The following is a 144,179-nucleotide window of genomic DNA, read 5'->3' as shown; positions in this document are numbered from 1 at the left end:
GTACCACCAGTCATGTGTGCAAATGACATCCAAGGTTTTTTGGCATCAACACATTTTTTTTGTCCTGGCTGTTGAAACAACATGAAGAAATGTATGTGTTTCTGAGAAAGGCACAATTTTTTTTAATTATTTTATTAAAGCAACAATTAAAAACCATCCACCATTTCTTTTACCATGACATATGCATGATGAAGATTATCAGCCAATAAGATAAGATAGATTTCTTGTTAAAAAATATTCTTAAAAGATCAGCACCCTACACATCTAAGAACACAAATTAAATGTCTTAACATTTAAATACGTTTGTGCAACACTTAAATATTACATCTAAGAAACCAATTATTATTATTATACAATCTATTATGTTATAAATCAACAACAAAACACAAGACACTTATCCATAATCAGCTGAGTCTCTATTTTGTCACTAAGTAATAATGATTTAATGGCACCAGGCTAATAAGTAGACTGCTAATAAAAACACTAAATTCAAACTTTATATAAATTAAGATTCAAGCTGATGAGTAAAATAGCAGTGCCCAGTTAATACCCCCCTAAAAAAATAAAGCTTTCTTTGTTTTAGTATAAAATGTTGCATTGGACATACAGTTTTGGTGATGTAGGTGTATATCAAACTCATTTGAATACATATTTGGGTATACAGATAGAAGAAATGAGGGGGTAGAATTCAGGCAGATGAGTAAAATAGCAGTGCCCAGTTAATACCCCCATTCCAAAAATAAAGCTTCTTTGTTATAGTATCAAATGTTGCATTGGACATACAGTATTGGTTATGTAGGTGTATATAAAACTCATTTGAATACATATTTGGGTATACAGAAAGAAGAAATGGGGGGGGGTAGAATTCAGGCAGATGAGTAAATTAGCAATGCCCAGTTAATACCCCCCTTCCAAAAATAAAGCTTCTTTGTCAAAGTATAAAATGTTGCATTGGACATACAATATAGGTGTATGTCACACTCATTTTAATAATATGCAGTAAATACCCTTTCAAAATAAAGCTGTTTTTTGGCAATGACAAACCTCTCTATGTCTGTTTAATTAAATGTTCTTTTAGGTATATAATTTTAATAAGGGCATCTAGAGAAGAAATACGAAATTAAACTAAAGAAATTAAACACATAAGTTTAATGTACATTTTTGCTTTTATTTTAATCATATGTTTATACATCTGTTTTTCAGAGCGTCACGTCCCATTGTGTATTTTTGGAACATACTTCAGAAAATTTCAAAACATTATCTCTGATGATCTTAATTTTTTTGTAAAAGCAAATGGTTTGAGATAGGACCAACTGCAGACGCGCAGAAGCATACGTCATGACAGTCTGAGACTGACAGCGCCAGACTGACAATCTGAGGGCGGAAGTGGGCAAACTCCACATCAGTAGGTGGCGGTAATGCGCATTTCCGTTGGTTTGCAAATCGCCATAAAACAACAGATAAAGAAGACCGTGGCGCCAAAAAATTGTCCAATTAAATATTGATGGTTGATACATAAACATTGTCAAACATAATCATTTAATAAATAGATTTATTAAAATAGTTTTCCCCCCTCATCAGAAGCATCATTTTCTGTTAATAATGAAATACTACAGTGTAAGGTCCAAAACTCTCATAGCAGTTTATTATTCTGAAGGATTTTGATAGTGTGCACATAAACATTAACCACTGGACAACGTAGATGCACAGACATCAAGAATCAGAGTATGAATCTCAACAATGGTGACAAAGAAAATGGTAAAAAAGGTCATTATTTAATTATGCCGCAGTGCATTCTGGGAGTCCTGGATAAGATTTGTAATTTGTTGATACCCAGCATGCATTGCAGCATGAAGCTTTTCATTTTATTGTCACCATCATTGTGATTCATACTCTGATTCTTGATATTTGTGTGTCTACATTATACAGCAGTTAATTTTAAGTGTCAGTGTTTCAAAATTCTTCAGAAAGACAAACTGCTAAGAGAGAGCTGGATCTCATACTATAGTATCACATTGTCAGAGAAAGATCCTTCTGATAAGTGTACAAACAATAAATTAATACACAAGTTTTTATATGATGATGTTTAGACTTCATTTACTGAACTGACCACCACCAAAGGATCGCATGCTGTCACAACAAACATGTCTTAAACACACAAAGTTATAGCAATCAAAAGACTGAACAAGGCAAGAGTCAAGAGTCAAATTTAACTCAAACACTGATCACAATAATGGTGACTTGATGAAACAAAATCTCAACCTAAAGTAAGAAAATGACTCTACAAGTAAGATATAATGCAATTTTAGATTTCAGACAGAGATGGTGAGAGAGAGGATAACAGCGCTTTTAATTCTGCTTCATTGTTACTTTTTAATACTCTGTAAGATTGAGACAATATATACATCCAGCAGTGTTCATTTAACTGGGGGTTTTGCTATATGAGGGCTTCCTGGGGGCTAATTGAGGGCTGCCCATGCAGGGCCAGCGCTAAGGGGGCATTGTTTTGCCAATGAGCAAACCTGTGCGGGGCCCTTAGACTATGCCCATACAGGCCCATCGTAAGCTAACTTGCAGGGTTAGTAGGTAATCTGTGAGAGGTTAATCGTGGCGCGAGAGGAGTTTATAAAAGTTAATAAAATCACCATATGATCATCATGGCGGAAGAACAGAACACGGTAAAAAATGCTTTGGTGTTGTGTATTTAGGGGTCAAGCACCGAAGGTGCTGAGACACCTATTGTAATTGTACTTTTTTCTTCTTCTTAGCCATTGGTGTCTATGGCAGCCCTATGAACCGTACGTAGGAAAATGATGAAATTTGGCACAGTTGTAGTGGTGGTCATAAATAGTCAGGTGGCCAAAAATGGGGTCTCTAGCATTAACTCTATAGCGCCACCAGCAGTACAAAAATTCAATGTTCAAATGGTTATAACTGCAGATCCGTTTGATCTATGAAAATTCTACTTAGTACACGTGATTGTGCTCCTCATGCTTATTGTTTTTAATACCTTACAGTAAGACTCCACCCATTACAGTAGCAGCCATTTTGAAATGTACAGTATTTCGTGTTTTCGCTACTCCTCCTTCAAATTTGGTGCAATTGTTATGAAATTTGGCACAGGTGATCTTTGGAGTGAGCCGCATAGAAATGACTGAACAGAATTTTGATATTTATCTTTGTTTAAAAGTAATAAATGCACAAACTTAACGAGGTTGACGCAAAAATGGTTTTGAAACTGTATCTCGATCATTATTTGATCAATCGAAATGAAAATTGGTACACTTCATGTCAACCATAAACTGGGGGACCATGCCAAATCTGGTGACAGCGCCACCTATGGGTCATGAGATATGAAAAAAGGCTATTTTTGCCCATAACTACTGAATTGTTTGTCAGAAAATGATGATTGTGGTGTCTATGGATTCCTTGGCTCATGCCGCATCTGTGGGTGTGTATTATGCCGGGATTGACCGGACCGCTTTTCTGCCATTTTGAAATTAGTCATAAATTGCTATAACGTTTGAAGTATTGGCTATATCGGCAAAAAAATAGGTAGGGAGCTTCAGCATGATGCCCTGAAGGTACCTGGGAAGTCAGAGTACGGCGCCACCTAGGGGTTATAAACAATAACAGTTCTTATAGAACTGCCTATAACTTCTGAATACTTTGTCTGATATTAATTTTCTTTGTGAAATTGTATTCACTGGTTGATGCCGATTGCAACGATACCTCATTTGTCATTTTCCAACATTCTATTCATGTGTTATTGTAAGGCATATGGTAAATGATCTTTTCACTACTCCTTTTACAAATTTTGTTTATTTTATGCCAGGTTCTGCTCGTATAATGTTTGGAGCAATCCGCACAGGAATGACTGAACAGATTTTTCTGGCACCTAGGCAGTTTTTTGAGAAATACCTCTGTAAAGTTGATCGTGCCTGTGATGTTGTCTATTTGTCATAGTTAATTACTGTATATTACATTTCATAGCGTTGCTCTACAGAATGTTTTCTTGTCTTCAATCTCACTTGAGCTTTTTGATTCTCATATACATCGTATTTCTGTTATTTCTGCTCTGCGGTGTCATTTCTACATCTTTGGTAATTGGCATATATCAATCCTGCATCTCTGTAATCTCTTTTCTGCTGTCCCTTGAACTGTGTCAACTGAGTGGTGTGGTGAGTAAGGCAACCGAAAAGAGATTCTGAGTTCTTGGGTTCGAATCCTGCCTGAGGCAATTGTTTATCTCTTCTATTACATTTTGTTCTTTCTCACCTATTCTTCTCGACCTGTCTGTAGTTCACATATGTTCTGTTTTTGCCATAATTTCGGTTGCTTCTCGGCACTGCAGTGGTTCTGCTCTGTGATTGCTACGCTTTGGGTTCTTTGCAGCGCCTTGTATTCTTGATGCACCTTGGGTGCTCAATGCGCCCTGGGTGATTGATACGTTGTATGTTTCTTGCTGTGCTTTGGGTGCTTGATGTTCTTTGTGTGCTTGCTGTGCTTTGAGTACTTGCTGTACTTTGTGGGCTTGCTGTGCTTTGTGTGCTTGCTGTGCTTTGGGAGTTTGCTGTGCTTTGTGTGCTGGCTGTGCTTTGTGAGCTTGCTCTGCTTTGTGTGCTTGCTGTGCTTTGTGGGCTTGTTGTGGTTTGTGAGCTTGCTGTGCTTTGTGTGCTTGCTGTGCTTTGAGAGTTTGCAGTGCTTTGTGAGCTTGCTGTGTGTTGTGTGCTTGCTGTGCTTTCTGTGCTTGAGTGCTTTGTGTGCTTGCTGTGCTTTGTGGCTTGCTGTGCTTTCTGTGCTGGCTGTGCTTTGTGAGCTTGCTGTGCTTTGGGTGTTTGCTGTGCTTTGTGAGCTTGCTGTGTTTGGTGTGCTTGCTGTGCTTTGTGTGCTTACTGTGCTTTGTGAGCTTGAGTGCTTTGTGTGCTTTGTGTGCTTGCTGTGCTTTGTGTGCTTGCTGTGCTTTGTGAGCTTGCTGTGTTTTGTGAGCTGGCTGTGCTTTGTGTGCTGGCTGTGCTTTGTGAGCTTGCTGTGCTTTGGGTGTTTGCTGTGCTTTGTGAGCTTGCTGTGTTTTGTGTGCTTGCTGTGCTTTGTGTGCTTATTGTGCTTTGTGAGCTTGAGTGCTTTGTGTGCTTGCTGTGCTTTGTGTGCTTGCAGAATGATCTTCTTTGTCTTCAATCTCACTTGAGCTCATGTACATTGTATTTCTGTTATTTGTGCTTCTGCTGTGTCATTTCTGCACCTTTGGTGATTGACATGTCAATCCTTGCAGCTCTCTAATCTCTTTTCTGCTGCCCCATGACCTGTGTCAACCGAGTGGCGCATCTAGGAAATCAGATTCATTGAGATTCTGAGTTCTTGGGTTTGAACCCCGCCTGAGGCATGTATTAGGTTTTTCTATTAAAGTTTTGTTCTTCCTCATCAATTCCTCTCAACCTGTCTGTAGTTTACACATGCTCTATTTTTGCCATGTTTGCTGTTGTTGCTCTGCATTGTGGTGGTTCTGCTCTGTGATTACTGCGCCTTGCATGTTCAATGCGCTGTATGGTGCTCGCTGTGCTTTGTGAGCTTGCTCTGCTTTGTGTGCTTGCTGTGCTTTGTGATCTTACTGTGCTTTATGTGCTTGCTGTGCTTGGTGTGCTTGCTATGCTTGGTGTGCTTTGTATGCTTGCTGTGCTTTGTGAGCTTGCTGTGCTTTGTGAGCTTGCTGTGCTTTGTGAGCTTGCTGTGCTTTGTGTGCTTGCTGTGCTTTGTGAGCTTAATGTGCTTTGTGTGCTTGCTGTGCTTTGTGAGCTTGCTGTGCTTTCTGAGCTTGCTGTGCTTGGTGAGCTTGCTGTGCTTTGTCAGCTTGCTGTGCTTGGTGTGCTTTTTGAGCTTGCTGTGCTTTGTGTGTTTGATGTGCTTTGTGTGCTTGCTGTGTTTTGTGAGCTTACTGTGCTTTGTGTGCTTGCTATGCTTTGTGAGCTTGCTGTGCTTTGTGAGCTTGATGTGCTATGTGAGCTTGCTGTGCTCTGTGAGCTTGCTGTGCTTTGTATGCTTGCTGTGCCTTGTGAGCTTGCTGTGCTTTGTGAGCTTGCTGTGCTTTGTGTGCTTTGTGTGCCTGCTGTGCTTTGTGTGCTGGCTGTGCTTTGTGTGCTTTGGTGAGCTTGCTGTGCTTTGTGTGCTTGCTGTGCTTTGTGAGCTTGCTGTGATTTGTGAGCTTGCTGTGTTTTGTGAGCTTGCAGTGCTTGCTTTGGGTGCTCATTATTGCGCTGAAGGTGCTTGGCCCCGAGTTGCTGCTTGCAGCTATATTTAATTGTTTGTTTTTGCATTAACACTTAAGTTATAAGTTATACAAAATGTCTCTAAGTTAAGTATTTTGCGAGTGGGCATTATGACGAAGGCACTTGATCACGTTAATTATTTTGCAATTAGATTGATTTGTTAAGTTACGTTTTCATATTTGTGATTTTTAAATTGTTTTTGACGTCGTATTTTATGAGGGTTTTTTTACATTTTCTGACTTTTAGAAATTCTTTAAATGTTTTCATTTCAATTATAGAACCATATAACGATCCAGAAAGGTTCAGCAGTACCCTTGGAGAAATGCACAACATGCTGCAGTGATTTTCAAGTTTTAACAGAAATGGTGAGAGCCAAATGGTTTGGTGACGAGAAGAAAAACATATGCCTTGCTCGTCAACAGCTTGCTGTTTCCAGCAGTGTACCACTTTCTGTTGAAACCTCAATCGGCAGCCCTCAAACAAAAAAGTTCATTTCTGTTTTTGAGCCAAATGTCTCCTATTATAGCTGGTTGGGGCGTGTCATCGTTGTTTACAACACCAAATTAAACACATGGCACTGCCCCTGTTCCAAAGTGCGCCGTTTGTGTCAGCATAAGTACGTTGCGAAATGGCACCTCTTTAAAACAGACCGTGATCTTTTCCGTACTGTATTCAGCAGAGAAGAATCCCCACCCCAAAAGGCACATACAGTATTGTTCAAAATAATAGCAGTTCAATGTGACTAACCAGAATAATCAAGGTTTTTAGTATATTTTTTTATTGCTACGTGGCAAACAAGTTACCAGTAGGTTCAGTAGATTCTCAGAAAACAAACAAGACCCAGCATTCATGATATACACGCTCTTAAGGCTGTGCAATTGGGCAATTAGTTGAAAGGGGTGTGTTCAAAAAAATAGCAGTGTCTACCTTTGACTGTACAAACTCAAAACTATTTTGTACAAACATTTTTTTTTCTGGAATTTAGCAATCCTGTGGATCACTAAACTAATATTTAGTTGTATGACCACAGTTTTTTAAAACTGCTTGACATCTGTGTGGCATGGAGTCAACCAACTTGTGGCACCTCTCAGCTGTTATTTCACTCCATGATTCTTTAACAACCTTCCACAATTCATACACATTTCTTGGTTTTGCTTCAGAAACAGCATTTTTGATATCACCCCACAAGTTCTCAATTGGATTAAGGTCTGGAGATTGGGCTGGCCACTCCATAACATTAATTTTGTTGGTTTGGAACCAAGACTTTGCCTATTTACTAGTGTGTTTTGGGTCATTGTCTTGTTGAAACAACCATTTCAAGGGCATGTCCTCTTCAGCATAGGGCAACATGACCTCTTCAAGTATTTTAACATATGCAAACTGATCCATGATCCCTGGTATGCGATAAATAGGCCCAACACCATATTAGGAGAAACATGCCCATATCATGATGCTTGCACCTCCATGCTTCACTGTCTTCACTGTGTACTGTGGCTTGAATTCAGAGTTTGGGGGTCGTCTCACAAACTGCCTGTGGCCCTTGGACCCAAAAAGAACAATTTTACTCTCATCAGTCCACAAAATGTTCCTCCATTTCTCTTTAGGCCAGTTTATGTGTTCTTTGGCAAATTGTAACCTCTTCTGCACATGCCTTTTTTTTAACAGAGGGACTTTGCAGGGGATTCTTGAAAATAGATTAGCTTTACACAGACGTCTTCTAACTGTCACAGTACTTACAGGTAACTCCAGACTGTCTTGGATCATCCTGGAGGTGATCATTGGCTGAGCCTTTGCCATTCTGGTTATTCTTCTATCCATTTTGATGGTTGTCTTCCGTTTTCTTCCACGTCTCTCTGTTTTTGCTCTTCATTTTAAGGCATTGGAGATCATTTTAGCTGAACAGCCTATCATTTTTTGCACCTCTTTATAGGTTTTCCCCTCTCCAATCAGCTTTTTAATCAAAGTACGCTGTTCTTCTGAACAATGTCTTGAACGACCCATTTTCCTCAGCTTTCAAATGCATGTTCAACAAGTGTTGGCTTCATCCTTAAATAGGGGCCACCTGATTCACACCTGTTTCTTCACAAAATTGATGACCTCAGTGATTGAATGCCACACTGCTATTTTTTTGAACACACCCCTTTCAACTAATTCAACTAATTGCCCAATTGCACAGCCTTAAGAGCGTGCATATCATGAATGCTGGGTCTTGTTTGTTTTCTGAGAATCTACTGAACCTACTGGTAACTTGTTTGCCACGTAGCAATAAAAAATATACTAAAAACCTTGATTATTCTGGTTAGTCAGACATTGTACTGCTATTATTTTGAACAATACTGTACACATTCTGAGAAGAGCGGTGTCACAGAAGACCATCCCTTGTATCCTCCACATGATCTGGAACTCAAACAAATGGTGCAGTACATTCTACAGCACAAAAAGATACCTGCTGTCCTACCAGACAATATACGTGTACCATCACCAGGCAAAGAGTACCCAAAATTAGGCCTGGCAAACTCGACTCCTTTTAAGGATCCGGGTTATTGTGAGTCACTCACTAAAGTGATCCGGGTTGTGTGAGTCACTTGAATCACTTGAGTCAGTATTGCTAAATCGCCAAGGAAACTCAGTACAGACCCACTTGTAACCAGCTGATCCACGCGACTCGAGATTCTCAGAGCCGGAAACATTGCAGACTCGCAGACCATGGGACTCGCTCTACAGATCCACTAACCGGCTGATTCGCGTGGATCAGCCGGAGCCGGTTAGTGGATCTATAGAGCGACTGAAGTCTCCTCAAAAGCAAATCCACAACAAAAGCCTTTCACTTCTGAGATAACATGCTTATAGGTTTTAGGTTTGGTGTGTGTATGGTCGACCATTTAAAAAATAGGCCTAATAATAGCATAATAATATAGAAAAAACTGTGTCCTGCTTATACAGCCCCCAAGGCGGAGAGACAGTTCGCGCTGATCAGCCGGTTACGGATCAGCCGGTTACGAGTTGAAAGATTCTCGAGTCAGAGCAGATCTCTCGAGTTTGCAATGTTTCCGGCTCTGAGTGAGAATCTCGGGTCAGTTCGTGGCTCGCGCGGATCCACAGGTCTCTCGAGTTTGCAATGTTTCCGGCTCTGAGTGAGAATCTCGGGTCAATTCGCGGCTCACGCGGATCCGCGGGTCTCTCGAGTTTGCAATGTTACCGGCTCTGAGTGAGAATCTCGGGTCAGTTCTCGCGCAGATCAACCGGTTACGAGTGGATCTGTAGTGCGAGCGAAGTCTCATTAATAATGTTGAAAGAGGTTTGTGTGTGTGGTGGCGCTGTTTATGGTTTTACAATGAATTGTAGTAGGACTCAACTGATCCGGGTAAGTGACACTAGAGACTCGCGACTCATAAGTTAATTTAAAGATCCGGGTTAAAGATCCGAGTGAGTCACGACTCAAACAGGTCTACCCAAAATATCTTTGTCCTGAAGAAACTATGTGTCAGAGATGCCCATGTGTCAGAGATGCCCTCTAAGTGACCCTATTCTTATTACAAAGAGGGCTAAAATACTCTCCAACTGGTGCATTATTGAAGGTAGGATGGTGATATTAATATGAATATGTGCTGTTTAATTTTACTGTCCTCTAATACTTGTTTTAAATGATAGATGTATCAACCTACTGTAAGCAGTGCCCACTGTGTGGAATGTTTTACCGCTATCAAGAGTGGAAAGACCAACTTCACAACTTCAATGACCACATCTTCCTCGACATACCCTTATGCTTAACCATAAGAAACCTTTTACAGGTAACCTTCAGTGTATGAATGTGCTTAGTAAGAACAGTGCAATGTGTACATTGATTTGTTGTTGTTTTTTTCCCCAGGTCCATACTGTTGTGAGCAGAGTTGTCGAGTTTTTAGAAGATCAGACAGGTTTGAAGTTACCACCAGCAGACACAGTGCTTCATGCATATTTGCACTTTGAGGCCCTTACAGATCACGACTACAAGTACACTTGCATTACTTGTGGTGATCACCCCCCTATGGTGATTATGGATTTGCACAAAAAAGGTGTTTTCCATTTATCAGGTATGACCACTGTGATATTTCATTTTGCTAATTGTTTACGTCAACTTTTATGTATTTGGTAGACACTTCTATCCAAAGCGACTTAAAGGCGGAGTCCATGATGTTTGAAAGCCAATGTTGATATTTGAAATCACCTAAACAAACACGCCCCTACCCCAATAGAATCTGGACCTTCTGTTGATAGACCCGCCCCACACATACGCAACCCGGCATTTGATTTGATTTGATTGGCTATAAGTGTGTTTTGGTAGTCGGCCCGTCTCCTTTTCCAAACCGTTTTTCAAACATCGTGGACTCCGCCTTTAATTCTGAATCGGAAGACAAAAGGTGCCAATGTTTTTTGAAGATGGATCTCATTAGGTGAGACTGAGAAGAATGAGTCGTAATGAAAGTGAAAGAATGTTTTTTAGCTACTCTGGTCTTCTTTTTTAACAACTCTGCACATGTCTTATGGAGGAGTTACTTTAAAGGCTTCATCAATCCATTTGGCGGGATATCCCCGATCTACAAATTTCTTTTTCATAATTGAAGCCTTCTCAATGAAATCAGTGTCAGAATGGCATATTCTTCTTAATCTGAAGAATTGACTTTTGGGAAGACCCTTTTTCAAAGAAATAGGATGAAAACTGTTAGCTAATAATAATGTGTTACGATCAGTTTCTATTGTGAATAAAGTCGTAATCAATCTCACATCATTTTTCAAGATCCACATATCAAGAAAATGCACTTTAGTGTCATTGATCTCACAAGTGAATTCCAAATCCTCAATAAAGTTGTTCAAAATAGACACAAATTTTAGAACATCATTGTGATCGCCCAAGAAAATACAAAACACATCATCAATATATCTCTACCATTTCAAGATCTGTGAACAATATGGATTTTTTTCAGGATTAGACACAAAACAATGTTCAAATTGACCAACAAACAAATTAGCATAATTAGGTGCAAAAATCGAACCCATAGCTGTCCCAGACAGTCCCAGCTGTGGACAGATAATACTTAAGGGCATCTAGTCCCCTCTCATGTGAGATGTTGGTATATAGACTAGTAATGTCCAAAGTCAGTAACAGAGCATTCTCAGATAAATCATGTAACTCAGAAATCTTGTTAATAAAGTCAGTAGAGTCCCTAATGTAGGCAGGTAAGGCCTGTACATAAGGTTTAATGAAGTAGTCCACATATTGAGATAAAGGAGATAGCAGGGAATTAGTCTGTGCCACAATAGGACGACCTGGGGGGTCTATTAACCTCTTATGTATTTTAGGCAGGGTGTAAAACACAGGTCTCACAGGATGTAAACAATACAAAAATTGAAACTCAGATTGAGATATCCAACCTAATGCTTTAGCATTTTCCAAAAGATTTAGAACTTCAATTTGGAACCCTTTTGTAGGGTCATATGATAGTTTTTTATAAAATTTTAAGTTTTGTAATTGTGAGAGACACTCGTGCTGATACTTTATCACATCTGGGACTACAATAGCCCCTCCTTTGTCGGCTGGTTTAATAATAATCGTAGGGTCATTGATCAATTCAGACAGTGCTTTTTTCTCAGGGAGAGAAAGATTGGGAGACAGTTTCTTAGTAGATGAGCAGGATTTCACTATATCTTGTTCAACAACCCGACAAAATGTGTAAATCGTATGATTATTAACATGTGGGCAAAAAGTGCTCTTAGGTTTGAAAGGGGTCTTCGCAGAGACCGTGCTAGTGGACTGAGAAAAGAAGGGGCGCAATTTTATCTGTCTGAAACATTTAAATAAATCAACTTTCAGGCCAAATGCATTAACACCACTAGTAGGGACAAAAGACAAACCTTTGGGTCCACGGACGCGAGTGTCTTTGAAGCTCTGCGGCCTCGTCTGCATTTTTTCTTCTGTGTGGTCTGCGTCCCGGAGTACGTTTGTCCAAAAAGCAGAAGAAGAACCCTGGGCGCTGGAATCACTGTCCATAGTGAAGTCACTGCTCGTTGCATCATCAGATCCATGATCGATACGTCCTGCGATACCTCTCCTTTGTGTATGCGAACGCGATACTCCTCTCGAGGTTCCTCGGGCTACTGAAGTAATAGAGCGCTGGAGGGTGTTAGTCGGCTCAGATGGACTGAGATCCCACGGATAAACTTCATTACGGAGATAATCCTCAGTGTCACGTTTATATTTCCTAAGTTTAATCTCCTTCAAGTTCTCCCGTATTTTTCCGTAGAAGTCTCTATAGACGTCCGAAGTGAATCAAAGACTACGTGCGGTGTGGTTTAAATCTGTTCCTCTAAACTGACAATATTCGCATGGGTCTCTTTGACATCAGCAGTAACTTGCTCAATGATTAAAAGCATAAGATCCAAAGAACATTTATTAAGGATCTCACTCCACTTCCTTAGAAACTCCTGATTATGTTTACATAAAGTGGAGGATTTTGGAATTCTCAAACAGCGTGGAATCCTCCTGTTCCTCCAGTATTCACTGAGTGTAGACCCATGCATTTTAAGACGTGTATCCTTGTGGTAAAGTCTCTCCAACCGCACTCTGTGTTCGTTCTGTGTGAAATTCAATTCCATGTCCTGTGTTGAAAAAAGAATCTTTTCCACCTCTTCATGCGTGAATGCAAAAGAATTGGTGCGATTCTCGGTCAATAAGTTAATATCTTGAATGGAAGTCATAATTTCCACAAAGATAGCAAGCCTTGGGGTGCGTAAAGATATAATGAAATCCTGCTCATCTACTAAGAAACTGTCTCACAATCTTTCTCTCCCTGAGAAAAAAGCACTGTCTGAATTGATCAATGACCCTACGATTATTATTAAACCAGCCGACAAAGGAGGGGCTGTTGTAGTCCAAGATGTGATTAAGTATCAGCACGAGTGTCTCTCACAATTACAAAACTTAAAATTTTATAAAAAACTATCGAATGACCCTACAAAAGGGTTCCAAATTGAAGTTCTAAATCTTTTGGAAAATGCTAAAGCATTAGGTTGGATATCTCAATCTGAGTTTCAATTTTTGTATTGTTTACATCCTGCGAGACCTGTGTTTTACACCCTGCCTAAAATACATAAGAGGTTAATAGACCCCCCAGGTCGTCCTATTGTGGCACAGACTAATTCCCTGCTATCTCCTTTATCTCAATATGTGGACTACTTCATTAAACCTTATGTACAGGCCTTACCTGCCTACATTAGGGACTCTACTGACTTTATTAACAAGATTTCTGAGTTACATGATTTACCTGAGAATGCTCTGTTACTGACTTTGGACATTGCTAGTCTATATACCAACATCTCACATGAGAGGGGACTAGATGCCCTTAAGTATTATCTGTCCACACGGAGTGATGTTACACCTCCGACTGATTTTCTGATTGACATGGGGAAATATGTTCTAAAATATAACTATTTTAGCTTTGATAAAGACTATTATCTTCAGATTAGTGGGACAGCTATGGGTTCGATTTTTGCACCTAATTATGCTAATTTGTTTGTTGGTCATTTTGAACATTGTTTTGTGTCTAATCCTGAAAAAAATCCATATTGTTCACAGATCTTGAAATGGTAGAGATATATTGATGATGTGTTTTGTATTTTCTTGGGCGATCACAATGATGTTCTAAAATTTGTGTCTATTTTGAACAACTTTATTGAGGATTTGGAATTCACTTGTGAGATCAATGACACTCAAGTGCATTTTCTTGATATGTGGATCTTGAAAAATGATGTGAGATTGATTACGACTTTATTCACAAAAGAAACTGATCGTAACACATTATTATTAGCTAACAGTTTTCATCCTATTTCTTTGAAAAAGGGTCTTCCCAAAAGTCAATTCTTCAGATTAAGAAGAATATGCCATTCTGACACTGATTTCATTGAGAAGGCTTCAATTATGAAAAAGAAATTTGTAGATCGGGGATATCCCGCCAAATGGATTGATGAAGCCTTTAATGTAACTCTCCATAAGACACGTGCAGAGTTGTTAAAAAAGAAGACCAGAGTAGCTAAAAAACATTCTTTCACTTTCATTACGACTCATTCTTCTCAGTCTCACCTAATGAGATCCATCTTCAAAAAACATTGGCACCTTTTGTCTTCCGATTCAGAATTAAAGGCGGAGTCCACGATGTTTGAAAAACGTTTTGGAAAAGGAGACGGGCCGACTACCAAAACACACTTATAGCCAATCAAATCAAATCAAATGCCGGGTTGCGTATGTGTGGGGCGGGTCTGTCCACAGAAGGTCCAGATTCTATTGGGGTAGGGGCGTGTTTGTTTAGGTGATTTCAAATATCACATTGGCTTTCAAACATCATGGACTCCGCCTTAAAGGCCGCATTTACACTGTCACAAAAAATCGGATTTGGTGCTCACATCTGACACAGATCGGATATTGCTGCACGTGTGTAAACACAGAAAACTTACCGAGATCCGATTTTTTCATATCCGATCTGAGCCACTTCCAAATGTGGATTTTTATCGGATATATATCCGATATCCAGACATCCAAACTGCGTCTAAACACACATATCCGATTCAGCTTGATGATGACGTCAGTGTCGCACGACTTTTTGCGCTGACCGTCATCATTTCGCACCTGAAGTAAGGAGGAGTTACACACCCTGGTACAGTAAAACCAGAAAGAGTGTGTAGTTACAGAAGAAGACAGACGCGCGATTTTCCGAAAACATTTCAGGAGGTAATGGATGGAAGTCAGTGGAGCCAGGAGGAGGTTTCACGCCTTATAAGTTTGTGGGGAGATGCATCAACCCAGGCAAAAATGAATGGATCATACCGAAATCGGGCTGTATATGAGGAGATATCGAGGGCCATGCATGATAATGGCTACAACCGAACCTGGCTGCAATGCCAGCGTAAAATTAAGAGTGTTAAAGGCAATAATTTTTTATATAAGTACTAACCATTTGCCAATAGATAATAGTGTGGATTTTAGCTATTTCTGTGTTAAATAGTTGGAAAAGACTGCATTAAAATGGTTCACAATACAAATCGAATCATATTTTAGAAATTAAATTGAAATAAAAGCTTTTACTGAGTTTGAATGCCTGAGATTAGAGTCTTTACCATTATTTTACACAATTCTATTATGCTTTCCTTCTGATAAAAGTTCCTTCCAAAAAAGTTCTTAAAATCTAATGAATACTGGTCTCTGTAAAATGTATAACTGCAGATAACAGCAGCTTTGATTCAGTTTATCCATTGAGAAAGAGAAGCGTAAAGTGATGATTTGTGATTGGTGATAGAGAGACTGTCACAATCAAATAAACCAAACGAGTAGTATATATTAAACTTAAGCAACAGATAATGTGTATGTCAAGACCATATAATTATATTTCGTATATTATTGTTTATAGATGTCAAATATCAATTGACTTTTTTTCTCTTTTATTAACAACTGTCACAACAAACATCACGCAGGCTTGTACTGCTTGCAAACATGCACACGCGAGTGATGGTTGATTAAAATTGCTATTTTCTGAGAGGGTATCTGCGTGCGTGGAATCTGGGCAGGTCTCTGCCTTTCATCCAGACCTTGACGCTTTGTGTGTTCGACTGGTGCGGAGCTGACTGATCGGCGTATGACATCAGAGTAACGCGAGAGCAAAGGTAAAGGCGGACCCTTTTGTAACATTTCGCATTGCTCTCGCGGTACTCTGATGTCCTCGCTGCCGAACTTCCTGCGCAGCGCCACATAAAGTGAAATGCTCTTTGACTCTTTGCAGCAAAGCACCAGCAACATGAGAAGTGGTGGCACCTAAGACAGTGAAGGTACGCTAAAATATAAAACTGTCAGTACTGCAAGCACTGGTTTAGCTACCGTAAAACTTCAAATAATAGCCGAGTCCCAAATAGACGCCTGTCTCTTTTAGACGCCTGGTGTGACGACAGGTTTGGGTAAATAAACGCCTGTCTCAAATAAAGGCCTGGTCTGTTTTTTAGTTTCGGGTTGTATTTAATCTTCTAAAACCCGTCAGATAGTCTGTTTAAGACAGTTCTATGGTGCAGATTGAACACGCTAAAGTTTTTTTTGCTTACCGGTAGATGTCACGTGACAGACGCAGTCGTTCCTTTACTCATCACTATGACAACACAACAAGCTTCGTCGCCAGAATTGAGGTGATGCTGACAGTAGCGAAGTGGCAATCGAGGGAGTCAGTACTTTTCCCCGTGGGCCGGTAGTGTTTTGGGACCGCTGATAATAGCCGGGCTTTCAGTCTTTTGTCATGCATGCACTCCCGCCACACATTGTATTTCTCACGCGGAAACACTATTTATCATATTTAATATGCTGCAGCGCCTAAAATGTATCTGGCCGCACTGCTCTCTCTCTCTATCAAGCCCGTCTTCCCTAGAGTTCTAGTCGAGCGAGCCAATACAAAAAAAAGAAAGAGGCTACACAACAGCCAATCAGAAAATAGCACTGTTGTGTCTGGGTAAGATTTCACGCAGCAACCAATAAAAAAACATATCATTGTTTGCTTTATTTATACTGCCAATAATTTAAGACTGTTGTTATTACACGAACTAATTTGTTAAACACATTCAAATAAAAAATAAAACGTAATATGTGGTAACCTCCTGCTGTCATGCTGGAACAATTAAATTAAAAGCCTGTCTCTTATAGACGCCTGTCTCTTTTAGACGCCTGGTGTGATGATAGGTTTGGGAAAATAAAAGCCCGGGCTATTATTTGAAGTTTTACGGTACTTACATCGTGCTTTGCGCTTTCACCATCGCGCAGCCGCGCACTCGCTCTCTGTGGTTTGTAGCTGGCGCTGCATCTGTAAACGATAACTCCACCTTCTTTGATTTGATTGGCCTTCGCATCATTTTGACTTTGACGAGCGCTTTATGCTGTTTGAGGCACGCCAGATAGAGATTGGCGTTTTACAGTATTTACAGTTAGGTATATTATTATTTAATGTATTTTATTAAACTCAATGGGAATCTCGATGGTGGGCACGAGCCTGCGTGAGAAAATGGATGTGTGGCGTGAGAGCGTGAGAATGGGGTTAATTGCGTGAGTCTCACGGTGAATGCGTGAGAGTTGGCAGCTATGCAATTGTAACAATTTTTAAGTATGGAAATTTGTATTGCTTACATGGTAAATCTAGGTTTTAGACTTATTTACATCATACAATAGTAAAAACTCCTCTTCTGACAAAAGATTGTCATTTAATGCTAAAAGCAATCCTTCTCTTGCTTTCTTAAATGACTTTTTTTGTATCTCAGTAAATGAATTAATGCCGCGTTGCGCTGCCTAATGTAAACACGGACATCGGATATATGAGGCGTGTGTAAACAGGCAGGACAAAAAATCGGATATGGTCAAAAGATCGGATCTGTGCATTAAGATTTGAAGTGTAAATGCAGCCTAAGTGTCACTTTTCAAGATCCTCCACTGATTGTATTTAGAAGGGCGAAGAACTTAAAAGATTGTCTTGTACACGCGCGGTTTCAGAAGAGTACTCCGAGTCCCACACAGAGTAATTAGTCCTTTGGAAATTATTATCGCTGTGGAAATTATGCACAATGTAACAACACCTCTAAAACTTCTTATTTCTGTCATCCCAGAACCGGTAAAAAGTTTGACATTAAGTCAGTTATCACCTGTGTTTCTACTCATGTGATTTATTTGATTCGCTGTCCTTGTGGTTTGGGATATGTGGGAAAAACGACACATCAACTTAAGCAAAGAATAAGTGAACACAAGAGTTCAATTAGAAGAAATGATAGGAATTACCCTGTAGCTATTCATTTTAATGCATTTAATCATGACATTTCTTCTTTACGCTTTTGTGGAATTGAAAAGGTGAATATGCCACCTAGAGGCGGAGATATTGATTTACTATTACAGAGACGTGAACTTTATTGGATTTATACTCTTCAAACATTATCCCCCTTAGGGTTAATGATGAAGCACTTTTTAATGTGATGCTTTGAAAGTGGGATTATTCTTGTATGATTATTGTATCACATATGCAAAATGATATAATGTGTTTATTTGATTGAGCTTGTATCATGTGACTATTCTGAATGATCCACTTATCATGTGACTTGATGTTTCCCAATTGTGATTGGTCATTTGTTCATTTTAAATTGGATGTTGTTTGTAACAATTGCAGTTGCCTGAGGAAGATCGTAAGATCGAAACGTTGCAACGCAACTATTATTAAAAACATTTTCAGCAAGCAGATAGTGTGCGGGAATTGCCTTTTGTGTAAGTATATTTATTCAAAAATTTAGGTTTATTTCACAGAAAAAGGCTGCTGCTTTGTCAAAATTATTTTGTGAAATACCTGGTGAATTTACATGTTTTTATTGTAAGAAATACATAAATTTTAAGTGAATTAATTATTTTACAGAAAAAGGCTGCTGCTTTCTCAAAATAATCATGAAAGTGGCTTTTGGACAATTTATTCACATTAAATTAGTGGACAAAACATCTGTCATTTGTTAAAATACAAATTTGTTATGTGTACTGTACTTTTTTTACAAACATCATCTACAAAAAAATGATCATCTTGATCATTACTGACTCAAAGAGAAAAAGACAAAGAGAGTCAATGAAAGAAATAAGCTTTTCTCTTTAACTATTAAAAACAATTAAGGGTGTTCAATACACAGAAGTTTTAACACCTTTTAAGGATCACTGCATTTTCCTCTTTACGTGCAATAAAACAAATATACCAATATCTACAAAAAGCTCTTTAAATTGAGGTAGATGATGGCAAATCAGAAAATTTAACACCTATTAACCTGATAAGGAACACTGTGCCGTACACGGTACACCCCCTCCCTTGCACGTGAGGCTGCATTACGTCATTGTAACTTTAGCACTATTCGGACGGGATTAGTTTTCCAAACGACGTTTAAGTTTCAACGTGTCCCCCAGGACGTCTGTGATTTTATGTACCGATTCGGACGGAAGTAAATGATGCAGGCTATTACAGAGATGGGAGTGTCTGTTTCATGCATTTGGGCGTTGCAGTAGCACGTGCTCTGGATACGCGTGTTTGTAATGTTTAATATTTGCTTTAAATGTAAAATTATGACAGAACATGTAATTTATGAATTTAATTTTAACAAATCAAAATAAAATATACAAATCCTACTAAAGTAACGTTAGCCTACGTGTTTTATATAACTGTCTGCTTGTAATAAACACAAAGAAATGAAGAAATAATGATTAATAACAATTTATTATCTTTATTAATTATTACCATTCTGGAGTTGAACAACTTTGAACGGAGTTTCTTATAACGTTAATGATATTACAGTGGCCAGTCTTAACAGTGTATGATATTCAGCTCGTCTTGATTTAATTATTTTATTTTGCCAAATGCAAAAAAACATTCATATCTGAATGAATGGGACTCAGGAAATACAATATACGCGCATTAGTAAGACCTTACGGCAGATCATGTTGGCCAAAACACGAAATGAACCACGTTTTCAAAAGATATTGCGGGCAAACACAGACATTTGCATTCGGACGGGATTACATTTCTCAGAGGACCTGTGAGTTCGGCAAAAAACAGTAGGTTAATTGCTCTGGAATTCTTACGGAGGTCGTCAGAGAAAAACACAGACATGGCCGATTCGGACGGGATTAAAAACACACAGAACCTCTGAGAAGCACGATTTTCTCAGAGGTCCCCCTGTCATACTAATCCCGTCCGAATAGGGCTTATGAAGCATTAAATCTTCAAAATATACGGTCATGCGGCACATCGTTGTAAAGCTTAGACTTTCGGGATCCCATTAAGCGCACACACAAAGCATAATATGATTTTTAGCAGTCATAAAACTGTAATCTAGTTGTTAGTTACCTGAACCGGGCGGCGCCGATTTAGGATATTTAATTCCCTTCAAAATCTTCCCTTTATTCGCTTCAGTAAAATTGTCCAAAACAAATTGTTCATAAATCCCCAAAAGTCCAAGGAAATGGAATATCCAAGCCTTTAAATCCAAAACGATTTGTTCATCCCACAATCTTGACGTTTCTGACCGAATTACGATATAAATAGTGTATACAATTAGTTCACTAACAGACATTTGTTCGAATCTCACTTTTCATTCGCGATTTATGAATATATTCGGATGTCACGTTTATTGTGCAACATCTGAGGAACAAATACGCCCCCTTGTGGAATTTCAGCCGTTCCATAAGAGGCTACAGTTATTTGTTACACAAACTTGTCTGTACCAATTTTGTCTGAAATGATCTGGCCAATCCTAAAAACAAAACACAGGAGCTGAAACAAACCGTTAAGGTAAGACTGTGTGTCATGACTCTAGTTTAATTGATTGCTATTTTTGGTATCTCTGTGTTTTTTGTGTTTTGTTTTGACAGCTTCACGTGTGCGCGTCTCTATCACGGGTGTCATTAATGTGATCTTCTTCACCTGCGTCATTCACAGCTGTTGCTCATTTTACTGGGAAATGAGGAAGATGAAGAAGACAGGGAAATGGGTGAGGAAGAGCTGCCAATCCTTGATCATGGCACTGGTCAAGACATTCGCCGAGCTTTAACTGCTCATTTCAGCCAAATTTAGAGTTCAGTAATATGATGGATGCAGCCAGTTCAAATGTTTTCTTTTGTCAGATAAGATGTGAAATGTTTCTTTGTTCATAACATTTAATTATTCTGTTTTAATGATTATTGTTTTTTCAAAATAATTATTTAAAAAGTGACAACAGAATTGCTTTGTATACTAACTGTTGGTTTATTTTATTTTTTTAATGTAACAAATGACTTCACAACAGAATATTTTCAACAATCTGTTAATTATCCTAAACAAATAAAAAACTGCATCACTGTGCTACTGTATGTTGGTCCATACAAAACAGATTCACAAATGAAAACCATATCTGAAAATCTTTCAGATAGTATGCTTGTAATACATAACACAACAATATGTTATCTAACAAAAAATTGACTAGTTTCAAAAGTGCAAATAATACATCATTTGTAGTGTGTGTATATACACACATTAACACACTAAATATGTTTAAGCAGCAACAGTAACATATTTATGCAAAAACAATATGTTCAACATCACTGTGCTACTGTATGTAGGTCCATACAAAAAAACAAAACAAATGAAACCCATACCTGAAAATCTTTCAGATAGTATGCTTGTTATACATAACAAAACAATATGTTACCTAACAAAAAATATACTACTTTGAAAAATGCAAATGGTACAACATTTGTAGTGTGTGTGTGTATATACACACACAAACACAGTAAATATGTTTTAACAGCAACAATAACATATTAATGCAAAAACAATTATCTTCAACATCACTGTGCTACTGTATGTTGGTCCATACAAAAAAGATTCACAAATGAAAACCATACCTGAAACTCTTTCAGATAGAATGCTTGTAAAAAGTAACATAACACAATTTTCTTATCTAACAAAAAAATGTACTAGTTTGAAAAGTGCAAATGGTACAACATTTGTAATGTGTGTGTGTGTTCTCTGTATATACACACACACACAAAAAAAAAATTCAGCAGCAACAATAACATATTAATGGAAAAACAATATGCTGAACATCATTGTGCTGCTCCCCTCTTTAAAAAATTAGGAAGTTTAAGTTCAAATTGAGCAGCTGCAACAATAACATTTTTGAAAACCTAACATACTATGCATAAGGAACAACAACCCAGTGATTCTTCATTTGAATTTGTTGATCTCATGTAAAACTGATGAAAGTGGCACTTGAGAAGCAGCATCAGTTGAATCTTCTTGGTTATACACTGCAAATCCTTGATTTGAGTGGTGTGCAGGTGTGAGTTGGTGAAGTGTGGTTGAATGTTCAGGTGTGTAGATTGGAGCAGGGAAAGGTGTTTGACTAGGTGCAGTATGTGTAGATGCACTAATCACTTGGGCCATCATACGTAGCATAGCTTGGTCATGCTCCATCTGGGTCTGTCGACGTCTGTCTTCCAACTCTATTTGCAGTCTAAAGCGTTCCCGTTCTAGTTCAAGCTCCCTGCGGTGACGTTCCTCCTCTCCAGTGGCAAAGAGCTCAAAGTACTGTTTTTGTTGGTCAATCATACTACTTAACATAGATGTCACCTCTGTGACGGTGCCCTTAATGCTGGGACGTCGGGTTTGTCGGTTTTCAACCGATGGCTGACGTGTATGTGATGGAGTGTCTGCTGTAGTCATGTCATCGCCGTAATGGTTGTTTTCGCTGGCTGTGCTGCTGTCGGTAACACTGCTACATCTGTCAAATTCTGAAAGACATGAAACAATAAATAAGCAGTGATCACATTGATCAGAAGTGAAACGCATCGCACTACTGGCTTACCTGACCAACCTAATGTAATACCATAATGATCATGTCTGCTGTACACTTTTATTAGCTCAGGAAGTAATAACACTTTATGGTTTTAACTACTGGTTACTATTTTATATGTAATGAATTAACAGTTTTTACACACACACACACACACACACACACACACACACACACACACACACACACACACACACACATTTTGTTAATTAATTGCAAAAAACGATAGAAATACTTAGTAACGTTACATCATTGAATTTTTAAATGTTGACCAAACATTCACCAAGATTTGGTAATGGTAATATTATGCTCATTATTTAGCATACATTACTATACAGTAGCATTAGTGTAGCTAACTAATGATAGGTGCAATCATATGTTCCACGAATATTGTCTGTTTAATAACCTCATATAATGTGTATTAATTATAAGCATTTACACGGATGCCAAAATGATCCTTACCTTCTTCCTCTTCATTCTGCAAGTCCACACTTCCACCTTCGACAACATCTGCTGGACAAGCACAAGCGCTTGCACCCAAAATTTCATTCAAATCGTCGTAGAACGGACAGGAATCCTTGATTTCAGCAGACTCCCCACTTCGACGCATTTTATCACGGGTGTTCATGTACTTCTGTCGTAGTTTTTTCACTTTTACGCGACACTGTAGTGCTGTTCTGTTGTAGCCCCTTTCTTTCAGTTTTTGAGAAAACAGAAGAAATACTTTTATGTTTTTGTGTGTTGAGAATAGCTGGCGTTTAATGCCATCCTCTTTCCAAATATCAATAAGTGCACAACTTTCTTCATAAGACCACACGACTCCGCAACCTGCCATGGCGAAAAGTTTTGTGTTTCAGCAGTGACGGATCACGGCTGCAGGTATGGCAAGCCTCTAGGGACATTTGGCGAAACGAAACGCAAAGTGGACCGGGACCTCATTGCTTTCACATGTCATAAACAAATCGAACCACAAACGGACCCAGAAACGAACCGTACTCAGACCACCTCCGGAGGTGGTCTGAGTGCGGTTCGTTTCTGGGTCCTTTTAAGGGGTCTGAGATCACTTGGTTTGTTCACATATACACACTGAACTGCTCCGAGAGCGTTTGGAGGGCTCAAACGAACTATATGTGAAAACACCCTTAGAGTGTTGTCCCAGAATCAATGTAACAATAGCAGGTTTGACAATTTAAACTTTAATTGCCAGATCAAAACAGTTTAAATGTTCATCTGTTGTTTTTATTTCGCCGTTTTACTATTGACCCTTGAGGTACCCAAACAACAGACAAAACTAGTTCAGTCAGGACTCTTAAGAATACCAAAGATTATCATCTGAATTTGGCCAAAGGCTGACGAATAAAGGCATGTATCCCCCAGCCTGTCAGTAACCAACATTTTAGTATGCTACACTCTTAAAATGAATGTGTTAAATTAACACATCTTGTGTCTAGTTAAGGACAACACATCTAGTGTGTTGTCCTTAACTTAACACATCTCTGTGTTATTTTTGGAATAATACACTTTGTGTTGTTTTAACACATCTTGTGTTGTCCATTTCATTTATTTAAGCTCACATTCTACACGAAATGACACACAATGTGTTAAAATAACACATAATGTGTTAAATAGTTTAACACAAAACAATGTGTTAAAATTAACACATCCTTTCTTAGAGTGTACACATGAAAATAATAATAAAATAAAAAGAGGGGTGCGATGGTTGTGAAAACTGAGATATTGGAGGTGAAGGGGAGGAGGTGGGTGCAAATGTCTGTGCGACAGACTGCAGAGCGTCTGAATAAACTGGGCTTAAATACTGTTGATTAAAGCAGGTGAGAGTGATTGAGCAGCTGAGCGTCAGCTGGTGTAGTTAGCGATCAGAGGTCTGCCTGAACTACGCTTGAATTCCATCTGGTCACTCAAGCTATATTTATTAAAACTCAGTTTTATTAACAATAAAAAAACAAAGCAGCACACAATGCAAAAACATTAGCATCTATACACAACTAGACAGGAAAGTTAAAATTGGCCATATCAATGGTTGCAATCACAGCATTACAAAAATGGACGTTCTAATGCCCCCTAGAGGGTGTAAATGTTCTGAAGTCACAGTTACTTTAACAGGTAAATTTGTTACTACAATTTCACACTGTAAAATCACGTCACACCATCACGCTAGTATAAAAAAGAGAAGCTAATATCCATAAAATAGGTGGTAACAAGGACACTAGGTCAGCCACATCACACAATAACCCAAACCAAAGTGACACACACAATCACAATCTACCACGTTAAGTCACTGATCATCATTTATCACACCAAATAGTAATAAACTGTGGCGAGCAGCCGGCACTATAATCAAACCTGTCCAATAAGCATACACTTGCTGGGCAGACAAAAATGAATTTATAGTTCAGCCACCACTCACGGCCCGGCCCGCAGTTTGTAATTGATTACGCAGCACCAGGAAGTCACTGCCGTCTCTCCTTCTCAGTGTCAGCAGGGTCGTACGCACCCCCCGTCAACAGCGCTCACTCACGGCAAACCGAAGCGAAGACTTCCCTCGGAACTGCAAGGAGGGGAAAGCGAATCAGTAACGAATCGCGGGTAAAAACCCGTTCACTCACCAGGCAATAGCAAAGTTACTTTCCTCTGGTACAAGGAGTAGAGTGCGTTGAATAACCCTTTGCTGTCTCCGCCGCATCTAGACAGATGGCAGCCGGCTCGCCGTCACTGAGTTCCCAGGGTCAAAGCTGCTTTCCTTTAGTGCAAACAGTAGAGTGCGTTGAGTTATCTTTTCACTGTCTCCGCTGCGTCTGGACAGATGGCAGCTGGCTCGCCTTTACCAAGTTAACAGGGGCAGCGTAATCCAACGTTTTGGGGCTCGTCAGTTGGGGTGCATCAAACTTTCATCGGGCGCCGGTCGAAGGAAACCAAAGACACCGTGTAGAGGAACCCATCGGCGTTTTATCCTCTCCCGCCACCAAAGCCACTGATTGTTCATCAGTCACACCTGAGAAAAAAGTCTCACCCACAAGCACACAAACATGTATACAGCCCCGCCCGCCCAACAGTTCATTCAAATGTCCCAGTGCACAAAAGATCGTTCAACATTTCCAAACATGTATACAACCCTGACTATTCATTTATAATTTCACTGCATGTTGCCCCGCTACATCAACACTAATGTGTTGTTTTTAACACATCAGTTCAGTGTAAGATGCTCACATTAGCTACTAGTTTAGGGTGACCAAACATCCTGTTTTCCCAGGATATGTCTGGACTGTTTTTAATAAGTGATGAAAATGTCCTGGTTTTCATTATTTTCATTGGGCCATTAAGCGTGTAGCATAAATATGTTGTTTCAATAATAACACAGAGATGTGTGGATTCTGGGACAACGCATTTAATGTGTCGTCCCAGAATCCACCTATCTCTGTGTTATTATTGAAACTAGTGTTGGGCGATATGCCCTATTTTCAGATCGTCCTCTCGTCAGCCTGTGAGATCGGCGATACACGATATTATCGGGGGGCGGGGCAGTAGTTTACTCATTTTTTATTTGTTAATTTTTTACTCATTATAACAAGTCACTTGATGGGTGGACAAAAAAAACAAGAGCAACACCATCATGACCGCAACCTTCTTAAACCTGATGCCATTAATGCGAGCGCGTCATTAAAACCCTATCATGATTACTTAATAACTGTAAAAACATGCATCTGCGCACGCACACACACGTGCGCGCACATAAACAATGCAATGCATTGGTTTAGTGCTGTTGCAGAAGACTACACGTGTCAAGCAGTGGTGCTCTCATGAGGTGCCTTTTTAAACGCATCGGTCCAGCGGAACGCTATCATATTTTAAACACAATCATATATTAAACCCGAGGGACGTGTTTCTACAACTCCTTGAAATGCATATCATAAACAGGATAAATACCTACTGATCTGACTTCAGACAGAGCGCAGCTTTCTGCACGTACGCGAGAGTGAGAGAGAGGCGCTAATATGGAGCGGGTCATATTTTAAACAAAAAGTAAAGTTTGCCTCAGCTCGCATGAAACGCATTAAACTGAACAAATACATAAGGATTACTACTTTAGTTTCGGACAGACGCGAGAGCACGTGCACGTGAGACAGAGAGAAGCGCAGCTGCTCATGACGCGGCGCGCTGGATTTTAGTGGTAGAAGGAGACCAAGACGCGCGCATTAATGCAGGTACGCGCAAGAAGGAATTCTCTCTTTACAAGCTCTCCACGTAAAGTGAAGCCAAACCCTCATGTGAGGAAAAGCATGCATTGTGGGTGTTAATATAAAACTATGATGACAATAATAATAATAATAACCATTCGCCAACTATCGTCGTGACTATCGCCATGAAAGCCTGCCATTGGCGATATGTCTGAAGATCGTCGATACACGATACTATCGTCTATCGGCACAACCCTAATTGAAACAACACATTTTGTGTTACTTTTAACACAACTTGTGTTTTATTTTAACACAAAATGACACATAATGTGTTAAAATTACGCATAATGTGTTAAAAGCTTAACACAAAAAGATAAAAATGAACACATACTTTCTAAGAGTGTACCTGCTGCTTTCTCGTTGTCAGACCGATAGTACTCCTTTCACTGGTGACTTTGTGTGTGAGGCCACATAAATGTTACAATGCTGCCATTAAGTTGAAGTTATCACATTATAAATGTTACAATGCTGTCATTAAGTTGAAGTTATCACATTATAAATGTTGCAATGCTGTCATTAAATTGAAGTTATCACATTATAAAGTACAGTCCTCGCTCCGCCCTGCTCACTCGCTGTTTGGTTTCATTACAGTGTACTGGATGAAGTACTGGGAGCTCCCTCTGCTGTGCATCTGCGCACCAGCCATTTCAAACCCAGCCTCTAGTATCTGGGCCACGCCTCCTTATTTGCATACACTCCTCAATCCTCAAATGCCCAATCCTAAATGGCTAAATGATGAAATGCCCAATCCTAAATCCCTAAATGCCCAATCCTAAATCCCCAATAGCTAAATAACCAATTACCCAATCCTAAATACCAAATGCCCAATCCTAAATACAAAATTCATTTTCAACTTCGACTTTTAGTTTTCGATTTTGAGTTTTAGTTTCAGATTTAGACTTTTAGTTTTCGTTTAAAGGAACAGTCTACTCATTTTCAATATTAAAATATGTTATTACCTTAACTAAGAATTGTTGATACATCCCTCTATCAGCTGTGTATGTGCACGTAAGCGCTGGAGCGTGCTGCGACGCTTCGATAGCATTTAGCTTAGCCCCATTCATTCAATGGTACCATTTAGAGATAAAGTTAGAAGTGACCAAACACACAAACGTAGCGCTTTTCTAAGCGGATTTAAAAGAGAAGCTACATTTTATGGCGTAATAGCACTTTTGGGAGTACTTCGACTCGGCGCAGTAACCCCCTCCCCCTCCCATTATGAGAGGGAGAAGGGGAGCGGACATTTCAGGCGAGTCGAAGTACTCCCAAAAGTGCTATTACGCCATAAAATATAGTTCCTCTTTTAAATCCGCGTAGAAAAGCGCTACGTTTTATTTTGTACCACCAAACTTGCTCGTATAACTACTCGTCTTAAATAGGAAAAACGTTGATGTGTTTGGTCACTTCTAACTTTATCTCTAAATAGTACCATTGAATGAATGGGGCTAAGCTAAATGCTATCGAAGCGTCGCAGTGCGCTCCAGCGCTTACGTGCACGCACACAGATTATAGAGGGATGTATCAACAATTCTTAGTTAAGGTAATAACATATTTTAATATTGAAAATGAGTAGACTATTCCTTTAAGGGGCGGTTTCCCGGACCAGGACTAGCTTAATCCAGGACTTGGCCTTAGTTTAATCAGGAAATATAACTAGTTTTAACAAACATGCCTTAAAAACATTACCTGTGTGCATTTTGAGGTAAAACAAAGGGCCCTGATGTATTTTAAGATATGTAAGTCTTTAAGGGGCGGTTTCCCGGACCAGGACTAGCTTAATCCAGGACTTGGCCTTAGTTTAATCAGGAAATATAACTAGTTTTAACAAACATGCCTTACTAAAAACATTACCTGTGTGCATTTTGAGGTAAAACAAAGGGCCCTGATGTATTTTAAGATATGTAAGTGCAAACTGTTTTCAGTTTGGAGAGCTCTTAAATGTGTTTAAGTCTAGGACTAGTCTAATCGCTGTCCGGGAAACCGCCCCTAAGACTTTTAGTTTTGGGCTTTTAGTTTACAATCTGACCCAATAATCCCTCCATAATGCAAAGCCACATGTCCTATTCATCATCTTCATGTTTTTATCTGCTTGACCAAACCATACAAATGCGTGTCTTGTATTAGAACTGTTCAAATTTGATGCTTTGAATGCAATTCTCTCATACAGACCACTGGATGTTTAACATGGCACCTCATGACAAAACTCCAAGGATTTGCAAAATATAATTGTTGCTTTCCACAAAGATGGCCAAGGCTATAAGAAGATAAGTAACATCTCAAAACTGAGTTACAGTACAGAAGCGGAAGCTCAGACTGTCAGTGCTCAGACCAAACGCAGCACACTGCAACAATTAGGTTTGAATGGCCTCTTCTGAAACTGGCTCACAAGAAAGCAAACAAACAGTTTGCCCAAGACAACTTGTCCAAGAGGATGAATTACTGGAACCATGTCCTGTGGTCTATGAGACAAAACTTAAACATAAACTTGTTTGGCTCAGATGGAGTCCACCATGTGTGGTGTTGGTCATGCAAACCAAACTGTTGCAGTCTGCTGCGTATGGTCTGAGCACTGACTATCTGACCTTCTTTTGCAACCTGTAAAGCAATGTTTGCAGAACTCATGCGTCTGTTTTTGAAGCCAATAAATCTTTACTGCATTTTATTTCTGTAGTATTGTCACTTGAGAAGATATACTAGAATGTTTGCTGAAATGTGAGGGGTGTACTCACTTGTGTGACAAACTGTATCTCTTTTCTTTTTCATACAAACACATTGCAGATATTTTTTTAAATTTCTATCTATTCCAATCTTTATAAAAAATAATATGGGCTCAACCTTCTTTAAGCCCAAAGAATGTGCAACCATCCTTCACAAAAGTAATCCAAACAGCTCCGGAGGACGAATAAAGGCTTTCTGAGGGTAACTGATATGATTTTGAAAGAGAAATGTCCATGTTTAAAACGATACAAACGAAAATATCTAGCCTGCCATAATGCCGCCATATCAGTCTCCTCTGCATTCAGAAGAGTGTTTTAGTGTAGTGTACGCATTTGTGGTACACTACACTAAAACACTCTCCTGAATGTAGATGAGACTAAGAGGGGGGCATTAGCAGACGGTTGTTGTTTTCCTTTGCAAAGTTTTGAATATGGATATTTCTAAGAGAAAATCATGGATTAACCTCAGAAGGCCTTTATTTATCCCCCTGGATCCCTTTGGATTATTTTTGTAAAAGGATAGAGGCACTTTCTTTGGGCTTGAAGGAGGTGGACCTGATATTTGTACACTTAAAGGACAAGTTCGGTATTTTACACTTAAAGCCCTGTTTTCAGATTGTTTATGATGAAATAGAACGGTTTTGACTGAAATTTCAACATTTGCGGCTGCCCCGAGAGTTTTTGGGTGTTTGTGTTTCGGCTCCTACCTTTGCAGTGTGTTTGGTGGTGCACTGGAGCAGTCCTTTCTAAAATGAATTAAACTTTCGTTTACAAAGACGTGAAACTTATCGAGGGTGTTCAATGATATGCTCACACAAAAATCGCGTTAAAAGATGCTTTCCAACAGCTGTTTTAGCATTCGTTGTTAACTTGTGGACCTATTTTTCCAAACGCCCCACACCCGTACATTCTTCTGCTTAGAGCTTGAATAACAGACACTCCAGCCCAGTTGGTGGCAATAATCCGCCATTGCCAATTGCAAGAATAGAAACAAAGTTCCCGGCGCGGAGTAATACCGTACCTCACAGCACAACTAATACAAGTCAATGGAGTTGGCAAAAACTATGATAAAACCTGTTGGAATGCGTATTTTGCAGCGATTTTTGTGTGAGCATACCAGTAAACACCCCTGACCAATCGGTGAGCCCCACGTCCTTGCAAACGAAAGTTCAACGCATCCCAGGAAGGATTGTTCCAGTGCACCACCAAACCTACTGTAAAGGTAGGAGCCGAAACACAAACACCCAAAAATTCTCGGGGCAGCCGCAAATGTCGAAACCCCAGTCAAAACCGCTCTACCTCATCACAAACAATCCGAAAACAGGGCCCCAAGTGCAAAACACCGAACTTGTCCTTTAAAATTGGAAGATGTAGGACATTTTTAAAAATAACTGGAAATGTGTTTGTCTGAAAAATGAGGGACATGCATCTTGGATGGCTTGAGGGTGAGTAAATCATAAGTTTATTACCATTTTTGTCTGAACTATCCCATTAAGCTAAGCCTTGTCTTTAAAACCAGGCCTTGAAGTTTTAAACCTAACCCTAAATAATAAAAATATTACTACAGTGGCTATTAACCACATATAATCGTAAAAAGTCCCCATAGCCCTAAGTCAAGCAGCCAGCTACCGTAATTTTTTTCGGAACAAGAAAGCAAAATTGTTCTATCGAAGAACACATACCTCTGCATAAACTCAAGAGTTGATGCCAGCTGTGATGGGTAGTGTATATTAAAGCAGTAATAGCTGCCAAACATCAAGCACACTGCGGAAATGAAGAAGGGTATATTGTTCTGAACAATGTTTTGATCCACACACAGCATGAGCCGCTTCGCAGAAAAACACAATCGACCTAAAAGGAAAAAAATGACATTAAACATACAGCAAAACACATTGCGCAACAATATCCCAATGTCCCAGGTGAAAAAGAAGTACACTTCCATAGTGCACTTAAAGTGCTCTATTTTCGTGTACTAATTTTGTACTTAATATACTAAAAGTTCTTCTTTAGTACTTCTTAAGATAATCTTAAGAACATCTAAGTGTACTTAACTGTGTTTTTCGAGACACCATAAATATAAACTAAAATGTGCTAAAATTGTATAACTGTCGCCGTCCCCTATACGGGACACCTGTATTTACTTCAAGATTTTGCATGTAATTTCTAATGTAATCATGACAAACTATATATCATCGAAAAGGTCTAAGAGTCTAGATTACAGATATAAGCAGTGTTTGACAAATAGAATTATGAAGAAGGAGTTTTCTGATTCTTTTATGAAAAAAGTGCACATAAAAAATTATGTACTGATTCACGTTCAGTTCCCGTCGGTGGGACCAAGACTTGCTTCAAAATTTTCCATGTTCATTTCTTATCTAAATGTGACAAATCATATATTGTTGTAAAGGTCTTAGACTCTAGAACAAATATTTTGTGAGAGTTTTATCAAATAAAGTATGTAGGAAGAGTAATTGATTCATAAACGACAAAAGTGTGCATCAAAAATTGGTCCTGTCTGTGAGACAAAAACTTTTATATGAATAGTTTTCATGTCAATTCTAATGTAATCATGACAAACTATATATCGTTTTAAAGGTCCAGAAGTCTAGAAAACGTATTTCATCAGTGTTTTATAAAATAAATAATGTAGGAAAAATCATTGATTCATAGATGTTGAGAGTGTGCATCAAAAGTAATATACAGGTCAGTTTTCCTGTCCATTTGTCTGTTTATGAGTAAAGTTACAAAAAACTTTTTGTGTGTGGATTTGCTATATTGGTAGAGTGACCCTCAACACCCCACATTCAAAGTGTTATGTCCAATAACAGCAAAGCAATACAGTCTCAGTAGCCAAACAGTTGCTAGAGCTGTTACTAAGACCCCTTTACTTTCAGGATACCAGCTGGCAAATGAACTCTATTGTTGCAAAAATGTTATCCAATTAAAACGTTGTTTAGGTCTAATCGGTAACACGTGGCAATCAATCAACCTCTTTGTTTGGAAATGTTGCTGGACGTTTATAAACAGCCAACACTGCCAAATTACTGGAGTGGGTCCAGACTATACAAGTTTGAATTTCCAGCCTCTGTTATCTCAGGCCTGGAAATTTCACACCATTTCAGCAGCACTGCATCTCAGCAATCCAAAGATGGATAAGGAGAATATGAAAAAGAAAGGGACCCCAGCCTATGACCGCCTGGGTAAACTAAAGCCAGTGTATCAGGAGATTAGAGATGCCTGCAAGAATAATTTTCACCCTCATCAAAACATCGCAATAGATGAGAGGATGGTAGAGACCAAAGCGAGGATTGGGCTGAAGCAGTACCAAAAAGAAAAGCCAACGAAGTGGGGATACAAGCTTTTCATGTTAGCTGACTCAGCCCATGGATACACATGGGATTTTTTTATTTATGAGGGCAAATCCCCTGAAGGACAACATGAACAAAGCAAGGGCCTAAGTTATGAATCAGTGATGGCGCTAGTGAATGAGAAGATGCTGGGAACTGGCCACAAGTTATATGTGGACAATTTCTACACAAGCCCATCACTTTTCAGAGACCTCCTCCAGAAGGGCATCTGGGCCTGTGGGACCATTAGAACCAACCGGGTGGGCTACCCACAGACCACTGTTAACAAGCTACCCAAAAATGCTCCCCGTGGTAGTATGCGGTGGATACGAGATGACAGGCTCCTCTTTGTGGAATGGAAGGACACCAGGGAGGTGCACATGTGCTCATCCTTCCATTCGGCAGAGGGAAACCAAACTGTACAGAAGAGGGTGAAAAGAAGAGCTGAAGGATGGACAGAACTCACTGTACCTATACCTGCTGCAGTGTGTGACTACAACCAGTGAGTTGAATTTCTTCATTGGTGTTGTGTACAAAATTGTCCAGATGAGTTCATTTTTTTACCTGGTTGCATTTGCATTTAGATTTGTAATATGTTCTATTCTTTCGACACAGGTACATGGGAGGAGTTGATCTTTCTGATGCCCTTGTTGGGTATTATAAAGTACTCCGAAAGAACATTTTCAATCCTGTACTGCAACTGCTTAGCCAAAGAGTGGTACCCTAGCCCAACCACCTCTCCCTCAATTACGTCTTGCAGAGATTTAGGATATTTTGCTACCATCTTCTTGGCAACTTCATTAGAAATCTTCGTACTTGGGCAACGATTTTTTTGTATCATCTCCCGAACCACAATCCGGACCATCTCTCTTCTCATACGTGGACTTGGTCGGTTTCCTCTTTCAAATATTTGAATCAGTTCCTCTGGTAACTTATCCCATGGAACCAGAAAGGTGTCCATCCAGTCTATATTAGGGTTTTGGGAGCTGATGGGAGAGGTTGATTGTGAACTTTGGGGTGAAAATGAACAAACACTTGTTGAAGGCCCTGGCAAGGCATCACCAGATGAGCTGCTGCTTTCAGGAGTCTGACCTGCAAAACACAAAAATTATTATAATCATAATGTAAAAAAATGTATATTTCCAACTTTTTAGCTGATTTAGGGTTACAATGGGCACTGGTTATATTCTGTATTGCGAAACCTTGACTTACACCTCAGTTTCAAAGCAGCACGGACTCTGCGGGCTTAAACTGGCCTCAATGCTGACAGCAAATCAGCTTCTTCAATAAACCTAAAGTCATCCCTTGTCTCCACACCAAGAGACTGCAAGGTCTCTTCTAAAATATGTTTTTAAGTAAACAATGTGTTTGACAATTTCAAGTATTGTCTGTACATCTAATAGTAAAATAAAACTCATTACTCAAAACTCATATTTTCATACTTTTAAAGTTGGATGTATTGCTGCCTAACGACCGCGACTAATTGTTTGCAGAATAAAAGTTTTTGTTTACATAATATATGTTGTTGTACTGTATATAATACTTATGTATATATAAATACACACACATACATGTGTAATTTTAAGAAAAAAAAGTAAATTATAAATATTTATATTTAATATAAATTACATATAAATATAAACATGTATATACACATGCAACTCTGTGTGTGTGTGTGTGTGTGTGTGTGTGTGTGTGTGTGTGTGTGTGTGTGTGTGTGTGTGTGTGTGTGTGTGTGTGTGTGTGTGTGTGTGTGTGCGCACTTATACATAATTATTATACACACTACACCCACATATATTATGTAAACAAAAACTTTTATTTTCCTCTATTTCAACAACACGCTGTGTTTCAGTGGAATGACTTGATGGCCATTAACAAAGTATGTTGGTAATGGATAAAAATCTACCAAGTCATTAATGTTAAGACAATGCAACCTGGTGATCTGTTTTGTCACAGAGTACAGATGGTATTCAGAATGATAGTCAGCTTTATGTATTTCCATCACAAAGTACACAGTTATGGAGGACGAAGAGTGCAAAAGTTATAAATTAATAAATAAATACATGTACAAAGAAATATATAAAACAAACATAAATAAATAAATTCAAAAATAAATATGCTGAGAAATATAAAAAACAAACATAAATGAGTATTGCAACTTTGATTTCTTTATTTTTGTATTAAAATATTTTTAAAACATTTATTTATTTCTGTATTAAATTATACATTTTATTTATTATTTTATTAATTTCCACATTTATGTATTCATTTATGTATTTATGTGCACATTTAATTATTTTTTTACATTTATTCATTTCTACATTTATTTATTTCCACATGTATTTATTTATACATATATTTATTTCCACACTTATTTATTTCTACATTTCCGTGTCTAATATGTTAATGAGGAGGGGGCGTGTTTTTCTTCAGCCGTAGCAATGGAGCACAGAGTGGCAATGCTACAGTAGTGTAGACACGTGTTCTGAGGCCACAACAGTCACATCTTTTGCTCTTACAAAATGACACACAAGGGAAGAGCGTGGACGTGATTTTGAGTGTAGTGCAAGTGAAATGAATGTTGAGAGAGGTGGGCGAAATGGCAAAAAATCACAGTAATTTAATATCACTGTTTCTGTATGTATTTACAGGATAAGCATGCATATTCTTTACCCCGAACATCGCGTTATAAACATCCGTTCGGGATTCTTGCATACATTACAGAAACCGCATCTTTAACAGGTATGATAAAAGACAGTAAGACACGATAGGGTGTGCACGTGAAATAATCCAGTACACTGATAGATCAGAGCTTGATGTCGATGAAGTTTGTGCACGATAAGGAGAAAAACCACACGCACATTCACTGATGCCCACAAGCATATTGAATATTGTGTTTGAAACGCGACTGAAAATCACTTTAACATTTGCGTTTCTTAATTTTGTATGAACAACGCGTGATGTGATCATTCATATGCCCGAAATACTGTGCCGTCGTGGGTTCAGTCTCCTCTTCCAACGTGCCCCTCTCAAACACCAGCGCAAGTTGCAACGCACGCCCTGTCCAGTCGGACACCTCTCTCCTATCAGCAGGCAATGGTCATTGGTTTCTGTCGTTTACACATCATAATAAAGTTTAAATGCAGGCGTAGGTTACTATGTAAAGGCAAGCAGATAGGCATAGAATATAAAGGCAGCAATTTCGCGTTAAGTGTTCTCCAATAGTAAAACATTATAAAGACACTACGCGGAGTAAGACAGTGATATTAACTCATTCACCGCCATTGACGAGTTATCTCGTCATTTATGAGTTCATATTTAACTAATAAATGTGCTTTTCTGGACGAATTTCAAAGTGAAAGTGTAATACCGCCAAAACGAATTTATCAAAAACGGAAGTTAAAAAGAGTTAATGATTTTTTTTAACTGCGTTTATGTTTGATAGTCATTCTGAGTCTGATCTCTAACATAAATTTCTTTACAAAAACGCAATTTTTTAAGCTTTTTGCTCAAAATATTGTATTTTTGAAGAGAAATATCCATATTTCAGTTGTAAATTAAGTAGAAAAAGTAAATATGTGACCCGTCACGGAAACCAGGGACACAAGTCGGCAGCACAAGTTCCGAGAAAATGAGAAACAAAGTTTTTTTTTCAAAATTTGTGATTTTCGTTTTATTGGAGAATCTGTTAGTTGAGATCACGAAGAAGCCTCTCCATGTTTGAGATAGCAGTTTTTGTATATTTAAAAGCGTACATTTTGCGGTTAAAATAGGCTTGTTTTTCCAGAGATTCTAGCGTGCAGCGGGGGGGCGTCATTGTCTGTGTATATTTACATACTGTATAAGCTTGTGTTTTCGCATCCGCCCCCAAAGGGAACAGCGTGACTACTAAATAAAGATAGTTCGCCCAAAAATGAAAATAATGTAATTAATGACTCACCCTTATGTCGTTCTAAACTCGGAAGACCTCCGTTCATCGTCGGAACACAGTTTAAGATGTTTTAACGTTAGATTTAGTCCGAGAGCTTTCTGTTTCTGTCCCCTTCATTGAAAATCTATGTATGGTTTCCATGTCCAGAAAGGTAATAAAAAGATCATCTAAGTAGTCCATGTGACATCAGTGGGTCAGTTTGAACGTGTTGCAGCATCGAAAATACAGTTTGGTCCAAAAATAGCAGTATTACGACTTTATTCAGCATTGTCTTCTCTTCCGGCTCGAGCGCGAAGTCACGTGACTGTAGTGACGCTGCTGCCCTGTTCCTCAGATATGTTTGCTAAGTTGTTGTTTTTTCAAGCGTATAGGGTGCGTCTCCCCAGACTGTAAAGCTCGGGCGCACAAAACAAAAGAAAAATAAAAGAGGCTGGGGCGGAACAAATAACAGTCAGCTGCATCGTACGTCAGCTGCGTCACTTTATGCGGCGCCGCAGTCGGATGACGTCAAAGTACCGCGAGAGCTCCTCAAGAAATCTTTCGGAGTAGTTTAATTTCGAGTCGCTCTCGCGGTACTTTGTCGTCATCTCTTTGTCAGTTCCTGCAGCGCAGCATGAGTCCAAACACACAGAATTTACATAGAGATTGTTGAATTCATTATATAAGTGGCTATATGTTTTGTCTATCAATATTTTCCATGAAGTCATTGGCTGATGGAGGAACGAGCGAGCGATTGGTTACATCCCTAAAGGACTTCACGTTTTCGACAGCGCTGTTTGGATGATCTGTTATACTACCTTTAAAATAAAAACTTAACTTTGAAGGCGGGTTCAGGTGTTAACGGAGCGTAATCATATACCCTTACATGTTACGATGTAAATAGTCCTCAGATTGTATATTATGTTGTATTACTAGACATTCATGCGAGATCTGATGTCAACAATATAGACTATACATCTTTATTTCACGGATTATACGCATTTGTGGACAAAATGGTCATTGGATAATCTGAAACAGACTGGATTTGAGTTGTGATCAACACAAAGGTAAAAAGTCAATGTTTATTTTTGCATGTTGTCATTTGGACTTCTGTCATAAAATACTACATGATGCTAGAACATCAGTATCTCAAAACGGCTTTACAGAGGGTATGGCTTAGCTTAACCTCTCGACGCGCACTAGTTCGTGCACGGAAAAACGTCAGTTTTTTTAATGCTGCTAACACTATATTTATAGCCTACTGTGTACAAACAAACAATAATAATAACATTGCTATACATCGTTTAAAAGGTCTAAGGGTTTAGCATCAGTGTATGGTGTCCGTTTTGAGATACAATTGCTCTAGCATCATAAATATAGTATTTTGTTACAGAAGTCCAGATGACAACATGCATAAAATAAGCTGACTCCTTACCTTTGTGCTGGTATAAGGAACGCGAATCGCATCCAGTCTGTTTCAGATGTGTGAATAACCCATAAAAACTCTCCAACAAAGTACATCCAATGACTGTTTTTGTCCACAAATGCGTATAATCCGTGAAATATTGATATATTGTCCATTGTTTACATCAGATTGCACATGCACGTCTTGTAATAGATTATAATATACAATCTGATGACTATTTACATCGTAACACTTGTATATGAGATTACACTAGCGTTCAAAACCAGCGCTCAAACTTGTTTGTACAAGTAGGCGGGAGTATAATACATAATATCCAAACAGCGCTGTCAAATATCGTGACGTCATCTGACTCACGCGTTCCTCCAATGACTTCATGGAAAATATTGATAGACAGAACGTGTAGCCAATTAGATAACGAATACAACGATCTTTGTGTGAAGCTTTATTTCCTGGTGTGGATACGGCATTTTATACGCTTATATAAGGATAAACAATAAAAAGAACGAACGTGTATGCATGTAAACAAAAGACTTTTATTTTGTGGCTGACTGGCACTTAGAAAAGGCACTAGTCTTACAAAAACTCTTGCAAGATCCTCATTTTTGGGTCTATTGACTTCAAACGTGAAACATAACTTCTTTAGACTTGTGGCTTTGGCATCATTGCATTTCTAGGTTCCACACATATATTTATCATTAAGATTTTTAGTGTTAAAAAAGATGTTATGCAAAAAAAATTTTATTACAATGTACTTCAGCCTCTCTAACTTTTTTAATTTTTATCTTAAAATTATTTTGAAACATGGAAAACGAAGCTCAAAGTGTCTTCTATCTAATGATACCACAGTTATGCTTGTACTCTAAATAGTTTAGTAAAAACAGCCCTTTTAGTGAAAGTAGGTATTTTCATGGTTTGGGGCCAGAATGGGGGTGCTTTTCAAGAGGTTAATGAGATGTAAATGAGCCCTATTGTCTCCCCCAGTTGGAAAGAAGAGTCTCTTTCGTCTCGATTTTCTCGGTTTGAGTATTTCTGAGTTCCTATATTCAAATGGCCACAACGTCTTCATATGTTATCAGATTTCCATGTGTTACACATCGTTGGAAAGCTTAGAAACTGCACTTTCAGAATCTGTGAATAACTCAAAATGGCCCAGATCCGACTTGTGTCCCTACTTTCCGTGACTGGTCACATATATAATGAAACGTTTTTTCCCCATTTTGTTTGTTTGTTTGTTTGTTTATTGTTTGTTTGAAAGCAGAGGGTGTGTTCTTTAATTTGATATCATTTGTATGTTTATATATTTATAGAAAATAATTTTTCCTGCAAGGAATTTTGTGAAAATTTTGTTAAAATCACAAAAATGCAGGTGGGCAACTTTTCTCAAAAAGGCTGGCTGTGAATGAGTTAAATGACAAAATTCAGTACACGCCTTAAAGGAACAGTATGTAGGATTGTGGCCAAACATGGTATTGCAATCACAAAACTTGTGGCTAAAACTGGTACTGCAATCACACAACTGGTGGCCAATACACAAAATGACAACATAAACATCAGTTGAGGGCGGCAACTCCACTTTTTAAATGACCAATATCCTGGTCAGACCACTGTTGTGAGTGATATAAGTATTTGAAATGAAAATTATTTCTTAATGTCTAGTGACATATCAGGGCCATTTTATGATTAATTGATATAAATTTCTTACATACTGTTCCTTTAAAAATAAAGCATAACATGTACAGGCAATAGCTGAGACCGGAAGGCAAGGCAAGTTTATTTGTATAGCACATTTCATACACAGAGGTCATTCAAAGTGCTTTACATAGAAATGAGAAAACAATATATAAAAGAGAAAAAAAGAAAATGTAAAAAAATAATAGATACACAATAAAATCACAATAAAAACAAAGATACATGAGAATTTAAAATAACAATTAAAGAAAATAAATGTGATTTTAATAAAAACAGTTTAAAATGTTAAAAAGAATAAAACAGAAGTAAAAGTGACTTAAGTTAAAAGTGCAGTCAGTGTGAAGCAGCACAGTGCTCATTCAGTAAATGCAAAGTTAAACAGATGTGTTTTTAATCTAGATTTAAAAGTGTTTACTGTTGAAGCACATCTGATCTCTTCTGAAAGCTGATTCCAGCTACAGGTGGCATAATAACTAAATGCTGATGCACCTTGTTTGGAATGAACCCTTGGTACTGTATTTCTAACTGACCTGATCCTAATGATCCGAGTAATCTGTTAGGTTTATATTGGTTTAGCTTATCTGTAATGTATTTGGGTTCCAAGCCATGAAGTGATTTATAAACGAGTAACAATACTCTAAAATCTATTCTAAATGTAACATGAAGTCAGTGTAAGGACCTGAGGATTGGAGTAATGTGCTCAGATTTTTTGGTTCTGGTCAGAATTCTGGCAGCAGTGTTTTGTATTAGCTGCAGCTGTCTAATGGTATTTTTGGGGATCCCAGTAAGAAGTCCATTGCAGTAATCCACCCTGCTGGTGATGAAGGCATGAACAAGTTTCTCTAAGTCCTGTCTTGAGACAAAACAGCTAATTCTGGCAATATTTCTGAGATGGTAGTAAGCTGATTTGCTTATCGCTTTCACGTGACTACTGAAAGGTCAGACTCTAAAATTTTTATTAGACTTTATTTTGTGTCTTTAGACCCCTAGAGTCAAGGTATGTGTTAACCTTGAGAGTTTCATCTTTATTTCCAAATACAATGACTTCAGTTTTGTCTTTGTTTAACTGGAGGAAGTTTTGACGCATCCAACAGTTAATTTCATCAATGCATTTACATAGAGAGTCAATGGGGCTGTAGTAATACTATTCAGAGAGAGGAGAGACGCAAGAGAGAGACACAAGAGAGAGACGCAAGAGAGTGGCAACACTGTTATCGGAGTTATCGGAGCTCCGTCGAGTTCATCATCCAAATCCTATTTTCTTACTATCTTGTTACTATCTATATAATATAACTTACTAGTTCATCTTAGGAATACTTTAGCGTGCTGCGTGACGATTATTCAACAGTATTTATAACTAAATCGATTTATCACTGGTAAACACTTAGTGTTAGCATATAGCCCGCTAGCATCAACAAACGTGCCGGCTGAAGTTTGTTTACCGTTTCCTCACTGTTTGTTTACTGTAAATCTGCCTTCCTTTTCGGTCTAATGGCGGACTCATCCGATGTATGCTTTTCAGACCTTTCCTCACCAAAGCGGGAAGCTGTGGAGGAGTTGTGGCCCGGCATTCGCAACAGACGGTACAGCGTGCCTCACATCACCCTGGCTCCAGACACCCGGAGACGACCGAGGCAGCCAGCGAGCGAGCACCGGTCTCGATGCAGCTTCACGGACCGCGTTCAGGCGAACAGAGACGCCATCGCCCAAAATGAAAACGGTAAGACTCCGCTTGTCATTGTAACCTGCACTGCTTGCCACATGTACAGTTTAGCTTCTTCCGTCAGCACAGAGGGGTTTACATGTGTTAAGTGTATTGAAGTAGTAAGGCTGACGGAGAAGGTTGCAGAACTAGAAACGCACATCCGAACGCTCGTTGAGGACAGTAAGACCGCTAATGCTAATGTTAATGTTTCAAACACTGTTTCGGGTGCGCCTACGGTAACGCGTAGTACACATAGCTCGGTTCCGGCAACTGAGTTAACACGGCCGACTAACTGGGTGACTGTCAGGCGGCGTAGTCATATTCGATGCCCATTGAAGTCCCCTCTAGTAATTTCTAACAGATTCGACATTCTAAACAATACACCGGCTGAGACATCTGTTAAAGGTGCCCTTGTTATTGGAGACTCGATACTTAAGAACGTGAACATTGAGGCACCAGCCACCATAGTTGACTGTATACCTGGAGCCAGATCGTCAGACATTAGATCCAAACTTAAAGTACTGGCTATTGCTAAGCGTAAGTTTTCTAAAATTGTTATTCATGCCAGCGCAAATGACACCAGACTCCGCCAGTCAGAGATCACCAAAGATACTATTAAAGAGGTGTGTGAAATTGCAAAAACAATGTCAGATAATGTAATTTGCTCTGGTCCCCTCCCCGCCTACCGGGGTTATGAAACTTATAGCAGATTACTGTCTCTTCACCACTGGATGTCAAAATGGTGCCCTCAGCATAACGTAGGGTTTATAGATAATTGGAAACACTTCAGGGGGAGACCTGACCTGCTAAAGAGAGATGGCCTTCATCCGTCATTGGAAGGAATAACACAGTCTCACCACATGTCGTCAATATTTGACGACACTTGACCATTCGTCAATATGTGACGCGGAGGGTATACCTTTCGCGTCATTTTTTGACGAACTGGGGACTTCAATACTATTACCATTATCGCATCGGTTTAGGGTTAGATTACGCAAAATTAAACAGTGTACGCGAAATTAAACAGTGTACGCGAAATTAAACAGTTGTCACCTGGCGTTGGGGTTAGAAACAGTTGTCACATGGCGTTGGGGTTAGAGTTAGGTTTGGGTAGGGATGTCATTATGTAAATCTAATCCTAAACCGACGCGAAAATTGTAAGAAAATAGGAGAAGAGAATGCAACGGACGTAATAGTATTGAAGTCCCCAGTTCGTCAAAAAATGACGCGAAAGGTATACCCTCCGCGTCACATATTGACGAATGGTCAAGTGTCGTCAAATATTGACGACATGGGGTGAGACTGGGTTGGAAGGAAATGCTATACTCTCTAGAAATCTGACCAATACTCTAAATTCTAATACAGTCTGACTACCCAGGGCCCAGGTCAGGAAACCGATAGATCGGCCTACCCGTCCATCTGTTAGTTGCTCTGACATGTCAAGATCACATATATCCCAGAATTTAGAGTCTATCTTACCAGAGTATCAACACATTTCAACTGTGTGCGTTCCTCGAACAAACGAATACAGAGCACCGTTTACCTCGTCTCGTACAAATCTTACTAACATAAAATTAGAAAACAATACGTTTACAGATGAACCTCGAATATTAAAATTCGGCCTTCTTAACATTAGATCGCTTACCAATAAAGAACCCATTGTCAATGAAATAATTACTGACCAAAACTTAGATGTACTCTCTTTAACAGAAACCTGTCTTAAAGCAGACGATTACATTAGTTTAAACGAATCCACCCCACAAGACTACTATTATAAACATGAACCGCGTTTAAAGGGGAGAGGGGGTGGTGTAGCTACAATATACAATTTTTTTTAAAAGTAAACCATAAATCCGAACTAAAATTTATCTCATTTGAAATAATGCTATTAAATATGGAAATAACTGATCGTAACCATAAACAGCTCTCTTTTGTCCTTGCTACAATCTATAGACCTCCGGGCCATCATGTAGATTTTCTTAAAGAAATATCAAATTTCCTGTCTGACCTCGTAGTCACTGTAGATAAAGCTCTTATCGTTGGTGACTTTAATATACATGTTGATAACCCAACAGATACACCAGGACTAGCATCCATGGATATTCCAAACTCTCTCAACACCAGACAAAACGTGACAGGGCCCACGCACACTCACAGGCACACATTAGACTTAATTCTGTCACTCGGGCTCAATATTAATGAAATCGAGATATCACCTCAGAGCGATGCAGTTTCAGACCATTGCCTTGTCTCATACACGGTACTTCTAGATATGATCACTCGATCCACAATACGCTACCGACTAGCCAGAACAATAATTTCCACCACTAAAGATAACTTTATTAGCACTCTTCCAGACCTGTCCCAAATGAAACATGTAGCAGATAACCCTGAAGATCTAGATATTATAATAGAAAACCTTAACTTTTTTTTTTCTAACACTTTGGATGCCGTAGCTCAATTTCTAAAAAATATAATAAAAGAAAAAACGCCAGCTCCATGGTACGACCATCATACCGCTGCCCTTAAAAAGGCTGCTAGAAAAATGGAAAGAAATTATAGAAGCACAAAGTTAGAGGTATGGCGTGCAGCATGGACAGAGAGTGTTAAACACTACAGACAGGCTATAAAAATCTCCAGATCTACGTATCTCAGCAATCTTATTAAAGAAAATCATAATAACCCTTGCTTCCTCTTTAGCACAGTTGCGAAACTGACTAGAAATAAAGAACAAACAGAACCCACTAATAAACTCCCACACAATAGTAACGACTTCATGAACTTCTTTACTAAGAAAATTATGATTATTAGGGAAAACATTGTAGGTACCCAAGCAGCCACCACTCTACCCAGTAATATATTTAACGCTTGCCTACCATACGAACATCTTGAGTCATTTAAACCTGCTACAATAGAAGAGCTATCTAAATTAGTAGCGTCATCCAAATCATCGTCCTGTATATTGGACCCTGTTCCCACAAAATTACTCAAAGAGGTATTCCCTATAGCAGTGGTTCTCAAACTGGGGGCTGGGGCCCCCAGGGGGGCCGCGAGATGGTGCCAGGGGGGCCCCAGTTTTATGACATTTTATAAAATACATTAATTTATCATGAATTCTGTGAAATTAAAAAAAATAAGGCTACTAACCAACAGCACTACTTTGTATAATTTAATGTTTTGTTTAATTAAAATGTGAAGTTTTAGAACTGTTTTTTGTCATAAATTTTCTTTTTGGGGGCCGCGAAGGAATGCACCATACACAAAGGGGGCCGCACGCTGAAAAAGTTTGAGAACCACTGCCCTATAGTGTCTAACCCAGTACTAAATGTCTTTAACTCATCATTAGAATTAGGCTACGTTCCAACAGCTTTCAAACTAGCAGTTATTAGACCGCTCATTAAAAAACCAAACCTTGACCAGGGAGATCTAAATAACTTTAGACCAATCTCAAATCTCCCTTTTCTTTCCAAAATATTAGAAAAGGTAGTGGCAAGCCAGCTACGCACATTCTTAGCAAATAATAGTACGTATGAAAAGTTCCAATCAGGATTCAGGCCCCACCATAGCACAGAGACAGCGCTGCTTAGAGTTACAAATGACCTTCTCCTAACATCCGACCGTGGCGAAATATCACTCCTTATATTATTAGACCTTAGTGCAGCCTTTGACACAATAGATCACACAATCTTACTTAATAGGCTAGAAAACTATGTTGGCATCAGTGGTCAGGCGCTAGCTTGGTTCAGATCGTATCTAACCAATCGCTATCACTTTGTTTATGTAAATGAGGAGGAGTCACATCACTCCCTGGTTAAATACGGCGTACCGCAGGGATCAGTTTTAGGTCCTATCCTGTTCTTGTTACATATGTTACCTCTGGGAGATATTATCAGAAATCATAACATACAGATTCACTGCTATGCAGATGACACACAGCTTTACATCTCCTCGCATCCTAGGGAAACACAAAATTTTTCTAAGCTATCAGACTGCATCAGCGATATAAGTGACTGGATGTCACATAACTTTCTTATGCTAAACTCCAATAAGACAGAGATGCTTGTTATCGAACCGAATCGCTACAAATATAATATGACATATTACAAGTTGCCCATAGATGGCTGCACTGTGGTGCCAACCTCCACGGTTAAGAATTTAGGTGTGATGTTCGACAGCAGTTTATCCTTCGACAGCCATATCTCCAATGTCTGCCGCACAGCATTCTTCCACCTTAGAAATATCTCAAAAATACGCCATATGTTGTCTGCATCAGATGCAGAGAAGCTTATCCACGCTTTTATGACCTCTAGAATAGACTATTGTAACTCGTTACTCGGAGGATGCCATGCAAAACAGGTCAACAAGCTTCAGCTAGTTCAAAACGCTTCTGCAAGAGTTCTTACTCGATCTAAGAAGTATGACCGCATAAGCCCAATTCTGGCATCTTTACACTGGCTACCAGTTAAATATCGTATACAATTTAAAATATTACTAATCACCTACAAAGCCGTAAATGGCCTAGCACCCTCATATCTTAGAGAATTATTATCAGAATACAATCCATCACGTGCATTGCGGTCACAAAATTCTGGCCTCTTAATTATCCCTAAAATATCAAAAGTGTCTAAAGGTGGCAGATCCTTTTCCTACTTAGCCCCTAAGCTATGGAATGATTTACCAACCGACGTCCGAAAATCAGAGACAGTAGATAACTTTAAATCTAGACTTAAAACTTTTCTCTTTAACAAGGCTCTCAAATAGTTGTTTTATCAATGGTACTTATCTCCTAATAGCTAGCTTGTACAACCTAATAAATAAATAAATTAATGAATAAATTAAAACCTTTTTTTCGTCAACACTCCAAAGCATGGTAAATCTCATTAATACTCTTTAGTAATATGCTGAAACTTTGAATTGGTTTTCGATTGAGTCTTAACTGCCAAATAGGGCCGGCTTGCAATTTTGGCCTTTTCCCATGACCTTAAAATAGTATGTCATACAGAACCATTTGCCACTGTACGTTAGTATTAACGACGGCAGTGGGGCCTCTGGCCTTAGTCAAACGAGTTCTGTTTCCGTTTCTAAAATCATCAACTATATGTAATACACTTAACCAGCAATAGTTAGCCTGTCCGGGACCGAGCTGACTAAAACCACATTACTGTGTGACACTTGTTTTCTATGTGAACGGCCCCTACGCTAATAAGATTTTGTATCTCTCTCCCTGTCTCGTCCTTGATCCCGAGGACGAGACAAACAGATCCAGTTCCGGTACATGTGAAAGTCGGCACACAACTGATCTACTAGCTGTTCTTCAACGTGATGTCCAGCTGTTGCCTGACCAAAGACCACCGGCAGAACCCGCTTAATCTCCGCTTAATCTCCGCTTAATCTCCGTCTGTTTCAATGTGTATATGGGTCAAAGACGAGACGTCACCATTTTGGTGTCCGCATCAAATATAATTTACAAAAGTGATTTTACATACAAATAAAACCATATTAAATGCAAGTTAAATGTCTACTGTCATGTTTCAAATAACTTTTGTGAAAATACAATGACAAAATATGAGTTAAATAATGCTCCAAAGTGTAAAATCGTCATTCAGCGTAATGGTCCAGACTATGATTTTACTAATACATTTTTAAATAAATGTATAAAATACCATGTTAAAAAAATTTGCTTCCTTGGCATGTTCACATAAGTGTTGGCTGTTTTATATTAATAGGACTATGTGTTATTTTTTTGTTAAATATTGAAACAACTAGGGGACTTTTGTCCCGAATATGCAGTTTGTCAGAGGTCATTCAGTGTAACGGGATCAGGAAGCCATTTTAAAATTAAATAAACAAACAATAGTAATCAAGCAGTCAGTGACATCATTCAGCAAGGTAAGTTTATTGCTCTTAAATATTTGATAATTTCACCTTTTCATAGTGTGGTATCTTGAGTTACAAAAACGACTGTCATTCAGTGAAATGTAAAAAAACACTTTTTTGTTAGATTTTTTGAAAAATAAGTAGATGTTGTGAATAATGATGATAAACATTTCTGGTCAAGTTCACTGTTTGATATAGGTGGCTAGTTGTTAGCTAGCAATATTAGCTTAAGTAAAATTCCCGTCATTCAGGGTAATGTTTGTCATTCGGTGTAATGCAAATTGTCTGTTACACCACAGTGTCATACATAACACTGAATGACAGTGTCACTGTTTAGATAACATTTTTAGCATTGTTTTTATATTTCAGATAAATAAAGGATGTTCAGCACAAACAAAATATATATCAAACTTTATCAATATTAATGTTTTAATGCATTTTTGTTGTTTTGGTACTGATTTCTTTTAGATGCCCACAAACAAAGAGAGAGTTTCTAGGCACCGGCAGAAAGTAAATGCAGACCCAGTAGCTAGGGCAGCACATTTAGCAAGGAGACGAGAAAGGTATTGAGGAGTGCAATGTAGAAATAATAGGGCTGGGTAGAAAAGATAGATTTCTCGATTTTAATCAATTCTAATTTTGAAGAAACAATAGTGATTTGTAAATCCCAAGAATCGATCTTACAGTCTATGCTGTTTTCAGCTGATGTTAATCAATATCAAATTGATTTGAAATTGAATCAAATCGTGAAATTTGTATCCAAGCCTAGCCCTACAAAATAATAGTTTACTGCTGTTTTTAGATAGAGACTCCACCCTACCTATACCACAAGTTTAGAGAGGCCACTGAGGGGATTCTCCACCCATAATACCAATCCTGATAACATGTCATTTATGTTGCCAAACAGAAAGTATTTTTAATGAATAACACGTTTTATATAGATCTATGTCAAAATTGTATGTCAATAATTACATGGAATCTGTATTTCAGCTACCAGAGAAGAAAGCAAGCTGCCTTGGCTGCAAATCCTGATCACCCATCAATCAGGAATGTATCAGATGCTGCAGCTGAGAAGAGGCGAAAACAATGGCGGGAAAATAAAAGAAAACACAGGGCAGAAGCTAAACTTATAAGGTCAGTTCTGGATCTTACACCAGATTCCTTTGAAGAGCCTCTTGAGGAAAATATTGAAAGACCCTCTCCTGCAGAACCCACTCACCAGCCTCGGTCTCAGCCAGAACCACCATTGCCGTTTTCCACCCCAAAAGAGAATAAAGAAAAGCTGTCTAACAGGTGCAAAAGACTGAAAAAGCTAAATTTAAAATTGAGAAAACAGCTCTTCCAATTGAAAAAACAACTAGCCCAAGCTCAAAAAAAAAAAATGAAAAGTTAAGGAAGGATATACAAAGGTCAAAGAAACAGAGTAGGGTGAAAATGGCCAGTAAGAGGATAGGGAATTTGAAGGAAAAGTCAGCACGACGAGAAAAGGTCCATTCTTTTCTCAGCAGAGATGAGAACAGCCGACAGCTGTCTGGTAAGAAAGATACTGTAACAAAAAACAAAACTAAACTTCAGAGACGCATCCTCACCAAGACACTGAAAGAACTCCATGGAGAGTATAACTCAGAGGTGACCAAAGAGGAATCCATATCCTACAGACAGTTCTTACGTTTAAGGCCATTTCACATCACTGAGCCAAAAGCAAATGATCGGAACACATGTGCTTGTATAGATCATGAGAATGTTAAACTTCTGGTCGAAAAACTCAAGCAAAAAGGGTTGCTTAAAACGTCAAGCACTTCTGAGCTAATAGCAGCCATCGTCTGTGACCCCCGCCAAAGAAACTGCATGTACCGTGTATGTGCCAAGTGCTGCTATAATGAAATTGAGGCTTATGTGCCTGAAGAATCTGTAAAGATTATGTGGCAACAGTGGGAAAGACAGAAGACTGTAGAAGGGGATAAGCCATTCACCAACATTAAGACAAACAATGGGACCTGGCATGATCTACTGAAAGTCTTTAATAGTAAGCTTGACTCTCTAGCAAGACACCAGTATAATTGGCTCCACCAGGCAGAACAGTGTAGACATCTAAAAGAGACCCTGTCTGATGAAGAGGCTGTACTCCACATGGACTTTTCAGAAAACTATGCCTGCAAATTGGCCACTGAAGTGCAGGCATTTCATTTTGGTGGCAACCGAAGACAGGCTACCATTCACACAAGTGTAGCATACACAACTAAGAGTCACCAGTCCTATGTTACAATTTCAAATTCTTTGCGTCATGATGAGCGTGCTATCTGGGCTCACCTCAAACCAGTACTGCAGCATTTGAGGGATCAAAATCCTTCAATCACCACACTACACTGCATGAGTGATGGCCCAGTAACCCAGTACAGAAATCGCAAGAATTTTTACCTGCTCAGCACAGTTCCTTTTCTCTTTGGGTTCAAAAAAGTGACATGGAACTTCTCAGAGAAAAGTCATGGCAAAGGGGCACCAGATGGAGTGGGTGGTGCTGCCAAGAGATGTGCTGATGACTTTGTACGAAAGGGAGGAGATATCCAGGACCCAAAAGATCTCTTCAATGTCCTTCAAGACAAAGCATCAAACATCAAATACTTTTGGATTGATGAGGCTGAGGTAAGCAGATATGACGAAGCTGTTCCAAATAAGTTGCCACATGTGAAAGGCACTTTAAAAATCCACCAAATTGTGGCAGACAAGCCTGGGATGATCCACCATCGAGAGTTATCCTGTTTCTGCTCCAGAATAAATGCTACTTGTGAATGTGGACCATCAGTGCAGATCGACTTCCAAACCCTCCAAGAGGTCAGTGGAACAAATACAGAAGCCTCTGTGATATTGGAACCTGATGATGACTTATCCGGCAAATTTGTAGTGGTCCTCTATGATGGCAAGCCCTTTGTTGGGAAGGTTTTGGGGGCTAAAGGTGATGAATTAGAGGTTAGCTGCATGCATCAAAGTGGAGCTGGAAAGAATGCATTTGTGTGGCCTCAGACACCAGACAAACTATTTTACTTCACATCTGATGTGAAGGCAATAGTGTCTGAACCTGAGCCATTAACCCGGAAAAAGTCCAAACTCACTACAGCAGACTGGGAGAAATTTATTGAGTAGGCATCTCTCTCTCTTTCTGTGTTATTGATAAAATGAGAGAAATTGATTGTATTACAACCACTTTTTTTCACAATTGTTAAGGTGTGTGTTATTTTGTCCTTCAAGTTCCAATTTTTCAATTAAATGAGGGATATTGATTATATTACCACCAGTTCAGTTAATTTTTACGAATATGACACGCATTGTGGAATAAAATGATTTTTAATTTCAGCATCTGTGTTTGTGATTTGTTTAGGAATTAAATGATACAGAATAATATTCAAAACATTGCAATAATGGAAACAATGACACTATTTTAGTCAAAAATGTCATTTAGTGTAACAAACCATGGTCATTCGGTGTAACAGATATATTTATGTAGAAATGAAACAATATACTTATTCTGAGCTGTACTTATTAAAATATGTAAAATAATGTGTGATCCTACAAAATTTTATTTGATTTGAATTGATTTTCACTTCCTTACAAAAACTTCTTGCTGACAAATGGGTAAAACCTAATGGTTTAAAGGATATTGGCAAAGTATAATGCTTTAAAATGACAAATAGTTAGTATTTGGTGTCTGCACTGTGATCTTTAAATAGAGTCCTGTAATGTGTCATCAAATAATACTTTTTCTAAAAATGTCTGATAATATTTTTTTGCATAAAAATATTGTTACACTGAATGACATTTTAGTTGGTGCACTGAAAAAACGAACTTTTTGGTGTAGTAATATTTATTAGATTAACTCTCATAACTTAATAACATAATAATATTAACATTTATTGAGAACTAGATTTTCCTAAGTAAAATGATGATAAATACACAATTAATTCATGTAAAAAATGAACTGTGTGGGAATAGTAAGTCTTATTAGATATTTTCTTGTATTATTTAAGTAAAATTTACTTACATTTATTTGCACATGTTGTAAGGAATACCCACAATTCTTTGCGTCTGAATATTTTTATTTTTTAAGCTTTATCACAGAATAAGAACTGATAAGAACTTTAACTACTTAAATATTTGTTAGCAAAATGTCAAAAAGGTTTAAGCTCTTATATTATTGATGTTGTTTTGTTGTAAATAATAATTTTGTGAAGTCACCGTTCAGGTGATCAGTGTTTCTTTACATGAACCCTGTTCAGAAAATTGTATTGTAATTCTCTCCACTGTGCTGATAATGCATGTCAGAAACACAGTTTGTGTGCCTTTCTGTTCCGAATCAAGTTTATTCAATGACTGACTTGTTGTCAGTCATGAATTTTGTGTTATAATGCCATTTATAACACTAAAAATAACCAAGTCCATAGGAATATGTTAAAGAAAATAACAAACAGAAAATACGATTTATTTAATATTATTAGGACAGCAATGCTTCAATTTAAAAAAAAAACTAATAGACTTTACCTAAACGATTAAAATAAATCTAACTTCTAAATAAAATAATTAAGTAACATTTAATTATTTATTTAACATATGTTTTATCATGCAATTTTAAGTAAATTTTATTTGATTTTAGTAGGTAAGTTTTACTTATAAAAAAGCAGTAAATTTTACTTAAAAAAAGTTCGTGCAAATTGTTACGAGGATTTTTTAAAGTAAATTTTACAAGTTGTTTTTTTCAGTGTGTCTTCTGTAAAATCCCAGTAAAAATGTATGGTAGTAATTAGTTTTTGCTCAGAAAAATATAAAGTTAAACAGGACACATTCTAATGTATGTGAAAAAGACAAAACTTAAATCTCTTTTACACTTTTATTTTTTTTATGCTTTAAACCCCCTTTTCGTCTTTGACCCATATATATATATCTCCCAAGGGTTTTTTCCTCCTATGACTTTTTTTACTTCCCCGGCTAAAATTCCGGGTTTTTTTCTCCTAGGGGGTTTTTCAACCCGGGGAGGCAGCCTTTTTGGGCTTAACTTCTATACGTTACATTAGTAATACGTTTGCTTATAATGTTGATTTATAGCCGCAGCAAATTTAACTGCTTGTGCTATCGTTTATTATGTTGTGCTATCAGTCGATTTTCTGTGCTTTTCACTGCATCTATTATGTAAAGCTGCTTTGATACAATTACCAAATTGTGAAAAGCGCTATATAAATAAAATTGAATTGAATTGAAAATGTTTAACAAATTGGGCATAAAAATATAATTTTTATTGTTATTTTGACCTTTTAACATTTATTTTTATTTTACAAGATGCTTGCTCAAGGAACAAGTGCCTGTGATCCAGTCACATACATTACCCATTTCACAGCAGAAGACTCTAGTGCTGCTGTACACACCTCTTCTGCAGCAGCCAATATACCTCATCTGTCTGTCTCACCATCAGATAAAGGTAACACTTATACTACCAACTCTCTATCTGTCCATCCATACATTCATACATCCTCTCATCCATACATTCTTCTTCCCATTCTTCCATACACCCTCCCTAGACCTGTCTATCTAACCTGTCCGTCTGTCTGTTCATTCATCATCCAGTCTGTAAGTTTCTGTCTATCTAATCTGTCACTTTACACTTTCTTTAGGTCCAAAAGACAACAGTGCTGCTGTACACACCTCTTCTGCAGCAGCCAATGTCCCTCATCTGCCTGTCACACAAACTAACAAATTTCGGTACAAGATTAAAGGTAATTCCCTGAATGTAATTTTTGCTTGCTTATTACAATATTTAACACATTCATCTTTACTGAATCTATAGACACATCAAAGAATCTATGAACACATCGGGCAAAAAGAATGTGGTGTGCAAAATGAAAAACATTTAGTTGTAACCAATTAATAGTTTTTGGCCATATACACTGAACTTTTATATGATTGTCTTGGTCTTTTCAGCTATTTATAAAAAAAAAAGAGATGTGACGTGTGAATTTTATTGTGGACTTGCTGGCATTATATCAGCATTTAAAAGCCAACACATATTCTGCATCTACACTGTATATGCCTTTTATTTTCTATCCTACATCCGGCATTGTGTTGTTTAAAGCCTCAGTCCTTCTCAAATAGGTGACCAGTCACGGAAAGTAGGGACACAAGTCGGATCTGGGACATTTTGAGTTATTCACAGATTCTGAAAGTGCAGTTTCTAAGCTCTCCAACGATGTGTAACACATGGAAATCTGATAAGATTTGGAGAAGTTGTGGCCATTTGAATATAGGAACTCAGAAATAATCAAACCGAGAAAATCGAGACGAAAGGGACTCTTCTTTCCAACTGGGGGAGACAATCGGGCTCATTTACATCTCATTTAGCTAAGCCATACCCCCTGTAAAGCCGTTTTGAGATACAGCTGTTCTAGCATGATATGTAGTATTTTATGACCAAATAACAACATGCAAAAATAAACATGACTCTTTTTACCTTTGTGGGGATCACAAGTCGAATCCAGTCTGTTTCAGATTATCCAATGACCATTTTGTCCACAAATGCGTATAATCCGTGAAATATAGATTTTTTACATCAGATTTCGCATGAATGTCTGGTAATACAATATAATATACAATCTGAAGACTATTTACATCGTGACGTGTAAGGGTATATGAGATTACACTCCGTTAAACACATGAACCCGCCTTCAAAATTTGTATTCAAAATAGTGAGGTAGTATAATAGATCATCCAAACAGCGCCGTCGAAAACGTGACGTCCTTTAGAGATGTTACTAATCGATCGCTTGTTCCTCCATCAGCCAATAACTTCATGGACAATATTGATAGACAAAGCACGTAGCCAATTATATAAAGAATACAACGATCTCTGTGTAACTTCTGTGTGTTTGGACTCATGCTGCGCTGCAAGAACTGACATAGAGATGACGTCAAAGTACCGCGAGAGCGAGTCGAAATTAAACTACTCCGTAAGATTTCTTGAAGAGCTCTTGCGGTACGTTGATGTCATCCGACTGCGGCGCCGCATAAAGTCAGTGACGTGTGACGTACGATGTGGCTGACTGTTATTTGTTCCGCCCCACCTTCTTTTATTTTTCTTTTGTTTTGTGCGCCCGAGCTTTACAGTCTGGGTTAGATGCACGCTATAAGTTTGAGAAAAAAAAAACTTAGCAAACATGTCTGAGGAACAGGGCAGCTGCGTCACTACAGTCACGTGACTTCACGCTCGAGCCGGAAGAGAAGACAATACTGAATAAAGTCGTAATTCTGCTATTTTTGGATCAAACTGTATTTCCGATGCTTCAACACAATCTTATTGACCCACTGATGTCACATGGACTACTTTGATGATGTTTTTATTACCTTTCTGGACATGGAAACCATACATAGATTTTCACTGAAGGAGATAGAAAGCTCTCGGACTAAATCTAACGATAAAACATCTTAAACTGTGTTCCGAAGATGAACGGAGGTCTTCCGAGTTTAGAACGACATAATGGTAAGTCATTTATTACATTATTTTCATTTTTGGGCGAACTATCCTCATTTAGTAGTCACGCTGTTCCCTATGGGGGCGGAGGCGAAAACACAAGCTTATACAGTATGTAAATATACACAGACAATGAACCCCCCCGCTGCACGCTAGAATCTCCGGAAAAACAAGCCTACTTCAACTGCAAAATGTATGCTTTTAAATATACAAAAACTGCTATCTCAAACATGGAGAGGCTTCTTCGTGATCTCAACTAACAGATTCTGCAATAAAACGAAAATCACAAATTTTTAAAAAAAAAACGTTTCTCATTTTCTCAAAACTTGTGTTGCAGACTTGTTTCCGTGACGGGTCACATAGTAAGATGATTGTTTATGCTCTCTTCCTATTAGACTGTCCCGTGCATTTACTCAAAGAACACTTTCCATTTGTAAAAACCATCGGAATGAAAATAGCAAAAAATGTAAGTAACATTTGAGTTTTTATTTAGCTTGAATTTAAATTTCTGTGCAGGATCAGAGAACTTTGTGATAAAATTTCTTTGTTAAATAAAATAGTTAAAATGTCGAAAATAAAAATTACTATTTGCTTATTTTCAGGGGAATAAAGAAACAAAGGTTCGGTGGCAGCCTTGCTCTGGCTGGTATGTACTTTTTATTAGTTTGTAAATATAATTTATTATCAAAATGTAATATAAATAATAAACATAAATATTGTTACAGTTTTACAAGTTTGTGTAATTTTTATTCTCTCTGTCTTCTAATATTTTGCTACTTAAATGCTACAGTTTTACTTACATTTTTTTTTTATAAATGTCAGTTAGGGTGAATTTTTTTTTACTTCTTTATATTTATATTTTACATTTATATTGTTTTTCAGTGGAGTAAAGTGGAAGGACACATGGGAGCCTTATGAACTTTTTCATTCGGATGAATAAAGTAAAAGCTTACTGCACTAAACCCTTATGTATATTAACCATTAATATTTTATATTGTTTTATGTATTTCTATACAGATATTTGAAAACATTTAACTATGTTGATTGATCTGTGTATCTATTGGCCATGTACACTTAAGTTTATCTTGACTGCTCCCTCTTATATTATTTGTTAATTTGTCCCCCCGCTCTGTTCTCTGTTACCCTTTTGTTTTTCTATGTTTCTCTTTTGTCCTCTGTCTGTTTTCCTCCTCTGTGGTTACCTGCAGGAATCCTGACCCTTGACGTTTTGCCAGCCCTGTATTGCCTGAATCCTCTCAAAAACTGACAAAGGAATATACATTGAGGAGAGTTTTGATGATCTTTTGTTGTTTAATAAACATTAATCTGCACACTGCATGAGTCCTTGCCTCATCTGTACCCAACTCTAATGCATATTTATCAAAGAACTGGGCTAGTTAAAAATAAGTATATATGTAGTCTATAAGTTTATATATGTTATACACAGACGGGGTATATACAACATATTGTATATTGTGATTATAACTATAGTTATAAAATTGATAATTATATGTTTCCTTTTACATATTATTTTATATTTACAATATTGCAATCAATAGTTATTATTAAATGTGCTATTTTACTATTGTTTTTATAAAAGTACCTCATAAATTGTGAATAACAAATAACATTGTACAGTAGCACTACAAAATAATCATGCTGTTAATCAGTAACTTTTGTACAATGTACATAGTTAAGAAAAAAGTTTTTTTGTTGTAATTAGACAAAAACTGTAGTCTTTTGCAGACATTCTGTAACATTTACCTTCTGTATTTCTTTATCATCATCAGAATTCAAATCATTATCAAATTTAATTAAATTGTTATTTAATGTCAGTTCTTACGAGCACTTTAAGATTCGGGTTTAAAAAAGTAGTGTGGTTGGGGCTAGGGGACATCTCCTTATATGAGCATTTTAGTATATGCATAATTTTACCACTGGAACGCCCACAACAGAGGATGTGTATCATATAGACCATAAGGGCATTTAAGATGGTACATTTCTCTGATACAAATGTCAAAAACTCTAAACAGTTTGTACAAATAACAGCATGCAATGGTTTACCTGTCAAAGTCTGTAACTATTCCTAATCCTTAGTCCAAGTATTTATCTCAAGAAACATCTCTGTTCTTACAGAAACAGAAAGTAACACTGTTCCAACAGGACATTTGGTCCTTGAATCTGGGTAAACATTGATACCTACATAAAGTGAAGGGATGTGTGACATGCTTGTCAAGTATGCAACACATACCTGAAATGTGACCCCTGCATTTAACCCATCACAGTGAGTAGTGAACAGATGCACTGCAAGTACTGAACACACACACCCAGAGCAGTGGGCACCCGAGGAGCAAAAAAAGGTGCCTTGCTTAAAGCCACCACAGTAGCAACCTGCCAGCCCTGAGATTCAAACCAGCAACTCTCATGGGGGTTACAAGCCCAACTCTAATCACTAGGCTATGACTGCCCGTGCACATGTATCAATTGCACACATGTCTCCAAATGTCTTTTAAAAAGCCTGTACAGTGCACAAAGATCTACTTTTTTACAAAGTCAGTGTTACTTACAGTCTCTGGGTCCAAATATGCAATGGAGATGGAGAAACATCATAACCTTTATGGCTGGCCACAGCTCCAGGGTGTGTCTGTGTGTGTGTACCTGGTATTTATCAGATTTTGGGGACCAATTGTCCCTACTCTGATAGCACACATACATCTCAAAGACATCTATTTGATGTCTGCTTTTACATCTGCAAGACGTATTATTTAGATTGTTTGCTCATCTGCAATACGTCTCTGAGACGTTTCCTAAAAGATGTCATATAGACATATTGAAGACGTCTGCAAGACGTTTTTGGGGCTGTTTACACTTGGTATTAAGATGTGTTTTCATCGATCAAATCACAAGGTATTTACACCTGGTATTTAAATCCGTCTCTTTTGTCCACTTTCGACCGCTTCTGTGCTGAATACTATGAGGGGGTGGTCTGTGAGACAGTGGGCGAGTCTCTCTGCTGTCATTCAAACCCGAGCGGGAGTAATTATGAGTTTATATGGACGCAAACTAATATTATGTCGGAGTGCACTGCTTGATTAGCAAGTAAACATGCTGCACAGTGTTTTGTACATGAGTATGTAAGAGCTTTCTTTGAATTTTCAGCGCAATTGATGAAATAGGATCGCGCAACTTTCACACGCTTTCAAAACGAAACTAGGGAGATCAGCCGCTTAGTTTTATCAATGAAAGGCTAAAAATAGCGCTGTTCACCGAATGTTCAAGCCAGAAGTCAAAAAAGACGTAAAACGTGTGTTTAATACCTCAGATTAGATAAATGGGCGGAGAGAAGGCGGTCGCGTGTGGCTGTTCGAACGCATTCAACAACATGTGCGTTCCACAACTCCAAAGCGATCCGATCGAAAGTGGTTTCGACCACCTCTGGATGTGGTTGAAAGTGGTCGAGCTCAAAACGTTTTGAACACCTTTACACCTGGCATTAACGTCGCCCACTTGTGATCCGATCGACGAAAACACATGTTAATGCCAAGTGTAAACAGCCTCCTTGATTTAGAATGTATGTAAAGCAGCTCTTTCTAAGACCTTTATAAGATGTGTTTACACACCAGATGTATTCCAGATCTTACATCTTACAGACGTACCTGTGCTATCTACAAAGATAGGAATGCCAGTATTTTTTTTTTGACCTTGTGGGGAAATTTTACCGGTCCCCATGGGGAAACAAGCATATCATTAAAAAAGAATGATGTTTCTTGAAAATCTATAGTAGAAACTTTTCTGTGATGGTTGGTGTTAGGGAGTAGAATATACAGTTTGTACAGTATAAAAACCATTAGGCTATGTCTATGGAATTTCCCCACAAAACATGGAAACACCAAAATGTGTGTGTGTGTGTGTGTTAACTACTTTGCATTTAATCCATCCAGTTGCTGTACACAGAGGACACAAATTGGTTACCATACTTGTCCTTAACATGTCACCTTCATGTCAATTTTTGACCGAGATTTTTGACAATGCAAGTGGTGAGCCCTGTGTCTAATGGGGTTGCTTTACAAAGACTTTCACTGAGGCTAAGGTTAGAAATCAGCTGTATTATTTTTATGTGTGAAAATGATTCCCCCTAACCATGCTTGTTTAAGTTATACACACAATTGTTTAGGATAAATGGTATGTGTTTTCGGCGTGCTGTCCGATGAGAGGACTTCGAGGTCGATATTTGGCCCGAACCCAAAGCACTCCCCTCATTATTCTGGTTAACCAGGCGAGTGTTAGGAAACAGTTGGTGGAGGGATGCTGAAAACTATCAAGGAAACGTGGAAGGGTCGACTGCGGCCGTTTCCAAATCCGAAGGCTGAACCCTCCGTAGGTCGCATTTGTTGGCTTTTACGTCTTATTTTAGAATATTAACAAATTATAAAGTTTACTGTTATTTTTAATTAATCGTAAAATGTTGAAATATGCTTGTACTCAGAAATGTCATAAATGAAATACAAGTTAGAATATATAACACAAAGTGTAACAATAACGTTACTTCCAAGTCATCTGAACGAAAGAGAAGAGAGAAAGAGAAAAAAGAAGGGAGAAACCCAAAACAAGTAGGCTACTAATTACGGTAGCCTACATGAAAGATCTCATCGTATTTCTTAAAAAAAATAAATACATTGCGAATGCAATAGTTAAATTAAACCAGGCTTGATGACGTATGCAGCCTGCATATGCGAACTCCGGCTGCGTATCCATTCTTGCTCGTCAGTTGAAACATGATGATTTAGATTTATTTGAACGTGTTCATCCCAAACTTTGTTATTAAAACTATAAGCACTGTAAAGATGACCTATTCATGTATTTGCTCATCAAAAATTAAATCCTTGTTTGTAATTTATTTATTAATGTCACAAAGAAATGAACATTGTATATAGTAATGTATGTCTCCCACTACATTATTTATATGAATTTACAATATAAAGTGATTTTCTTAAAGAATACAACAAGTAACAACAAGTAAATATAATTACTTTTTATTTATCATTGTTTAGATTTTGAAATAATCTTCTGTTGTGCACAATATAGAAACAATTCCTCAAAACTACACTTACAGCCCCCAATCCCAGCAATCCACTATAGTACATGTCTGTAAAAATGCGCAGGGTATATGTCTGTAAAAGTAAATCCCATCAGAAAAACCCAAATTAACATTTTAATCCATCCCTTAAAAAGTTAATATTTCATCTCCCATTTTATAAGGCAAGCACACATGCAAACAGAGGGAAAAAAAGACAGATGGAGAAAGAGGAGTAATAGATAAAGTGAAAGAAAAAACCTGCAACGTATTTAGTAAATAACTACAGCAGACATGTATCATCTTCATCAGAGCTCAGATCAGTGCTTGAATAAAGGGCTTCTGAGTCTTCTGGCCAGCTGGGATATTCACATTCTTCAACAGTAATATGTTGGTTTATGGTGTCTATTGCCTGATAACTTGTTTTTACAGTGTCCTGGTGAGCTCTTAACTTATGTAATTTTCTCTTCAAGACACATTGAAGTCCTTGAATCCCATCATCTGGAAGATTCCAGGGGTTAACTGTAAAACAAACACAAATGAAAATAAGGGTTAATTTCATGTGGCATCAGGCGAATATGATTACCTGGTTACATAGATGAATACATAACAGATTATAAATACTTACCACCTGAAATGCTGGTATCAAGCAAACTGTTCAGTTTGTGTTCCTGACTTCTTAGATACAGCCAATGCTGCTTTGCCTCTTGAACAAGAACAGTCTGTTCTTCTTCTAGGCGTTGAATCAGCATTACCTTGTCAAAGACTTTTTTCTTTGTCAAGAGATTGACATCATCTACATAATACAGGTATGACACGTAAATGAAATTAAGACAGTGACTGAAAATTTCAATGTAAATATCCATGTTATGCATAACTGACCTTGCTCTGTTAGTTGCCAGGGGAAAACGAAGTCATTTTGAAGGACTTCTTCAGCGGACGCTACCTTAAGGGCGGGGTCAACAAGGGCATTGTGCTGTTCAATGGCAAAAGCCAGCTTCTTTTTCTCCTCATTAAGTTTTCTCCTTATTTTATTCCGTCCCTTGTTTGTGGCTGAAACATAATGAATTAAAATTGGGATTTTTTTGTAGTAACAGCAGCAGCAGCAGTAATAATGCAGAAACAACAAACAAGTAGTTCTTTACTAAATATTTACAGTTTTTCTCAATTGCTAAAACACTAAAACCCATTGGCTAAACAAAGTTCTCAGTTGCCTGAACTCATTTATCTAATTGTGCAGTCTGTTGTCAATACCTTAAACCATTCACATCATAAAACACAATTTGCAGATCTCACTTAGACTTTTTAGCAAAACTCCAAACACATACTCATTCTCAAAACACAATCTGGACTCAAATGTACATGTCATGCATATTGCTAAACACTGTGTGTCATTGTTCATGAACAAGACAGTCAAAATGTTGCCATGTTGTCAATATACCAAGTGTACACAATTATATGTGTCAGTATTTTTTTATGTAAACTGTGGATTAATTTACATGTTCACCTTTTTTTCTGTAAACAAATAACACAAATTGTGATTTTGAAAAAAAATTACAGTGAAAATAAAAAAATTCAAAAAATGACTCCAAATTTCAGGATTCACTTGACAGGAATTCATCAATTCAATTCACATTTACAAAAAACAAACAAACATAGAAAACACGCTGCATGCTTACAGTAACAGATTATGACACATATGGTCAACAATTTCATGCTGTGCACGATGAACTAATTCCAAAATGTTTTGAGGTGTAAGACCATTCAACCGACACCAGTATAATGTATTTTCATGAAAATTACATTGAAAATGCAAACAGCAGACATTTGTACATAATCATCTGCTTGATTGTATTAAAGCATTTGCAATTTGTCCAAAACAATGAGAGTTACACTGTAAATATGTAAACATTTACTCCCTGAGAACTATATGTTTTGAACCATGTGTTTTCTATTTTTTGGTGTAGTGTTTACTCACTGTTTGATAGTGTATATAATTTTGATCACTTTGTTTATGAATTGAAAGCAGTGTTTGATTCTGAACACAGGTAAAACTGTTTTGAGAGCAGTGTTTGATTTTACACACAGGTAAAACTGTTTTGAGAACAGTGTTTAATTTTGCACACAGGTAAAACTGTTTTGGGGCGAAAGTTTCATTTTGCAAGAGAAGTCAGAGGTTTTGCAAATGGTGCTTGAAGATGAGGTTTTGTGTTTAATGTTTTCAGAAAAAGGAGCAAGGTTTCAGAAATTGTGTTTTAGCAATTGAGAAAAACTGTAACATACCAGTGTGTCTATAAAGACGATGCTGCCGTTGTTTAATGCACAAAGATAATTCTTCTATTGTGTTCCTTGTTGTCTGAATTGCAACATCACTGTCTCCTACAGTTGCTGTAAAAAGTGTCAAAAATTGCAATCAATGAAAAAAATAGCATTTTCAAGTTGTAGCACACTTGTTTTGCAAATGTAAATGATAAGACATGTTATAGCTTTTACTTACTAGTGTGAGCCCACTCCTGAACATCTGTGACCCACTGATGGAGTACACCATCATCTACAGCCAGTTAATTTTTCATGTCTTGTAGGCTTTCGGTCCCTTTCTTTGTGCTAGCGAGTGAGCGAGCGAGTTTGTGTGAGCGAGCAAGTGAGTTGGTGTGAGTGAGGAAGCGAGCGAGCGAGCGACTTTGTGTGAGCGAGCATGGTTGTGTGAGCGAGCGAGCAAGTTTGTGTGAGCGTGCGAGCGAGCAAGCGAGATTGTGTGAGCGAGTGAGCGAGTTTATGTGAACGAGCGAGTTTGTGTGAGCGAGCGATAACGAGAGAGGAGGGAGAGAGATAGATAAGATAGATAAATAGATAGATAGATAGATAGATAGATAGATAGATAGATAGATAGATAGATAGATAGATAGATAGATAGATAGATAGAGAGGGTGAAGATGAGATGACATTTTGTAAGAAATGCCTGAAAATAAACTAATTAAAACACTTTAGTAATTCAAACACTTTTAAAAGCCTGATGCTTTAACATTTAACAGAAATAAGAAAAGATGAATCTAAATACAGATTGCGTTTTGGTATCGTGTGCAAATAGTTTGCCACATATTTTGAGTCTTCATTTTGTTCCACCCCATACACTGCAATGTGAGCAAATCTGTGCGACCTGTCAAAACAAATGAACAGAACACACACACAAAAATTCTCACCTTACTTTTGGGAAGTGTTACTTAATAACTTTTCTAACTTATTTAGGGCCCTATTTTAACAATCTAAGCGCATTGTCTAAAGCGCACAGCGCAACGTCTAAATGGGCGTGTCCGAATCCACTTTTGCTAATTTAACGACGGGAAAAATGTTTTTTGCGCCGAGCGCATGGTCGAAAAAGGTTGGTCCTATTGTAATGGGAGTATTTTGGGCGTAACGTGCAGTAAACCAATGAGAGACTCAGCTCTCATCCCCTTTAAAAGCAAGTTGCGCTGGCGCTATGTCTAATCCCTATTTAGATGACGGACTTTGTAAACTGAAAAACTAAGCGGAGGAAGAAGATCCCCAGTTTAAGATTAATGTTAAATAATTGTGTTGATTTTCACTTGAATTGAAATTGTTATTTTTTTATTAAAACCTTTAAAACCCGTTTTCTTTTAGTCATGGAAGTAAAAAAGCAGGCTTGTAATTGCTTTAAATAAATGTATGGCTATCCAATATCATCAAAAAATAATTTACAAGTATGTAAGATAAGGTTTGTAGTGTAAAAATACTTTATTTGTAACAAACAGGAGATAAAGAATTTACAAACGGCTCTCCGCACGTTTCAGCACTTTGGACAGCATTTTTTAGCAAAGAGTTTTTTTTACGCATTACTTAAAATGTTTTTCATCTCACCATATCCACAGGTACAGAGTCATCATATACAATAAATCCGTGAGGTAGCATTAAAAAAAACATTTAAAAACAGATGCATTTGTTTAAAGCAAAGCTTTTATTTACTTATCAGGCTGCAGGTGAAGCTGCTCTTTGCACCTTCTAACATCTCATAATAAGTCCTCAATTATGTCCAAGAGACTCAATAATAATCTTTTACATTCAAACCTTTAATCTTTCATATTTAAAAGCATTTTTGTGCTGCTGGGCATTCATGTACTTTGTCATAAGCAAACCCGCGTTGTCCTCCCGTTTATAGGCGCATATTAATGCGCTCTTTAAATAACATAAAACATATTGCGCCATTGACTTTAGACTAGGTTTTTGTTGGTCAATGGCGTAGTCTATTTTAGTTGCCTCAAAATAGCAACGCGCCAACAATGCGCCAGAACACGCCTCGTTTTCAGACCAGAATGCCCATGGGCGCAAAAGGGGGCGCAAATGCATTTGCTATTTAAACAATGCGGTGCTAAACGTGAAAATTAGGGTGGAAACTAGCGAAAGACACTTGCGTCGCGCATTGCGCTGCATTGCGCCGGGTGTAAGATAGAGCCCTTAAATTTAGAAATTTTGAGGCCAAAATTACATAAACATACTAACCTACTTTAGACATGAACTTCGTGCTTATACCAATTCTTGATAAAAAGCTATTTGTTTGTTCTACTTCTTCCCCCATGGTATATGCAGCACCCGTTTGAAAGCTACCACTCCATTTGATCTACAAAGTAAGGAAAAGTTTAATTTATGCAGGCTTTATCTGAATATACAATAGAAAATAGCCAAATATGAACACATACCTCACATTTTATGCCATGTACTTTTGCATGCATAACTGAAAGGAATGGTTTCATATTTAGTAGATGTCTCAGTTCTGGGCAGGCCTGGCAAACTTTTATCAAGTATGGCCAGTATTTGCACATAATGTCAGCACAAAAGAAAGTTGCATTTTCTGGGCAGCGTTCTTTCTGGAAGTACAAAGGATATGCATAGATTTCTCCTCTGAACATATTGAGTGCCCTCAAAAGAACACCATGCCTACAGACAGCAACTTCAACTCCCTCCTCATCCAATTTACTGCTGGTCTTTCTGGAAAACTCTTTCGCAGCTGCAAACTCCGCAGCTCCACAAACACCTTTGCCTCCCACCTACATGTAAATAATACAAATAATAAAGAATGAAAAAGGCTTTTGGAATATTTTATAAATTAGGCCTATGTGTTTTATATTTCTCTCATTGTACACATGATTGTGTATTTAAAATAAACTGTGAACTTTTCACAAACAAATCATAAATCATAATACCTACTTTCAAGCAATCTGATAAGCAGTCTAGGAAACTTACATGTTGCACTTTTTTGCGGATATATTGAACAAAAGAGGATACATCCTCATCCTTGCAAAGAAACAACCCTTCGAAGTAGCCCGAGTCCTCTGAACTAATAAAAAAGAGAGGGTTGGATTTCAGATACAATTTCTAAATGACAATAAAAACAAAAGCTTTATAAACAATTTCAAGGTAATACAAATAACTGAAAATTTTAAGAATTAAAAGACAGAAGACTCAATGTATAAAACATTTCTGCTTTCCCAGAAAGGGCTTCACAAACAAAAAAATATAAGTCAGCCAATAATGACAATAACAAAAAAAAAAAACACTAACTTCCCAGCCTTTTTGAAACGATGAAGTTTTCTGTTGCCATCCACAGCAACTGCCAGCATTAGTGGGGTACAAGCAGGGCACATGAAATGTTGTTCACCACAGATCTTGTCAACCTCATAACGGCAGATGGACCACTCGAAATAACTCTTCAAAAACGCATCACCACATAAAGTGCCAATCTGGTTAAAGAAACATAGAAATGTTACTTTAGTTTTATGCTTGTTTATGGTAAGTCGACTCTGATCCACATCTACAATTCTCCATAAGTTAAAGTGATATTTCAGCCAGATATCAAAATGACCCAATGATTTACTCACCCTCAAGCAATACGAGATACATATGTCCATCATCTTTCAGACTTTTCAGTTGGAGATACTTTAGATTCAAAGATTCAAGATTCAAAGATTTATTTAGCCATTTCAACAATACAGTTGAGAGGAATTTGTCTTGGTATGCTCACATTAACAACAATGCAACAATACACTAACAGTACAACACATCCCACACATATATCCTCCCTTCCAATAACATGAAATACACAGACATAAACATATATTACACATAAAGTCCATAAAGTGCTTGATGCAGATACCTATAAAGCATATGGATTAAGATTAAGGAAGATAAGGGTGAGTGATTTAGTAAATGTCCTTGCTTTTTCAAGCTTAAATTCAAACTTATTAAGCCCTTGGAGTGTGAGGCCGTGTGAATTACTTCTCTTTTTTGGGGTTTAGAGTCACAATTTGTTCCCTGATACCCATTTTCTACCATTATAAGCTTGGAAGAGCAAGGAAACTTATTGAAATAACTCCAAATGTGCTCGTCTGAAAGAAGATGGACATATGCATCTGGGATTGCTTGAAAGCGAGTAAATTATGAGGTCATTTTGATATTTGGTAGAAATATCCCTTTACCAAAACATTAAAACAGTCATATAATATTATCATGGACCTTGTTGTTCAACCAAAATAGCACAACGCCCATTCAACAAAGCTGTTCTGTTTCCAATTTTACAAAACGGTTATGATAGCTGTCAGACTGGTTCAAATTCACAAAGTCTGTTATTCTGTCATTAAGGTATTTTTCCTCACAGAACAACTTGGCAGAATTATTTTTGGTCACCATTCTGGGTAATTGATATAGGGACAGTTTCCCAGACAGGGTTTAGATGAAGACACAACTAGGCCTTAGTTATATTGGGAGATTTAATTACTTTTTACAAACATACCCAACAAAAAACATTACTAGTGTTAGCTAGAGCTACAAAATAATAGGTAGGTTCTTTTATATGGCTGACCAGTATATGAGAAAAGTACTCACTCTGCCATAGTGCACTGTCTTCATGTCAAGCATTCTTTTGAATGCTAAACGGGACAATCCTGGAGCAGCCATTTTCAAGTCTTCAAAGGACATGAAGACTTCCTCATCATAAATGGTGCAGAAGTTTACAGTTGCAGGCCAGTAGCCACTCTTCTGCATTTCTAGCACACCTGGTATCCATGTTTCTCTGCATTGCTCACAGCGAAGATGGGGCAATGACAGTTCGTAGCGACCTACAAAATACTTGTTAGTAAATTAAATGCAATAACAAAGTATAATGACAGACTACAAATAATTTCCCAAAATGTACCCAACTGCATGACACAGTCAAACCTTCAACTGTCCTGTGCAGAATGCAGATGTGTTTGTGTCATATTATTATTACTTGTCCAGAGTAATCACAATGAGCAAGGTTAAACAGGCAGGGGTTAGTTTTTTTATATGCAGCATTGGAACTTTACACAGAATTTAAACCAGAGAGTTTACAGACACATTTAAATACATAAAGCACATATTCTCATTTTGCCAACAACATATCCTGTTTTGCCTTCTATAGACAAAGATATTCTAAACAAACAAAACAAGTGCTGATATTATAGATACTATAGCCTCAGAAATGTGCTTGTGAAGCAAATAAAAATGTTGGACAACACAAATACACAAAATACCGCTGTACACGTGGAGAAGCTTAATAAAGTAAAACAATTAACTGGTGAATTGCACCATAGCCATTTAAAAACATAGAATTCATACATATAATAATAATAATAATACTAATAATAAAACATATGTTAAAGGGCATATTTCATTATGTGCTAAACACTCACCCTTCATTTGCCAACAACATATCCTGTTTTGCCTTCTATAGACAAAGATATTCTAAACAAACAAAACAAGTGCCGATATTATAGATACTATAGCCTCAGAAATGTGCTTGTGAAGCAAATAAAAATGTTGGACAACACAAATACACAAAATACCGCTGTACATGTGGAGAAGCTTAATAAAGTAAAACAATTAACTGGTGAATTGCACCATAGCCATTTAAAAACATAGAATTCATACATATAATAATAATAATAATACTAATAATAAAACATATGTTAAAGGGCATATTTCATTATGTGCTAAACACTCACCCTTCATTTGCCAACAACATATCCTGTTTTGCCTTCTATAGACAAAGATATTCTAAACAAACAAAACAAGTGCCGATATTATAGATACTATAGCCTCAGAAATGTGCTTGTGAAGCAAATAAAAATGTTGGACAACACAAATACACAAAATACCGCTGTACATGTGGAGAAGCTTAATAAAGTAAAACAATTAACTGGTGAATTGCACCATAGCCATTTAAAAACATAGAATTCATACATATAATAATAATAATTAAAAAAAAACATATGTTAAAGGGCATATTTCATTATGTGCTGAACACTCACCCTTCATGTTGATTACAGTAATAGACCTCCCTATTCCAACACTGTACTTTTCTTCTCCACAACTGCAGATGGAATTAGGTAGTGCCATTGGTAATAGGCGATCTACAATGAAGAAAAATAAATAAATAAAAATAAAGTGTCAATTTATAATTCACAAGTTCAATATAAACAAACTTAAGTTAAAATGGGGGTCTGACAATAACTTGTAGTTAAGTGACTATCCCAAGACATTATTATGTCTACTATAAATATAAGTATTATTATTAAAGGAAACTGTACCTTCATGATGGTGAAAGTATTGCCCATCAGAGTCCTGCTTCACCACAATGGTGGGAGGTACAGCCTTGTGGAACCCAAAAATCATGATGGTTCTGTTGTGGAACACTTGTGTGCGATGTATTGCAGTGTCACAGTCAATGCAGGTATACTGCTTAGGCAAACAGTCTTTGCACTTGACAACTGCCACATTCTTCTTGCACTCCAAACACAGCTGTTCCTTAATATGCTCTGTTGCAAGCCTGTTGCTGATTAAAGATGGTCTAGCCTCCCTCCATCTCTCAGAAGAAGCTGCTGTCCTTGCACCCCAATGCAGAGATGTTGAATGTGGAGTTCCCTCAAAGTGGAGGTTAGAACTAGCAGCTGACAGAAGCTCTTGCAACTCACCTACAAGAGAATCTGTCACACCCCAGAAAAAAAATTATGCAAAACAGTTCCTTGTCTAATGATGCAGTGTGGTTCTTTAATTTACCTTACTAGAATTAATTGCTTTTTATTACAATGTCAAGCACAATTATTCTAAGTTGAAAAAAATAATTGTGAAGTTTAAGAAAAGCATTTGTGGGCACTATTTTATAGCAGTATCATATCTCATATCATATGGAGCTTTTGCCTCTTATTGTAGCATATTTATGGTTTAAATAATATGCAAGAATTTACCGGAAATATCATGAATTTACTAAAAACAACACATTTTTAAAATAATTTCTAATAAGTTATAACTAACCATGATCTGGAGCCTGGTCTGGAGCCTGGTCTAGATAACATTCTGCTGGCTTTGGACATGGCCTTGATTTGACTCCTGGATCGGATTATGCATGTAGCAGTTATTAAAAACATATGTTTATTTCAAAATGAATGCTTTACAACACAAATGACTTTTCTTTAGGTCAACAATATACCTTACCATGTGTAGTAGAAGGCTTTGCTTTTTGTGGACATTTGACTTTGAAGCTGGACTGGATCCTTTTTTTCTTTGCCTATGAATTTTGAACAGTACATTATAAAGGGTTTCAGCAGCAGCAACAACATAAACAAGTGGCTTTTGTGGCCCAAGTCAGTATGATAAGCAAACACAGGAAGTTACCTGTGTTTACACATCTAAATCAAAGTGAACTTCCGGTCTGTATTTATTTATGGGTCTGGCAAGTGGCTAAACTGATCTCTAAAACAAATACCTTGTAGAAAATATTTTTTTTTTACTAAAGATGAGGGGGAGATGGTGAGCATGGATCACAGCTGTGCCAAGAGGTTTGGCAGCCAGGCAAGAATTCAAGGACCTGTAGCTAACATTGTTTACATTAATTTTACACAGTAACAATAGCTCAATGTAATAGTTCATATGCCTTAGATATAATATAAAAACAAAAGTTATTTACCTGTCATTTATTTACCTGTCATTTATTTCCCTTGTTTCCAGAAATAAAATACTGTAAAAGGACTTTTGTTATTGATTCTATGTGGAAGTTTACCAGAAGATGCGTTCAGTCCAAAAAAGCCATTTGTTTATGTTGTTGCTGCTGAAACAGTCTATATGCTTGTATCATTAAGACTCAAAATTCTGTTGCAAAAACGTGACACTTTATTTTGCACATCAGGATTAATATCATTACAACTGTCGTAATCTTAAAAATAATATAATAGAAAATGTATAAATAAATTTTATTTGTTCCACCAATCTCACATACTTTTCTTAAATGTTTCAGTAAAATAATGACTGCTTAAAAGTTTGGATATTCAAGAAAAATACTGACCTTTGGACCATTTTGGTTTGGCCGTCCAAATAGTTCTACAGATTCAGTTAGAGCACGATTTAGATCATTTACAGAACTTTCACTGTTAAGGTTCTGAATTATAGTTTGCCCTTGTGATCCAGTTCCATGTCCAGTTTTGCAGTTTGGCCTTTTTTAACGACGGCACCCAACTGTGTGCGGTCGCATATCTTTCCAAGGGTTGCAGCAACAGCGCGCCCTTTTCTGAGAATTTCTGTTAATTCACTTTCGTTATGCGCCATTATCTTAGTTTGATCTGAGAATACAGAGACACAACAAATAAGTCAAATAATTATGAATTTACATTAGATTGATCATATTAAACACTAATCATTGATTAGAACCTAGTATCACTTCAGTCGATGCACTTTTTCGATTAACTTACCAGTCAAGTTATTATCTGACAAAAACCAACAACTGGCTAAGAATAGATTTCATAAAATAGAGCAGACATATAATTTAAAATGTAAATACATTTCCTCACCTGGAGAAGAGATGTCAACACCGTCACAGAAATTCTGAATCTGTTGTAACCCTGAAATGAGTCCGGTCGGGAACGCGGTATGCTCTAGTTTCGTCCGATCATTATTTTAAATAAAAAAGGAATTACATCGTATAGTGTATAATGATGTGTAGCAAGTAAGTATTAAAGTGCCAAAGTGTTTTAATTTGAGTATTAAATCTAATGCGCATTAAAAGCGCTTCATAAAAAAGCGACTTCATAAGCAAATGTTTCTGGATAACTGACTGGTCAGAACACGTTTAATCTGTACGTACTTTAGGATATTTTACGTACATTTAGATATGTATCAATCCTGCAATTACGTCCAGATAATACGTAAAGGCACTATAAATACGTAAAAGCACATACGTGTCACAGGGTGACTATTGTAGGGCGGAACCAAAAGTGGCGGAGATTGGTTCCGCCTGAAGATGGTTTCCAGCCAGACCTTCTTTCACAAACACTCTTTACTTCCTGGTTGTCTGGGGCAACACAATCGGGGCTTACAAGAAACAGGTGTGCGGATTTAAGAGTGGCAGTTGTGATTGGAGGAAGAATGAAGAGGAGACAGATAAATAGGCCCATAGAAACACAGTATGAGCGCGGTTGACTGGAGAGTTGATTCCGGGGTAAGCTATGCTCCGCCAAGGGCGGATTAAACATCCACTCCTCCGAAGGCGCCGTTGATCCAGGGATCTTATTTAATGAAGCACCACAGAAGAGGACACGAGAACCGGTGGTTCGTTTTGCCCATCAGGCTTGTTGTGCTGATTGAGTTCATTGTTTACGGTGGTGGAGTGGATACTGGTGCTGCTGTGCCGTGCAGACGGAGGATTAAATAAAATGCGAGTTGGAAACGGAAGAAGAGGAGAAATCGTTGGCTGAGTATATTGAAAGTTATTGGTGTTAATTATATATATATTATATTGACATGCATATCCTCATTGAAATCGTTGGATAAATACGACTGGATTACCTGCAACTTAGCCGTGTGGATGCCACGGAGACCAAGAGAGAGAGTGTGACAACTTACAGTGAGTACAAGGAATTTACAGCTGGATGTATTTATTGAGAGTATGTTGTTTCATGTGTGTGAGAGCTAGGGCTGTCAAAATGACTGAAAAGCTAAATTCGAAATTCTTTCTGAAATATTAGCAAAATTCGAATTATATTCGAATTCTAAATGCAATATTTAATTTTAGAGGAAAAAATTCTGAACTGTCTGCTACGTCCGCAAGAGAGCGCAAGTGAGCGCAATAAGCAAATACAAATCAAATCAAGCATCGCATTTTTTATTGAAATGAAATGACATTAACTTTTTAAAGTGCTTTTTCAAACAACTGTTCTTAAATAAATGATAATGTCCTTAATGTGCATGTAAGGAAAATTAGGTAACCAAAGTGCATAAAACTGTATTAGTGCATCAGTAACCTGAGATAACACGCTTCAACAGACAGCGTAATGTTTGTACATTAACACAAAATCGCAAACTGCCATTCTGAAACAAACCGCTCACTACACAATCTACATATTGTTCGTCAAAAACACCAGACGGTCAACTTGATCTGCAGCGAGTGCTGAGCGTTTTTTGTTGACAATGTTTCCAGCTGATGAAAAGACGCGCTCAGCTCTGACCGATGTGCCAGGTATGGTCAGGTACGTCTTTGCCAGCTGCGCAATATGTGGATACATGCCGCATGATTTTTGCCACCAACTGAGAGGATTTTCGTCAGCGGGTAGCGTAGCTTCTCGATCATACATGTCCATCTCATGCTCCAAAGCCTTGATGCTTTCTTCAGAACTGCTCTGGGTCTGACTGTACACGTCATCGAACAGGTTGCCCATGGCAGACAGCGCAGTCTTTTTTCTTGCGTCCGGTTGTTTTACAGCATCAGTGCGCTCATTTTTTGCCTCCTCCATTATAGTTGTTAACTCCGACAATATTTTCGCACGTACTTGTTTTTTCTGTTCCTCTGGCAAATGATTTAGACGGTGGAATCGGGGGTCTAAATAGCTTGCAGTGTTGAGTAGCATGAAAGCCTGCTTTTCATTAGGGTAACGGCCTTGGAGATCCGCTGCGATTTTCATTTTCATTTCTTTCACTGCCGAGCTGTTATCAGAATTTGGTTGAAGCTGCATTAACAGAACGTGTTGCAAAGGAAGGACAGCAGACGCAGTCGGGTATTTGTCTGTTGACAACGCTTCTGTAGCAGTCTTAAAAGGTTGAAGAACATTCTTAACCTGTAAATAAACAGTAAATAAACAATCTGATAAATTAAAAATAATACATAAACGAACTAAATAAACCGAAATAAAATATACCAGTTCTTACCATTTCCATCAGAACCCATTCACTTGTATTCAGCTCCAGGTGAGACATCTTCTTTTCAAAGATTACAGCAGCCACAGGTGCTTGCTGCTCCAGGGCTCGATTGATCATATCGTAGGTACTGTTCCAACGGGTGGGGCAGTCATTGATAAGCTTGTCCGATTTTACTTCAAGCAGTTTTTGTTTTTTCTCGAGCAGGTAGCTATCAACAGCTGACTTGCTGAAATGGGCAGCGGTCATCTTCAGTTTGCTAATTGCTGTTTCAATAGCTCGAACACCACGAAGCCCCTTACATACAGCTAGATTAAGCGTATGCGCCAAACACGGTATGTTCGGTCTTTTCATATGGCTCTCAACTGCCTTCACGTAATTACCAGCATTATCAGTAGTCACAGATATCACAGACTCCGGTTTGATTTCAAATGCACCAAGAATGTGCAAAATGCAGTCACTCACATTTTCGGCGGTATGCTTTTCTCTCAGTTCTTCTGTTTTCAGCACATAGTTTTTGATTTCCCAGTCATCTGAAATAAAATGTGCAGTGACTGTCACATATGCGTCGGTGTGTAGAGAAGTCCATCCATCCGTTGTCAAGGCCACAGATCGATTGTTCAGCAATTCTTTCACGCTTTTGGTTGTGCAGTCATAAAGCTTCGCAATGCGATTGCTCACTGTAACCCGAGAAGGAAAATTATAACGTGGGTTTAGTGCTCGCACGAAGTTTTGAAAGCCTTCGCCATCAACGATGCTTATCGGGCGCATATCTTTGCAGATGAATTCAGTAAGTTTTTGGGTAATTTCTTCTTGTTTTGCAGAAGGTAGTGGTGTGGTATTTGCGGTGTAAAACGTAGTTACCCGGGACTGCTTTAATGCTGGACCCTCCTCATTGCACTCTCGAGAAAACTCCTCGGGATGACACGATTGCATGTGCGTTCGCAAGTTAGTCGTTGTGGAGTGATATAGCAGCGGTTTCTTACACAGCTTACAAATGACATTGGTTTTGTCAATGATTTCTCCTTTGACACTCCAGAAACCAAAGAAACGCCACACAGCACTTCTAAGATGTTTTGGTGTAAGCAAGATTCTCTCCGACTCTGAGACCTCGCGCTCTTTTCCCGCCATTTTAACACAATAAAATGCACCTCTCTCACCGACCTGTGTAGCCTAATGGATAACCTAAAAAAGCCGCGTCAGTTACGTCATCATCATGACTCGCGCTCTTGACACAGCAAAAATTCAAATGCACGGGTTTGGCTTCGAATGTGCCAATTTTTTCTAAATTCGACGAATGTTCGAAATTCGAATTTTTTTTTGACAGCCCTAGTGAGAGCCCCCAGCGAACAAAGATAGCGGCCCTGTCACGGAGCAGAGTGGTGGGCGAGCCGGGAGTGCAGCATTTTAAGGAAGGAGGACCATTGCAATAGCTACTTCAACCAACAGCCTTCGATTACACCGCCCCGCCGGCCCGCAGCCGACTCCGGGAAGATCTTGGCCTGACCTTACTATTTGTCACTTAAAGTGTGTCGTGGGTGAGTCGTGACTTTGCTGAATGTGTACACTTGATGTCGTGCAGTGTTGTGATGTGTATTTGTTGTCAGGAGCCATTATAGCGAGTCAGCCGTGAGAGAAGACGCCGTGCGGTGGGCGAAGTGCTATTAAAGCATCTGCTGTGCAGTGATTCTGTGTGGAGACGGGCGTGGCATCCAGAGCCCCCGTTGTGGAGTTAGTGCAGTTGGTGGTGGATTACACTGGAGACCCAGACCTTTGCGTGAGTAGAGATTCGAGTCCTGATGCATATGTGAAGAAAAGCAGAGTGTGTGTGTAGAAGTGCAGCGTGTAGTAACCTGTCTGTCCCGGAGCCTCTTCAAAGGTGCGCCCCTGTCCAGATCTCTGGAGCTACACATACGGAGAGGAGAGGGCAGCGTTCGGCTCGTCGGTGACAGTACTCTATCCCCCCTCGTTTGTGATAGGCCTTGGAGGTAAAGGGCATAAGTGACCATCTCACCACGGAGGGTCTGTGAGTAAATCCATCTACTGCACACACACCGTAGGCAACTAAAAGTCCCTTACAAGTACGAGTTAGATACCTGGGAAAATACCTACCGTATCCACTGCTACCAGTCCACCTGTAAGAGAAAGAAAGCCACAGTTAAACGTGCCGTGTGATCTTGTGTTTAAGCCCCGAGCCTCTAAAGGAGGAAAACTACTAATTAGTTACCTGTAAAAGTACTCTCAGTATCTACTGCTATCAGTCCACCTGTAAGAGAAAGAAAGTCACAGTTAAAGGTGCCGTGTGATCTTGTGATACAGCCCCGAGCCTCTAAAGGAGGAAAACTACTAACTAGTTACCCCTAAAAGTACTCACCGTATCTACTGCTACCAGTCCACCTGTAAGAGAAAGAAAGTCACAGTTAAAGGTGCCGTGTGATCTTGTGTTGCAGCCGCGAGCCCTCCAAAGGAGGAGAACTACTAACCAGATACCTGTAAAAGTACTCACCGTATCCACCACCACCAGTCCACCTGCAAGTAAGAGAGAAAGTCACAGTTAAAGGTGCCGTGTGATCTTGTGTTACAACCCCGAGCCTCTAAAGGAGGAAGACTACGAACCAGTGACTCGAAGATTACTTAACGTATCCATTGCTATCAGTCACCTGCAAGTAAGAGAGAAAGTCACAGTTAAAGGTGCCGTGTGATCTTGTGTTACAGCCCCGAGCCCTTTAAAGGAGGATGAACCAGTTACCCGAAGAGTACTCATCGTGCCCACTGCTACTAGTTACCTGAAATTCTGCCTCCAGGATAGCGGAGGGCGCCACGGATAAAAGAGACCCCAAAAGGTCGTCCCCTCCCCTCTCTTTTAAATTTGCCTGGAGGCCAGAAGAGGCCCTTATTTTAAGTCCCCTTTTCCCCTTCCCTGACTTTTCCATTTTAAGTAATTTAATAAAGTTTCATTTTAATTTTATTCGTATCTTGTGTGTCTGGTCATTGGGGTGGCTTTGGGAACCTCCTCGAGGTGGAAATTAGAAAGGGGCGTGACCTTATAGCATCTGGGTCCGCCCCGACTTGTGACATACGTATATGACTGTTTTAGTTTACGTGTAAATATGTATGTTTTGTGTGTGAGATCAGGCTGGCCATTCTGACACTGATTTCATTGAGAAAGCTTCAATTATGAAAAATAAATTTGTAGATCGGGGATATCCCGCCAAATGGATTGATGAAGCCTTTAATGTAACTCTCCATAAGACACGTGCAGAGTTGTTAAAAAAGAAGACCAGAGTAGCTAAAAAACATTCTTTCACTTTCATTACCACTCATTCTTCTCAGTCTCACCTAATGAGATCCATCTTCAAAAACATTGGCACGTTTTGTCTTCCGATTCAGAATTAAGTGTCACTTTTCAAGATCCTCCACTGATTGTATTTAGAAGGGCGAAGAACTTAAAAGATTGTCTTGTACACGCGCCGTTTCAGAAGAGTACTCCGAGTCCCACACAGAGTGTAATTAGTCCTTTACATAATGGAAATAATCACTGTGGAAATTGTGCACAATGTAACAACACCTCTAAAACTTCTTATTTCTGTCATCCCAGAACCGGTAAAAAGTTTGACATTAAGTCAGTTATCACTTGAAGAAAAGATTGACTTACCACATCTGCTGAAGAAATAGAAGAAGTTCAAACCTTTAGCTCCATGAAAAGACTCTTATTCTCCAGGGATCGCATCAGTCGTATTTTGTACGTTGTTGATGAGATTTCTCACTGGTTGAATATCACGTCGGGATCACCACTTTGTAAGGGGAACAAATATGACCCCATCCATCCGTTTGGCCCAACGACGGAATCCAAACGCTATCGATGAGTTATAGCGCGTTCGGTCTTTTCCGGCGCTTATAAAGACAAATTAACGTTACGCAACTTTACACCTGACTCCAAAGATATAAAACGTATTGTAATATGAATCAAATTGATATAAATATAGAATTTGGATAAACATTTGATTATTCTATTTACTCATGTTAACATTGAACTCATTCATTCGATTACCAATATCATATCAGCCCACACCGGCCGTTGTGCGGATTCTGAAACATAAAACTCAACCACACCAGAGGTCCTGACTTATATAGCCCTTGTATATTAATCACAAATATACTCAACTTAGTTAGGGTTAAATAGTTAAACTTAACCACACCAGAGGTCCTGACTCATATAGTCCTCGAATAATCTTCACAATTAAACACAATTTAGTTAGGGTTAAATAATTAGTCTATCCGTGTAACCAGAGGAAATGGTTGAAGCAACTGCCCCATGCTGGCGTGCCCTTAATTATCATTAGAAAATATTATGCAACCCAGCCAACTATATCCAACTTAATACAGAACCCAAGACTATAATTATAGTAGAGATACTGACCAGAGGTCCTGACTTATCATCTGATAGTCCACATATAGTAAAGTAATGGCTGAACCTCTTAGTTCATCGGTATAGACAATTAGCATGAATTTACACCCCGGTTATAGATTTATGGTGACAAAGGATATCCTAATACTTATTGTAACTTCTTCCACCCTGAAGCTATTTTGGGGATTTTCGCCTGGATTTGGCCTACCCAATTTCAAAAGCTTCCCATACCCACATGCAGAGGTTTACATACAAATGTTTGGTATCATTTTACAGGAAACCCTTTGAAATTACATAAAACACTGTTGAAAGTGCTAAACATGGTTGTATGTGATGTCAGTCCTCTAATAAACACAAAAATAAATAGGCGCTTTATGATGTTTTTTTCTAAAGTTTTTATTTAAAAGTGTATAACTCTGGCCCTGATTCCTCAGCTCCCTGCAGACAGTTTTGTTTGATTCCAGCAATTGCCAGCTTACAGAGAAAAAAAGATTTTTTTCTCTATCATAATCTATGCAAAAGTTATTTTACTACAACTGATGGGAGGAATAATACCCTTTTTGTATACAATTTCTGCCTAAAAACATTTGAAGTGCTCCCATAACCACATACAGTGGAATAAATGCAATTTCTTAATATCATTTTAAAGAAAACCCTTTGAAGTTACATAAAAAGCTGCTGTTTGTGATAAATAGTATTATTTATGTTGTTTTTCATATGATGAAACACCAAATTTTCTTTTTTTATGTTGTAAATACTGCCTTTGATAGTGTATAACTCTGGTTCTGTGTGCTCTAGCAGACTGCAAACAGTTCTGGTTGTTACCAGCAGCAGACAGTAAACACCCAAAAAAAGAATGATCTCTTTAGCATGTCGCATTCAAAAGTTATTTTCATTTTACTGAAGTGTCCGAAAATACATTTTTCATATAAATATTATTTTTTTGTTTTGGACATATAATAAATAACAAGAGATTATTCATGCACACAACCTAAGAAAATGCTGTGAATGGACTCATTTTTTAGAGTAGGACCTAAGAGAAAAGATGGTGTAGCATTTGTGGCTATCTGTGCTATCTGAGGCAGTCCACACTCAATTTTCCCATATGTTTAAAAAAGACGATTTTTTACATCATTATTCATTCAACTATTGTTGGATATGTGTTAATAATAGAACAAAAATAACGCTGTAGCCTTATTCCTGAGAAATTCATTTGATATAAGACTTGCCCATGTTTGTCATACTTGAAAAATATGAAATATGTGAATATTAAACCATATACAAAATTATGGGGGGGGGGGTGATAGTGTAAATTAAGTGTAAATAACTTTCTTACAGTAAAAGATTTCTCAAAGTGGTGCATATCTGGAGAAAGTAGAGAGTCTAAGCTTTCAAACAGTATCTCATATGTGTTACTGGGGTCCATGATGGACCATTAAAGATATTTTATTTGAGTCAAAATACGAAATTTTGTACCCGGGACTGGGTCCTCGGGGTTTAAGAGGGTAACTTAGAAGAGTCAATGATACAGAGAAGATTAGAATGAATACAAATGTAACAATTTATTTACCAGGTAAGAAAAACATAATTCAGAAGCCAATTTAAATTCAAATACGAAATCAAACGAAAAACCATTGCATACCTGTTAAGGAGATGAAGATCTGGTTACAGATTCCTCAAAATAAAATAAAAAGAAACATGATGCTGTATCAAAGATACAACATCACGGGGTGCATTTCTAGATATAGAAAGTCCCACCTAAATCTTTTACACATCTCCTTAAATAACCAGAGAACAAAGCATTTAGGAATTTGGTACTGATTGGTTGTTGTAAAACTAAGGGCTGTCCTTAATTTGTATACAGGGTGATTGGTTTATGCTTAGAATGGGAGGTGTCTATCAACATTGAATGAAGTTTTACATACTTTAACATTGAATTCTGTTGTTACATGAGTGAGACCATTGTAACCACTTGCACTGAGACATTTCAATAGAAAAGAGCTATTGTCAAACATCACATCTCCATACAAATGGTAGATCTGCAGACAGATAGATAATCTTGATTGTCAAACATCACATCTCCATACAAATGGTAGATGAGAGAATAAGAATACAAATGTATGACACCCTAAAGGGGTGTCTTGAAACCCAAATGTGTCGGAAATCCACTGTGAATCGTAGAGGGTTGCCTTCCTGAGCACTCACTTTGCCCCAAATACAGTGTCCTTTGGGGAGGTACTATATTTATTCAGGAACTTATCTTACAGTTTCTACTCATGTGATTTATTTGATTCGCTGTCCTTGTGGTTTGGGATATGTGGGAAAAACCGACACGTCAACTTGAGCAAAGAATAAGTGAACACAAAAGTTCAATTAGAAGAAAGGATATGAATTACCCTGTAGCTATTAATTTTAATGCATTTAATCATGACATTTCCTCTTTACGCTTTTGTGGAATTGAAAATGTGAATATGCCACCTAGAGGCGGAGATAATGATTTACTATTACAGAGACGTGAACTTTATTGGATTTATACTCTTCAAACATTATCCCCCTTAGGGTTAAATGATGAAGCACTTTTTAATGTGATGCTTTGAAAGTGGGATTATTCTTGTATGATTATTGTATCACATATGCAAAATGATATAATAGGTGTGTTCGACTTCATGCGGCGCTGCGCAGATCGATCGGTGGCTGACTTGAAGCAGTGCATTCCGGTTAGTATTTTTGTCCGACTTCAGCTGGCGCTGCAGGCACGTGATTGTGTCATATGGTTTTTAAGCACCGCGAGAGCGATTCGAGATCAGCCGCCTGAGTTAGCCAGCGCAGTTCGCGAAGAGGAGCTGCACGGGCTGTAATGACGACACAGCTGTTTCAAGATTGGTCGGATTCACCACATGACAACAATCACGTGTATTTCGTGTATATTTTCACGCCCTCAGTTCCACAAATGCTCACAAATCTGTATTTTTATAACAGTTAAAGCTCTTTTCATGTAGTCGCGATGTTATTGTGTCATCTTCATCAAATTAAAATGGATAAAAAACGTAGACCCCACTACATTGGTATTTAAATAATTTATGCTTATTTTGAACTTTATTCTTGTAAAAACAGATGCTGTAAGCCTCTTCAGTTCCACTCATGCTCATACACGGACATTCAAAACAGTATAATTCACTTTTTATGAAGTTTTCATCTTACAAATCATGTTTATTGCGATAAAGCAAGCAAACGACACGTGATCAGCCATGCCTGACGTAAATGCTGCAAACTACGGGAAGCACAGCGCGTCCGACTTCACGTCCCCGTTTTCAGCTCCTCCCCACTTGCACGCGGCTAATCTCGCCGATCGGTTACATCCAGCCACAGCCGATGTCGAACACACCTAATGTGTTTATTTGATTGAGCTTGTATCATGTGACTATTCTGAATGATCCACTTATCATGTGACTTGATGTTTCCCAATTGTGATTGGTCATTTGTTCATTTTAAATTGGATGTTGTTTGTAACAATTGCAGTTGCCTGAGGAAGATAGTAAGATCGAAACGTTGCAACGCAACTATTATTAAAAACATTTTCAGCAAGCAGATAGTGTGCGGGAATTGCCTTTTGTGTAAGTATATTTATTCAAAAATTTAGGTTTATTTCACAGAAAAAGGCTGCTGCTTCGTCAAAATTATTTTGTGAAATACCTGGTGAATTTACATGTTTTCATTGTAAGAAATACATAAATTTTAATGGCGAAGTCCATGATGTTTGAAAGCCAATGTTGATATTTGAAATCACCTAAACAAACACGCCCCTACCCCAATAGAATCTGGACCTTCTGTTGATAGACCCGCCCCACACATACGCAACCCGGCATTTGATTTGATTTGATTGGCTATAAGTGTGTTTTGGTAGTCGGCCCGTCTCCTTTCCAAAGCGTTTTTCAAACATCCTGGCCTCCGCCTTTAAGTGAATTTATACAAAAATATATTATTATTTTACAGAAAAAGGCTGCTGCTTTCTCAAAATAATCATGAAAGTGGCTTTTGGACAATTTATTCACATCAAGTCATTTGTTAACATACAAATTTGTTATGTGTACTGTACTTTTTTTTACAAACATCATCTACAAAAAAATGATCATCTTGATCACTCAAAGAGAAAAAGACGAAGAGAGTCAATGAAAGAAATAAGCTTTTCTCTTTAAACTATTAAAAACAATTAAGGGTGTTCAATACACAGAAGTTTTAACACCTTTTAAGGATCACTGCATTTTCCTCTTTACGTACAATAAAACAAATATACCAATATCTACAAAAGCTCTTTAAATTGAAGTAGATGATGGCAAATCAGAAAATTTAACACCTATTAACCTGATAAGGAACACTGTGCCGTACACGGTACACCCCCTCCCTTGCACGTGAGGCTGCATTACGTCATTGTAACTTTGAAGCAATAAATCTTCAAAATATACGGTCATGCGGCACATCGTTGTAAAGCTTAGACTTTCGGGATTCCATTAAGCGCACACACAAACCATAATATGATTATTAGCAGTCATAAAACTGTAATCTAGTTGTTAGTTACCTAAACCGGGCGGCGCCGATTTAGGATATTTAATTCCCTTCAAAATCTTCCCTTTATCCGCTTCGGTAAAATTGTCCAAAACAAATTGTTCATAAATCCCCAAAAGTCCAAGGAAATGGAATATCCAAGCCTTTTAATCCAAAACGATTTGTTCATCCCACAATCTTGACGTTTCTGACCGAATTACGATATAAATAGTGTATACAATTAGTTCACTAACAGACATTCGTTCGAATCTCACTTTTCATTCACGATTTATGAATATATTCGGATGTCACGTTTATTGTGCAACGTCTGAGGAACAAATACGCCCCCTTGTGGAATTTCAGCCGTTCCATAAGAGGCTACAGTTATTTGTTACACAAACTTGTCTGTATCAATTTTGTCTGAAATTATCTGGTCAATCCTAAAAACAAAACACAGGAGCTGAAACAAACAGTTAAGACTGTGTGTCATGACTCTAGTTTAATTGATTGCTATTTTGGTATCTCTGTGTTTTTTGTGTTTTGTTTTGACAGCTTCACGTGTGCGCGTCTCTATCACGGGTGTCATTAATGTGATCTTCTTCACCTGCGTCATTCACAGCTGTTGCTCATTTGTTGCCCAATCGGTTCTGTATTTATTCCCTGTGTGTTTAGTGTGTCTTTGCAAGTTCGTTTTACATGTTCGTGCCTGCTAACTCTGCTAGTTCTAGTCTTGTCGTGTTATCTGTGAATTTTGCTAATTATTGTTTGTGCCTTCTGCTGTCCTTGCACTTGTAGAGTTCCCTGTTCAACTATCTGCCGCCTGTGTTTTGGAGACTCTACATCGCTGTTTGATTATTGGAATATCACAAGTCTCAGTCCACCTGCTCTACTGCTGTGACACAGCCGAGTTTGACTTTGCTATTCTGGGATTATATCTACGCGCTGTCCAGTACTGTAAGCGCTGTCCAGCGATTGTCCTGCTGAAACACTCTATTAACTTTGTTCCCTCTCTCTGCCACAGCTCCGGACTGTTTGCTGTTTTTGAGCTGTCTAGTGAGTCCTTTGAGGACTGGTTGCCGTGGGCAAGTGCGTTTGGTTAAATCTCCACGGCTTTTAATTTAAAGACTGCCTCCCCTGTCCCTGTGGCTCCCGTGACGCGACGCTCACGGGAGCGGTCTACGTACTCGCTCATCAGGGGTCTTGGCTAGGCCAACTTTCTGCCCGTTTCTCCTCCACATCTCAGGAGGTCGAGGATTTAACCTCTCGAGTGGCCGACCTCTCCTCACGTTTCGACCAGGTCCGTCTAGAAGCCACTCCACCCAGCCAGCAGTCCGAGACGGAACCCCATGCCACAGCCCCACCACCTTATGATGGCAATCCCGCCTCACGCCGGGCGTTCCTGTCACAATGCTCCTTAGTTTTCGCCCTCCAGCCCCGCCGCTATTCCTCCGAGCGCACCCGGGTTGCGTATGTAATCACACTGCTGGTTGGCAAAGCTTGTGAATGGGCTACTGCTGTGTGGGATGCCCGCGGTCCTTGCTGTTGTTTTTTGACGAGTTTCGTGAGGAGATGGAGAAGCTCTTCGACCGATCGGTGCGCGGAGATGCTGCAGCGGCTCGGCTGGCCCGTCTTGTCTAAGGAAAGCTCTCTGTTACAGAGTACGCCATCGAATTTAAGACCTTAGTGGCTGCCTGTCAGTGGAATGAGGCTGCCCTCCGAGCTCAGTTTGTGGATGGTCTATCTGATGATCTTCAGGATGAAATCGCTGTCCACAATCTCCCTCACTCTCTCGATGCCATTATTGACCTGGCTCTTAGGATCGAAGCCCGGAGGTTGCTACGCAACCAGCGTCGCTCTCTTCGCCAGCGAGTTTTTCTGAATGAGACTGCCCCGTTCTCCTCATCATCAACTTTACCGTCATCTGAGAATGAGCCCATACAGCTGGGAGGGATGCATCTTTCACAGAGAGAGAGAGAGAGAGAGAGACGTTTACGGAATGCTTCATGTCTTTATTGTGGAAAGCCCGGACATTTTGCTAAGATTTGCCCGTTAAAAGGCCGCTGGCCTTCTGTTAGTTCAGAAGTCCTGGTGGGCGCCACTTCTAAACTCTCCTCTGTTTCCAGTACCCATCTCCCTGTCACGTTGTCCTTCGCTGGGCGTCGTCACTCGTCCACTGCCCTTCTCGATTCTGGTGTGGAGTGCAACTTTATTGATGAGGCTCTGGTTCGCACCTGGGGTGTCCCGGTTGTCCCTCTCCAGTCCCCCTTAGATGTCTGGTCCCTTAGAGGACAGCAGATGGCGCAGATTACACATTGCACCTCTCCTGTGAGTCTGTCTGTGTCTGGTAATCATCGTGAAGAGATTGTGTCGCTCATCCTTCATGCCTCTCTATCTCCTATTATTTTAGGGCATGTATGGTTAGCGCAACATAATCTTCACGTTGATTGGCAACATAATGTCATTTTGTCATGGTCCCAGTCTTGTCATGTGTCTTGTCTTGGGTCTGCTGTTTCTGGTTCTGTTCTATCTCATCTTCAGGTTTTGGCAGTCGATCTAACTGGAGTCCCAGCGGAGTATGCCGACATCGGTCAGGTGTTCAGTAAAGCCCGGGCCACCTCCCTTCCTCCCCACTGGCCATACGATTGTTCTATTGAACTCTTCCCAGGCACTTCTCCGCCTAAAGGTAGACTTTATTCTTTGTCTGGTCCTGAGAGAGAGGCTATGGACCGTTATATTAATGATGCCCTTAGTGCCGGTTTCATCCGTCCCTCCACCTCTCCCGCAGGGGCGGGGTTTTTCTTTGTTAAAAAGAAGGATGGCTCCCTCCGTCCCTGTATTGATTATAGGGGCTTGAATGACATTATTGTTAAGATTAGGTACCCTCTTCCTTTAATGTCTTCTGCTTTTGAGCTTTTGCAGGGAGCACGGTTCTTCACCAAGTTAGATCTGTGCAACGCCTGTCATTTGCATGCTCATAAGAGGGCGATGAATGGAAGACAGCATTTAACACCCCTACTGGACACTTTGAGTACTGCGTTCTCCCTTTCGGGCTTTGTAACGCTCCCTCTGTCTTCCAGACTTTGGTTAATGATGTGTTGAGAGACATGATTAACAAATTTGTCTTTTTGTACATAAATGATATTGCTAGAGATCAAGTTATATGTGAAGGCGGAGAAGTGCGAGTTAATATGTTAAGGGCTAGAAATACGTTACTCGAGACTTCCAGACGAACCAAGGCCGCGGCTGATCGTCACCATAGACCCGCGCCCCGTTTTATCTGTGGGCAGAAGGTATGGCTTTCTTCCAAGGATCTGTCTCTCAGAGGGCCATCTCGTAAACTGGCACCTCGCCTCCTTGGGCCATACACCATTGATAAGGTCTTTTCTCCCCTTAACCCTGTCCCTGACCTGATTGAGGACTTGTTTTTTGTGTTTTGTTTTGACAGCTTCACGTGTGCGCGTCTCTATCACAGGTGTCATTAATGTGATCTTCTTCACCTGCGTCATTCACAGCTGTTGCTCATTTGTTGCCCAATCGGTTCAGTATTTATTCCCTGTGTGTTTAGTGTGTCTTTGCAAGTTCGTTTTACATGTTCGTGCCCGCTAGCTCTGCTAGTTCTAGTCTTGTCGTGTTATCTGTGAATTTTGCTAATTATCATTTGTGCCTTCTGCTGTCCTTGCACTTGTAGAGTTCCCTGTTCAGCTATCTGCCCGCCTGTGTTTTGGAGACTCTACATCGCTGTTTGATTATTGGAATATCACAAGTCTCAGTCCACCTGCTCTACTACTGTGACACAGCCGAGTTTGACTTCGCTATTCTGGGATTATATCTACGCGCTGTCCAGTACTGTAAGCGCTGTCCAGCGATTGTCCTGCTGAAACACTCTATTAACCAGGCATGAAAATGGGTCAGGGGTAATAAAGGTGAGAAGGTTGCTCGAGGGGCGACATGGCCTCTGATAGGGCCGTAAGGTGGGAGGACTCCCCCAGAATAAATATTACGGCCTCATTAGGGGACATGCTGTAACTTAACTTGTTTATTCTTCCATCATGATTGACAGCCAAGGTTTTTTTTGTTTTTTGGGCAAAGAAACCAACCTATAAGTGTTACCAACTTATGGTTCTACCAACCATTATCGAAAAAACATACCATCAAACCCAAATGCGATTTGCAATTGCAGACAGAGCATGCCAGAAAAAAACATGATTGATAAAAGTTTACCTTTGCCAATTTTACAGTTGAGTAGAATAATAACCCAAGCACAGGTTCTAAAAAATACTTTATTGACATTTTTCTAAGGACATATGAATACAAATGTGAACAGTGTCCAGTCAAATTATGCCCTTGAAGAATAACAAATAATTAAAAGAAGAAAGTGGAAAACAATCACTATAAACACACAAATAGTTTGCAAGGGGTAGTGATCATTTTTTCCTTTTTTTTGCCTGGACTACCAGTGTCTCCATGGCCCGCTTTCGCTGAGTTACTGCATGTCTCAACCTTGCCCAACATTATTCTAAGTCTCAAAAACAATTGAGAAAATAAGTCAAGCAGGTGATGCAGGGTGCTAACAGGATGTTTGGGATTCTGGCTCCTATACATGTCAGCCTCCTGTCCCACATATATTTCCTTGGAGGCCAGCAGCATATAATCCTCCAGGACCAACTCCTTTAGAGCCCTGGGAGACAGCTGTGTAATGCAAGTAATTAATGGGAGTGATAATAAAAGACCCCAGGTTGCTTAATAAAAAAGTAAACACTCAACTGATGAACAGAAAAGTAAAAAGAGAGATAAAAGTAAGGAAGTTAATTACCTTAATAATATGTTCAGCCTTCACAAAGCAAGCCAAGTAAGCCAAAAACAGCTCAAGTTGCCGATCCTGAAGTTTATGGACCAATGTCTGGCTACCCTGTGCATGTGAAACAAATTCTTATGAAACTGACTGCTAACATTGGATGAGCATGCAGGTGCAGTCAAGTTGCAGTAGTTCCTAGCACAACTAGCACCAACCTGGAAAACCATGACATACTCCTTAAGAATAGCAAGCACACCCATGTAGATGCTGAGCTGTAGGACTGTTGTCGTCTCCTCATGCCACAACTTCTGACATACCCTTCTTTTTCTCTCAAGGCCTTGTGGAGTCATGCCTGTGGAAGATGAATTACCATGCTGGCATCATATGCAGATAGCCAGCGATGACGAAAAAAAGCCCCTCTGTGGGCTGGAGGTGGGGAGATTTAGAATCATGGCTATCTCCTTGAGGTACATCACCTGACAAGAGACAGAACAAGATTTTGAAAGAAACACACAGACATTCTACACATTCCATAGTTTTATCACAGTACACAGGGATGTGATTGGCAAAGGACAAAAAAGCAGGAAGTCCCACTAGCCAAAAAAAGCGGAAAACACGTGGCACAGTGCGGAACCAGACAGGCAGAACACAAAAACTCTGTGTTAGACATGTTTGCATGGGTGGAGTGTAAGAGGATGGTAAAGTGCTGTAGTGTGTACTTGGCATTTTGTTTACCTGGTCTGGACTCCACTGATGGTCAACCTGGAGATCACTGAACAGTTTCTCTAAGTAGCTGTCAAAGGGCTCTGAGAATTTCTTTGTTGCATTGTGAATATGATGGCAGGAGTCTCCATCAACATCCAGTAGGTTGGGACAATATTGGTGGATCCTGGTCTCGAGGCCGGTCTTGCTGCCCCTCATCACCGCACACGAGTCCATCAACATACTCACAAGGTTCTGCCACGGGATGTTGTTTTTCCGGAAGAATTCGCAGAGCACCTTCTCCAATGAAGCAGCATTAACCTTCAGGATCTCCAAGGACCACAAATGCTCCACCAACACCTTCCTCAAGTCTGCATGATAATAGCAAACCAGCATGGAGAGGATCTTAAACATGAAAAGGTTTATTAGCCATGCAACACTTACCCTGAAGCAAAAACAGAAGAAGTAGTTTGATATGAGACCAACCTTTTTGTTGTTGTTGGAGGTGCTCTCATCTACATTTTATGAAAAGGAAAATCCCATCATGTTGGAAAAGATCTACACCCTACGCAAAGTCAGACATATGTCACATCACATGCATAATTTAAATTATTTGATATAAATCATACAGGTCATAACAGGTTATTCTGCCAACATAGCAGTACCGTATATATAGCAATATGGTACAACACGTGTAAAGTTCACTAAGATGGAAATTAAAACACAAATAGTAGGTAAGAAAGAAAATGTAAACACCTAAGCCATGTATCATCTTGTATGAAGCTGCCGTCCGCGACAGCTTCATTCCCTGCAAAGCTGGTTTATCCAAGGAAAGGGTCTGGGCAAGCTCAACAATTACAGGAGCCATGGAAAAGGAGATGGAATGCTCTGCCAATGTTCCAAGGACCATTGCCTAAAACACAAATTGTGTAATTAATGTAAAGATACTGTATGATTGTATAATAATAATAATAATAATAATAATAATAATAATAATAATAATAGTAATACATTTACACTGAATTAATCTCAAAGTGCTAGTGTACTCTGTCTATGCTGCCTGAGCTAACTAAGAGACCTACACCACCTACCTCTGCATTTGCTATGCAGTTTTTAACAGGTACAGGTATCTTTCCCTGGCACTGCTGCCTGATTGTTTCTGGGCCCTGGCTTGCTTGACTTTGGCTTACTGGATTCCGACTAGATGATGCAGGAAGCAAGGTGCTGGCAACACTGTCTGTGGAAGCAATCATCTCCACCTTCTTCTTGTGAATCTCTGTCTGGCAGTGAGCCTGCAGAGCATGGCTGCCTTTGTTTGCATAATTGATATCTTTGTGGCAGAGAACACATCTAGCGAATCCCTGCCTGTTGATCTTGTTGAATACATCCCCTAGATGAAAGGACACCTCTTGCCCTTTTACTGAGACTTTGCCCTCCAGTTTAAGCCACGACCAATTCCAGCTGCATTTCAACCCAGCATCCAGCTGTTTTACTAGAGCTGCATCTTTCTCCCCTAACACACTCATACTGTAAAAATAATGATTGCATAATACACTCAGCTTTCATGATTTGAAATGGCTCAAAATCACTTTATATTAAGTTTTAATTAATCAATAAATGCCATCCAAGACTGATATTAAGGTTCATAACAATGTATTTTTTGTATCACGTAGGGCTGGACAATATGGCCAAAATCTTTAGCATGATATACTTCTTAATTTCGTTCGATACTGTATAAATCCGAAAACAATATGCATATTAAAAAAGATTTAGGAAAAACTGCCAAAAATGCACACAATGGATGTCTGTACCAAAAATTTGCCAAGTCTATGTAACTTCCTCCTATAAAACTATATCATAAAATAGGTATAAATTTTCACCTTTAATTCATGTTTAGCCAAAAAAAAAGTGATATAACTGTCCAATAAACATAAGGCATTCAGGCTCACGGTCACCATAATATTATATAATAAGGTGCACTCTGAATGTCAGTGAGTGATAAATGCTGAAATGCAGGGGGCCTCAAAATCAAATAGGCTTGGTGCCGTTTCTGAGATTGACATCCTATAGGAGGGACGAAGAGCTATTTTAACATTAAAAACAATATTTCTGTAAATGTACTGTTAAATTCTATTATTTATTTTACGTTTATGAACCATTATGCATTTTTTACCACCAGGCAGTGTTTCTGTTTTGATATATTATGGATTTCTTCAGTCACAGTATTGACTTTCATAATTCCATCTGTGTTATTCCATAGTTTTGATCAATTTGCTATTATAGTAATATGTTGAAAATATTAATAAGTCAAAGTGACATTAAAACTTTTTAATGGTAGTATTCAATGTTACATACTGTAAGAAAAAATGTATATTACTGATCTTATTGCATAGCAAGCTATATAGTGATATATTAAATACTAGACTTTAATTATATACATATTATACTAATAACGAGGTGACACAGCAGCATACATACTTATCCTTACCCCTCATCTTTACCGTTTTCTAACCTGGGCACCTAATGGCTTAAGCCTATTTTTCTCATCCATAATTAAATTTGTGTTGCATTATCTCGCGTTCTCCTTCCATGTCAACGTTGGAAGCTGTGACTTGATGCGAACTAATCCCGCACCTGCTCGTACTTCTGACGGCTCTTCTCTGAGCAAACACCAGTGCCGAACAGATTAGCTTAATTGATCACATGGGGACAATGATATAATTTGACGCGAGGTACAGATGAGTAATTTAAATCCGCATTCGCGCAGCTCGTGGTTGGACAAAAGACGCTTAAGAATTGCCTTTAACACGCGTTTTTAAACGTGACATGTAAACGGCCACGGGACGTCGTAATGTAATAATGTGATATCGAGTACTATCGGTCTGACAACGAGAAAGCAGCAGGTACACTCTTAGAAAGTATTAAGTGTTAATTTTTATCTTTTTGTGTTAAGCTTTTAACACATTATGCGTAATTTTAACACATTATGTGTCATTTTGTGTTGATTTTGTGTTAAAATAAAACACAAGTTGTGTTAAAGGTAACACAAAATGTGTTGTTTCAATAATAACACAGATGGGTGGATTCTGGGACAACGTATTTAGAGTGTTGTCCCAGAATCAATGTAACAATAGCAGGTTTGACAATTTAAACTTTAATTGCCAGACAAAACAGTTTAAATGTTCATCTGTTGTTTTTATTTCGTCGTTTTACTATTGACCCTTGAGGTACCCAAACAACAGACCAAACTAGTTCAGTCAGGACTCTTAAGAATACCAAAGATTATTATCTGAATTTGGCCAAAGGCTGACGAATAAAGGCATGTATCCCCCAGCCTGTCAGTAACCAACATTTTAGTATGCTACACATGAAAATAATAACACTGATCATCATTTATCACACCAAATAGTAATAAACTGTGGCGAGCAGCCGAGCACTATAATCAAACCTGTCCAATAAGCATACAGTTGCTGGGCAGACAAAAATAAATTTATAGTTCAGCCACCACTCACGGCCCGGCCCGCAGTTTGTAATTGATTACGCAGCACCAGGAAGTCACTGCCGTCTCTCCTTCTCTGTGTCAGCAGGGTCGTACGCACCCCCCGTCAACAGCGCTCACTCACGGCAAACCGAAGCTAAGACTTCCCTCGGAACTGCAAGGAGGGGAAAGCGAATCAGTAACGAATCGCGGGTAAAAACCCGTTCACTCACCAGGCAATAGCAAAGTTACTTTCCTCTAGTACAAGGAGTAGAGTGCGTTGAATAACCCTTTGCTGTCTCCGCCGCATCTAGACAGATGGCAGCCGGCTCGCCGTCACTGAGTTGCCAGGGACAAAGCTGCTTTCCTTTAGTGCAAACAGTAGAGTGTGATGAGTTATCTTTTCACTGTCTCCGCTGCGTCTGGACAGATGGCAGCTGGCTCGCCTTTACCAAGTTAACAGGGGCAGCGTAATCCAACGTTTTAGGGCTCGTCAGTTGCGGTGCATCAAACTTTCATCGAGCGCTGGTCGAAGGAAAGCAAAGACACCGTGTAGAGGAACCCATCGGTGTTTTATCCTCTCCCGCCACCAAAGCCACTGATTGTTCATCAGTCACACCTGAGAAAAAAGTCTCACCCATAAGCACACAAACATGTATACAGCCCCGCCCGCCCAACAGTTCATTCAAATGTCCCAGTGCACAAAAGATCGTTCAACATTTCCAAACATGTGTACAACCCTGACTATTCATTCATAATTTCACTGCATGTTGCCCCACTACATCAACACTAATGTGTTGTTTTTAACACATCCGTTCAGTGTAAGATGCTCACATTAGCTACTAGTTTAGGGTGACCAAACATCCTGTTTTCCCAGGATATGTCTGGACTGTTTTTAATAAGTGATGAAAATGTCCTGGTTTTCATTATTTTCATTGGGCCATTAAGCGTGTAGCATAAATATGTTGTTTCAATAATAACACAGAGATGTGTGGATTCTGGGACAACGCATTTAGTGTGTCGTCCCAGAATCCACCTATCTCTGTGTTATTATTGAAACAACACATTTTGTGTTACTTTTAACACAACTTGTGTTTTATTTTAACACAAAATCAACACAAAACGACACATAATGGGTTAAAATTACGCATAATGTGTTAAAAGCTTAACACAAAAAGATAAAAATTAACACATACTTTCTATAAGAGTGTACCTGCTGCTTTCTCGTTGTCAGACCGATAGTACTCCTTTCACTGGTGACTTTGTGTGTGAGGCCACATAAATGTTACAATGCTGTCATTAAGTTGAAGTTATCACATTATAAATGTTACAATGCTGTCATTAAGTTGAAGTTATCACATTATACAGTCCTCGCTCCGCCCTGCTCACTCGCTGTTTGGTTTCATTACAGTGTACTGGATGAAGTACTGGGAGCTCCCTCTGCTGTGCCTCTGCGCACCAGCCATTTCAAACCCAGCCTCCAGTATCTGGGCCACGCCTCCTTATTTGCATACACTCCTCAATCCTCTAATGCCCAATCCTATATGGCTAAATGATTAAATGCCCAATCCTAAATCCCTAAATGCCCAATCCTAAATCCTCAATAGCTAAATAACCAATTACCCAATCCTAAATACCAAATGCCCAATCCTAAATACAAAATTCATTTTCAACTTCGACTTTTAGTTTTCAATATTAAAATATGTTATTACCTTAATTAAGAATTGTTGATACATCCCTCGATCATCTGTGTACGTGCACGTAAGCGCTGGAGCGCGCTGCGACGCTTTGATAGCATTTAGCTTAGCCCCATTCATTCAATGGTACCATTTAGAGATAAAGTTAGAAGTGACCAAACACACAAACGTAGCGCTTTTCTAAGCGGATTTAAAAGAGGAGCTACATTTTATGGCGTAATAGCACTTTTGGGAGTACTTCGACTCGGCGCAGTAACACCCTCCCTCTCCCATTATGAGAGGGAGAAGGGGAGCGTACTTTTCAGGCGAGTCGAAGTACTCCCAAAAGTGCTATTACGCCATAAAACACAGTTCCTCTTCCAAATCCGCCCAGAAAAGCGATACGTTTTATTTTGTACCACCAAACTTGCTCGTATAACTACTCGTCTTAAATAGGAAAAACGTTGATGTGTTTGGTCACTTCTAACGTTATCTCTAAATGGTACCATTGAATGAATGGGGCTAAGCTAAATGCTATCGAAGCATCGCAGCGCGCTCCAGCGCTTAGGTGTACGCACACAGATGATAGAGGGATGTATCAACAATTCTTAGTTAAGGTAATAACATATTTTAATATTGAAAATGAGCAGACTATTCCTTTAAGACTTTTAGTTTTGGGCTTTTAGTTTACAATCTGACCCAATAATCCCTCCATAATGCAAAGCCACATGTCCTATTATCATCTTCATGTTTTTATCTGCTTGACCAAACCATACAAATGCGTGTGTCTTGTATTAGAACTGTTCAAATTTGATGCAATTCTCTCATACAGACCACTGGATGTTGAACATGGCACCTCATGACAAAACTCCAAGGATTTGCAAAATATAATTGTTGCTTTCCACAAAGATGGCCAAGGCTATAAGAATATAAGTAACATCTCAAAACTGAGTTATAGTACAGAAGCGGAAGGTCAGACTGTCAGTGCTCAGACCAAACGCAGCACACTGCAACAATTAGGTTTGAATGGCCTCTTCTGAAACTGGCTCACAAGAAAGCAAACAAACAGTTTGCCCAAGACAACTTGTCCAAGAGGATGAATTACTGGAACCATGTCCTGTGGTCTATGAGACAAAACTTAAACATAAACTTGTTTGGCTCAGATGGAGTCCACCATGTGTGGTGTTGGTCATGCAAACCAAACTGTTGCAGTCTGCTGCGTATGGTCTGAGCACTGACTATCTGACCTTCTTTTGCAACCTGTAAAGCAATGTTTGCAGCACTCATGCGTCTGTTTTTGAAGCCAATAAATCTTTACTGCATTTTATTTCTGTAGTATTGTCACTTGAGAAGATATACTAGAATGTTTGCTGAAATGTGAGGGGTGTACTCACTTGTGTGACAAACTGTATCTCTTTTCTTTTTCATACAAACACATTGCAGATATTTAAAAAAAATTCTATCTATTCCAATCTTTATAAAAAAATAATATGGGCTCAACCTTCTTTAAGCCCAAAGAATGTGCAACCATTCTTCACAAAAGTAATCCAAACAGCTCCGGAGGACGAATAAAGGCTTTCTGAGGGTAACTGATATGATTTTGAAAGAGAAATGTCCATGTTTAAAACTATACAAACGAAAATATCTAGCCTGCCATAATGCCGCCATATCAGTCTCCTCTGCATTCAGAAGAGTGTTTTAGTGTAGTGTACGCATTTGTGGTACACTACACTAAAACACTCTCCTGAATGTAGATGAGACTTAGAGGGGGGCATTAGCAGACGGTCGTTGTTTTCCTTTGCAAAGTTTTGAATATGGATATTTCTAAGAGAAAATCATGGATTAACCTCAGAAGGCCTTTATTTATCCCCCTGGATCCCTTTGGATTATTTTTGTAAAAGGATAGAGGCACTTTCTTTGGGCTTGAAGGAGGTGGACCTGATATTTGTACACTTAAAATTGGAAGATGTAGGACATTTTTAAAAATAACTGGAAATGTGTTTGTCTGAAAAATGAGGGACATATGCATCTTGGATGGCTTGAGGGTGAGTAAATCATAAGTTTATTACCATTTTTGTCTGAACTATCCCAATAAGCTAAGTCTTGTCTTTAAAACCAGGCCTTGAAGTTTTAAACCTAACCCTAAATAAGAAAATATTACTACAGTGGCTATTAACCACATATAATCGTATAAAGTCCCCATAGCCCTAAGTCAAGCAGCCAGCTACCGTAATTTTTTTCGGAACAAGAAAGCAAAATTGTTCTATCGAAGAACACATACCTCTGCATAAACTCAAGAGTTGATGCCAGCTGTGATGGGTAGTGTATATTAAAGCAGTAATAGCTGCCAAACATCAAGCACACTGCGGAAATGAAGAAGGGGATATTGTTGTGAACAATGTTTTGATCCACACACAGCATGAGCCGCTTCGCAGAAAAACACAATCGACCTAAAAGGAAAAAAATTACATTAAACATACAGCAAAACACATTGCGCAACAATATCCCAATGTCCCAGGTGAAAAAGAAGTACACTTACATAGTGTACTTAAAGTGCTCTATTTTCGTTTACTAATTTTGTACTTAATATACTAAAAGTTCTTCTTCAGTACTTCTTAAGATAATCTTAAGAACATCTAAGTGTACTTAACTGTGTTTTTCGAGACACCATAAATATAAACTAAAATGTGCTAAAAACGTATAACTGTCGCCGTCCCCTATACGGGACACCTGTATTTACTTGATTTGATTTGATTTGTTTATTTGCACATTTAAAATACAACTTTAATAAATCCATAAAAGGAAACGAAAGAAAAAAAAATACTGTGCGGGAGAGAGTGAGAAGACCCTAAGGTCTTATAAAACCACCTCCCCGAAATCTCATTAAATGAAACATAATATTACATGATCTAACAAGACAATACAATCAATACATAAATAATTTTAATATAACAAATTTACAAAATAAACTTATTTGTATATTAACATTTTTTTCAATTCTCCTTTAAAAGAGGTTAAAGTGATTTTAGTCTTTAATGCAGAATCTAAATGATTCCATAGGAAAGGCCCTCTGTATTTTAGTGTAGATTGATTAGCTGTAGTTCTACAAAAAGGAAGATAAAAATCTTTGCAGCGCCTTGTGGAGTAGGCATGAACATCCGAAGAATACATGAAAAAGTTTTTAAAAGCTCTGGGCATAATTTTTGCCATATTCACATACTTATACATAAAGATGTTTATGCAATAGATGTTAACATTAAATATTGTCAAGATATTATATTTTATAAAAAGCGGAGCAGATGATGACAATCTATTTGAGTTACTCATTATTCTTAAGAATTTCTTTTGTATTAATAAAATCTTATTTAAATATGTTTGGCATGTTGCACCCCAAACAATATTACAATACAAAATATAAGGATAAATTAAACTGTAATATAATGTTTTCATACATGAAATATCAATTAAAGAGGGAATTCTACTCAATATACCAACAGATTTCATTTATTTTTCTGCAAACATATTGAATATGATATTTCCAGGTTAGTTTTTGATCAACAATAACACCTAGAAATTTTATTTGATTCACTTGGCTAATTTTAAAACCATCAATTGATACCTCAATATCTTGATAATCTCCTTTGTTTTTTGTACTAAAAATCATAAAATTAGTTTTTTTGTATATTAAGAGAGAGTTGATTAACTTTAAACCATTTAGAAATATTTTGTAATTCTTCATTTGCTTCTCTTATCAATGTATCAATGTAAGAATGAGATAATAGAAGACATGTATCATCTGCAAACATAAGTGGCATAACCCTTTTACAGACAACTCCTAAGTCATTGATATAAATTAGGAATAATAGAGGTCCCAAAATGGACCCCTGCGGTACCCCACATAAAAGTTTTCCCCTACGTGAGCTGAGATTATTAACATAAACAAATTGCTCTCTCTTCCAAATAGTTTTGTACCCAAGTTAAAACTGTATTTTTAATACCATAATTTTCTAATTTTGCTAAAAGAATATTATGATTTACTGTGTCGAATGCTTTCGACAAGTCTAAAAATCTACCAATAGAATTATTTTTCTCATGCAGATTTTTTGTAATTTTGTCAACAAACTGCAAAAGAGCCATTTCTGTAGACATATTCTCTCTGAAACCATACTGATGATCATATAAGATCGAATTTTCTATTAAATGTTTTAATATCCTTTTATAAACTAATTTTTCAAGTATTTTAGAAAAAAAGGTAAAAGTGAAACAGGTCGATAATTATTGAATAAATGTGAGTTCCCAGACTTAAACAAAGGAATTACTTTAGCTAATTTAAGATCTCTTGGTACAACACCTGTTTTGAGTGACAAAGAGAGAACATAAGTTACAGGCTCAATAATAGAGGAAACTACTTTCTTTATGAGACTAGCTCTAATTTCATCATGCCCTGGAGCTGTATCTTTCATCTTTAATATAATTTCAAGCACTTCATTAGGAGTTGGAGGATCAAATTCATTTAAACAAGGAATAGACAAATCAAAAATTTGTGAATTAAATTTTCCTGTATTCACAATGTTTCAAGATTTTGCATGTAATTTCTAATGTAATCATGACAAACTATATATCATCGAAAAGGTCTAAGAGTCTAGATTACAGATATAAGCAGTGTTTGACAAATAGAATTATGAAGAAGGAGTTTTTGATTCTTTTATGAAAAGAGTGCACATAAAAAATTATGTACTGATTCACGTTCAGTTCCCGTCGGTGGGACCAAGACTATTGCTTCAAAATTTTCCATGTTAATTTCTTATCTAAATGTGATAAATCATATATTGTTGTAAAGGTCTTAGACTCTAGAACAAATATGTTGTGAGTGTTTTATCAAATAAAGTATGTAGGAAGAGTAATTGATTCATAAACGACAAAAGTGTGCATCAAAAATTGGTCCTGTCTGTGGGCCCTATTTTAACGATCTAAGCGCATTGTCTAAAGCGCACAGCGCAACGTCTAAATGGGCGTGTCCGAATCCACTTTTGCTAATTTAACGACGGGAAAAATGTTTTTTGCGCCGAGCGCATGGTCAAAAAGGGTAGGTCCTATTGTACTGGGAGTATTTTGGGCGTAACGTACAGTAAACCAATGAGAGTCACAGCTCTCATTCCCTTTAAAAGCAAGTTGCGCTGGCGCTATGTCTAATCCCTATTTAGATGACGGACTTTGTAAACTGAAAAACTAAGTGGAGGTAGAAGATCCCCAGTTTAAGATTAATGTTAAATAATTGTGTTGTTTTCACTTGTATTGAAATTGTTATTTTTTTATTAAAACCTTTAAAACACGTTTTCTTTTAGTCATGGAAGTAAAAAGCAGGCTTGTAATTGCTTTAAATGTATGGCTATCCAATATAATCAAAACATAATTTACAAGTATGTAAGATAAGGTTTGTACTGTAAAAATACTTTATTTGTAACAAACAGGAGATAAAGAATTTACAAACGGCTCTCCTCACGTTTCAGCACTTTGGACAGCGGTTTTTTTAGCAAAAAGTTTTTTTAAGCATTACTTACAAATGTTTCTCATCTCACCATATCCACAGCTACATCATATACAATAAATCCGTGAGGTAGCATTAAAAAAAATATTTAAAAACAGACGCATTTGTTCAAAGCAAAGCATTTATTTACTTACCAGGCTGCAGGTGAAGCAGCTCTTTGCGCCTTCTAACGTCTCATAATTACTCCTCATTTATGTCCAAGAGACTCAATAATAATCTTTTACATTCAATCCTTTAATCTTTCATATTTAAAAGCATTTTTGTGCTGCTGCGCATTCATGTACTTTGTGATAAGCAAACCCGCGTTGTCCTCCCGTTTATAGGCTCATTTTACTAATGCGCTCTTTAAATAACATAAAACACATTGCGCCATTGACTTTAGACCAGGTTTTTGTTGGTCAATGGCGTAGTCTATTTTAGTTGCCTCAAAATAGCAACGCGCCAACAATGCGCCTGAACACACCTCATTTTCAGACCAGAACGCCCATGGGCGCAAAAGGGGGCACAAATGCATTTGCTATTTATACAACGCGGCGCTAAACGTGAAAATTAGGGTGGAAACTAGCGAAAGACACTTGCGTCGCGCATTGCGCTGCATTGCGCCGGGTGTAAGATAGAGCCCTGTGAGACAAAAACTTTTATATGAATAGTTTTCATGTCAATTCTAATTGTAATCATGATAAACTATATATCGTTTGAAAGGTCCAGAAGTCTAGAAAACATATTTCATCAGTGTTTTATAAAATAAATAATGTAGGAAAAATAATTGATTCATAGATGTTGAGAGTGTGCATCAAAAGTAATATACAGGTCAGTTTTCCTGTCCATTTGTCTGTTTATGAGTAAAGTTAAATTTTTTGTGTGTGGATTTGCTATATTGGTAGAGTGACCCTCAACACCCCATATTCAAAGTTTTATGTCCAATAACAGCAAAGCAATACAGTCTCAGTAGCTAAACAGCTGCCAGAGCTGTTACTAAGACCCCTTTACTTTCAGGATACCAGCTGGCAAATGAACTCTATTGTTGCACAAATGTTATCCAATTAAAACGTTGTTTAGGTCTAATCGGTAACACGTGGCAATCAATCAACCTCTTTGTTTGGAAATGCTGCTGGACGTTTATAAACAGCCAGAGCAGAAAGCAAGAACCCACAAACTGCACTTTCATTCTCCACTGCACACTTACAAGATGAATCCACGGAGGCCTAAAAAGAGTTTTACAGTACAAGAAGTTATCGAAGAACTTTGGAAATCGAGTGATGATGAGCAAAATGATCATTCAAATGATGAGCAAAATCTTCACTCAAGTGATGACGAACCAGACATGCTTTTGCCAGAAGATAGGTGTGTATTTTTTTTATTCTACACAATCTTTACTAATTTTACTGTGCTATGTGTAAATGTGACAAATTGTATAAAAAGTGTACATTTAGATATGTGTTTAACTGAATTATGCATTGTGCAACATGTATTGTGTTAGTGTTAGTTTTATACTTGATACTTTTTATGCTTTAGTTATATTCTAAATTCAGGTTGTACTGTACTGTATTGTTGCAATAGGTTTTCAGAAAATGATGATGAAGATGAAAACTTATTTGCTGAATGTCCTGAACCTTCAACCTCATCGTCATCAGCTACTACATCTGCTAATTGCAAAGCAGGGGTAGAGGGAGGCAAAGCAGATGGAGAGGCAGAGGAAGAACCATAAACAGAGGTAGAGAGAGACCTATTCAACCTGCTGTTTCTTCTGGTATCAATGAGGCAAGATGGCACAACTCAGATGAACTCGACATCCCACCACCTCAGGTTGTATTTAGACCAGCTCAAACTCCTGGCCATCAGCTAACTACGGAGTCATATAGTACTCTGGAACTGTTTCAGCTGTACTTTTCTTCCACGGTGTGCCAGACCATTATTCAAAACTCCAATGCCTATGCAGCTGAGCATCAAGAAAAAAACAGGAAGCCATGCCTGGACATGACTCTGAAGGATCTGTTCTCCTATCTGTCACTGGTCATTTACATGGGTCTGGTAAAATTACCAACACTGCCAAATTACTGGAGTGGGTCCAGACTATACAAGTTTGAATTCCCAGCCTCTTTTATGTCAGGCCGGAAATTTCACACCATTTCAGCAGCACTGCATGGATAAGGAGAATATGAAAAAGAAAGGGACCCCAGCCTATGACCGCATGGGTAAACTAAAGCCAGTGTATCAGGAGATTAGAGATGCCTTCAAGAATAATTTTCACCCTCATCAAAACATCACAATAGATGAGAGGATGGTAGCGACCAAAGCGAGGATTGGGCTGAAGCAGTACCAAAAAGAAAAGCCAACAAAGTGTTAGCTGACACAGCCCATGGATACACATGGGATTTTTTTTTATTTATGAGGGCAAATCCCTTGAAGGACAACATGAACAAAGGAAGGGCCTAAGTTATGAATCAGTGATGGCGCTAGTGAATGAGAAGATGCTGGGAACTGGCCACAAGTTATATGTGGACAATTTCTACACAAGCCCATCACTTTTCAGAGACCTCCTCCAGAAGGGCATCTGGGCCTGTGGGACCATTAGAACCAACCGGGTGGGCTACCCACAGACCACTGTTAACAAGCTACCCAAAAATGCTCCCCGTGGTAGTATGCGGTGGATACGAGATGACAGGCTCCTCTTTGTGGAATGGAAGGACACCAGGGAGGTGCACATGTGCTCATCCTTCCATTCGGCAGAGGGAAACCAAACTGTACAGAGGAGGGTGAAAACAAGAGCTGAAGGATGGACAGAACTCACTGTACCTATACCTGCTGCAGTGTGTGACTACAACCAGTGAGTTGAATTTCTTCATTGGTGTTGTGTACAAAATTGTCCAGATGAGTTCATTTTTTTTACCTGGTTGCATTTGCATTTAGATTTGTAATATGTTCTATTATTTCGACACAGGTACATGGGAAAAGTTGATCTTTCTGATGCCCTTGTTGGGTATTATAAAGTACTCCGAAAGAACATTTTCAATCCTGTACTGCAACTGCTTAGCCAAAGAGTGGTACCCTAGCCCAACCACCTCTCCCTTAATTACGTCTTGCAGAGATTTAGGATATTTTGCTACCATCTTCTTGGCAACTTCAGTAGAAAGCTTCATACTTGGGCAACAATTTTTTTGTATCATCTCCCGAACCACAATCCGGACCATCTCTCTTCTCATACGTGGACTTGAACGGTTTCCTCTCTCAAATATTTGTATCAGTTCCTATGGTAACTTATCCCATGGAATCAGAAAGGTGTCCATCCAGTCTATATTAGGGTTTTGGGAGCTGGTGGGAGAGGTTGATTGTGAACTTTGGGGTGAAAATGAACAAAAGCTTGTCGTAGGCCCTGGCAAGGCATCACCAGATGAGCTGCTGCTTTTAGGAGTCTGATCTGCAAAACACAAAAATTATTATAAACACAATGTAAATTTATATTTCCAACTTTTTAGATGATTTAGGGTTACAATGGGCACTGGTTATATTCTGTATTGCGAAACATTGACTTACACCTCAGTTTCAAAGCAGCACGGACTTTGCGGGCTTGAACTGGCCTTAATGCTGACAGCAAATCAGCTTCTTCAATAAACCTAAAGTCATCCCTTGTCTCCACACCAAGAGACTGCAAGGTCTCTTCTAAAATATGTTTGGTCACCTCTGGAAGGTCAGGCAAGATGTCAGTGATGGTGGTGTGTAGAAATGTCCTTTCTGAGTCAGTCATTTCTGGAATCAAGTAAGCAGTAAGCAATTAGACTTTCAGTGAACACTGTACATATAAGTGGAGCTGTAGTTTTTGTTTTTTTTAAGTAAACAATGTGTTTGATAATTTCAAGTATTGTCTGTACATCTAATAGTAAAATAAAACTCATTACTCAAAACTCATATTTTCATACTTTTAAAGTTGGATGTATTGCTGCCTAACGACCGCGACTAATTGTTTGCAGAATAAAAGTTTTTGTTTACATATTATACAACAGTTCTTTCTGGTTCTCGAATCTGATTGGATAAGAGCCATACAATATTGTACTGATAACGGCACAGTAACCGCTTCACCTTTCGTATCATTCCGCCACCTAGTGAATAGAGGTCCTAAACAGGCTCATCTCCGAATGGAAAAACAAAGACGCGCTGTTTTTAAACACTCTCTGTGTGTCTCTAGTTTACTAGCTCATAAATCAGTCTGTGAATTCCCAATCGGAAGTTATTATTCCGTCAAAGATCAGCGCTCTTGGATGTTACGTTAAAGTTAATGGAAGTAATGTCTTGTCACATTAACACTTGGAAAGAGGAATATAAAGATATATGGAGCTATATCTCTTATCAGAACGCGACAACACAGTGGAACTGCAGGTAAGCACCGCAGCTTTTAAATGTGGACATTGATCATTTACTTTATCGTGGCTTGACTATTAAAACATGTTATGAGATATCGCCACTGGTATATTTATAAGCAGCATGCAAAAACATCTCTCTGACACTTATAAAAAACCGTTTTATATAGTACTGACAAAAACAAAGTTTAATACTTATAATCGAGTGCTCGTATCGCGTTAAGAATAAATGAGAAAACAATAGTAACGTTATACAAGTATAGTTTTATTAACTTTTACCTCGCGCCAAAACAATAACAACACAAAAGACACTAAATATGAATAAAAAAACAAGTAATAGTTTGATCATAACACCAAATACTGCTGATTTGATCTCATTTTGACTATCATAAACAAACAAGGCCAACATGAGAGCCAGGGAATCCCAGTCAGAGATGTAGCCCAGAGAGGGCGGTGGTCAGCGGGGCGAGTGAACACTGACGTCCGCTCATGTTTTGGTTCTCATTCGTACCGAATCTCACTAAGCAAACGTTCAAACAGGTGCTATCTTTACTAATCGACTGCAGATTTAAATATAATACATATATATTCTCGACTGAACTAATCTTAAAACTACACTTTGTGACCAAGAAATTGTAATATTTAAAAACGGCGAATCCGTCCATTGAGTTAATATTAGATTCAAAGCAGCCGAAAGTGTTACCTGTCATTCTGGCTGCCCTCAAATCCGTGGCGGAAGAAGTAGTTCTCAAACAAAGAGGCTTTTAAAATTACTCCGTTGTTGTTTTCTAGTTTTCGTTTTTTAAACGTGTGCCGTCGAACTGTTGTATAAACATTTTATTTATTATTTTCTTAATTTCCACATTTATGTATTTATTTATGTGAACATTTAATTATTTTTTTACATTTATTTATTTCTACATTTATTTATTTCCACGTTTATTTATACATGTATTTATTTCCACATGTATTTATTTATACATGTATTTATTTCCACACTTATTTATTTCTACATTTCCGTGTCTAATGTGTTAATGAGGAGGGGGCGTGTTTTTCTTCAGCCATAGCAATGGAGCACAGAGTGGCAATGCTACAGTAGTGTAGACACGTGTTCTGAGGCCACAACAGTCACATCTTTTGCTCTTACAAAATGACACACAAGGGAAGAGCTGGACGTGATTTTGAGTGTAGTGCAAGTGAAATTAATGTTGAGAGAGGTGGGCGAAATGGCAAAAATCACAGTATGCCCACAAGCATATTGAATATTGCGTTTGAAACGTGACTGAAAATCACTTTAACATTCGCGTTTCTTAATTTTGTATGAACAACGCGTGATGTGATCATTCATATGCCCGAAATACTGTGCCGTCGTGGGTTCAGTCTCCTCTTCCAACGTGCCCCTCTCAAACACCAGCACAAGTTGCAACACATGGCCTGTCCAAGCGGACATCTCTCTCCTTTCAGCAGGCAAATGGTCGAGACACTCTTCAGTGAATGAAATGCCTTACACATTTTGGAGCGTCTCTGTCATAACTGCTTGTATGTAATGCAAGAGTAGCCAAACTAATTTTACAAACATGTACAGCATTTTTTTACCAGGCAAACACTGAAGGCTGTGTTTCATGTATTTGAGAAATGGAGGGAAGTTTTTAGTCTAGCATTTTTTTGTCAAGTCATAGACAATACTGTCTTTTAGTTTTATATAGACAAATGTTGGAAAGACGAATATTAGCACATCTATAGTGTCTATATAATGTTTTACTATTGGAGAACACTTAACACAAAATTCTTGCCTTTATATTCTATGCCTATCTGCTTGCCTTTACATAGTAGCCTACGCCTGCATTTTGTCATAACTTTATTATGATGTGTAAACGAAAGAAATGAATGACCATTGCCTGTTGATAGGAGAGAGGTGTCCGACTGGACAGGCCGTGGGTTGCAACTTACGCTGGTGTTTGAGAGGGGCACGTTGGAAGAGGAGACTGAACCCACAACGGCACAGTATTTCAGGCATATGAATGATCACATCACGCGTTGTTCATAAAAAAATTAAGAAATACGAATGTTAAAGTGATTTTCAGTCGAGTTTCAAACGCAATATTCAATATGCTTGGTTCATATGTTGGTTGTCGCAACATATGAGCCGGGTCCTAGGAGGCTCGAGTCTGTGGTCGTGGTTCCTCTGATGGTCGAATCTTCGGGGTCGATTCCTGGGATGACCGCCGCCGTGCTCGATGCGGTTCTTGAATCGGCCGCAGCCATGCCCGATTTATTCCCCGGGATGGTCGCTGCTGTCTACGAGGCTGTTTCCAAGAGATGGGTGGAGTTTGTTCCTGGGTTTATTGAGTCCTCGTCGGTTCCCGTGAAGGATCAGTCGTCTGAGTTGGTTCACTTATGGGTCGAATCTTCTGAGTCGACTCCCAGGATGGTCGAATCTTCTGGGGTGATTCCTGTGTCGGTTGAACTTTCAAAGTCAGTTCCTGCGATGGTTGAACTTTCGAGGTCGGTTCTCATTATGGACTACGCACCAGAGAGTATTGGCCGGGCTGGTGACATCAGGTTTCGTCCGGTCTCCAGTTCGGTCCAACCCGCCGTGGTCTCCTAACCCTCCGTCCCTCCCCTTGAGTAGCCCTCCCAGACTTTGTTTTGATTGGTGTCTGGAGGCCACCTTTTAAGGGGGGGTAATGTCATGGTTGATCCGTGTCATGTCTTGTTTCTGTTCTGATTGTCATCACCTGGACTCTTGTCAATTAATAACCTGCCTTAGGCATAAAAAAAAGTTTGGTTCTGGTTGGTTGTCAGTTTAGGTGATGGGTCGGTAGGGATTTTATTTTATTTTTTTCAGTGGCAGCAAGGGATAGGCAGGAAATTGTTAAATTTTTTAATTGAATAGCGGATATATGAGGTGACTTTAGCTATATTGCGTGTTTGTCTCACGCAGCGCAGCACGTCTCCACGGATTATCTCTTTTGTCATAATCAGGATTTGACATTAACTTTTTTCCTCACCAGCCAAAGTGGCTAGTTTTTCAAAGTTACTAGCCACTCAGCATTTTCACTGGCCAAATTTTTGTTGCTGGTAAAATCAATTTTATATGATTAAACTTGACTTTGGCATCCTAAAATGACTTTAATTCGAGCAAATTTACTTGCTAAATTAGATGCAGACTGAATTTCAAATGCAGTCTGACTACCCGAATTAAGACAACATTTAGCTGGTATATAGCTGGTATATCAGTATAGATCATATAAGATGCATGAAAAACATGCTAGTAATTAAGGCATAAATAGATTAACTTTGAATGAATATATTAAAAGTAGAACAGGGGTGTAGAAGAAACACTAATTCTAAACTGAAAAGATAAACACAAAACCCATCGATAACCACTTTAAATATTTATTAACAACAGCAGTAAATACTGTCAAGAAATGTACATTCATTTTACTGTCAGCTAGTTTATGCAGATGTATTTTATAAGCTTGATCATGGTTACTGATAAAAGTGATTTAAGACTTTTTAATGACAAATGTTGAGAGGGCATTATTGTAACATTAAAATGATGCGCAAACCTCTCAGCTGGCGGGTTTTCTTTGATTTCGTGTGCATTCAGATGCGCTGAATTTCTCTTCGCTCTTGCCCTGAGAGTTTGCACGCAATTTATATCTAATCAATCACTTCCATGCAATTGTTTTATCTTTCCCGAAGTGTGTATGCGCTCAGACTGCGTCCTCTTGTGCATTCCCAAATCCATCAGCTCTTGCGCGCTCTCTGGAAGGTGACGCTTTGGTCCGCAACGCCCCGCTGATCACGTGCGCGTCTCTCATCAAAGTTTCGCATAACTTTTAAGAAAACTACAATTAAAAAATTATATTCAACCTGGCAAAGTGGCTAGTGGGATTGGCTGTCTTACCCGCCACGGCCGAAATCTACCCGCATTTGGTGGGTGTTAATGTCAAGCCCTGGTCATAATACCATAAATTCAAATATTATAATTCACTTTCTGACCGCAAAAATGAGCCTTGGTTTGTCCTCTCTGGAAGATAAAAGCCCACTTGCATATCGTTGTTCAGCTAGTCTTTTTTGGTCTGTAAGTTACAACTTTCGGCGGGCGCAAAAGATTACGTTGCTGTGCACGAAAATGTATCTCGAATGCACACCAAAAGTTACCAGTGCTTTTGTAAGTGACGACAACGATGTGTGAACGATTGTGTTAACGACCGTATAGCTGCCTTGTTTTTAGCATTGGTAGAGGACGTTGCATCGCGTGCTTTACAAAAACGGTGCTGTACTAAAAGGTAAATTATAGTTCGCCTCAAAGTTTTTGTGTATTTATTTCATGTGTATTATTTCTTTCCCAAGCTCATAAAATAAATTTGGGTCGCACATAAATTGGCAGGGTCGGTCGGAAACCGGAACCAAACAAATTTTTTTCTTATGCCTTATCACACCTGTGTATCGTTAGTCTGTCTGTATATATACCCCTGCCTGTTGTATGTGCACTTGCCGGATCATTGTCGTTGCTACCATGTTTGTACCCTGTTCATTGTTCATCTGTTCCTGTGTTTTACTTACCTGCTGTTATTTTGATTCCCGTGTTTTGTTTTCCGTTTATTTATTAAATGTTATTTATTCAGTCAACAAACTCTGCACTTGCGTCCTCACTTCCTCACTCCTGCAAACCAGTCATGACAGATGTATCGTATGTTTATTAAAGAAAAGCATTTTCTGGAAGGTATTAAAATTTTGTAAAAAATTAAAAAAATGTTTGCACTGGCTGGAAACTTTAAAAAAAAAATGCTGGCGGGGAAAGAGTTCAAATCACAGTGATTAACTCACTAATTTAGGTATTACGTGACACAAGTAGCTCTCAACCACTTTTATTTTTTAGAAAGTAGCTTTCCAATGAAAAAAAGGTTGGAGACCCCTGCCCTATCGTGTCTCACTGTCTGTTACCACACCTGTTAAAGATGCGGTTTCTGTAATGAATGCAAGAATCCCGAACGGATGTTTATAACGCGATGTTCAGGGAAAAGAATATGCATGCTTATCCTGTAAATACATACAGAAACAGTGATATTAAATTACTTAAACTGTGATTTTTGCCATTTCGCCCACCTCTCAACATTCATTTCACTTGCACTATACTCAAAATCACGTCCACGCTCTTCCCTTGTGTGTCATTTTGTAAGAGCAAAAGATGTGACTGTTGTGGCCTCAGAACACGTGTCTACACTACTGTAGCATTGTCACTCTGTGCTCCATTGCTATGGCTGAAAAAAACACGCCCCCTCCTCATTAACATATTAGACACAGAAATGTAGAAATAAATACGTGTGGAAATAAATACATGTATAAATAAATAAATGTAAAAAAATAATTAAATGTTCACATAAATAAATACATAATTGTGGAAATTAATAAAAGAATAAATAAAAATGTATAATTAAATACAGAAATAAATAAATGTTTTAAAAATATTTTAATACAAAAATAAAGAAATCAAAGTTGCAATACTCATTTATTTTTGTTTTTTATATTTCTCTGCATATTTATTTTTGTATTTATTTATTTATTTATGTTTGTTTTATATATTTCTTTGTACATGTATTTATTTATTTATAATTTTTGCACTCTTCGTCCTCCATACACAGTGGCATCATTTTGAATTAAAATAATGAGAAGTTCTCCAAATTCAATGGTCTCATTATTTTCTGACATAAGGAAATATGTCATATGGGTGGGCGGAATGACCAAAAATCTATTTCACGGAATGAGTCATTTTATTTCACGGAACAGAATATTTCACGGTATACATGTTTTTCAGTTTATATTGTTTTTGGATTATAAAAATGTACAGAAATACACCATTCACTATAGCTTTTAACTTAATGCTCACCACAGTTTTAAAATATGAGCAATTTAAAGTTAATAATGTTAAAGTGAAAATGCCCAGAAGATAACAACAGATAAGTCTTGTTTTTAATTGAGTAATTAATTTTATAGACTATTGAAGCTATAGTATGGCTTCATTGTATTTTGTATTTACATTACATTAAACATATGCAATATGTAAAATGAACAGGTATAAATATATGCAAAAACCTACAGACAGAATAAATACCTGTATATGAGAGAAGAAGCTCTAGATATTATAAATGTGACAGGTGCTATGATGTGATGATCATAAAGTTTGTTTTAAGGTCTTGACGCCCTTTACTTTCTATTAGACCTTAACATTTGCATCTCTTACTCGTCTTTCCAATCAAATATGTTTGTATAGACGGTTTCATTGGAAGCACGTGATACACGTCTGGATCCGAACCTTACTTCCGGTTTCGTTCTTTTAATGCTCTGACTAGTTGCTAAACCGATCTCTTGAACAAATGCCTCATCGAAAATAACAAATGTTTTGGTTTCCTAGGTAATCTATGTGTTGTTTTTTGCTTGTTATATAAATAAACTACGTTTAAAGAACTTTGTTGTTATTTATTTATTCTTAGCGGAGTTTACCGGAAGCTACGTGCAGATGTTGTTACTGCTGAAACAGGCGCATCAAACTACATCCCTCCAGAAGCGCATGTGTCACTGATAAACGCGAATTTTGTCTTACCTTGCTTAAAGTTCAGAACTTTACAACTATTTGCATTATGTGTGAGAAGAGCTCTTTTTTTGGCGTCGCATGCGCTTGCCTAGAGAGACCTCTGCACGCGAGAGACCGGCTGGCTGCTGCATGAAGAGAGAGAGAGAGCGCGAGAGAGAGAAAGAGAGCGCGAGAGTGAGCAAGACAAGAGTCTCGCTGCGTGACCCGCGATGGATTCACTGGCACTTATTATAAAAACTACACAAATAACTGAACTAATAACAAGTGAACTATTTTACATGTTTCTCTGTCACACTCAGTCTAACATGCTGGAGGGCAGAGTTAGTCACGCCCACTTATTTGCATTCCACCTGACATTTTATTCCGTGGTAACGGAATATACCGTCATACCGCCCAGCCCTACCTTTTCATATGATGTACCTTTATGCACTATGTTGGTGGATACACAAGTATTAATTCCTGAAAAGCTAAACTCTCTGACTGCATGTTTAATTACATCACTGTAAAGGCTGGGGTAAAATGTGCAACTGTCTTTGACTTGCAGAAGCTGACTGCATCCTGGTCCAGCTAAAAGATATGCCAGAAACATTTGATGTCTTTCAGATAGGGTTAAGCAGATGTTTTTGAAGTTTTTTAAATGCCTAGCACATCTCTTAAAGTAGCTGTGTTTACTTTCAAAACGCATCGTCCACAGTCTAATCAGGGGGCCAAATTGTACAAATAGTGCAGGATAGTTCCGCAAGAAGTGGTGTTTAGGTTATAGTGGACTCTCGGGAAATAAAGATTTTCTTGATTCCAAATACCTTCCAAAGGCTACCTTAACTCCCGTTAGAATAGAGACATTGGGAGTGACCTCACCCCCAACCTCTATCCTCGTCACGCAGTCGGTGTAGAACCCCTGGATCAATTCTACGACGTGTGGGTCAACCTGAATCTCCCTAAGCACCGACAGGAAATGCTCATGGGAGACCGAGTCAAAAGCCTTCGCAATGTCGACGAATACTACCGCAACCTGGCCGCGCTCTTCTTTGCAATGCCGGAGAACACCCCGCAGCACTTCGATGTTCTCCGAGCATCCCGGGGTGGTCCGAAATCCCCGCTGTCTTGGATGCAAAGGGCACACCTGGGTTAGTCTCTGAGTAAGCACCCGTGAGAAGAGCCTTAAGACCATTGATCCGATGGTGATAGGCCTCCAGTTACCTACCACCATCTCCGCCCCAGGATCGCTGGTCTTGGGAATGAGTACCATCCGACTTCTCTTTACGCAACCGGGTATGACTCCAGTTACCCACCACACGTTGAACAAGCGTGTTAGTCTCTCGCACTCAGGATCACCATCCAGAATGTTCTGCTTCCGGATTCTGTCGGGACCTGGTGCGGATGCGTTCGAGGCATGGCTTAAACTCTCCCTCACTTCGTCCTCCGAGATGAGGCCACCTAAGTGCTCGTTTGCCGCCCTGCCAAACGGCACAAATGGACCCAGCCACTGGAAGGGAGTAACACATTGCCACACCCCACTAAAGAAGGCGTGAACCTCCTCTACAGGGATATGACAGTCCGAGGCACCACTCCCATCCAGGATCTCAGCGGCGAGACGAGCTGGATCCAGTTTGAAACGTCGTTGACTGACATGGAATGCCCGCCGCTTTGCCCAACCAGAGGTCAGTCTACGTGACCCTGCCCTACCGGGACGGGCAACAGTGGGTCTCCTAGGTGGAATAAGGTCGCTCGTCACTCCTCCCAGGCTCTTAAGCAAGGACAAAGTCTGGTCGTTGACCAAGGCAGTCACTTCGTCTTTACCACACAGCCACGCTGAGAGGATCCGCAGGCATCCCTCTTCCTGGTCCTCCACATCCTCCACCAGTTCGCTGACGGCTTCACGGAAAAGACCGCGAAGGCCGCCATTTGCTACCTTTCCAATGAAATTGAAATTAAAAACTGTAATTCGTTTTGGAATATTGTGGTATTCTTTACAAATGACTTATATGTGAGATTCATTTTTTTTTTTAAATTCATGTGCCTTCATAATCTTTAATCAAAAATGAAAATCTCCTCCCCTCCTCGAAACGATCTCTCTGTACTTCCGGTAAAAAGTATGGCAGGTGGGCGGGGCTTTCGCGTCTCTCGTTTCTGCCCCGCCTCTGCAGAAACCTGAGATTGCCGCAATTAGCAGCAATTGGCAGTATGGTGGCTAGGTGCATTTTTGGTTGTGGTCATCCTCAAGCTCTCTTCCCTTTACCCAAACAACCCAGTCTGCGAGCCCACTGGCTCGAATTTCTGCACTTCGAAGAAGGAGGAATAACGGGTTATTCGCGTCTGTGTGCAAGGCATTTTACACCAGAATGTTTCAAGAATTTTACACGATATGAAACTGGTGAAGTCCATCTTCTCCATTTGACAAACACGGCTGTCCCATCGGTGTACACCGTTGGAACGTCAACAAATGAGAAGGTTAGTAAATAAGTTGCAGGGCTGCACGATCAATAAATCCCATGTCGTTATTACTATCTGATCAGTAAAGGCGCTTCCGTGATTAGAGTAAATTGCCATCACCTGTTTTCTGGTAATCGCATGTGATTTGTCGTGCAGGCATGTTTAGGGCTACCTAGAATTAATCGTGTAACGTTAACGTTTTAACACGCTTTGCATGTTTCATTTGTATGATAGCCAACAACACGAGATGTTGGAATCCAGTTTCCCGCTAAAACTGTAAAGAGCGTTGGCATTCAAGCAGCATTCTCTACTCCAAAGCCAAGACGACGGAGTAAAGGTAAAGTTAAATTCTACTTGTGTATTTTTGATTTTATGAGTAAAGTTATCTATGTGTATTTAATAGATTTTTTCTTTGTGTTGACATTTCAGCTGTCCAGGTAAAACCTTTGTGCCCCTCTGTGTCATGCTCTACTGAGGATCTTGGTGATCCTCTCTTTGTAACGTCTACACCGATCAAAAGGGCACGGATGGAAACTAGCACATATGAGATCAACAACACCTCGCTGGGTACAATACATGACTTAAGAACGTTGGATTCCACATACTATCCTGACATCACTCAAGAAGAGGACAGTCAAAAGTGAGTGTCTATGCGAGCGTGTGTGTGTGTGTGTCTGCGCGCGCGCGGATGTGTGTGTTAGCCGGTGGTTGTGCAAGACAGAGACTGTAGTTTAAAGTAGTAATGTGAATGTGTTCTGCTTTCTTTACAGTGCAGCCAAATACATAGTATATGAGGATAACTTGTTGGACCTATTTAGAAAGTGTTCGACATGCATGCACACCTGCACAGTAAACAAGTTTGTGATTGGAACCTTTGTGTCAATTACACAGGTAATCAAAACACAACTTTAACATATAACATTCACACACACACAAACAACCAAATGGATGATCATTTGTAATGTTATTACATAGATATGTTCACACTGTGTCCACAAAACCCAGTGGAACAGCCAGCCATACATCAAGAATATCCCAGCTGGCAATCTACACTTGTCAGCAGCAGTAGCTTTCACTGGGGCATCATACATAGCGGTTCACAAGGTCTGTTTTTAATGTGCTATGTACAAATCTAATGGGTCATAGTTCTGAAATGCTACATGTGCAGTCAGTAATGATGATTATGTTGTTTTTGTTTTTAAGGTTCTCTCAGCTCTGCGCCTTGAGTGTATGTGTCCCAGGACATTTTTTAACCATCAAAAGGCTTTCCTCATACCAACAATTTTGTGGCACTGGAGGTCTGAGCAAAAAACACTTGTGGAACAGGCAAAGCTATCTGGAAAGGCCATAGTTCTGGGAGGTGACATGAGAGCTGATTCACCAGGTTTGATATTTTTATGTACGTTTAACTGTTCAAACACGTGCCTGCCACTACAATGTTGTCAATAGTAAGACCCTAAAATAACACATTACAAAATAAGATATAAGGTGCAAAGGCTACTGGCGATATCTTGTCACTTATTTAACTTACTAAACTTTTACCAAACATATAATTTTTTACCATCTCTGTTAAAGGACATTGTGCAAGTACGGTAGCTACACAATGATGAGCTTGGATGACAACAGGGTGGTGGACATTCAGTTGGTACAGGTAAATAAATACCTAAAAAACACTACTTTTTTATTTTACCCTTCCACTCTCCTGTGGGACAGATCAAGTGTGTTGAAGGATTAACAAAATTATTTTGTTTCAGAGTAACGAGGTAGGTGCAAGCCCTCGGATGGAACTGGAAGGTTTTTTGAGGAGCATCAACTTCTTAGAATCTGAAGGTATGAAGATTGGTGCACTTGTCACTGATCGCCATCCTTCGATTCAGAAGTACCTCAGGGAGCAGAGACCTGACATCCGACATTATTTTGACACTTGGCATGTATCTAAAGGTCTGTTCTTTTCGATGTAAATTAGAATTTGACAATTAGGGTTGTTGCAGTGAAGGATTTTCCTTTGCAGTAATTCAGAGTGGATTAAAATTACAATATGCAATATTAACCTTTTGTTATAAATAAGATGGTTGACCTATTATCATATTGTGTGAAAGGGTTAGTTTTGACAAAGTTACTTTCAAGGAAAGTCTGTTCACTCATATAGTGATATTATAGTGCAACATTATGATATCAGAGCATTTGAGTACGGACAACTTATAAATGTTTAAACATGAGTTTAAACAACAATATCATTCATCATTAATCCAAGCAATAAAAACAACGATAGAAATTTTACACTCATTTAAGCAAGTATCTAGCTATAATCCTACTTACAGGTTGTGGTTAGGAGACGCATGTTGTTCCAAATAAAGTGGGTACTGAACCATCTTTCATTGCCAAACTAAGTTAGTAAATCCCTCTGTTAAAAATTTAGTTTAACCACTGATTCTTCACAGCAAAACGTTAAGTATATCCCTCCTTGAAAAAGTCTCCTTCGGTAGTGAAAACAACACAAACTGAAAACACAGCGTGATATGATGTTTTTACACTAACTAGCTGTGGGCAGGTCATAGTTTTCGTTTCTCCTGCGGGCAAGGCTGTAGGCAGAGATTAGTATCTCGTGTGACGTGGAAAAAGTCAGGCAGGAGATTCAATCCATATAACGACTCGTTTCAGCGATTCAGAGTCGACTCCGTACTTTAGAAGCCAATAACTTTATTAATCGTGCACTTTTTGGTTCAACTACTTTGCACATTGTTCACACATTGATTGACAGCTACATGACACACTGCAATACAGGTCAGTTTCGATTTTGGATCTGTCTTTAAAAGAAAAGCAATGACATCTTTTTATAATTTTAAATCTCACCAAAAAAAAGTTATCTGGATGAGCACTTCAATAGGCACAATATTTCTGGAAGTCGAATTCATCCATTTTAAAGTCTCTTTCCAGTTTCATATATCACTTTAAGGAGGTCGACTGTGCATCAAATATAGCCACCTTAATTCTCAAACAATAAATTTCAACTATCCCCTTCCTCTGGTTTCCGCAGCTCTGGAACAGTGGAGCTGGAGGTCACATCTTCTCCAAATTGAATTTGAGGAGTGCCTACAACCTGATTCGTATCAGACATGAATAGAGCCGACCCTAGACCTTTGGGGGCCCTAAGCAAAGTTTGGTCGGGGGCCCCTTTGACCGTTTTAAGTAAGGTCTAAAGAAAAGCAATGACTACCTTATAACTTTACTGTACATATTATATTTTTGTCTATTAAATTATGTTTTAATTATTCTATGTATACTGTATGTCATTTTTTTTTACGCTGCTGGTCTTGAGTACGTATTTCGTTTTTATGTGGCAACATGTACAGAATGACAATAAAAGACCCTGAGTTCTTGAGTTTCATGTTTGATATCTAACAGGATAATATGATAACACTGAGCTGAATGGCAGTGCAGTGCAACAAACACACACTGATGAACTTGCTGAATAAAAAGACTAATAAAGTTATTTTCAGTGACCTTCAAAGAACATTTTAATTGACACCATAGTTTTAGAGGCACAAACAACAACCTATATATAATTTAAATAGAATAACATTTAAATAAAATATTATATAAAATAATAAATAGAAAATTTAAATGTTGGAATTTTTCAAATAAATAAAATTAACAGTAATATCTAAAACACCACATCAAGATTAATAATAACAATAATAAGAATTAGGTAACATTTCAATAGAACTATTCAAATCCAAACTTGTGTATTTGTGTGCGCACACATGCATGGTCTCCTTGGAAAAAAGTAATTCGTTAAAAAACAAAAAATTGAATTAAAGGGATAGTTCAACCAAAAATTAAAAATCTGTCAACATTTACTCACTTTCGTGTTGTTACAAACCTGTATAAATTTCCGGTAACACTTTAGGGGTAATAATATATAATAATAATGCATTGATAAGGCATTAATTAAGGCATAATTAAGTATATAGTTATACTATATTATCAATAAATTACAGCTAATTTACCATTAATAAGACAGTAATTGATGATTAATTAAAAAATATACTAAGACTATATTACCCATTACTAATTAATTAATTAACTATGGGTAAGAAGATAATTAATTGTTAACTGCATAAATAGTATGACTATGTTGGCCAATGTTTATTAAGTAAAACTTAATAACAAATGTTTCAAATACACGTACTAAGTAAAGTATATAATGCTATATTTGTGAGATTCTAAGATTCAAAGCAATATTAAGAGCAATTATGGCTTATTACTATTAGGACTGCCACCAATAAATTGCTAATATCTTCTAATAAAGTCAATTTGACCCCCTATTCTAAAGAAAATCTTTAACCTTCAATTATTGATTAGAATTTGCATTTATTAATCATTATTAAGTTACTAATAAATGGCTAATAATCTTGTTGTAAAGGCATTTTAACCCCCGGTTCTAAAGTGAAATTTTATTTTTAGTAATTAGTAAAGAATAAATCACTTGCTCATCAGAATTACTGCTAATGCATATGTTTTATTAACATTAACATGAAAAGACTAATACAGAGGTCTCTGTACATCGAACAAAGTAAAGAAAAAGGTTAATGTGTTACAAAACAACATACCAAAACCATGTTACTGTTCTCATAAAATGCCAATATATCTGAGCTTCTATTGGTATTCACGACACATAAAATTTCAGTATTTACGGACAACTAAAATAAAACTCAAAGTGATGTATTGTAGTATTTAACACATGTGCAACACTGCCAAATTAGTTTTAACATTTCTTCACATTACTTCAGAAGCTTTCTCAGCTAATAAATATATACAACACTAACCAACTATTAGTGTTGATGTAAAAAACGGAACATTTTAAACATGAATACATTTGGATTTTATAACAGTCAACAGTAAAAACATATGTTTTTTCATCAGTACCACAATAAAGAAGATATCAGTTTTGCAGAAACCCCAGTGCTCCGTCATGCAAGTCAACCGATCCACCACTTTAAGAGGTAAAGCATATATATCCAATACAAAAGTAATCCCCCATAACTCTGTGTGACATATTGACGTCTTGTGAAGCAAATCAATCAGTTTTTGCAAGAAACTGAACGTTATTTACAACACTATTAGCGTGAATGTCAAAGCAGGAAGCTACTTCTACTGGTGGCGTTTGGTGGCTGTTGGCTATGGATGTTGGTCTCTCTGCGCCACCTTTAGAGCGTATTTAATACTGTCTTATTAATGGTTAATTGTCTGTAATTTATTGATAATATAGTATAACTATATACCTAATTATGCCTTAATTAATGCCTTATTAATGCATTATTATGGACCCCTAAAAGTGTTACCGGAAATAGTAATTCGTTACTGATTACTTCCCTAAGAAAGTAATCCAGTTACTTTACTGATTACTTATTTTCAAAAGTAATTAGTTACTGTACTAGTTACTTTACTATTTACTTTTCAAAAACATGATGCACGACCTGAATATGCTACAGTATAAAGCAACAGGTCCCGGTTGCATGAAGCACCTTAAGTGTAATTTTCTCTTAAGTTCACCCTTATGTTTAATTTAAACTTAAGGGTGTTGCAAAAAAAACATTTAACGATTACCCTTAACTACACTGTAAAAAATTACCGTGAAATTTACAGAAAAACAATGTAAAATACCTACAGAAAAGTATTGTAAACCACAAAACATATATTTTTTGTTTAAATCACAGTGAACTTTTGTAAACTATTAAACATAATGTTTTGTTATATTTACAACAACAATATGTGATTATAATCAAATGTATTTGTTAAAACTACAAATATTGGTATCAAAAACAGAGAAATACTGTAATACTCATAACAAAACAATTTTGTTCATTTGACCTGCAAATATTGTAAAAACTTAAGTTTTTGTCAGTTGTTCTTAAAAAATACAATAACAGTAAGTCACTTTACAAGTTTATGCTGTACTTTTAACATGATTGATGCAAATTGAGATAATAAAAAATGCTTTAAAAAATTATATATATATATATATATATATATATATATATATATATATATATATATATATATATATATATATATATATATATATATAGTCTACAATTATAATAACATTGTTTTTATAATTCAGGCTATTTGTAGCATATTGTAGAGTGTGTATAAGAAATTTTTATTTTATTATAATTTATTATTGATATGTAAAGTAATACTATATTGTTCAGTCTCTATCCTTATATGTTTCTTTTAGTCTTTAAATGGTAATGTAATTCTTAGCCTACTAGTTTTCTACATAGGCTTATTGATAAAACAATAGTAATAATTTGAGCATTGTGCCATTATCACAGTGCCTTCACTAACATCACTTTATGATTTATTTGTAGCCTACTGTATTTATAGAGTATGTGTATAAGGAATTAAAATTTATGAAACCTTTGCAAAGTAAAATTTCTGTTCAATCCTAACCATAATCCTTGTATACTTTGTGTCTTTTAGTTTTTTAATTGTAATGTAATATTTAGCCTTCTAGTTTTCTATTTATAAATTATTTCAGCATTGTTTTGAGCATTGTATCATTATCACAAACTAAACCATTAGTGCCTCCACAGACTTGTACTTGTCCTCTCTCATTGTGCACTGTCTGAGTCTGCAAATTTTAAATTTCATAGTTCACAGAAAGGCTCGTCCCTGATTGGATAATGACATGAAGGCGGGAGACGCACGAGCTCATCGTACACCTGCGGCTGACGTCAATAACGAGCGGGCCGGAGCAGCGTTTGCTAGGAGAAAACGAGGCACAGCAGAAGTCTTCGGACCATTTTTGTCTTTTAAAAGTTTTATCTACAATTTTAACAAGTTTTTAGAGGATCTGCTGCTGTTCATCGGAAATTTTAAAGTTTGCACGGTAAGGTTCTCAGTGTTTAACCTAATTTTTTCGAGAGCAAACGAAAAAGTGTGCTGAAAGCACGTGGTGTAAACTAGTTACCTAGATCAATGCGTGTTAACTTAGTTTAGCTGAAAAGGACAGGCAAACACTTGAAATCCTAAAAATGATCACCTGTGTCTTTTGTAAAAAGAAATTGGATACATTAAGAGGCTATGTACTACATTGCAAAGTGCATAGGAATGAGCCCCGTTGTCTGTTTAAGTGTGTTGGCGCTAACTGTAGTCAAACATTTACCACTTACTCCGCTTTCAAGGGCCATTTTTATCGGGTGCACAATGCTCCCCAAGTTGCTCCTATAGCTGTTGTTGCGGATTTAAAATGTGCAGTTTCATTATGTGTCCGCCATTTTCACACGGTGAAAGAGCTAGTGTCTCACTTAAATAATCATATTGGAGAGGGCAGGTCTGTGTCGTGTCCAGTAAGTGGTTGTAAGTACGTGTTTACCAAAAAATCATCATTTACTTCTCACATGTGTAGAAAGCATAAATCATGCTCCCCAGATGGTATCGATAACATGTACCGGGAAACTCGCCCTCAGCCCCCAGATGTCATTGCCAGTACAGATGATTCAGAAAACACACATGAAGCCATGCCAACAGCTAGTGCAGCCAGTGATATGCCAGAGAATGATAGGCAGGCTTATCTCAGAAACATGTCTCTCTTTTACCTTAAACTGCAAGGACAGCTGCTAATTCCTGCTTCTACTATACAGACTATTGTTGAGGAAATGCAAAATGTGCACAAGTTAGGTCAAGCCTGTACAATAGCTAAAGTAAGTTCTTTTTTAAAAAATGATATGAGCCTATCAGATGAAGCAGTCTCTAAAATCTGTGACTGCATTAAAGAGTCAGATTTGTTCTCTGCTTGTCATCAGGGACAATTAAGAACAACGTACTCTAGAAATCAGACATTCACAAAAATGTTTAAATACACAGAACCCCAAAAAGTGCCATTGGGAACGGATGACAACATGACACAAAAATGTGCTTACTACATACCAGTGGCAGAAACTCTGAAGAGTTTTTTACAGTCACGTTTAGGGAGGAATACACAGTCACAACAGTTTGGAGATCCTGATGTAGAGGTTTTTACGGATTTATATGATGGACAAAATTTAAAATGTCGCAAGTTCTTCAATGAAAACCCTAAAAGCCTCAAACTGATTTTCTACCAAGATTCATTTGAAATTGTGAATCCCCTGGGTTCTGCTAAAAAGAAGCACAAAGTTCTTGCAGTCTATCTTTCATTAGCAAATTTACCCATTCATTTGCGTTCAAATACTGATAATATGTTTTTAGTCTTATTGTGTGTTGAGGATGACCTTAAGCGTTTTGGAGTAGCCAAAGTTTTCTCAGAGTTGTTGGCAGATCTGAAAACCTTGGAAACCAAAGGAATAAATGTAGATGGAGAAACAGTAAAAGGGGGGCTTTTCTGCATTGCTGGGGATAACTTGGGTTCTCATTGCATAGGTGGGTTTACAGAGAACTTCAGCCACTCTCAATATTTTTGCAGGTACTGTGAAATCACCAGAAGTGAGTTTGTGGCTGATCCGAATGTCTGTGGTCCTCCACGCACCACAGAGACGTATGACGCAGCTGTTGCTGATCTCCAGGCAGAAAACATCCAAGACGTCAGAGGGATAAAGGTAAACTCTATCTTTAATGCCCTTGAGTCTTTTCATGTTTCCCAGCCTGGTCTCCCGCCCTGTTTAGGTCATGACCTCTTTGAAGGAGTCTTGTCATATGATCTAGCACTGTACCTGATGAACTTTATAAAAAAAGAAAAAATGGTTCACATACTCGCTCTTAAACAGGCGCATCAAACAGTTAAAATACAAAGGATCTGAAGCACTCACAAAGCCATGTGCTGTCAACCCGGACGGAGCCAAGTTATCAGGGCAAGCCATTCAAAACTGGAACCTTTTGAGATTGCTACCAGTTTTGATTGGTGACAAAGTGCAAAATCATGAGGATAAAGTATGGCAGTTAGCACTCCAGCTAAAAGACATTGTGGATCTTATTTGTGCTCAGAACATTTCCTTGTCCCAGATAGCATATCTTGACATTTTGATCCAAGAATATTTGGAGTTGAGAAAGATGTTGTTTCCTGAAATTCAACTAAAACCCAAGCACCACTATTTGCGCCATTATTCAGCACTGATCTTGAAATTTGGTCCATTCATTAGGTTATGGACGCTTAGGTTTGAAAGTAAACACAGTTATTTTAAAAGATGTGCCAGACACTTGAAAAACTTCAAAAACATATGTCAGACTTTGTCAGAGCGTCATCAGATGTATCAGGCATATCTTTTAGCTGGTCAAGAATGCAGTAAACTACTTCAAGTGAAGGACAGCTGTGCATTTTATCCCAACCTTTACAGTAACCCTATTAAACATGCAGTCAGGGAGCTAGCCTTTTCAGAAAGCAATACCACAGTTTCCACAGACATTCAATACAAGGGCACTGCATATAAAAAAGGACAGTTTCTTGTGTACAAAAATGATGAGTATATGGAGTTTGGTGAACTACTTCTCATCTTGATTCATAATGACAAATCTGTGTATGTTTTGATGGATATCCACAAAGGCACCTTCCTCTCAGAATACCATCTGTGTTCTGTAACAAAGGACAGTCTTGGGTTACAGTGTATCAACATTAATGACCTGCCCGATTTCTATCCTTTGATATCATACATTCTTGATGGATACCAAGTCATTCCACTAAAACACAGTATTGTGGCAAAATAAAGTCCAATTAAACCTCACTTCTTACTGTAAATAGTTTTGACATTAATATACGTGTTACCTGATGCATGTCTCTGCTCTGTTAGGTGTATGTACTGTATTTTTTTTTTTTTGTCTGAAGGTGCCATTTTTTTCTTCAGTGCAATATGACTGACTCAGAGCGAACCTTCCTAGATGTTGCCATCATGGACGCCCTACCACAACTTCAAGCAGTAAACAAAAACATCCTGGAAGAGCACTTGCAGTCCATTGGAGTTGAGATGTATGATGATTTACGCTTCGTGACGGAGGCAGATTTAATGACAGCGTTAAGACCTGTAGAAGCCAGGAAGCTGCTTTCTGTTTGGAAACGGAAATGTAAGTAAACACTGCACACACCACACAAATATTCAAAATCAAAAGCAGACATGGACATTGTGCAATATTGTACAGCGTGAATCATAATCTTTTTTTGTCATTTAAAGACCACACTCCTGAGAACAGCTCTCTGTCATCTCTGGAAGCCTCACCTACCCAATCGCTGCCATCGCTCTCTGTTTCACCCAAAGTTCATCGTCAAGCACCTCCAGCAGCTCAGGACTTGACACACAGTGGGATGAAAACTTTGAAATTCCATGGAGTAAATTTCCTGAGGAAGTGATGCAGGCTTTAGAGAGGGGAAAAAGGCCAGGCCCAAAACTAAGGAGGCAAATGGTCCAGATTGTTTTGACTGAGATGATGGAAAAATGCCCTCATGTAGGTAAAAAACATTCAACTGACGTTGCAACAAAAATGGTTGCAAAATATCCCAGTTCTCTCCAAGATGTAATAGAGGGCGATATTGTTGGAAAAGGCTACCATTCCCTTGTCAAACAGTTGCAAAACAGAATTGAAAATGTCAGGCGCACTTCAACACCCAAAACAAGAAAAAGAAAACATCAGACTGATGACTCGGACCACACAGACGAAATCCCATTAGAAGAGAGAGCAGCGATGCAGGACACGTATGGATGCATTAAATGGAATGTCAAATTTCTGCCCCTTGAAGAAACTCAAGAGACTCAGCGGCAAAAGATGGAAAAACTCAAGGTGATGTTCCAACACACCGATGTCAATCCAGAGGAGGTAAAATGTCTAATGAAGTCCACATTTTACACACAGCGTCAACATGTCAACCAGGGAAAAAGTATCAAATGCCTTAGATAGGAGTGGCCGTTTTGGTTTGATGAACTTGGCATGTCAGTTCACTTTATGGAACTCACTGGGATTGACCTCAAAGAGACATTTACACGAAATTTGGATTTGAAGGGAAAAAGGCTTCTCGACTACATGACCACAGTTTGTGTCAACAAGAGCAAGAAGTTCCTTCAGAATTATGCAAGGCTTCAGAGGATGCGGGGACTGCAGAGTGGCTGTTCAGATGATGTGATAGAGATGACCCTGCTTCTACTCAGTTACTTTGATGAGAAGGAGGAGTCCATGTTCTTCCATGTAGAAGATACATGTCTTGCAGAAGAGGTCCAACTGGAGCAAGTGCCTCTGACACCCACTGTTATTGTCTGTTTTAAGTCTTTCATATCTTTTTTTTTTGACTGTTTATAGAATTTGTCATGTGAGTGCAGCGCTTATTAACATAAACTGTTAAATAATTTGTTCATAGGACAATCCTGCTATTCCTCCACAAGGTACATGCTGAGTCTGGATCGGAACCTTATCAACACAAACATCTCCTCCTTCATTTCTGCATTGTGCCTCATGTTTGGGAGCTACTACTGTTTTAATATTCATTATCCATCTGAGCTGGCTTCAACTCTAGAGTTTCTTCAAAGATGAGTAAACATGGCTTACTCATTTCTTAGACCTGGAATCAGGCTGTCCCGTTGTTAACCTGGACCTTAACTAAGGCTGGGACTCAAGACAGAGAGGAAGATGCAGTGTAAGATGCAAACTAAGAGCCGGACTTGAGGGACAACTACAGTTTTTCAATATTTTACTATGTTCTTACATCAACTTAGACAAAATAATACATCTGTCTTTTTTCAATGCATGCAGTTCATCTTTGCACAGTGTGTTGTGAATGTGTTAGCATTTAGCTTAGCCCCATTTATTCCTTAGGATCCAAACAGGGATGAATTTCGAAGCCACCAAACACTTTCATGTTTTCCCTATTCAAAGACTGTTACACGAGTAGTTTCACGAGTAAGTATGGTGGCACAAAATAAAACATGGCCATTTTTTAAGTGGATAAAATGAACTATATTGTGTGGCGGAAGAGCACTTGTTTGCAGCACTTCGACCTCGGGCGCAGTAACAGCATGACTCCCCCTCTCACTGAGTTTGCACAAGAGGTGGGAGTTCACAGGAGTGATGATGTTACTGTGCCAGAGGTCGAAGTGCTGCAAACTAGTGCTCTTCCGTCATACAATATAGTGCTCTTATTTTATCTGCTTACAAAAAGTGGTGATTTTTTTGCCACCATACTTGTGTAGGGAAAACATGGAAGTGTTTGGTAGGTTCATCCCTGTTTGGATCTTAAGGAATGAATGGGCTAGACCAAATGCTAACACACTCACAACGCGCTGTGCATAGATGAACTGCACGCATTGAAATAAGATTATTTCGTCTAAGTTCAGGTAAAAACATAGTAAAATATTGAAAACGGTGTAGTTTTCCTTTAAAGGGATACTCCATCGTTTTGTCATATTAAACTATATTATTACCTTAACTAAGAAGAGTTGATACACACCTCTATCATCTTACTGCGTGCACTTAATCGCTGTGGCGTGCGGCGACACTTTGATAGCACTTACAGTAGCTTAGCCCAGTTCATTCAATGGTACCAAACACATCAATGTTTTCCCTATTTAAAACGAGTAGTTATACGAGCAAGTATGGTGGCACAAAATAAAACCTGGCACTTTTCAAAGCGGGTTAAAAGGGTTACTATAATGTATGGCGGCATAGCACTTTTTGGTAGTACTTCTCCCTCTCATTTCGTCGAAGTACTCCCAAAAGTGTTATTCCGCCATACATTATAGTTACCCTTTTTAACCTGCTTTGAAAAGCGGCAGGTTTTACTTTGTGCCACCATACTTGATCGTATAAGTATTCGTTTTAAATGGGGAAAATGTTGATGTGTTTGGTCATTTCTAACTTCCTCTCTGTTTGGTACCATTGAATGAACTGAGCTAAGCTAAGTGCTATCAAAGTGTCGCCACGCGTCACAGTGTTTAAAGGGATAGTTCGGCCAAAAATTATATTAAACCCATGATTTACTCACCCCCAAGCTGTCCGAGATGCATATGTCCATTTGTTTTTCAGACAAACACATTTTCAGTTATTTTAGATCTTTCATTTAGTTAAATGTGAAGTTACGGGGTCCATGACCTTCAAGTCAAAAAAATGTGCATCCATCCTTCACAAAATAAATCCAAACGGCTCCAGGATGATAAATAAAGGTCTTCTGAGGGTAATCCGTGTGGTGCTGTTGTAGAAATATCCATATTTAAAACCAAAATAACTAGCTTCCGGTAGCGCGGCCATCTTAGACTCCTCTGTATTCAAGAGAGAGTATTAGCGTAGTGTACGCACTTAGTGACGTATGACAAATTCGGAGGGCGGGGGGACAGAGCAACAGCAGAGTAACCTCCGTAAGCTGCGTAAGCTCTCATCCTGAATGCGGACGCGATTAAGATGGCGGCATTACCGGATGCGAGTTATTTTGGTTTATAAAGTTTTAAATGTGGATATTTCTACAACGAAACTGCGTGGATTACCCTCAGAAGGACTTTGTTTATCATCGTGGAGCCGTTTGCATTTATTTTGTTAAGGATGGATGCACACTTTTTGGACTTGAAGGTCGTGGACCCCATAAATTCACATTTGATTAACTGAAAGATCTAAAACATTTTCTAAAATAACTGAAAATGTCATCGTCTGAAAAATTATGGACATATGCATCTCGGACAGCTTCGGGGTGAGTGAATCATGGGTTTGGTGTCATTTTTGGCCGAACTATCCCTTTAAGTGCATGCACTAAGAAGAGAGAGGTATGTATCAACTCTTTTTAGTTAAGGTAAAAACATAGTTTAATACAGGGGTGGGCAATTCTGGTCCTGGAGGGCCAAAGTCCTGCAGAGTTTAGCTCCAACCCTAATCAAGCACACCTTTGATTAGATTTTTCAGGTGTGCTTGATTAGGGTTGGAGCTAAACTCTGCAGGACTTTGGCCCTCCAGGACCAGAATTGCCCACCCCTGGTTTAGAGACAAAACGATGGAGTATCCCTTTAAGCCTGGTCTGACTCTCGGCCTTGCCTCTGGGTGTGGCATGAGTCTCGGTCTTGGACACTTTTTTATATATGCATGTCAAATGTTTGGAAACTGTACTATTTTTATTGTTTTTAAAAGAAGTCTCTTCTGCTCATTAAGGCTGCATTAAGGCTGTTATATTGTGAAATATTAAAAGGTAAAATAATTGTTTTCCATTTTAAAGTGTAATTTATTCCTGTGATGCAAAGCTGAATTTTGAGCATCACTACAATGTTAAAAATTCAGAGTCACGTGATCCTTCAGGATTCATTCTAATATGATGATTTGATGCTCCAAGAAACATTTATTATCAGTATTGACAGTGTTTTTTTTTAGGATTCTTTGATGAATATAATGTTCAAAAGAACAGTATTTCTCTGAAATGGAAAGCTTTTGTAACATTGTTCTACCGTTTTGGGTCTGTGAGTGTGGTGTTTTTTGTTTGTTTTGAAAGAACTTAATAAATTTATTCAGCATGGATGCATTATACATGTCTATACTGTCACTTGAATATTTTAATGTTGCAAAAGCTTTAATTTCAGATAAATGCTGTTCTTTCAAACTTTCTATTCATTAAATAATACTGAAAATTGTACACAACTGTTTTCAAAATTAAGACTGGAGTATGATGCTGAAAATTCAGCTTTGAATCACAGAAATAATTGCATTTTTTTTTTATTGAAATGGAAAGTTATTTAAAATTGTAAAAATATGACGTTTTTTGCTGTATTTTGGATCACACAGATGCAGCCTTTGTGAGCAGAAGAGACTTCTTTCAAAAACAATTAAAATAGTACACTTTCCAAACTTTTGACTGGTAGTGTGTGTATTGTTTCTTGTAGTCTTTTGTTTATATAACTGATCAATTAAAATGCTTAATATGGTTTTATTTAACAGGTGTTTCTTCTCGATAAACCCAGAAAAAGGAACCAAGGTAGAGAATAAAAACTCCAAGCGTCGTCTCACTGTGAACCCTCGAGTCCTCACCCTGATACAGGAGCTCTCCGATCACGAGTGGCGTTAAGCCTAAATATGGACTCTTTCTGTGGACTCTTGACTGTTGTTTGAGAAGAGGTACTGTTATTTTTCTTTGTTAAATACACAATGTGTATTCTGTTTATTAAGGTACTATATCCTTTTTTTGTTTTAAAGTCTAAAAGGTGCACTAACTTCTCTGTTTGAAAAGAGGTACTGTTATTTTTCTTTAATTACACAATGTGTATTATGTTTATTAAGGTACTATATCATTTTTGTTTTGAAGTCTTAAAGGTGCACTAACTTCTCTGTTTGTTTGAGAAGATGTGTTGTTATTTTTCTCTTTGTTAAATACTAGAGATGAGCCGGATACTCGGCTGAAACGAGTATCCGGTACGGATAAAGCACTTCTGCCGAGTACGAGTATTATACAAGTAATACGAGTCAATATCTGTGCTCGGATTAAATGAAAATCATCATTGGGTAGCTGATTGTGTCAGCGTTCTGTGATAGGCTAATAGTAACAGCGCCGCCCCTCCCCTACACAAATACAGATGTATTGTGTTGCTGTGAGTCCCGCAGCTCCGCTCTGCTCATTCACACACAGAAAAGCTCTCTGTCTCTCTCCCTCAGTCACTCGGGTTCGCGGTTCTTTTCCGTTAATGTTTAGGGTTTCTTCAGCTTTTTACTTCGGGTTGTAACGTTAATACATACTAACCAGCAGAGTTCTGGTAAACGTGGGTTCGTTCAGACGTGAATGCAACTCGCATCGCGTCTCTGCCTGTCGGAGATTTTTTTTCTTTTTTAAACCTTCAGCTGTCTCTAACCAGTAATCAGACACTGAGTGTCTGGCACGTATTTGCTGTATTTCATACAAAAATAAAGGTATTAAGCTATAATATAAATATTACAAATTAATTTAAGCTTCTCTCTCTCTCTCTCTCTCTCTCGTCAGTTTTTTCTCTCTGACACTTTTTTGCTGTATTTCATAAAAAATAAAGGTAGTAAGTTAAAGTTAGTGTTATAAATATTACAAATTAATTAAGCTACACACACTCTCCCTCTCTCTTCCTCTCTCTGCCAGTCATCTAAGTTTTTTCGTTTTAACCATCAGCTGGCTTTAACCAGTTTTTTTTAACTCTTACACTTTTTGCTGTATTTCATAAAATATAAAGGTAGTAGTGGTATAAATAATAAATAATATTACAAATTAAGCTACACACACAAACAAACACTCTCTCTCTCCCTCTTATGATCAGTGATACAGAACAATTTCTGATCAACCCATATATTAATTGCATGCTTAAAATAACATACCGGTTAAACCCCGCCCATTTCAAGACAAACCCCGCCTACTGCCGGGTTAGGCCACACCCACTCCGAGTACAGATACAGATAATTCATATGGTTTACAGATACAGATAATGCTGTACTCGCCCATCCCTATTAAATACACAATGTGTATTATGTTTATTAAGGCACTATATAATTTTTTGTTTTAAAGTCTTGAAGGTGCACTAGCTTTTTCTGGTCGAGAGTCCGCCACCTGCTTTTTCGTGAAAATGTTCTTGCTTTGCGGGAATGTTCCACAGTATAGTATGAAACTTATCTTGCATGTATTCAATTAGAACAGTTTTTATTGCAAAATAATACCTTAACAAATGTGCATTCTTACTGTGAGGGGGCTCGCCTCTCCACAGATCTGACCTTTAACTTGGCCTTTTGGTATCACAAATTTGGCTCCATGGAGATAGATAAGTTTTATGCCATAGTGTGGAACATTCCAGACAAGGTTGTTGTGAATTGGGTTGTTGTTGTGCGCCAGGCACTTAAACTTTGTGACAGGTAAATGTATACATTTAAAGAGGGTAATCTACTTGAATATTTCAACTTTGATTCGTTCAAAGTTTAAAAAACTATTACATGTAGTTTCTTTGCATGTTGTATACAGGTAGGTTAAAGAAAAAATGTGTTCAATTGTTTTATGCTACACTGTGGAACATTCCAGACAAGGTTGTTGTGAGTTGGGTGGTTGTTGTGCGCCTGACACTTTAACTTTGTGACAGATAATGTCTAGATTTAAAGAGGCTAATCCACTTGAATATTTCAACTTTGATTCGGTCAAAGTTTAAATAACTATTACATGTAGCCTCTTTACATGTTGTATACAGGTACATTTGAAAAGAAATGTGTTCAATTGTTTAATGCTGTACTGTGGAACATTCCAGACGGGGAGCGTGTGGGTTGTTATGTGCCTGGCACATAAACTTTGTTCCAAACTTTGAAAACTTTGAATAAAAATTCATCCAATTGTTTACAACTCTTGACAATGGCTGTTAAATAAATTTCTCAAGTGATATTTTGCTTCCTTGTCTTTTCTCAAGATGTATTTTTGAGATTGAGCACAGCATATTATAAATAGATTTTATGTATATTATATAGAACATCTCCATTTAAAATGCAAAGTTTTACTGTTACTTTACCAGTTTTGATTGATATTTTCCTGTTAATTTTATAATTTATTGATGCATAATAAGCAAATATTACATGTTAAAAATACAGGAAATGGGATATTAATATACAAGACAGTTATGCAAAATTAACACATTTTTTTTTGGTAGACTTTACAGTTTTTTAATGTGATTCAGTCTGTTAATTTTATAATTTATTGATGCACAATAAGCAATTATTATATGTAAACAATAAAGGAAATAGTATATTTATATACAACACAGTAATGCAAAATTAACAAATTTTTGTGTAGACGTTTACAGTTTTTTAATGTGAGTCGGCCGTGATTTTATTCACTGTAAATCAATTTACATATTTTGTCAGTAAAGTTATCTACTGTGCTGCTGTAATTTTTACAGGAATTCTCTGGTAACCACAGCTGCCAGCGTTTTCCTGTAAAAACAACAGTTTTTTTTTACAGTGTAAGAGAACCATTTAAGGGATTATACTGTATGCAACACCCTTAAATTATTCTCCTACAGTAGGTAAGGAGAATTTACCCCTTAAGTGTCATACTTAAGGGAAAACTTAAAGGGGACAGAGAATGAAAAACCATTTTGACATTGTCTTTGTTGAATAATGGTAGTCTACCCACATTCACAAACATACAAAAAGTGCTAAACATGCTAAACATCTCAGTCTCATAGAAATTCCTCTTTTAGAAATGTCAGACAGAAAACGGCCCAATCTGAAAAACTGATGCTTATCACAGGCATCTAACTGCCCCTCCACTTTAAAATAATTGCCTACATTTTTTGAGTGGCAGCAAAGTCAGCCAATCAGTAATGAGATTGCAAGTTAAGCCAGTAGGGGGAGCCAAATAGGTGCAAAACCACTTGTTTAAAATCCCCCACCCTAATAGAGCTATCTGAGAGAGGTTTTTAGGAAGCTTCCAAGGCATTACAGACCCAAACAATTTTTTTTTGTCTACATGTCATATCACAGAACAAGGATAAATACTCTGTTCAACCATTCTATGTCACCTTTAAGGTGCTTTATGCAACTGGGCCAAGACCTTTCAGCCTAATTCTATTCTTTCTGCATATTCCATGATCTAAAATTGAATCAAATGAAACATTCTCTGTTTTAACCTCTCGACGCGCACTAATTCGTGGGCGTGATGACGTCTCTTTTTTTACGCTGCTAACAATATCTAACGTTATATAGCCTCCTGTCTACAAACATTATATAATGTTAATAATAACATTATACATCGTTTAAAAGGTCTACGGGTTTAACATCAATGTATTATCTCTGTTTTGAGATACAGATGCTCTAGCATCATAAATGTAGTATTTCGTTACAGAAGTCCAGATGACAACATGCAGAATATAAACGGGACTTCTTACCTTGGTGTTAATATAAAGATCGCGAGTCGAATCCAGTCTGTGTGACAGATGTGTGAATAACCCATGAAATCAATCTAATAGAATTCATCAAATGACCATTTTTGTCCACAAATGCGTATAATCCATGAAATACAGATATATGTATGTATGTCTGTTGTTTACATCAGATTTCGCGTGAACGTGTATGAGATGGAGCCGCAGCGGTCATGTCAACTTGTTCACAAATGCGTATAATCCATGAAATATAGATATATTGTCTGTTGTTTTACATCAGATTTCACGTGAACGTGTATGAGATGGAACCGCAGCGGTCATGTCAGATGGGGGTTCAGGGATTTTTTTCAGGAAGTTTCACATTCCTGTGCCGGGCTTGCTAGGTGTTTGCTCAGATTTGAGGTGAAAGTTTTTGCTGTAGATAAAAGTTTTATTCCCAAGCAGAGTGTACAGCGGACGCTGATGTTTTTGTCACCTTTAACTGGGTTAAACTCAAAGTAATCTCGGAACTTCCAAGCATTAAATGCTGCATGGTCTTGTTATCTTCTGCGCTCCATGTTGTCTTTTCACATTCAACACTACACTGACTGATGGTGCGCGGCGCTCATACGTCATTGTCACTCGACTCGCGTCACGACTCGAGAGGGTCTCACGAAACAAAATCAAGATTAAAAAATAACGCAGTAACGCAGCCTGTTTACGGGGAAGTAACGTTTTTGTAATAGTAATCCCTTACTTTACTCATTACTTGAAAAAAAGGAATCGGATTACAGTAACACGTTACTTCTAACGCATTACTGCCCATCACTGTCCACTGGCCTTTTGGCTGAATTTGCCACCATCAGATTTAATGTGTGGGCTGCACAAGGTACATAGAGAGCTCAAGGATTCTTCTTCAACAGCCTGGCCTGTGTCCCTTTATTTCGGCCTTTCATGTTGGCACCATTGTCATAAGATTTTCCTCTGCAGTCCTCAAAGGGGATGTTCAGCTCCTCTAACCTTCTTAGAATCAGTGTGGATAAGCCGAGTCCAGTTGATTCATGGGCTAATAGGAACCCCAGGAAGTGCTTTCTGGTGTGTTTTTTAGGTCGACTGTACGGATCACAACAGACATCTGCTCCTGGTGGCTGACATCTGGAGTGCAGTCCAAAATCAAGGAAAAATACTTTGACTCCTTGATTTAAACCACAATTGTACGGAGAATGGTGTCACTGATGCAAGCGATAAGCTCATTTTGTATTATTTTCCCTAAGTATGTTGTGTGATTCGCTCCACTGTCAATGCGTCGTACATGCTCTTTTAAAACAAGATCAAACTTTGCTAGCAATTCCACTTCTTTTAGGAAGTTACCATTACCATTACCATTCTCTAAGACCCATGTTCCTCTCTGCTAGAGATTGTATGATTGACACAAGCCTAATGAGGACCTCTCTCCACCTCTTTCTCTCTGCCTCTAAGAGGGACAATTCAGTCTGATCTATTGTCTCCCCTTTTCGTAAACGGACTTCTAGCTCTTTCCAAGACAGCAAATTTATAGGATGATCTGGGCTGTTTTCATGTTGCTTAAGTAAAGTGCCAATATTGATCCAGTCTTGTTGACCATCTGTACTGAGCTTTGTTGATATTTTTTAAAACAATTTACAACAGTAGACAGCATCACTTTTCTCTTTACCTTTTCACCATTTGTGAGAGATCGAAAGATGAAATGATAGTGAAATCTCCTATTGTCTGATTGTCTTTTTGGAAATGTGAAGTGGTGGTCAACATATGCTGGTCCTCTGCTCACCAGATCAATGCGTACTTTGCCACTAATGACTCTTGGCCAGTCATCTGGGGCCGGATTCACGAAAACATTCTTAAGACAAAAAATAAGAAAGTTCTTAAAATAAATTTCAAGTTCGTAAGCATGGTCCTAAGTGCTATTCTCGAAAATTTCTTAAGAAGTTCTCAATTTTTTTCTTAAGAATATCTTAAATTGTTGTCTTAAGAATAAAATGACAAGCTTGGAAATTAATTATAATACCCTGCTAATGAGGTAATAAACTTAATAAAATAAATATTTTGACTAACGTTACCTTGCGATCATTAACGGGATACAAGCAAGATGCATTAAGACATGCTACAATACGATGTTATTCGCTGTTGTAAGGCCAGCTAGTATTAAGGCGGTGAGTAAATATCATTCCCTAATGTCTCACTCGGTCCGTCACGCTCGACTCCCGTGACAGAGCGATTATCGGTTCGCCTCCCGCTTAGAGCGACTATTAGCTGTTAAGTAATTTCACAATGAATGTATTACGAAGAAAGTTAAATATTTGCTAATATTATCACTAATACTTAAGCACTTTTCGGACAGGATTATTTTCCAAACAACGTTTGAGTTTCAACGTGTCCCCCAGGACGTCTGTGATTTTATGTACCGATTCGGAGGGGATTAAAATGATGCAGGCTATTCCAGAGATGGGAGTGTCTGTTTCATGCATTTGGGCGTTGCAGAAGAGCAGGTGCTCTGGATACGCATGTTTGTAATGTTTAATATTTTGCTTTAAATGTAAAATTATGACAGAAGATGTAATTTATTAATGGTGGCAAGGACTACAGTGGTAAGCTGGTGACGGTGTTTGTTGAGTGCGGCGTTGGTGGAATGGTGAGCAGTGGTGAAGATCCAGAACTGAACACGGGAACATCCACATGAAGACAGTGGCAATAACAAACAATCCAACTTGACGAACGGTAATCCACAACACGACACGATGATCCACACAACACAGGGACCAAACAAAGAGTGAGAATCTGGCAGGGAATAGAGAGTCATGTGAGTATTTATGGAGGAGATGTAATGATGATCAGCTGGAGCGAGACAATCAACACACAGGTGAGCGGGATCACTCTAACAAGCACATGTCAGAGCGGTGAGTAAACAAACACACACACACACACACACACACACACAACATATTCAGCTCGTCTTGATTCAATTATTTTATTTTGCCGAATGCGAAAAAACATTCATATCTGAATGAATGGGACTCAGGAAATACAATATACGCGCATTAGTAAGACCTTACAGCAGATCACGCTGGCCTAAACACGAAATGAACGGCGTTTTCAAAAGACATTGCGGGCAAACACAGACATTTGCATTTGGACGGGATTACATTTCTCAGAGGACCTCTGAGTTCGGTGAAAACAGTAGGTAAATTGCTCTGGAATTCTTACGGAGGTCGTCAGAGAAAAACACAGACATTGCCGATTCGGACAGGATTAAAAACACAGAGGACCTCTGAGAAGCACGATTTTTTTAGAGGTCCCCCTGTAAAACTACTCACGTCCGAATAGGGCTTTATTTGTGTTTGATGACATATTACTGAGTAAGCCATTAAACTTCATTATATGAGTCATTATATTAAATGTGAAATTCCTCTTTAAACTAATCTATGTGAAGTAAAAAGATTTAATTGCCATTGCAGACTACACAATACAACATATCACAATAACTTAAAAAACATCTTACATTATGAGATTTAAGACTACTGTAAGGTTATCCTAACTTTAAGATGTTATTTAAGACAGTTTATTTTTCAAGAATTGGAATTCTTCTTAAGATTTTTCTTCAGAACATACTTAAGGAAAAAAATAAAAACTTTCTCAAGAAGCTTTTTTGAGAATACTAAATATTCTTAACTTTTTTCTTAAGCTTGAATTTAAGATAAAAATAGCAGTTAAGGAGATTTTTCTTCTTAAGAACGTTTTGTGAATCCGGCCCCTGGATCCAATGGAGGAGTAGAAAGAGAGCCAGGTGTGGTGGAAGGCATGTGGGTACTGCTCTCCACTTCAACAGGAGAAAGACCTATGGGGAAGTTTAACACAAAAAATAATTAATTTTAGTTAGTTGACATATGTTTGATGTAAGTTTTATAATTGTTAATTTATTGCCAATTGCCAGAGTAAACTTACCAGCATTGTCAGCTTCTTGGGTGACACCAGAGCTTGAGGTTGACGGGCCTGCTAATAAAAAAAAGAATAATAATGAAATAAATTGACTGAATTGAAATACCTGTGTTCTTAGCATCAAACCTAGATAATCTTAAAATGCAAAACAATCTGCAAGAGTTTGATGCCATCTTCTTTTAAAAAAGTTACTTTAGATAAAATGCCTTTTCAACATTAGCAGCTTTGGAGAAAACTCCATGATGTTGCTCAATAATCAGTCCTTAACGACAGCTACTACATGCTCCCCTCATGACAGATTACATTTATGAGGACAGGACAGGACACTACAACAAGTGGGAAATATATGTTTTAACTAAAACACATGTAGCAATGTTGTAGCACTGGTATCACACCACTGTCTGCGCTACTGGACCAGTTCTAGGTTCTAAGGAGTTGGGGAGCAAAAATCACTAGAGGTCGACCGATATGGCTTTTTCTCTGGCCGATATTTAGAAATCAGGGCAGCCGATGCCCGATATGTTTGGCCGATTTTCTATATGTACATAATAATCAAAATGTTCTCATCATTAGCAGATATTTTAAATGTAAAAATTTCACTATTTAAGTCAAAGTATTAAAAAAAAATTATGACTGTTTTTTCTGAAGAGTTTTACAACCTCTGCACCATGCATTTATCAGACACAGATATTACCTGACACTCTGCGGTCATCATCTTTGATCAGTTTTTTACCGTGGCTTTTATTGCTTTGTAGGATAAAATTCTTATTTGTTAGACCTGATAAATTATTTATTCATCATAAAGTTAACATAGTAAATGTCTATGTTTTTTTAGTTGAGACTGTTATTTAGGGCAAATCTTTCTAAACACATTTACATTCTCGTTTCTGAGGCGCTATAAGTGACTAATTGTGCTGACAGTGACATCTTGTGAGTTTAGTGTTGGGACAGATCTGTTGTTTCAACCGTTCATTCAAACGAATCCGTTCAAAGGAGTCAGTTTGCGAATCGGACGCGCTGTGTTTTCTAATCCAGGCTGAGCAGCGCAAAACTGTAAACAAAGTCTTACTGTAACAACACGAAAAACATTTCCTCTGTGGATATGATTTGGTCTTCCGACCTTTCGCCATCGAGTCAGTTTTGTTTTGAGTAATAAAAGCATGGAGACAGAAAGCGTGCGCGCGCGGCTCTTCTCTCTCTCTCTGTCACGCAAACAAAACTCATCATCACTCATTAATCACATGAAATGAGCCTAATCTTTGCACGGACAGTGCACCGCGAGACATAAGCCCGTCGCGCTGTTGTACTGGCTGGTTAATTCGCGCGACCGCGCCATCGTTTACTAAAGCTGTTTGTGAACAAGGCACGGCTGAACACACACGAGACGGGAGAGAGCTGCGCCTGCCTATTAATCAGCCTTATTTTGCAGCAAAATCGGCCAAAGCCGATTTTTAAATATGCCAAAAATCGGCCAATTAATCTGCTGGCCGATAAATCGGTCACTACACCAGAGACCGTTACTTTAAATACAAAAGGCTGGCTATTTTCTGAATGCAAACATGAAATATACATTACTATAAAAATGTAAAACAAGAAAATATACCCTGCAGGTTCTCAATATTGAGGTAAGTAGAGGTAAGTATAAAAGATTAAAGAAATAAAATTAAATTGTATTTGTCTCTCTTTTTGTTATTTAGTTCACTTGAGCACTTTTAATTAGACTAATCTAAGTTAGACCGGTCTTTTCCTAGGTTGAACCTATTTTTGAATCCCTATTTTTCTTCCTGAATAAACCCTTCTTCCTTTTCTTTTACAGGTAAGAAAATACCTTCAATTTACACAATCAAATCAAAATGAACCATAAACATTTCAAAAACATTTCAAATCACATTTCAAATCACATTTCAACATATGAACTCAATGTGAAAATAGAAGTGTGTCCCTTTAATTCAGTCCGAGTTCAAATGGGAGTTCAATTATTCAGTTCAATGTATGTTTATATATCTGAAGAAGAACATTTTCTGGAAGGCATTAAACTTTGGTGAAAACCATGAAAAACGCTGGCGCTGGCTGGCAACTTTTTAAAAAAAATGCTGGCGGTGAAAGAGTTAAGCACATAAAAAACCTGACCTGTATAACAGGTCATAAGCACAATAAATTCATTTTTAACTCTTCAAAACACACAATTAAATGTTCCACAGTCTCTGAGTTGTAAAGTTATTGCTACGGTGCTTTTTCACTCCAAAATGGTGGTGGAGCGGTCTCCTTTAACTCACCGCTCAACATAAATACATAACACATCCTTCATTTACAAAGCATACATTCACTTTTATAACATTCACAGTTTTTATAAACCCGAAATTTTAACTGGTAAACAACTTATGGCAAAACATTTCCTTGTAAACAGCTACGTCTTACTATTAACTCTCTGCTAGAGAAAGTAAAAACATGTGACACAACAAAGTGCAAAAAGACAACTCAAACTCACCAAAACCGTTGTGGCTTAGTTCTCATAAAATCCCCGTCAATCCCTGATCAGGTAAGTTATGTTTTTTAACTGCAAGATCAACTTTTACACTCTTTTCTCTGCTTATTAAACACAGTTCGTTCTCTCCGATCTCTCCTCTGCTCTCTCCCGCAGGTCCAGGGGTGCAAACTCATCAGGGGTAAAAAAGGTGACGAAGACACAAGCGTTCATTATATATATATATATATATATATATATATATATATATATATATAGATAGATATATACAGGGTCCGAAATTAACTTTTTGGCTCACCTGCCACGGGGCAGGTAGATGAAAAAATCCACCAGCCAAACACATTTTTTACCGGCCAGAATAATAAACAGCCTTTTTTTGTCACATGTACATTAATTTAATTTGCTGTATTCATTGCAGGGCTCGCAACATTTCTAAATCCCTGGTAGCCCTTCGGGCAGACACTCTTCAGTTTTTGGTAGCCCGAAATGAATGCAAGTAGCCCGAATAAAAAATACAGTACTTTTAATGTAGAATATTAAGACAAAACATCTATCAAAACACAAATAACACATATCAAATTTCAGTACATATCAATCATCAGTACAAATTTTTCTTCTAACCGAAGTGAAATATCTATAAACTTCAGATTCTGAATCTGAAATATTAACTGAAGTCACAGATAAGAAAATGCCACTTGACTTTGTGGGCATAGCACAGGCTTATTCAATTAGTTTTACCACAGGCCAAATTTTGCCAATACAATGCCAAAAGGGCATCTAACCACACTGTTTAATCTGCTATTCTTGTTGTTGTTTGGATGCTGTTGTTTTTTTAACAAACAAAAAGATTAGATTTCCATGTAAACCAACTTTTCCTGCTCATCCCCACATCAGATATACTCACCATTTAAAAGTGGTTTAGTGGGTCACAAAACTCACAGTTTGGATCATCCAGTTACAGATTGGATAACTTTTTCGATCAGAAAAACAGGGGCTACTGTCGCTTTAAGAGAGATTCAAGTCACTCTCTTCACTGCCCGTACAATCTATACTTTAAAGCTTTCTGCGAGAGATTTAATTTTTTTACGTGAGGATAGCAATGACTGACAGGACGAAGTTGGAGGATTTGCCCAACAAATTCTTGACAAATCATGACGGATTGCTTCTTGTACTGCGTCTTTTCGCGCGATCGCGAAAGTGAAAGTAAAACTCGAGCGCGCGCTTAAACGTAATTTAAATACCCAAATGCCTGAGTTTCATACACCATTATTACCCATCCAAATCTGTGAAAGAATGCATAAGCATTTAAATTAGGGCTGTGAAAATAACGCATTAATTCGATTAATTAATCTGAGAAAAAATAACGCGTTAAAAAAAATAACGCAGATTAATCCATTCCATATTGAACCTAGATACATTCTAGCCACCATTTGACTGTAAAATAAAGGAAGTAGACGAGAACGCTCTGGCGGTGACTGGATCATTGACTGGAACATTTACTTATAAAAAAAACGGCCTGATGGAAGTGATGATAAAAATAAAGTATGCAACGTCTGCAGCAAAGAATTTGCATATCATAGAGTTCGTCCACTCTAAAGTACCACATCATACAAAGCACATGGATTAAAGTTCTCCGTCGTTACACGGATTTCCGTCAATTGCAAAATTATTAAATTAACTTTTCATAAATACGACGTGTATTCAGCTTTTTAAGTGGGATGTGATCAAAGCCTGGAGTGGAGCAAAATCACGTTCCTCTCTCCACTGTAAGCTTTCTGTAATCACTACGCACCGGATCCACTCCGGGTTTTCTAGCTGTAGCGCGTAAGATGAGGTAAAACTTTATTTCAGCTAGCATGGACATACTTATAATGCAGGAAGGCTCCGAAGTTTTGGAGATCGATAAAGGTGTAAAAGACCAATGGAGATTGACTTGGCTTAGCGGAATGATGAAGATTGGGATCAGAAAACCAAATATAGCACAGTATAGGTGTCCTGTATTTTGTGTGTAAACGATTTCTCTCGTACGTGATTACTCGCGTCCCGTTTTTGACTACTACGTTGATCTAACCAGTGGCTGATAAAACGGGTTTGTTAAACTAGTGAGTACACTTTATGTGGCGCCACAAGAACCAAGAAGCAGATGACATCCAAATCCCGTGAGAGCAGTTCAAGAAATCATAACAGAAGACTGCTTCCTAAATGCTCTCGTGGTACTTTGATGTCATCCACCTGTCGGGTTCTTTATTTAAGGTTTATGTTCAATTGCACAAAAAAGCCCTGCAATTGATATTGCACTGTTAAACTTTTGGTAAATAATCTTCCTGAAGCACTTTATTTCCTTAGCATATTACTTTAGGTTATTTTTGTTGATTGTTATGGCCATTATTTGAACAGTGAAAATACTGTAATAATAAAAGAGTTTTTGAGCTTCATTGTCACTAATGCTGATTATTCACTGATTTATTTAAAAAGAAATATTTAATACTTTCACAGCAAAAATTATGTAGGCGATTAATTTAGATTAATTAATCACAGAGTATGTAATTAATTAGATTAAAAATTTTAATCGATTCACAGCCCTAATTTAAATATATTGTTTCCTCCCTATAAGTCAAGATAGCCCGACGGGCAGGGCGGGGATGCATTTTGATAGCTAATATGCAGCAGATAGCTGCACACCGCAAGTTACCTGCAGTACTAGCTAGAAACAAACCGTCTCTAGTGCGAGACTTGGAGCGTAGAGACGTTCTGTGGCTAGCTCACCTCATTCCCAGATTAGTTACTGGCAAACACATTATGTTGCATTATTATTTTGGTATGAAAATCACCCGCCAGTGTGGCGGGTAACGTTAGCCTTTTGAATTTAGTCGCCAAACTGAAAATCTACCCGCATTTGGCGCTTGGCGGGTGTTAATTTCGGACCCTGTATATATATATATATATATATATATATATATATATATATATATATATATATATATATATATATATATATATATATATATATGAACATACATGTATGACATACAGACATACATACATGACATACATACATACATATTATAATTTGTCATTTATTTATTGTAAATCTTATTCATTTTAGCATTTTAATTTAAATCAAATTTGAAACTGTTAGCATTAGTTAATGCAACATCAATTACTAATACCAATTACTGTAATGACATAAACAAAAATTAATAAATGCTTATATACAATATAATGTTCATTTTTCGTTCATAATGCATTTACTAATGTGAACAAATACAACCTTTTTGTAAAGTGTTACAGAAATGTGCGTTTTCATTATTATTTAGTAGTACACAAACAAATAATTGAGTGTTTTTTCTGTTCCACAGTCATAGCTCTAAGAATATGAACCCTGAACGAGCAACTTGAATCAAACTCGTGTACAATTCGACGTACAAATGTTATTAAAGGTAGAAAAGTTATTTAGTTAAGAGCAGTGAGAGATTTTCTCTCAATACTGTTTGATTAACACGAGTGACAGACAGAAGCAAAAATTGGTAACTTCCCCTTAAGACCGAATTCTGACTCCGGATCTAATATACTGTTACACATGTGTTTTCTCTTTTAGCTGTTTACTTTCTCTTAAGCCCTGAATTGTCGTGTTTATATGAGGACAGTTGCAAAAACCGGGACTTTTGACGCATTTTTGTATTAAAGGCTAATACAGCGGCAAAAATACTCACAAGCTTACTGAGAAGCGGATACGCGGCTTTCACGCTCCTCTCAAACAGAAACAGGTATATAGCGCATATAGCACTGTTGTTTGTGTTTCAACGTCTTAAAATCACTTAATTTAAAACTGTGGTGTACAAATGTTAAGCTTTTATGACCACGCGCACAGCAACGTGACGTGGGCGCGTAACCTCGAATGAGAAAATACTATGAGTTAAGTGTGTGCACTCAATCTGCAGACTGCTTAAACTTCGGCAGCAAATGAGGGAGCTATAAATTGTAAAACATAACCCGCCAAACTGGCTAGTAATTTGACATCGTTACCACAATAGCTGGACATGATTTTCATAATTTAATTTACTGCTACCCTGTCGCAGACCCCCCTAACCCCTCATTTTCAAAAACTCATCGGATCTAGACGAATCACAAAAATGACCTATTATGGATCAAAAACGGCGAATTTCGCCGAAAGGTGACAAGTTTGCACCCCTGCAGGTCTCTGCTGCAGCGTCGCTAACATGACGCACTAACATCACTAGCCCATTAAAGGGGTGGTGAACTGAATTTTCTGTCAGCATACTTTTAATCTTTAAACATTAAATTGCTGTTTTAACATTCTTAACATTTTTAATTCTCATGAATAAACTTCATTAAATGAATCACTTAACTTTTTTAACTTATTTATGCATCTTTTAACTATTTATTCTTATTTATGTCATTTTTAACAGGGTTACACACAGAACTTACCAGCATTGTCAGCTTCTTGGGTGTTGTGAAGGAGGAAAGTGGTTGATGGAGCTGCAATGAAATAAAGAAAATAATTATACATAAAGTTAGACTTAATTTTTAAAATGCAGAAGGTTATCATTTTACACCACTTTATACTCACCAACAGCTGGAGCTTTGCTTACTGGCAGCATATACTTTAATAGTGCCCCCAGAAAATGGGTCATAAGGAGTAAACAAATTTTAGCCCTTTAGAGTAGAAGCCAAACTGGGTTTATATTGTTCTGTTAAATGCTTAACATCACAGCAATTGGTATAATACTAAACCAACTTTATGCAGCATGTTATTAGGATTTATTACATGGCTTGGTTTAATTGGTTGTTATTCGCTATAACAACCGCATCGGCATCGCTATTTATTATCCCTTAGGGATAATATATAGCGATGCCGAGGCAGTTGTTATCGTACTTGTAAATAGCATAAAAGTTAATACAAGTAAGAATTAGGCTAATGTTAATATAATATAAGAGTTTTAGGCTGCAGATTATCCGATACAGGTAATGGAAAATTAAGCCAACAGGTTTACGTACCTTTATCTCCTTTCTTCTTTTCTTCCAGCCTCTTTTTTGTTGTTTTTTTATGGCCAGAAAGATATTTTCGACTCTACGGGGCCCTCTGCTGGCCACGGGGCCCTTTGTAATTGCAAGGGTTGCTTAGTGGCTTGGCCGGCTCTGGACATGAAGATGAGTGGAAAACTGCCTTTGTTACCCATTCAGGCCACTATACCAGGTCATGCCCTTCAGACACTCCAACTCACTAGCCGTTTACCAAGGGTATATGAACAAGGTCTTCTGTGAGTACCTAAACCGATTTGTAGTAGTCTACATAGACGACAACCTCATCTACTCTTCCTCCCTGGCAGAACATCATTATCACATGAAACTAGTCTTGGAAAAACTTAGAGAACATGAACTATATCTAAAATTGGACAAATGTGAGTTCCACACCACCAGCGTCCACTTCCTGGGTTATATCGTCACTCAACAAGGAGTACAGATGGATCAACGTAAGGTAGGTGCGATCCAGGGCTGGCCCTTACCTTTTTCTGTGAAAGATCTACAACGTTTCCTGGGTTTTGCCAAATTCTACAGAAGATTCATTAATACCTATAGTCTAATCAGTGCTCCCCTTAACTCCCAGAAGCCATCTCAGCATTTAATCTCCTCAAGGAAGCTTTTCAATCTGCACCAGTCCTGATCCAGCCTAATCCAGATCCTCTGAATAAAACACAAATACATAAGCACATACAGTTAACCTCTCGCTGTGCACTATTTCCCCTTATGAAAACAAACCATGGTTTTACTACAGTTACAACCATAAAACCATGTTTACTAGTAAAACCGTGGTTTTGCTGATAGTAATACAATACAAAGGGTCGGCGGCAGGATGACGTCGATTTTTTAACGTTGCTAACAATATCTATATAAACTACTGTCTACATACATTAATAATATTAACATTACTATACATCTAGGGTGGCCATTCGTGCCAGTTCCACCGGACACGTCCCGAACATGTTTTCGGGTGCGTTCTCCGGAAGTCGCGTTGGTCGACCGCATACATCATCAAGGTTTAATATTTCGGGTTCAATTTCAGAAAAGCATCCGTTACGTTTCAAGGTAAGAATGAAACTCCAATGATTGTATGTCTTAAAAGAAACAAATCTTAATTTTCTAATGTATTCTAACTGAAATGTGAGAACCTCGATGACGTATGCGGTCGAGCAACGCGACTTCCGGAGAACGCACCCGAAAACATGTTTGGGACGTGTCCGGCGGAACTGGCACGGATGGCCACCCTATATACATCATATAAAAGGTCTACAGGTTTAGCATCAGTGTATGGTCTTCGTTTTGAGATACAGATACTCTGTCATCATAAATGTAGTATTTTGTAACAGAAGACCGGATGACAACATGCAAAATATAAACGGTGCTTCTTACCTTTTATGTTGATAAAATGATCGCAAATCGAATCCAGTCTGTTTTAGATGCGTGAATAACCAATAAAACCCATCTAATAGAATATACCCAATCACCATTTTTGTCCACAAAGGCATATAATCCATGAAATATAGATATATATAGTCTGTTGATCTGTTTACATCTGTTTACAGCAGAGTCTCTGACGTCATCATCTGCCGGGCATCTTACCTCGGACAGCTCGCTCACTCATAACATTGTGTTTTAATGGTACATGTACTTTTAACTTGCCGATTTTCAAATAGTTGTGTTTCTTACAAAGGTTATTAACGTGTCTATAATTCTGGATGCTTTAAATGTAAAAAATTGAACAGTTTACGGTTACAAGTGAGCGAGAGTTGCCCGAGGTAAAATGGGCGCCAGACATATAGCCTTTATTATGTATTTACTACAATGAAAACAAAAAACCATATTAACCACCATGGTTAGTGTGTTTGTTAATAGTAATCAATACACCAAAAGAAAAATGTGGTTACTACACTTTTACCACAATAAAACCATGGTTAATTTTCGTAAGGGTTGGGGCTGACTGACCCTTAAAATGCACT

General features: G+C 38.2%; 9 protein-coding genes and 2 long non-coding RNA genes across 13 annotated transcripts in view; 5 read left to right on the top strand and 6 right to left on the bottom strand.

Moving 5' to 3' along the window:
* The window catches only part of LOC129445862 (uncharacterized), a 13,528-nt gene extending 13,372 nt beyond the window's left edge, over positions 1-156 (top strand). For both annotated transcript variants that reach the window (XM_073874724.1, XM_055206861.2), the window contains exon 4: positions 1-156. This exon is cut by the window's left edge and continues 26 nt beyond it. In XM_073874724.1, coding sequence (XP_073730825.1) covers positions 1-85 — 85 coding nt within the window. In that variant the 3' untranslated portion in view covers positions 86-156.
* Positions 157-20,920: 20,764 nt separating this feature from the next.
* LOC141369169 (uncharacterized) lies at positions 20,921-23,502 on the bottom strand. The gene is made up of 2 exons (XM_073874723.1): positions 23,127-23,502; positions 20,921-22,602 (listed from the first exon to the last, which is right to left on the bottom strand). Exons 1-2 carry the CDS (start codon positions 23,497-23,499, stop codon positions 22,037-22,039), a joined length of 939 nt encoding a protein of 312 aa, XP_073730824.1. The 5' UTR covers positions 23,500-23,502; the 3' UTR covers positions 20,921-22,036.
* A 10,080-nt stretch (positions 23,503-33,582) lies between these two features.
* Positions 33,583-102,500, bottom strand: LOC141368892 (uncharacterized). The gene is made up of 2 exons (XM_073873682.1): positions 102,067-102,500; positions 33,583-34,076 (listed from the first exon to the last, which is right to left on the bottom strand). The coding sequence occupies exons 1-2, from the start codon at positions 102,275-102,277 to the stop codon at positions 33,583-33,585; spliced, it is 705 nt and encodes a 234-aa protein (XP_073729783.1). The 5' UTR covers positions 102,278-102,500.
* LOC129434822 (uncharacterized) lies at positions 41,352-42,604 on the top strand. Its single transcript, XM_055193469.2, has one exon. It carries the CDS (start codon positions 41,504-41,506, stop codon positions 42,602-42,604), a length of 1,101 nt encoding a protein of 366 aa, XP_055049444.2. The 5' UTR covers positions 41,352-41,503.
* Positions 55,494-56,048, top strand: LOC141369168 (uncharacterized). Its single transcript, XR_012372733.1, has 3 exons — positions 55,494-55,566; positions 55,703-55,746; positions 55,983-56,048. It is a non-coding gene; the product is annotated as an uncharacterized lncRNA (long non-coding RNA).
* Positions 64,280-67,859, bottom strand: LOC129445855 (uncharacterized). Its single transcript, XM_055206853.2, has 5 exons — positions 67,069-67,859; positions 65,749-65,927; positions 65,431-65,524; positions 64,887-65,234; positions 64,280-64,807 (listed from the first exon to the last, which is right to left on the bottom strand). The coding sequence occupies exons 1-5, from the start codon at positions 67,225-67,227 to the stop codon at positions 64,685-64,687; spliced, it is 903 nt and encodes a 300-aa protein (XP_055062828.2). The 5' UTR covers positions 67,228-67,859; the 3' UTR covers positions 64,280-64,684.
* Positions 68,211-71,648, bottom strand: LOC141369094 (uncharacterized). Its single transcript, XM_073874658.1, has 7 exons — positions 71,512-71,648; positions 70,544-70,691; positions 69,697-69,769; positions 69,517-69,591; positions 68,793-69,188; positions 68,514-68,615; positions 68,211-68,242 (listed from the first exon to the last, which is right to left on the bottom strand). Exons 1-7 carry the CDS (start codon positions 71,646-71,648, stop codon positions 68,211-68,213), a joined length of 963 nt encoding a protein of 320 aa, XP_073730759.1.
* Positions 71,980-74,514, bottom strand: LOC129437425 (E3 SUMO-protein ligase ZBED1-like). The gene is made up of 2 exons (XM_073874657.1): positions 73,396-74,514; positions 71,980-73,304 (listed from the first exon to the last, which is right to left on the bottom strand). Exons 1-2 carry the CDS (start codon positions 74,512-74,514, stop codon positions 72,588-72,590), a joined length of 1,836 nt encoding a protein of 611 aa, XP_073730758.1. The 3' UTR covers positions 71,980-72,587.
* LOC129445854 (uncharacterized) lies at positions 86,596-88,407 on the bottom strand. Of its 2 annotated transcripts, none has more exons than XM_073873881.1 (5): positions 88,317-88,407; positions 87,864-88,235; positions 87,344-87,604; positions 87,147-87,242; positions 86,596-87,022 (listed from the first exon to the last, which is right to left on the bottom strand). In XM_073873881.1, exons 3-5 carry the CDS (start codon positions 87,476-87,478, stop codon positions 86,723-86,725), a joined length of 531 nt encoding a protein of 176 aa, XP_073729982.1. In that variant the 5' UTR covers positions 87,479-87,604; positions 87,864-88,235; positions 88,317-88,407; the 3' UTR covers positions 86,596-86,722. Both variants share the same exon structure in this region, with proteins under 2 accessions (XP_073729982.1, XP_073729983.1).
* Positions 102,501-112,686: 10,186 nt separating the features above from the next.
* On the top strand, positions 112,687-113,452 carry LOC129445850 (uncharacterized). The gene is made up of 3 exons (XR_012372732.1): positions 112,687-112,815; positions 112,900-113,028; positions 113,128-113,452. It is a non-coding gene; the product is annotated as an uncharacterized lncRNA (long non-coding RNA).
* A 4,720-nt stretch (positions 113,453-118,172) lies between these two features.
* Positions 118,173-123,161, top strand: LOC129445851 (uncharacterized). Its single transcript, XM_073873880.1, has 4 exons — positions 118,173-118,822; positions 120,377-120,509; positions 121,749-121,965; positions 122,073-123,161. Exons 3-4 carry the CDS (start codon positions 121,755-121,757, stop codon positions 122,246-122,248), a joined length of 387 nt encoding a protein of 128 aa, XP_073729981.1. The 5' UTR covers positions 118,173-118,822; positions 120,377-120,509; positions 121,749-121,754; the 3' UTR covers positions 122,249-123,161.
* The last annotated feature ends 21,018 nt before the right edge of the window (positions 123,162-144,179 follow it).

This window comes from Misgurnus anguillicaudatus, chromosome 12 (genome assembly GCF_027580225.2).
Source record: "Misgurnus anguillicaudatus chromosome 12, ASM2758022v2, whole genome shotgun sequence".
Lineage (NCBI taxonomy): Eukaryota > Metazoa > Chordata > Actinopteri > Cypriniformes > Cobitidae > Misgurnus > Misgurnus anguillicaudatus.
This window is presented reverse-complemented; position numbering and strand designations above follow the sequence as displayed.

What these genes read in the sequence shown, in the direction of transcription:
- LOC141369169 (XM_073874723.1), bottom strand. Translation starts at nt 23,499, where the DNA reads ATGGCAGGTTGCGGAGTCGTGTGGTCTTATGAAGAAAGTTGTGCACTT. An exon ending in GCAGAATGAAGAGGAAGAAG is followed by an intron (nt 22,603 to 23,126) that starts GTAAGGATCATT and finishes CATGTCTTTCAG; the next exon opens with AATTTGACAGATGTAGCAGT.
- LOC129434822 (XM_055193469.2), top strand. Translation starts at nt 41,504, where the DNA reads ATGGCGGACTCATCCGATGTATGCTTTTCAGACCTTTCCTCACCAAAG.
- LOC129445855 (XM_055206853.2), bottom strand. Translation starts at nt 67,227, where the DNA reads ATGCAGAAGAGTGGCTACTGGCCTGCAACTGTAAACTTCTGCACCATT. An exon ending in AGACAGTGCACTATGGCAGA is followed by an intron (nt 65,928 to 67,068) that starts GTGAGTACTTTT and finishes TTCTTTAACCAG; the next exon opens with ATTGGCACTTTATGTGGTGA. An exon ending in TACATGGCATAAAATGTGAG is followed by an intron (nt 64,808 to 64,886) that starts GTATGTGTTCAT and finishes CTTACTTTGTAG; the next exon opens with ATCAAATGGAGTGGTAGCTT.
- LOC141369094 (XM_073874658.1), bottom strand. Translation starts at nt 71,648, where the DNA reads ATGGGCCTATTTATCTGTCTCCTCTTCATTCTTCCTCCAATCACAACT. An exon ending in AAGAGTGTTTGTGAAAGAAG is followed by an intron (nt 70,692 to 71,511) that starts GTCTGGCTGGAA and finishes TCGTTAAAAAAG; the next exon opens with GCCAAACTGCAAAACTGGAC. An exon ending in AGACCAGGCTCCAGATCATG is followed by an intron (nt 69,189 to 69,516) that starts GTTAGTTATAAC and finishes GGGGTGTGACAG; the next exon opens with ATTCTCTTGTAGGTGAGTTG.
- LOC129437425 (XM_073874657.1), bottom strand. Translation starts at nt 74,514, where the DNA reads ATGGCGGGAAAAGAGCGCGAGGTCTCAGAGTCGGAGAGAATCTTGCTT. An exon ending in AATGGGTTCTGATGGAAATG is followed by an intron (nt 73,305 to 73,395) that starts GTAAGAACTGGT and finishes GTTTATTTACAG; the next exon opens with GTTAAGAATGTTCTTCAACC.
- LOC129445854 (XM_073873881.1), bottom strand. Translation starts at nt 87,478, where the DNA reads ATGACTCCACAAGGCCTTGAGAGAAAAAGAAGGGTATGTCAGAAGTTG. An exon ending in AGTATGTCATGGTTTTCCAG is followed by an intron (nt 87,243 to 87,343) that starts GTTGGTGCTAGT and finishes TCACATGCACAG; the next exon opens with GGTAGCCAGACATTGGTCCA. An exon ending in AGGCTGAACATATTATTAAG is followed by an intron (nt 87,023 to 87,146) that starts GTAATTAACTTC and finishes TGCATTACACAG; the next exon opens with CTGTCTCCCAGGGCTCTAAA.
- LOC141368892 (XM_073873682.1), bottom strand. Translation starts at nt 102,277, where the DNA reads ATGACTGACTCAGAAAGGACATTTCTACACACCACCATCACTGACATC. An exon ending in TGCTGCTTTGAAACTGAGGT is followed by an intron (nt 34,077 to 102,066) that starts GTAAGTCAATGT and finishes TGTGTTTTGCAG; the next exon opens with GTCAGACTCCTGAAAGCAGC.
- LOC129445851 (XM_073873880.1), top strand. Translation starts at nt 121,755, where the DNA reads ATGACTGACTCAGAGCGAACCTTCCTAGATGTTGCCATCATGGACGCC. An exon ending in TTCTGTTTGGAAACGGAAAT is followed by an intron (nt 121,966 to 122,072) that starts GTAAGTAAACAC and finishes TGTCATTTAAAG; the next exon opens with ACCACACTCCTGAGAACAGC.